Source organism: Podarcis pityusensis (assembly GCF_964106645.2).
Source record: "Podarcis pityusensis genome assembly, chromosome: 11".
Taxonomy (NCBI): Eukaryota; Metazoa; Chordata; class Lepidosauria; order Squamata; family Lacertidae; genus Podarcis; species Podarcis pityusensis.
In genome coordinates this window covers 18,142,071-18,286,249 of record NC_138036.1, presented here as the reverse complement: position 1 = coordinate 18,286,249, position 144,179 = coordinate 18,142,071, and the positions used below count along the sequence as shown (strand labels likewise).

Genomic DNA, 144,179 nt, shown 5'->3' with positions numbered 1-144,179 from the left:
TACGTTGCTGAATATAGTGTTTGCAAATGCCAGCCCTGTCAAAATGGTGGCACTGTCATGCTGTTGAACGGAAGGTGTGAATGCGGATGCACCCCTTACTTCAAGGGAGAAGCCTGCCAGATACCCTCAGCGTTTTTTTCACCAGGTCAGCAATAGATCAAGAATTGAGGGTTTATTTCCATATTCTATTCAGGACAAGTGAGCTGCGAAGATAAAGCCATTATCCCACCTAACCCTGCACTAGGGCTCTGCTCATACAAACAGTGATGGAATTGTTCCTGGACGATGCCACTGAAGATGCGGGGTAGTGGAATTGCATAGTTTACTACACCTGCAAAAAACCCCTTTGCATAGAAACAGGTGTTATGAAGAATATAGTTTTCACCAAGATATTCTCTGGGCCTTCACATCTCTAAACCTGGAACCAAGAAACTCTACCAAACTGGTGGAAAACAGCAGGGTTAGGACACAAGGCTTAGGGCCCTCGTATTTATGGGACCACCTCTCCTGGTATGCCCCACAAAGGACCTTAAGGTCCATGAATAACCATAGTTTAGAGGTCCCGGGCCCTAAGGAAGTCAGACTATCCTCCGACCTGTCCCATCCTCTGTCCCATGAGACTAGGGCCCTTCAGGATTTAACCTTCTTCCATCGGGCCTGATCTTTTATTTCCTTCTCTTCCCTCCCCCTCCGCTTTTATGAAGATTAGCCGCTCTGAGACCCCACAGGTAATTCTCCCCTGGCCTCCTCGCTGGCCCAAGTAGGACCAATTCAGCCAGCTAGCCCTGGGGATTATCTAATGCGTATTTATTTATTTCCCCTAAATTGATTTTTGAATTTTATTGTTATCCATGGTTTTAAACTGTATTTTATTCTGCTTTTACAATTAAGTGTTTTAAATTTGTTGTTAGCTGCCCTGAGCCCGGTTTTTGAACCGGGAAGGGCAGGGTATAAATAAAAAATTATTATTATTATTATTATTATTATTATTATTATTATAGCGGAGAAGTTGGAGTTCCAGAGGCATTGGCCATTGTGTCAGGTAGAAAAGTGCCTGGGGGAGGAGTTGTGAGGGAAAGGAGCAAGTGGTAAGAAGGGTTAAGCATTCCTCTCCTGTCCAGCTCTTCACTTAAAATGACACCCTGTCCTATTGCTTTGTAGCTGTTCTGTGGAAGCAGAGATCCCTTATCCACCTAAGAAACACCCCTATACCAAATTGCACCCTGACTGACCATTTGGGCTTACAGACACGAAGGCAGTTACTTCAATATCAAAGTAACTGCAGTGCAAGTTTGTTTGTTTTTTGTTTTGATGTTAAGACTCAAAATATTTTCCACTCCAATCTTTAATTCAGTCGCAACTGGCACCGATGGCGGCTGGAGCTGCTGGTCTACCTGGTCGGCTTGTGTGCAAGGAGAACGCACTCGGAGAAGGCAGTGTAATAATCCTGAGGCTCGTGGGGGCAAGGACTGTGCAGGAGCTGACTCGGAATTGGGCTACTGTGCTGCTGACATTAAATAATGGTGTAGAAGACGCAAAGCAGGTTTGTAGTTACTCAGTGGGTGTAATAAATAGAAGTCCAACTTGGGTGGGGCAGGAAAATCCCCCAGATCAGTACGCAAGAGGAGAGGTAAGATTGTTCCACTGGGCAAGCACAATGTTGCATTTTTATTGTGGTTATTACAGGGTGACCGCAAATTACATTCTAGGTCATTAGTGGGGTACCTTGAGCCCATAGGCCTCTCTCATGAAGCCAGGGGCAGACTTGGGTCTTTCACATTTCAGCAGAGTTCCATGCAAGGCCAAGCTCTGCGCCCAGTGTGGAGAAACTGGTAAAAGGTAAAGGGACCCCGACCATTAGGTCCAGTCATGACCGAATCTGGGGTTGCGGCGCTCATCTCGCTTTACTGGCCGAGGGAGCCGGCGTACAGCTTCCAGGTCATGTGGCCAGCATGACTAAGCCACTTCCGGCGAACCAGAGCAGCGCACAGAAACACTGTTTACCTTCCCGCCAGAGCGGTACCCATTTATCTACTTGCACTTTGACGTGCTTTCGAACTGCTAGGTTGGCAGGAGCTCACCCCGTCGCGGGGATTCGAACCGCTGACCTTCTGATCAGCAAGTCCCAGGCTCTGTGGTTTAACCCACAGCACCACCCACGTCCCTGCAGAGAAACTGGTACCACTGCCCTAAACCTGCCTCTAGCGAAACCTCCCAGGCCTTCCCATTTGGCTCTGAAAGCCATTTCAGCCAAGCCACTTGCCCCTTACCTGATATCATACAATGTAGGCTTTTAAAAATAAAATACCACGTGCAGGAGAGAGGGATGGCAGCCAACAGCATCCCCCGGTGGAGCCATCCACTCTGCACATGAAGAGCCCTTACAAGTTTTGCCCACTGACTACATAGGTTGCATCGAAACCGTACATTTAAAGCACATTCAACACACATGGTTTCCCCAAAATTCTGGAAACCATAGTTTTCCCTTTGTGGAGCCGTAATTCCCAGCACCCGTACCAAACTACAGTTCCCGGGGTTCTTTGGGGAAAGCCATGTGTTTTAAACATGCACTGAATGTGTTTTAAATGTGTGGAGTGGATGTGACCTTTGCAGCAACTTACATGTGCAGAATTTTGACTATGGTGTCAATCTCAAGTTATCTGGAAGCCGCCAGCCTGCTTTGGCATTGCAAACTCTGCGCATTATATTGGCCGCTCCTGCACTGAAGATTCTCTGGTTAGTTGATCTAGCTGACTGTGTGTCTTTTCACAGGTGTTTGATAGGAACACGACACAACTGGAATGACCCTTGGATCTCCACAGCAAAGTTCAAGCTGCCAAAGAGATTTGAAAGATAAGCCAGGAAATCTTGGAACCTGGTGTTAATTTGTTTTCCTTTCCTTCCTTTCTTTTTTTTTTTAAAAGAGTTGAAAATAAATTTAATCTGATGACTGGCTCAGCACAATACATTTGTATTATTTATTGCTGACACTTTTGTATTAAATTTGTGTGCCACCCTTTCTCCAAGTTGCTCAGTGCAGGGCTTGATAGATTTGTAAAATCATTTATATTCTGCTTTTTGGGCCCCAAAGGACCCCTCAAACAGCTCACATCCAAGCACAAAAGTAATGAAACAGAAACCAATGAAAATACAATAAAACTGAGAACAAAATAAAACAGCGAAGCATAATTACCAAGGAGCGACAATGGATTTAATTGTTATTATTATTATTCTTTTTTGCTGACTAAATACTAGGTGGAAGTTTGAACAGCTCGTTTAAAAGGAGGGAAGCCTGACAAACCTCTTTAGTAGGGGTAGGGAAGCTTTTCCAGATTGAGAGCCACATTCCTTTCCTGGACACCTTTTGAGGGCCACATACTAGTGGTGAGAGTGTCAGAAGCAAAAATGAGTGCAGCAATAAATGCCAGTTTTACCTTTTTAGTGCTCTCTCACACAGCCCTTTCTATCCTCCATCAGCCCAAGCAAGAGACATTACCAGAGTGCAAGGACACATTCCAGCAAGGCAAAAATGTTGGGGTACAAAGCAGGATGTGGCCTAAGGAGAGTTCCATGGGCAGGACTGAGCATTCTGGAGGGGCTACATTGCATTCCCGGTCCTGAAGTTCCCCACTCCTGCTCTGTAGAGAGGGAGTCCTATAACTTGAGTGCTGCAGTAGAGAAGTCCTACCTCATGTGCCAACCAAGTGTGCCAGCAAGAGAAGTGTTTTCTTCCTCAAACTTCTGCAAACTTTGGGGTTCTTTCAACCCTCCTTTTGCCTCCCTCTCTTGTGTGAGCAGCGCCTTTTTTGCCATATAAGGACAGGCACTCAAAGAACAAACTTGCTATTGGTATATAAGATGCTATCTAGTTGGGCCTTTGAAATAGTTCGTTGTTGGGAGGAAGAGGAAATAAGAATCTACGAACAGGGAAAGAACCTCTCAGCCTGCCTGAGAAATTGCAATGGAGAATGTTTGGGAGAGAAGTTTTAGGTCAGGGAGGAATGGAGAACCTGTGGCTCTTCCTATGTTGATGGACTACAACTCCCATCATCCTTGACTGCAGGTGATGGGAGCTGGAGTCCAACAACCTCTTGAAGGGCAACAGCTTAACTATCCCTGCTTTAACATAGCAAAAGCCAACTTTCAACTGCTTCGTTTTTATCTTTTAGAAGACATCTGAAGGCAGCCCTGTTTAGGGAAGCTTTTAATGTTTGATGTATCATTGTATTTTAATATTCTTTTGGAAGCCGCCCAGAGTGGCTGGGGAAACCCAGCCAGATGGGCGGGGTATAAATAATAAATTATTATTATTATTATTATTATTATTATTATTATTATCCAACTTCTGTGCTTTTTCCCATCACTAAGTTTAGGCAGGCATTTTGCCAGCATGGAAGATGTTTTCTGCCCACTTCCTGGTGCCATACAGACGGCATCTCATTAAAACACCATTCCCACCAATGAAGTCCCTGAAAAATCCCACTGAAATTTGCAAAGTTATTTAACAGTAATGGGTTTGTGAATTGTTCAACTGAGCTGAACAATGCTGACATTGGGCAAACTGGGGAGGGGGAAGCAGGGTGGGGAAGCAACCCATTCTGTAAGAGAACTGTAACATCATCTACATCAAACGGTGGACATGAGTCACACTCAGTGACATGCTTGTTGAATGTCTTTCTTATTTTATTTGGCTTTTGTTTCCTTAAAAAAGCCTTAGTGACCAGAATTACTGTCCAGCTGGGATTAAAAATCTGGCATCTTCTTTCTCTTAACAAAGTAGCACTTTGTTTTTCACATACACTTGTGAGGGTGTGGGTCTCTTAGGACGAGTCAGTGTGTTGAATGACTTAGAATTTAAATTAAAAGTTGGCAGCCTATAAAAAAAACACAACATTGACAGGGTTTTGTTTGTTTTGTTGCCGGCTTCCAACTCTCCAGAGTTCCAGAGGTGGTGCTAGGCAAATATGGCTTCCATTGGAAAAGAGAACACTACAGAAGACTTAAGGATTTTTTTTTTTAATCTGCTTGATTTGCAAATTTTTACAGATGGTGCACAAATGCAAACATAGGCAGTTGCCTTATAGTGAGAAGGGATGTAAGATGGCAGCGATTTTCATTGTGATATGTATTCATCACAATGAGTGCTGCTTCCTTTCTGCTGCAGTTCGGTTTCCGCCAAATACGACGTTATCTACAACCTAAGCTTAAGGTATTCAGGAGCAGGTTTTGGACATCAAACTGGATATCAGAGATTTTATTATCCTCCCGTGTTTAGCTGTTTGTTCTTTGTAATATTTATTTGAAGAATTCAGAAATAACACTTGTTTGCATGTATACTTTCTTAAGAACTGTTAACAAACATTAACGGGGTTTATCCGAAGTAATCTATTACTGGTTTTTAAAAACATCTTTTCCATTTGCAACACGAGCCACCAGATACAATCAAAATTGCTTCAAAATAGCATTCATGTCCAAATGCCAGAATAAATGAAAATGTATTTGTTTGGCAAAGAGATTTGTCAAATCAGGTGCCATTCTGTGGGAACAGTGCTCCAAAAACAGGGGGCTGGCACTAAAAAAATTAACTCTCTTTATTTAATTTGATTCGATTACAGGTAACTAGTAACACATTTAACTTCTGCACATTCAGATTTACACACTTGGCCAAAAAAAAGAGAGTGTGGAAAGGGGGGAACATGCACCCAGAAAAAAAAGACTTTGGCAATCCCACCTGCCCTGGAAAAATGTGTTATCTGCAAAGCTGTGTTAATTATATATATGTTGCAGATCTTTTCCTGCCCTAGGATTAGCAATTGCTTAAGGAACATAGACCCTGTCCATAAGATAAGCTTTTCCCAGCTTTCAGAGTCACCACACATTCCTCAGTGGAAAGATGCGACCCCAGCTATTCCCCCATAGAACCTTCAGACAATAAATAAATATATCACAGCAATGTGCATAGTGTTAAACTTTGTGCAATGCATTGTGAGATTTTTGCTCCATAGTGCACTCACAGCAGGTGTCAAAGAGAGAGAGAGAGGGGAACACTTGAGGAATGTGATCTTGTGAATTCTGATAAGAAATGATCTGATCCAAACCTCCCAGACTAACATGTGCGTCTGGACTTAAGCTGTCACACTTTCTGAATGTTTTGACACCAGTCTTCAGCTCAAAAGAAACACCAGAATACATTTAAAGTCTGTGTGCATCTAGAAATGCATCTAAGAGCTGCATATTTTTGAGAGCAAAGATTTGTGCGCATTTTTTAAAGTGTAGAGTAATGAATAAATGGGACTTATGAAAGTGTGTCAAGCCCTGGAAATAAAACTGATTTGGATCCCCTCTTCCTAGATCTTCTAACCCATAGCTTAGTAAGAACCCACTGGAAAAATGGGGCTGGGGAGATGTTAGAACAGCTAAATTGGGAAAGCAGAAGCTTGTAGAAAGAACAACACGTACCAGGGAAGGTATCTGAGATGTATTTGTGGTCTGGGGAGGAAGAGGGAGGAGAAAGGGGAGCTGCCTTCAACAAGAAGCTCTGGTTCAGCAAAATGCTTATAAACTTTAATGATCCCTTAAAACACACACACACACACAGAGAGAGAGAGAGAGAGAGAGAGAGAGAGAGAGAGAGAGAGAGAACTAACTTAAGGTTAGGGTGGGAAGCTGGGAGAAACCAAAATTAACAGATCCACCCATTCCTCCATCAGGATACTATGGACTAATTGGATACTATGGACTAAAGACTTTATTTTTATCTTAATGCAACCTCTTGTTTCTTTTACTTCCTCTGTCTTGAATCCCTCCAATAGAAGTCTTGAAGTAGAAACTCTGAAGGTGGCTCTGTATTTTTCTAAGGAAGGATAACCACTTCTGCATGCCCCAAGCTTAAAGGGGAAGTAAGCGGGAAATTCAGATTTTGGTCCCTTTGCTAGCAAGACCAGAGGGCTTGGTAATAGTATGCCCTGACCCTCAGTTTAATATCTGAAGCTCTTAGCCAAGGGTCAGCAAACTTTTTCAGCAGGGGGCCGGTCCCTTGTCCATCAAACCTTGTGGGGGGCCGGACTATATTTTTTTTTTTGGCGGGGGGGAATATGAACCAATTCCTATGCCCCACAAATAACCCAGAGATGCATTTGAAATAAAAGCACACATTCTACTCATGTAAAAACACCAGGCAGGCCCCACAAATAACCCAGAGATGCATTTTAAATAAAAGGACACATTCTACTCATGTAAAAACATGGTCTGGATTTAGAAGGCAATTGGGCTGGATCCGGCCCCCAGACCTTAGTTTGCCTGCCCATGCATCTTAGCCATCTAGCAGATGGGGAGCAAGGGAATTAAATGGGAGGTGATGGAAGTCTGTTAATGAAGTCTGTTAATTGAGGAAGTGTGGGGCTCCCAGCCTCTTTACCTTGCAGGGAAGAGATGGGAGTGAAAGCCCCTTTTGTTACAAGGTGTGTGTCAAACAGTTGGAGAAAGCACCTACTCCCAAGATTAGCTTTGCAGGTGCTCCAGGGGGTGTTCAGTTCCCAGCAAGTGTGTTCCTCCCTGCTTTGTCAGTTATCCATCTTCCTGACCAAAATGGAAGATTCAGACAGGACAGCAGCATAGCTGTCAAGCGTCCCTTATTTGGCGGGACAGTCCCTTATCCCAGGGCCATGTCCCGCTGCTGTCCCTTATTGATGATGTCCCTTAAATAAGCTACTGAAGGTAATGTGGCTCTTTATATGTCCAGCTGTCCTTTGTCAACAACAAATGGTTGCTTTTTTGTGTTGGATATATGCTATATGGTAATTTATAGGACCTAATAGGTATCTAAAGCTATTTGCATGCAACAAAATATGTATTTTATCAAAGTAATTGTTGATCCCTTATTTTGGCTGCTGATCCCTTATTTTCGAGGCTCCTGGTCCCTTATTTTCAAATCTGTAAGTTGACAGCTATGGACAGCAGGCAGATATGACCTTCCTTTTGCATGGGACTGGCTGAGTTACAGTCCTCTTTCCATTTTGCCTTAACCTCATCTGCGGCCAGTCCCAGAAAGGGGACAGACTGTTCAGCAAAACAAACAAACAAAACCCCTGGCCCTCCAGATGTTGCTGGACTACAACTCCCATCATCCCTGGCAATCGGGCAGACTTGCCAGGGCTGATGTGGGTTGTAGTTCAGCAACAACGGAAGGGCCCAAAGTTCCCCACTTCCACAACAGAAGACGCCTCAAATAGATGATCTTTGAGAATCTAGGGCATTATTATTTTTTTACCTTTATCTGTTCATCTTAAAACGAACCAGCATACCCAAAACTTCTCAGTCACTCAGCAACCAGTTCTTCCTGGAATTGCTTGCAAACTCAGGTGGTTATGTTTCTTTCTAAAACTTTTCCCTTTGATATTAAACTAAAATAGCAGCTGCTGCTTTCCTCTCAGAATTCAGACTCTGGCTCACTACGTAGACCTGTTTCTGTAGCTGTCTGATAAATCTGCAGTATTTACCCGCACGCATACAAATCAAACTGTTGGGCCGTGATTTACCTCACCTAGAAGTCCCCAAAATGAATGCAAAATATGATGCATTTCCACTTTGAAGTCCAGAGATCTTGACTAAATATGAAGTGAAATCCAAATCACGGTAAGCTTTGCAGGGAGAGGGGATGTTGCTTGGATGTGTGTTTTTCAAACAATACCTGCTCCTTCCTTCAGTGCCACACAGCAAAATGCTACTGAAGCTGGAAATAACTTGGGGGGGGGGAAGCATTCTGGGACTGCTTTTCTAGGAAAGAAAAACCTCCAAAAGAAATATCACTATCTTGCGATATCTGGCCTAAAGGGAGTTCTCTTGCTCCTTTTTTATTCCAGTGGGCTCTTGCAGAGAAACGTCTTTGGGATCCTCCAAAGGTGTTGTAAAGGTGTTTTTGGGATCTGTGGATGTTCTCTGTAGCATGTCTCGACAAATAATCATACCTTAATGGTAAATTTATACTGGACCATTTACAAGGGATGGGGAGTGGGGGTGGGGAATGAGTCAGTTCACATTTAAGTGCAAACCGACCTGATTCCCACTTTTCAAAACAATATGCGAAATTTTCACTTCTCCAAATTTTGCAGTGCAAATAATGTGTACAAAAATGCATATACTGGTGTGCATAATTAGTGAAAATAACATAAAAGATGCCTTATGCTATAGGAAATTGCTTTGCAGAAAAGTATATACAGTGGTACCTCGTGTTACGTACTTAATCCGTTCTGGAGGTCCGTTCGTAACCGGAAACCACTCATAACATGAGGCGCACTTTCACTAATGGCACCTCCTGCTGCTGCCGGAGCATGACTTCCGCTCGCATCCCGGGGCAAAGTTCGCAACAAGGGGCATCTACTTCCGGGTTAGCGGAGCGAGTAACCTGAAGCATTCGTAAAGGGGGTGGTATGTAACACGAGGTACCACTGTATTAGGCAAAGACAAATGTGTATATTTGGAGAAATGCACATTAAAATGTGAATGAATTTTCGTAAGATTTTTTTAAAAAAAACAAATAAATGCAAATTGATGTGGAAATGTGGAGAACCAAGCTTACAGTAAGCCTGGAAAAATGAGAAACTGAGAGAAATCACAAATGCCATTCTGCTTCATTAGTTGCTCTGTTGGGCTGGTGATTGACAGCTGCTGGTGGCGAGCGAGCAGATGATTTTCAGCAATTCCCCCCAAAAGCTCAACAACTCTGGTCAACCCCGCCCCCCTAAAAAAGCTTAACAACTCTAGGCCATCTCCCCCCTGTTTTTGGAGTCCCTCAAAATAGGGGTCGTCTTATACAGTACACAGAAAAATATGGTAAATCAACTATCCTGTTGCAACTCCTGGAAAAGCAAGACAAAAAAACCCCCAAACAAACGGGAAACATGTACATTCATATAGTGCTAGAGATTTTCTAGTTATTCGTGTATTCTCCCACCCAGAGTGGCTGGGGCAACCCAGTCAGATGGACAGGGTACAAATAAAACAAAATAATTACTATTATTTGTTTGTTTGTTTAATTCCCAGTTCCTTTGCCCCTCCAGCACTACAGGGCATTTTCAGGTTACTGCTACAAGCCGTGCTAGTTGCTGGATCAAAATATGCAAACTAAGGATTGCACTTGTTTGGTTTTTCCTACGAAGGCTGGATTAGAGAAGAAAAAAACAAGCCCACTTCCTATTTTCAAAGTGTTAACTGTTCCAGGCAAAAGGACAAAGAAAAATTTCCTCTTCTAACACTACGTTCTTCAGCAGGCTTGTGATCCCACAAAGAACTTTGCTGTCATGGTAAGTGCAGACTTTTCTAATTTTCATCGGTTTCACTGAAATAGTTATTAAAAACTAAAGTGATAAGACAGCTGTAAGACTGTTTTGCAGCAGCGGTCATGAGTGGCTGATGCATGCATTTTCATTTCATATCTTTGAAAGGAGAGCTGTGTAGCATTCTAAGAAACTCTTTCAGCAAGACCAGCCGATCAGGCTACACGCAGCTTATGATCTACTGAGCCAAATGCTGTCCGTCAGCCACAACCTGGTGCCTCACCTGCAGAAGGTCCATGGCCCAGTGGCAGAGTGCATGTTTTTCATTCAAAAGGTTCCAGGTACAGTGTCCAGCATCTATAGGCATGGTGGGCAGAGACTGCTGTCTGAAACCCTGGAGAGCTGCCGCCGTTCAGGGTAGAAATACTGAACTAAGTGGACCAATGGTCAGAGCTGCTGCATGGCAGTTTCCTATGTTCCCGTGACAATGCCTTTTCTTTTCTTTCTGCAATTTGAGACAGGCTGCACAAATGCATTTCTCAAGAGCCTGGTGGTCCACCATGCATACGTAGCTGGTGGGCTGCACTCGTCTCCATAGATCACAAGTTGTATATAAAACTGAGTTGTGTTGTGGTTGGAGGAGGGGCGGTAAATGTGCCCTGCAGATGTCCTGGACTGGAACTCCCATCAGCCCCAGTCAGGATGGCCAATGGTCAGGGTCGATGGGAGATAAAGTCTACAACATCTGCAAGACACCATGTAGGCTACCCATGGGTTAGTGTTGGGCTAGGAGTATGGAGCTCAAATTTCTACCTAACCATGAAGCTCATGGGGCAATCCATACCATCCAAGTGTCCCTATTTTCCAAGGCCAGTCTCGGAATTACAAGAGCCTTCCCAGCTTCTGATTTGATCCTGGAATGTCCCTATTTCCTCCACCAGTGCTGCCGCTGCTGAGCTCAGGGAGGAAGATGTCCTGAGCAGTGGCAGCTGCGAGGAAGCACCCTGTTGCCTCTCCTTGGCCTCCCCATGGCTGCCGCTGTCAGCCTCCTCCCTTGGGCATCTCATAGCAGCTGCTGGAGATCAGGCAAGAAGGAGGAGAGGCTATGGTTGCCAAGGCCTCATATGATGCACTGGCCCCGAGGTGCAGGGAGAGGACAGGGTCTGGGTGGGAAGAAAGAGGGAGCAGAGCAAAGTACAAGAAGTCTAGATTTTTTTAAAAAAATAAATGCTTTGTGCATCTGCATCTAATCTTGCCCCTTTCTAAAATGAACTTACAGTGGTACCTCAGGTTAAGTACTTAATTCGTTCCGGAGGTCCGTTCTTAACCTGAAACTGTTCTTAACCTGAAGCACCACTTTAGCTAATGGGGCCTCCTGCTGCTGCCGCCGGAGCATGATTTCTGTTCTCATCCTGAAGCAAAGTTCTTAACCCGAGGTAAAATTTCTGGGTTAGCGGAGTCTGTAACCTGAAGCATATATAACCTGAAGCGTATGTAACCCCAGGTACCACTGTATTAGTGTGCTTTTTTTTTCTTTATGTAAATCTACCAAATAATATAATAAAATAAAATTGGGATTAAGAGATTTTCTCAGGCTGGTGGAAGGTGTGTATGCTGGTGTAGTGGTGAAGGAAACTCTCTGCAGGGGTTGGGATGACAAAACCGGGAGGTCGAGGAGGGTCAGTTGCGGGCGAGTGAGAAATGTCCCTATTTTCACCTGAGGAATGTTGGAGGGTATGGGTGATTGTGGACTAGGATCTCTCTTCCAGCCTAACCCACCTCCCAGGGTTGGTGCTGAGGTAAATTATCTAGAGCAAGCATGTCCAAAGTCTGGTTCCACCCGCCCCCCATCGATTTAATTTGGGCCCCGTGGCAGTATATGCCCTAGGGTAAAATCACAACAACTTTGGTCAGCCCTCACACATGTTCACTTCATCAAATCTTGCCCTCTTTGGGAAAAGTTTGGGCACCCCTGAATTCTAGGGTGTGGAGGAGAAACAACTTACGGTGGTACCTCAGGTTAAGAACTTAATTTGTTTCGGAGGTCCGTTCTTAACCTGAAACTGTTCTTAACCTGAGGTACCACTTTAGCTAATGGGGCCTCCCGCTGTTGCCGCGCCGCTGCCAAGCAATTTCTGTTCTCATCCTGAAGCAAAGTTCTTAACCGAGGTACTATTTCTGGGTTAGCGGAGTCTGTAACCTGAAGTGTCTATAACCTGAAGCGTCTGTAACCCCAGGTGCCACTTTACAACCCTTTGATATCCATGGAGGAAAGATGGGATCTAAGTATAATTCTTAGAAACGTGATATGTTACTGAAGAATATCAATTAAAATTGGTGGCAAAGTGGCGTGACTAACATTTGCATTACTTCTCTGCATAGTTTTTATGTGATTTCCCTTGACAGAGCAGACGTAAGGGGTTTGCAGATAAAATGATTAATCAGCCCGTCTTTTTGTACGATGAGACCAAATGTAAATATAAGATAAAAGCCGGCTCCAGTACGGTACTGTTTTATGTACGCATTGTTCTTTTCTGGGGCTGAGGCTTTGACTGGATTGAGAAATTGTCTGTGGACCTGCGGTCTTCAGACCTTCCCCTGAAGATCCTAATCAGCTCTGCACCTCTCCCACCTAACTCTGGGAGTTGAGAAAGAGTGATGTAACTTCATGCAGTGACTTCATGCAGTGATTCCCTCTGTGTGTGTGTGTGTGTGTGTGTCCTTGAGTGTGTGAGAGAGACTCTTATCAGTGTCCACCATAGTCTGTGCTTAAAGGTAAAGGTAAAGGGACCCCTGACCATTAGGTCCAGTCGTGACCAACTCAGGGGTTGCGGTGCTCATCTCGCTTTATTGGCCAAGGGAGCCGGCATGCAGCTTCCGGGTCATGTGGCCAGCATGACTAAGCCGCTTCTGGCAAACCAGAGCAGCGCACGGAAACGGCGTTTACCTTCCTGCCGGAGCAGTACCTATTTATCTACTTGCACTTTGACGTGCTTTCGAACTGCTAGGTTGGCAAGGAGCTGGGACCAAACAACAGGAGCTCACCCCGTCACGGGGATTCGAACCGCCGACCTTCTGATCAGCAAGTCCTAGGCTCTGAGGTTTAATCCACAGCGCCACCCACATCCCGCTAAGTCTGTGCTTAGCAGAGCATTATAGAGAACCGCCAACGGCCAACCATTGAACCAGCATATTGTAGGAAGGATTGCAACATGGGCAGGCATCTTGCTCATGGCTGAAGTGGCCTGCTTACGCACCATACATTCAAAGCGCATTCCCAGCCCCTCCCTCCAAACCCTAGACACTGTAGTTGGTGAAGAATGCTGAGCATTATAGTTCTGCGAGTGGTGAACTACAATTCCCATGTTTCTTCCCAGTGTGCTAGAAATGTGCTTTAAACTTATGGTGTGTGTACACCTGTGGACATTAGGTAGGAGATGCATGAACATATCTTTTATGGAATCAAACTGCAGTTTATGTTCTTCACCCATCCACAAGAATAGCCAGCTTTGAGAAGTAGGGAAATACTTTTTCTTTTTTTAATTGCTAAGGACTTTCTTGCCAAAATCGTTGTATTTGATCTCTACTGGCCTTTGAACTTCAGCAGCAATCCTGCTTTTACAGTGAAACAGCATCAGATAAGAACAGCCAGGGCTATCTCAGGTGTGGCGAAGCCCCTGTTTCCAGGTTGTTTGCAGCCTGCAGTTGGGTTTCATCAGGTTCTCAGAGCCCCCTCCTGCCTATCAGCTGCGCAGCAGGGAGCAATTAAGAGGTTTGATATTCTACAAGTGTGTGCAGTTTAGACATCTTCCTCTGCAAGTTTTGATATTCTTTGATATTCTACAAGTGTGTGCAGTTTAGACATCTTCCTCTGCAAGTTTTTAAGCCTTGCTTCACAAGAAGATCAAAGCAGGAGGGAAAGCGTTTCAGCAGAGAGGTAGTCTTGAGTTCCTTACAAATATGCAAAAAGTGCTCATGCATTTTGCAATCGTATGCATGCAATTTTCAGGATGAAATTGCACTTTGAAACGTGAGGCTTTCTATAGGTGAAAGGAGAGTGTGCACTGATGTCTTTTGCACTCTGCTGCTGGGATCTCCGAGCTCTTTTTGCATTTATTTATTTATTTATTTATTTATTTATTTATTTATTTAAGTCAGGGCAGGGAAAGAGTATTGGGAAACATTTTTGACAAACTTTGCTATTGGGAAACATTTTTGACAAACTTTTGACATACTTTAAAACTCCATTAATTCAATTCCGATCCCTTTCCCCATTAATCTATGACATTTAAAGCAAGTCTCCTCTAAAGATATGCATTTAAATATCTATTTAAATACATATATTTAAATATATATTTTAATGAATATTTTCTCTAAAATACTATTTAAATGCTTGCGGTACTTCAGAAGGCATATTTAAATATGTGTTCAAATACATACTTGCTCTAAAAATAAAATAAAAAATTGGATTATTTTTGTAAACCACGTAAAGTTTTTCTTACAATCAATGGGCACATACATTTCGTTAAATAAATTAATACATTAGTATTTTCACTCAAAATACACATGCATCGTTTGGGATATTTAAACTGCTAAGGATTCTTGACCATATGCAGATTCGTCCCTTAACCTGAAAGGTGAGGGTGAGGTCATATCGCAGAGGAAATCACAGAGACAAAATTACCCATGTATCCCTGTGAGTCACCACATTTGAAAAGATGACTTTTTAATGGGAAGGGGCATTTTTGTTAATATTTACTGAGGTTGAAAGTTGAAAGATAACACTTAAACCAATAGGAAGATCAAGCAGGTGGCACTACAACAGAGCACATTAATCAGTTTGCATCATTGGGTAAAATAGACTCCTAAAACATTCAACTCAATAGGTTGTATCCAACTCAATTGTACTCAGAGCAGACTAATGGATCTAGTTTCAGTCCTGTCCATTCAATTCAATGGGTACTCTTGAGTAGGACTAACATTGCACACAACCTTCTGCATTGTAATGTATGGCATAGTGGTTAAGAGTGCCAGACTAGGATTTGTGAAACCAGGGTTCAAATTCCCACTCAGCCACAATGCTTATGTGATATAGAAGTGCCCCATTGGAGGTTTACGTGATACTTCAGGCAGTTTGTTTAAATCTACTTTGCATTTGCTCAGAGCAGGAAGCAGATTAGCTGTGTGAATTCATGGCCATGGGCAAATGTGTTGCACAAATACCTGCACAGATGTTTTACATATGCAAATTTAAGATGGAATAGAAGGGTACAGCCTTGTTCTGGAATGAATGGGCTTCTTAACAACATGTCAGGCAGAGGACTCTGAAGGTAATAATATCTGTGCAGCACTTTTTTCCTTGAGTGATCAAAATAATGCACATGCACATAATCTCAGGAATCATTACAACCGTTCAGCAATGCAGGCCAGCTCTGTTTCCTCTGGAGATTACAGATGGGGAACTGAGGTGAAGGCCATCATCGCTTACCTAAGGCCATCTGGTTAATTCATGACTGAGGGTAGTTCATGTACACTGGATAATCCTACATAAGTTTCCCTGTGTATTATTCTCCTCAATTACTTTTACATCTTGATATCCAGCTAAATTAAAGGCGATAAAGAAGAGTGTGATCATATCACATTAGTACCTGCTATCCAGCTATCCCTATCCTGTAGCAACAAGTCCTATTTTCTGGAAGCTCCTTCAGACAAATCATGGTTCTGGGTTTTACCTTGGTGGGGCAGGGAGTGCCTTGTTAAAAAAAATGTTAGCATGTTAGAGAAAAGGTGGGATGTATATAAGGTAAAGGGACCCCTGACCATTAGGTCCTGTCGTGGCCAACTCTGGGGTTGCAGCGCTCATCTCGCTTTATTGGCCGAGGGAGCCGGCGTACAGCTTCCGGGTCATGTGGCCAGCATGACTAAGTCGCTTCTGGCAAACCAGAGCAGCACGCTTCTGGCAAACCAGAGCAGCTGTTTACCTTCCCGCTGGAGTGGTACCTATTTATCTACTTGCCCTGGTGTGCTTTCGAACTGCTAGGTTGGCAGGAGCAGGGACCGAACAACGGGAGCTCACCCCGTCGCGTGGATTCGAACCACCAACCTTCTGATCGGCAAGTCCTAGGCTCTGTGGTTTAACCCACAGTGCCACCCGCGTCCCTTGGGATGTATATAAATCACGTTTATATATGGACAGTAACTAAAGATTCTGCCGTTTTTCACTCCTTGGGATAGGTGCCCCTAGCATTTCGCTGCCTGAGGTAGCTGCTTCCATTTGCCTCATGGATGGGCCGGCCCTGCCCCCAGGCCACATCACTCACCAGCCCTGCTTCACACCCTCCTTGAACTCTGATTTACATTTGTTGCTCCCCTCACTTTGGTCTCTGACCCCACCCACCACTCGCATGTGGCTCTTGGAAGGTTGCCAGAAAAGAATGTGGCCCTTGAGCCAAAATGGATTCCCCACCCCTTCCTAACAGTAGGGTTAGCCCTGGTTGTAGCACAAAATAGGGAGTGGGGCTTGAGACTGGAAGTGGGTAGGGGGAAGCCAGTGTGTAGCCTTTTGAAAGTTTAGCCAATGAATGCTAATAAAAAATTAACTTCTTCTGTTGGGTATCTCCTAGGGTCAAGCTATACCACACTCCTAATCTAGATTTAGGCCCTTCAGTTACTCCTCAGCAAATAAAAAATACAGAGCTGTAGAAACATATCACATTTAATTTGACCTCTATTATATGGGAGAAAATGGCAACTATCATTTGCCAAGCTCTTTTCCATTCATACAGTTTGTTGTAGTCAGTAACAGAAACATCTCAAGAAGTTCAAGGCAAGGTGAGGAGAAGGTTGTCCCAACAGTTCTCTCCTGCCATCTCCAGGAGCTGATGGTTACTGTGCTCTTTGGTCTGGGACTCCTTGCCTCTTCCTTCTCTCAAGGTGCCCCAAGAATTGTCTCGTGAGTAGACCTGGTGGCAAAAGTAGACGTGCTTCAGCCAAGCTTCATCCAATTGTCCCTGAAAGCTACAAGGAAGTATAGCCTTAGGACATCCCAGTTTGAAGGATGGAGGCCCAAATCACACACTTGTAGAGAGTCCTTTACAAGTGTTAGCTCCAGAACTTTAGCTGGTTTGTAAATAAATGTACGCCTAGCCCTCCTGGCAAGGAAACCGCAAGGCTTGCTCAACTGTTAGCACACACTGAATATTTTTGTACAGTACAGTAAAACAGAGGTTGAGAAAAGAGAGAGAAGTTTGGCAGTGTTGGCTAATGTTTCATCTTCCTCTTTCCTTGCCCTTTCTTCTCTCTCTCTTTCATGTCAGCTGATGTAGGGCTTGAAGGGGAAATAACAGTGTGTGAAAAGCCTTAATTTGACTAGTAAAAGACAAAGAGAATGATTCAGGGTGGCAGAAAGTATTGCAACAGCTTCGCATTCTTTGGAGAATGGAGTGGTCTAGGGTAGCTTTTGCCAAGTGGGTGCCCTTCTGTATGATCTTGTTCCTAGATTATTTTACAAAGAAATGGCTTATTTGGAAACTGAACGTGGGAACTCCTCTCCAACTGTCTTGTGTTTGGTCTGTAGCTTTTTAGTAATCTATTGATTCTATTTGTCTGAATCATACACACGGATAGAAAAGGACCTTAGTTTTATCCAAGGGCAAACAGCTCTTATTTCTCTTTTCAGGCCATCATAGCCAAATAATGAAACCGTATGCAAAACCCAGCACTGAAGTTTATCAGTAGCAAGACAATGGTGTGTTGTCTTAGCTGTAAAGCAAGTCAAGGCATGCAAAGTATAGCAGGAAGGAAACATCTAAGAAGATATCTGTATGTAGTGGTAGAAATGACAAAATTTCTCATAACTGGAAAAAGAATGAAGAGCATGCAGATCTATTATTATTATTATTATTATTATTATTATTATTATTGAGCCCCATCTGGAAGCAATTAAGCTAATATCTGGCAGTTGTACTGGGCAACTATATAGGTTCTTCCATTCAAAGGGCAGACAGTTAACCAACCCAGCTATTAAGATATTTGCTTCTAAAAACATCGCCCAAATGCTCTACGGGGCTGAGATATGGGGAATTGGCTTCAAATCTGAACTAGAGGTTCTACAAAATAATTTTTTGAGGCAAATTTTGGGGCTTTCCTTGTGGGACACCAGCTGCCCACCTCAAAGGTGAGTTGGGCCTTGCGTTGCTAGCAGCCAGAATTGATTTAGCCCATCTGAGATACGGGCACAGGCTAAATGCCTTCGAGGATCATACTTTTACTAAGCTCTGCTTCCAAGGAACCCTGAACAGAAGTATTCCATGCTGCAACATTTTGTTGCAGGCCTCCCTTGGTTGTCCCTACTGCAGGAACAGTGTTGTGTGCTAAACAGGAACAGTGTGTGTGCTAAGCAGTCCTGCGGGGACATATCTCTACCACCCTGAAATGCTCAAAATTAACTCGTGGCTCTAAAAATGCCAACACATTATGAAATAAATAAATAATCCTAGGATCTAGCCCTAAATACTGTAAATGAAGAACTGGAGCCTTTTCTTGTTCCAGAAATCACATGGACTTTGCCTTTCTTTCTGAAGGCACATGAATTCACATACCAGTTCCTTCTTCTGTTCCCGCTTAAATATCATGCTCAGCACTCTGCCTCAGTTCGGAGACATTTTTTTTAAGCTTTTTTCATGAAAACTCACCAGTATTTAAGTATGCATTTTTTTAATATATACATATGGGTATGCAGTTTTGCATAATAGAATGCATTTGATGTTATTTTCACTAATACATGCATTTGTATGTGTATTTTCCCCCAAATATATGCATTTTTGCATGCATTTCGATTAGCTGGAGAACAGCATCGCAAAATTCGGAGAACTGCAAATGTTGAAGATGGCTGTGTTTCAGTTCATGCATTGCTTCGGGAAGTGCGAATTAAGTAAAACCGAACCGAATTCTCCCCCAGTACAGTGGTACCTCGGGTTACATACGCTTCAGGTTACAGACTCCGCTAACCGAGAAATAGTGCTTCAGGTTAAGAACTTTGCTTCAGGATGAGAACAGAAATCGTGCAGCGGTGGGAGGCCCCATTAGCTAAAGTGGTTCCTCAGGTTAAGAACAGTTTCAGGTTAAGAACGGACCTCCGGAACGAATTAAGTATGTAACCAGAGGTACCACTGTACTAGCTGCTGCTGCTGCTGCTGCTACTACTTTTACTACAAACGAGAGCCAGCGTGGTGCAGTGCTTAGAGTATCGGATTATGACCTCACTCAACCATGAAGCTCACTGCCAGTCACTGCCTCTCAGCCTAACCCTGTGAGGATAAAATAGGGAGGAGGATAAGTATGTATGCCACCTTGAGTCCTTGGGCTAAATATAGGATTAAAATGGAATTTTAAAAAATTATAATCAGAATAATAATCTAGCAAACAAAGCTATAGCTATAGCTATACTTACCTGGCAAGGGAGATAATCACGAAGGTTGGTTTTCCCAGGGTGACGCTCACTCAGTGCAATCCAGGTGTGCTCACCTCTCCAATGCAGGAAACCTGATGGCATAATCTGCAAATAAAAACAGAAAGTCATGTAAAATCCTAAAGTAGGAAAGGCATTGCATCAGAAAGTGCCAGTCAAAGTGTTGCAGGGCAGAGCTGGCTATGGTGGTGATGACGATGGTGATGGGTGGAGGGATGCCAGCAGTTTCCAAGGTGAGAAATGAAAATGCAACAAGAATGCCCCTTAACACCATAGCTATAGATTGTTGCATGCTCCCCACTTCCCCTAGTGTTGAGGAGGTCCAACTGCAGCACTGTTGAGTTCAGTGTTCCTCCCTTTGGATGAGGGAGTCCTTGAGGTTAACAGCATGTTTGTAATGTAGGCTTTTTTCGCTCACAGATATACAGGTAGAGCAGGTTTGGTCTGCTACTCAGTTCCTCTGCTCTGCCATACTGTTCTTTGCTGCTGCTTACAGACAGACATCCATCTGCCCACCACCTGGTAACTCCTCTTCTTGTCACTTTAAAATTTCCTATAAATCCAGTACCATTTCCTCAGTCTGTCTGAAATTTCAGAGCTCTGATACCTTTGAGGAACAGGAGACTGTTCAGATGGAAAACACCAATGTTACAAGCAACAGAAGCCTACCTGGGTCACCCATCAGTGGCATCGGATTTATGGAAATAAATGAACTAGCTCCAAAACAATAATAAAATGAGCGCAATTGTGATAAAGAAGGGCAGCATTCAGCTAGGTTTCAGAGTGGACCTGTTGAGATTAATGGACCTAAGCTAACCATGTTCATTAATTTCAATGGGTGTGCTCTGAGTAAAATATTAAATGATTTAATTAAATGATTTAAGCTGAATAAATTAAATGATTTTAACTTGTAATAGTGGAAATGAAAGGAGTAGTGAAATGATTTCTTCCCCCCTCGCAAACTCCTGTTTACTTTCTCATAAATAAGTGAATGGTTGTGGCAAAAGTAAATTGCCCATGATTCATTGTCATGTTCCAACATTTACATGATTTCTAGACTGGTATAAATAGAAACCTTGCAGGTCTTAATGTCTCATCCTTATGAGGTCAACCTGATTTGATAACTCTTCAGTTGGCACATTCTCTTGTGCTTCATGGACCACTCTGCCTTGAAAATCTACAGGTTCGTGTTTCAAAACGGGATGAGTGTGTGGCACATGCTGACCTGCACATTCATTGCCCCACAGGGCTTTTATGTCAAGCCTCTGACTTCATGCTTCTTAGACTGGTTCATGTTTCAGTCTACAGTGCCAGTTTACAGCTTGCGACAACCTGCAAGCATAAGAAAGTCAAAACCTGTCTGCTGCAATCAGCATGTGTGCAGCGTTCATGTTAGTGGGTAGCATGAAATGTGAGGTAAGGAAGGCTTGAACTCACCTCACAAGGCTGTAAGGACGCCAACAACACATGCACTATGAGAGGACAGAACTGCTGGGTTTAGCAGTATCACTTGCTACATACATTTTAGGTCATAATATCACTTCTTTGTTCCGCAAATACGTTGGGAAGGGGGAAATTTCAGCAGACATAGCAAGGCCAGATCCAGTCAGCAAAACTGCTCGTCTGCAGTAAACGCCTTGAAATAATACTTTAACCACAACGAGTATGTAGCAAAATGTTGAACATCTTTAGCCATACAGGAAGTTGAAGGCTGAGATATCTCTAACCAATCAGAAGTTTCATAAGCCTCAGACCAGGAAACCCATTCCAAGTACAGTATATGCGAACGTTGCTGCAAAGAACTTCTCACTCGGCTTCTTCATCTTTATTTTTTTAAAATATTCTTTGTGCATTTGTAGGATGGCAAGACGAATGTGAAGTCCATCATGGCAAAGTTTAGCAACAACCCAGCCGGGGAGGTTGACAGCCGGCAAGGCAGAGCAGCAGGACAGCCACCGTCGGTGGCGAGGACTGCATTTGAGAAATTTAACCACCTGGAAAATGCCGCTGCACCTCCCAGACCCAGCAACATCCACAAATCTCCATCTTTTAAACCACCTTTGGGCACCAAACCTTCTGTTCCTGACACATCGGACAAGGACCCAAAACCACCCCATTTGAAGAGCAATGCAGTGGCTAGCAAGGTTGCTGCCTTGGCGCAGGCAGCTAACAGGGAAACGAATGAAAAACCTGGATTTCCTAGGCCTTTGGGTCCCAAACCTACTGACGGACTAAAAGCTGAATCCAAGCCATTGTTCCCAAAGCCTCCAGACAACAGATTGCCTGGTTCCACAGCACCAAAAAATGAACTCAGGCCACCGGGGCTACCAAGGTCGAATTTTAAACCTGAACCTCAAGGAAACGAGACAAAGCCTGTCTCTCAAGTGGCGGCTGGATTTAAAGAAAAAATAATCGCGGCCTCGCAGGAGAATGACCCCAAACCTCCTTTTCTGAAGCCAGCCCTTGGGAAGAAACCAGGTCTGCATCCTGTCCCCAATGAAGAGGCTCCCAAGAAATACCCCTCCTTGAATCCAACTTCTCCAAGCCCACTAGGCCTCAAACCCAAACCCAACTCATTTCTAATGGCCAAGGATGTCGAAGGAAAGAGAGACAATGGGGTGGATTCCACAGCCAGCCCTTTCCCTGGTGTAGCCTTGAGACATGTCTCCGACAAGAGCAACCTGTCTCCGGCCCTCCCAAAATCTTACAGCCAGCCGAGCAACGAAGAAGCAAGGCCAAGTGTGGCCAAGAATATTTTCAAAGTCTCTCAAGAGGATTCTGGGTCAACTTCTGGAGCACCTAAATTCACTGGTCTGCCCAGGGCGACTACAACAGGACCTTGGGATAGTAACTCTGAAAAAGAAGAGAAGGACAAGAATTTGCCGAGACGGAAGGCAATCCCTCCACCAGTCAAATTAGGTCTGGCCCCGCAGAAACCCAGCAGACCTCCAACAGTGAACCTTGAAAAATTCAGGAAATACACCGAAGAAAGTGAGTTATTCATCCCCTATTTGCTGTTGGTTTTATGCAAGGTGGGAAAAAAGCTTCTCTGTGCTGGTGGGGGGGACATAATAATAATAATGTGCCGTGTAAAAATATTTCCCCAATACATCTTGTACTGAATTGTGTTTTATTGCATAGTAGGGAATGTTCCATTGTCACTGATTCTCTCACTCTGTTGATTACCTAGAGCTTTTGACTGGGCCACGCTAGATATTTATTTCATTTGTTTACCAAAATGCATATACTGCTTGAATTGTACTAAAAGAGATGGGTGCAATTTTACCCTGATTGCCCTTTTTAAACAGGGGAAACAGCATCCACAGAGCTGATCAGGAGAGGAATGTGTTATCCTTTCCCCATTTGCCCTTTCCCACTCCAAGCTGCCCCTAAGGACTCTCCCACCTTGTGAAATTCGCTTCTTAATGTGTGTTTGCCTGCACTGGGAACTTCGTGAGGGAGGAGACCCTGCTAGACATGGCTATTTGGAAGGATGGAACAGTAACAAGAGAAAATGGTTAAGCACCTGCTCACTCCACACCGACACCCCCTCTGACTTTCTGGTGCCAAATCATCACTCTGGATATTGCTTTTCCTGATTAGAAAGCGGTCTTGAGGAAAAGTTATATACATTCAATGATATATTTTTTTCCAGGCGGAGAGAGGCTAAGTAGAACAGTGAAAGGTGGGGGACACTGCCTAGTTTCTCACCAAAAAATGAAGAATAGTGTGCATACATTTTGTCTCATATCTCAGGTTCTACAAACGCAAAAAACTCTGAAAAATGGGGCTTCTGGTCCATGTGGGGGTGGAGGGTGCAACTGTCCCTCTTCCGCTCTTGTGGATGCCCATGTATGACTCTGCGTGTAATATGTAGCCTAGACCACCAGCAGGAAGGCTAGAAGTATATATGGGGATGAAAAGTCCAGTTATGTTCATTCATCCTAAGGGGCAGCAGGGTGGGGGCAGAGGGGAAATCAGTATACAGTGGTACCACTGGTTATGTATTTAATTCCTTCTGGAGGTCCGTACTTAACCTGAAACTGTTCTTAACCTGAAGCACCACTTTAGCTAATGGGGCCTCCCGCTGCTGCCACGCTGCCACCGTGCGATTTCTGTTCTCATCCTGAGGTAAAGTTCTTAACCCGAGATACTATTTCTGGGTTAGCAGAGTCCGTAACCTGAAGTGTATGTAACCTGAAGCGTATGTAACCTGAGGTACCACTGTACAGCCTTTCTGAACCTGTCCCTGTTTGGAATTAAAACAGGAAAGTCTCAAAGCTTTCTCATGTAGAAAGCTTCCTTCATGTTGAAAATAAAAGTAAACTAGCACATCAGATAGAATTTTAGGGAAGGTTGCCAGAGGGGATTTTGGATGTGTGGAAACATTTAAATAATGCCATCCCCCATCTATGTTCTGAACTGGTGAAGTTCCAGAAGGATCAACCATCTGCCTTTTCCAAATTTGTGAACCCCCATTTTACTGCTTCGGACTTACAGCAGTCTAGGTGACCACAATGTTAGAACTGAGACCAGGACAGAGCTCCTGTGCCTGCGATAGCTGAATGGCAAGTAGAAAGCTGGCCAGTTTAACATTCCCCCATTGTTGCACCTCCATAATCAGGAACACCTGTTGAATAATGTATAAATGCGAGCTACTCCTTGTGCTAACTATCACTTTAAGCTTCCTATTATTTTATGCTGCATCATTATCTCAAATTAAATGCACGGAACTTGTTGTGTTCCTCCCTAAACTTTCACTTTCAACTTGTTCTTAGTTTTATTTTATTTTTACTTTTTTCGGACACTTATTACATAACTCGCTAGGCTTGCTGTTGAATCGCTTTCTATAATATTTCTAAAAGTTTGTTCTTTTTGTCTATTGAGGAGAAACATACAAATACACTTTACCAAAAAGTGCGTTCCTGGATGCTATTCGCCCCAGGAAGCGGGGAAAATGGGCACTATTATTATTTTTAAACATCCATCACCATGAAAGATGCATAGCCATACTTTTGTTTTCACCATTATAACAGTTTTGTGCTGCTTTTAATGCATGTGCTATATAAGTCACTTTTGAGTTAAGAAAAAAAAGCAACTTATACATGCAATTATGAATAATTTAAATATCTATTTATAAGTGTATTTCTACATGTGTAGCATAAATATATTGCTGGGTTGCTATTCTTCTTTTTTTAAAAAAAATATTGCTAGAACTAAGTCTTCCTGCATTTAAATAATTTCCATTAACTATTTGTAAGAATTAGTTTTTAAAAATATGTTTATAGTTATTAATTGATTGGAGTTAACTTTGTATGCACATTAATTTTGCAAGTAAATATATTTAAATAAAAGATGGGGAAAGTGGGTGGATTTTGTGTTTTAATTGTGTGAGACGACTGCTCTTCACTTGCTTCTTCTGTTGTCATGTATTAAGTTTGAACTTGTTTTAACTTCACTGTTTGTCTTGCCCCTGTCTCTTATTTATCTCTATTGCTTTCTCTCAGCTCTCCACCTTAGTCTTACCACACTCTAAATACTAATCTCACTTACTAAACCCCTTATGTATGGATCTTTGGCACTTTAATTACTCAGCTGTCTCCTTTTCGTCCTGTTTTAAGGAAAGCTTATCTCTGTCCCTTGGCATTTCCTCCTTGATGTACGATTTGATTGCTTTTCATTTTACATTGATATTGTATATAGTCTTTGCCATGCTCCATCCCAAACACCAGGTCTGACAACAGCTTATGGGAAGCAAGCTGAAAAAGAACAAGGAAGGGTTGAACGTCATTGTGCGTTGAGGTCCCCAAGACACCCCAAATAAGAACACAATGACACTTGATTTTTGTTTAAGGTTTTTGGCATGATTTTGGCCACAACTTTATTAAAAATACAGCAATGTGAGTGGTTGCTTAGGCATTGGTAGTGACTAACTGACCCCACACAGGGACAGCTCTGACATTCGCACCCCCCGCAAAGTCAGAAAGGGTAAGTCACCTGGGGAGAGAGACGGGACTGGGAACCATGCCTCACCTCTCCCCAGAATGCTCCCAGGTGCTCTTGCGTGGCCCTGGCCCCTTGCCAGGGGGTTCGGACAAAAGCATGGCGAGCCCCTGGGTTCCTTTAATGGAAAACCCTTGCAGCAGCAGCATTTTGGAGGGGCAGGCACAGCCAAATCCATACCCCTCCACCAACCAATTCCCAAACCAATGCCTAACTGCAACCTTACGAGTTGTGATGATTTGCTACGCAGTAGGCAAAAACCAAATGGCACCAGCCAATCAGCCAAATGGACAAAATTCCTACCAGGCCCCTGCCCCAAAGCAGACGACCCCATGACAGGTCAAGCAAACAGCCTAACATTAGGGAGGGAGGGAGGGAGGGTGATCCGAAGCACGCAGCGAAAGAGGAAGCTCATCACTGCGTGCAGTGTATTTAACAAACAGGGCTGTCAATCAATAAATGGCAACATATAAATCTCCCCAGTAACAGCCCGCCCCTGCTTAAAGATGGCCAAACTCTTTTACCCAGCAACAGTGAGGTGTCTTGTCAGCCCCCACCGCAACACGTGCTCTCCATGAGGGAGAACACGCTTTGCTCTATTCAAAGTCCCCTACAACTGCATTAAAGTAAAAAATAAAAATGCAGGGAGATCCAAATCATTCCTCTTTCTATGGCACACGCTCACACTTATATATAAGAGGCGCAACAGATGCCAGTTACCAGCACTGAAAGACCTACATCTAGCAAGATGGCAACAAAATACAAGCGTCTGTGTTTTAAGTAGCATGCAAGAAAAAGGAAACTTCTGCAGATGCAGTAGGAAGTGGATGTTGTTACAATTAAGCAATTTGGGAACTTTTTTATTTTTTAAGAAACACCGACGTGCAAACATGTGCCTACTAAAGTTCCCATGGTAAGCTGCTGTTGTTTTAAAATCAAACTGCAAATTGCTGTGGGAATGAGAAGACGACTGGAAGAAAAAGAGAAAGCGAGAGAAACTGAAATGGATACATTCAACCTTCCCTATCTATCCTTCATGCAAATTGCAATGCTAGGTTCCTCCTGTATATAAAAATGGAGCTCCCTGTGATTTCCCCCTTAAATATTACAGTGGTACCTCGGGTTAAGAACTTAATTCGTTCTTGAGGTCCGTTCTTAACCTGAAACTGTTGTTAACCTGGGGTACCACTTTAGCTAATGGGGCCTCCCGCTGCCGCCGCACGATTTCTGTTCTCATCCTGAAGAAAAGTTCTTAACCTGAGGTACTATTTCTGGGTTAGTGGAGTCTGTAACCTGAAGTGTCTGTAACCTGAAGCGTCTGTAACCAGAGGTACCACTGTATAACTTTTTCTTCCCTTGCAGGCTCCAGCAAACCCCATGTGGCAGGTTTACCCCCTGTACTTCCACTGCCTGTTTCGACCCTGCATACCACCACCCAGCTGCCTCCACCGCCTCCTCCATCAGCTTCCCATCCATCAGCACAAGCTCCGGTACTTCCACCAAGAAACATCAAGCCCAAGTATGTCTCTGTGTAAATGAAAGTGAAATCTGTGGGGGGGGGGGAGGTTACATTCTGCTCTCATTTCACAGGGAATGAGGGAGCTTCTGATGTCACATCTATCAAAGTGTCTTCCCCGTACAGTCATCCTGAAGTTCCTTGTCTTTGGCACTCATCATGCCCCTTGTTTTCTTTCGCTGCTTTGTGATGAGGATGCTATCCTTGACACGGTCAAGGGGCACGGGTGGTGCTCTTGGGCTTGCCGATCGGAAGGTCGGCAGTTCGAATCCCCGCGACGGGGTGAGCTCCCATTGCTCTGTCCCAGCTCCTGCCAACCTAGCAGTTCGAAAGCACACCAGTGCAAGTAGATAAATAGGTACCGCTGCGGCGGGAAGGTAAACGGCATGTCCTTGAACCCTAGAGGCCATGCAAAAGCCAAACTAGACATAATGCGCCAGTAGCCGCCACATTTCTTTAATCATCCACCTCTGAACCCCAGATGTTCTTGGACTACAACTCCCATCATTCTCAGCCAGCTAATGTATTTGTGACTATATTTTTTAAAATGGGCATAAGTGATTTTTATGCAAATGATCACCCTCTTTCCCCTCTTCTATAGTGATGCTTAAGCAGCCCCCCTATTCATGCCAAAGATGAGTGTTTGTGTCTTTCCCCCCCCACATGAAAATGTAAAGCTAAACATTTCTCTGCCTTATCTCCCCATAGTTTGTCACCTGAACTTACTGGCAGTGAGCAAGGCCAGGAGAAAAATAAATTCACTGGGCAAGTGAGGGCAGTGCACAGAGGAAGGAGAAAGTGTTCTGCCCTCTCATTCACATCACTTTTCATGTTAATATACTAACAATGGAGTCAGGTGCAGAGTAATGATGGCTTTGTAGCCAAAACATGGCTACTGGAAAACAAAAGGGAAAGATCAGCATGATCAGCATAATGCCAAGGTTTGCAGAAGAGAAAGGGGTTAGGGAGGGGGAACACTAGGAGGCAAAAACCTTTAAAAAACAGCCCAGAGCACTTCACACTGCAACATTTTATTGCAGGTCTCCCTTTGGTTAAAATAAGAACCACAACCCCCTCTCCTTTATATGTGAATATGTGATTCTAGAAGAAACACATGATCAAATAAAAGTGGCACCATTTTTGTCTAGTTTGGCCCTATGGTGAGATGTTTTCAGTCAGTATTCTAAGTACAGTGGTACCTCGGGTTAAGTACTTAATTCGTTCCAGAGGTCCATACTTAACCTGAAACTGTTCTTAACCTGAAGCACCACTTTAGCTGCCGCGCCGCTGGAGCCTGATTTCTGTTCTCATCCTGAAGCAAAGTTCTTAACCTGAAGCACTATTTCTGGGTTAGCGGAGTCTGTAACCTGAAGCGTATGTAACCTGAAGCGTATGTAACCCGAGGTACCACTGTAAGGGTCAAAGATAAGTCTATGAGGCCAAAGTTTTCTCCAGTCGCAGCAGAACATCCGGCCAGGAAATATGAGTTTTGAGAAGGCATTTGAAGGGAGAGAGAGAGACTGAGAGAGACACAATCTAGTGCCTGGCTTTCTATTGATAATCCTCAGGCCTGCTTCACGCATGGAAGATCTGAAATGGTAGTTACTTGAGAATGCAGATATGCATACTTTGTGGCAAGCAAGTCCTGTGATATATAGCTGCTGATCAGGTGATTTTTCCTTTGCAACAGCAAATTAGAAAAAGGAAGGGCTGTGATGACATTGCAAAACATTTCTGAAAACGCATGAAAAGCTGCACATACATACATCATTTTATTTGCATGCTGTCTTTCCACAGTTCAAACCATGCTCAAGGCGACTTACAACATGGAAAAATACATAATTGCAAACATCTTTTGTTATGCAAACATAACAAAAGTAGTCATAAACCATCAATAAAACATTAAGAAATACACAACCAAACGGAACAATTTCTGCATAAACTATGATAAGATCTTAAATAAAGATACAAAAAATAAAATAAATAACAGCAACAACCCCCTCCCCCCCCAAAAAAACCCTCTATAAATGGTAACGCAGTCCAAGAATCTTTTCAGCGATTTCAGCTTTTGTAGCTGGAGTCAGTCCGGGCCACGCCATCCCATGCCAGGTCTGCAAGGCAGGGAGCAAATCTTCCTGGACTCACAGCCAAGGACTCTCACACATTTTGACACTGAATACTAATTGCTGGGGAGCACAACTGGACAGAATGCTATTGCACTTGCAGGCTTCCCACTGGCATCTGGTTGGCCACTGTGGAACAAGATGCTGGACTTGGTGGACCTTTGGCTTGATCCACCAAGCTCTTATTATGTGCTTACACACATGCACTCACTCACATATTGTAGCACCCTGCTTGTGGTTAACGCTTAGCTGGAATGAAATATTCAACGCAGCAATAGAGAAATTAAAATAATAATTTATTTGTCAGACAAATAAATAAGAGACACAGTGGTATATGGTTACCAAAGCTCTGCCCACTCCAGCCCTGATGGCCAGCACTTATATTTCCTCAGCCCAGCCCCCTTGCTCCTCCTTTGGCTGCCTCTGTCCAATCAGCCTGGTTGAAATTCCTATTGGCTGTTTGCTAGAACCAATCATAAAAGATACACCCATTTCCTATTACCTTTTATGGGAGACAAAGAGCTATATTTCCTTTTATCCATAAATGGCAGACAAATAGCCATATATCTTACATTTGCCTCGACCAGGCACCTTAATTACCAGATCATCTTTGCCCTATTGCCCTATTACCCTATTGCCCTTTCACTCCAAAACAGATGGCTAATGGTTTTAATTTTTATCTTAAACAGAGATCTTGGGTTCACCTTCTCACACACAATCAATGAAATAAGAATCTAACATAAGAATCTAACATTTCTTACTTTCTAAATCCTTTGCATAATTACATTTAAGCCAATATATTTCATACATTAACATATATAGCTTTTTAGAAGGAAAGGAACTTAGTAAAAACAGTTTCCAAAAGCAACCCCTTAAATTTACACCCCCCTTTCAAGCCAGCTGCTGTTGCTATTAGCTCTTGCCCTTTAACCTTAGGAAGATATGGCTCGAGTCTGATGGGAGGCACATGGTATTTCTGTTAAACAATAAATCTCACTATTTACCAACTCTTAATTGTGTTTTTGCAGCTTGATTGTATTCTGTAATTTGTATGGTCAATATGACCTCTGCTCCCAGCCTGTAATTTCCTTTTACAACCCTGAGGTACTGCTATAGATCAGAGGGGCCCTGTTTAGGAAGATAAACATCTGCCAAAGTACTTAGCCAGCTGGTTTCTGCCTGGCATGAGAGATACAAACATTTACAAATATATTTTTTAAGCTCATTTTAAAATACAGATCTTGATCAGATGCCTCAATATGCCTTGCTATATGATGCTATCTGAATGTATGGAGGAGCAGGATTGCATGTTGCTGAATGGCCTCAATGGATTCAGTGTATGAGGCCCAGTGCCAAGGGTCTTCTGGCAGTTCCCTCACTGCGAGAAGTGAGGTTACAGGGAACCAAGCAGAGGGCCTTCTCAATAGTGGTGCCCACTCTGTGGAATGCCCTCCCATCAGATGTCAAGGAAATAAACAACTACAGTGGTACCTCAGTCTAAGAACAGTCCTGTTAACGAAAGATTCGGGCAACACACTCTGCAAAACCGGAAGTAGGTGTTCCGGATAGCGAACTTTGCCCCAGAAGAGGAATGGAAGCCGACTGGTGGAAGGGCACCGGTGGCGGGAAGACTCAATGAGGAAAGCGCACCTCGGTTTAAGAACGCTTTCGGTGTAAGAACGGACTTCCGGAACGAATTAAGTTCGTCAACGGAGGTACCACTGTATCTAACTTTTAGAAAACATCTGTAGGGAGCCCTGTTTAGGGAAGTTTTTAATGTTTGAAGCTTTATTCTGTTTTTAATGTTCTGTTGAAAGCCACCCAGAGTGGCTGGGGAAACCCAGCCAGATGGGCGGGGTAGAAATAATAAATTATATTATATATTATATATTACATGGTACATGTCTGAAAGAGACCGTTGTCTTCATTGAGGGCTCCCCAGATGTGATCAAGACCACTCTTTGGTGCATCCAGCTGTAGGTGTGGCAATCTTTCCCAATCTCTGCTTTCATCTCCAGATTTCTTGCTGTCACTACACCCGTTAGAAAAAAAAAGAAAATAAAACCTGCCAGGGAAAGGTGTCAGATTCAAACTTAATAAGACTGCAGGCCTGTATTCCTTTACTTAGGACTCCTTGGGATCAGTGGGGGCTACATTTGTGGGGATGTCAGGTTTGCATTTTTGGGTATAGAAAGTATTGGTTTAAAGTGCAGAGATCTTTCCTATTCTAATTAATTCAAGCAGGTTCTGGAAGCTTCTCTATGTGATACAAGCTGGTACAAGCTAGAAGTTTCTAGCTAACAAGCAAGCTTCTATTTTGCCTAGAAACAAGCAGAGAAACTGAACAGCTGGTTCAAACTGGTTCTGTTATCTCTTTCACTCAAGGTCCTGCTGACTATAATACAGTAATAGGCCAGAAGAAGCTGGGGTTTCACTTTCTGTTTCTCCTGCTGGTGTGCTGGTCAGTACAGTGGCATCTTAATCTGTTCCGGGAGCTGGTTCAACTCCTGAAACTATTTGAAAACCAAGGTGTGGCTTTCGATTGGGTGCAGGAGCTTCCGCATTGGATATTTCGCTTTTGAAAAATGTTTGCAAACTGGAAGACTTACTTCTGGGTTTGCGACGTTCAGGAGCCAATTTGTTTGGGAGCCAAGCTGTTCGAGTACCAAGATACCACTGTACATAGTATGCTTAAGTGCTAAGGTTTTAGTCTTATTGTAAGTTTAAGTTAAGTCTGCTGCAGCTGGATTTCTTGTGGACTGTACCAATCCTGAAGATGTTGGATTGTGACTGTATAGCTCATTTGCCTTCAGTAGTAAAACAAAAAAACAATCTGCTGAATGAGGTTAATTGCCTCTGAGTTATTACTGGGAATCCTGCATCGTGTTTTATGTTTTTACTCTGCTAACTATACGTTGGTGTCTGCTCTGGATCAATACGGAGCAGAATTCATTGCATGGAGAAATGGGAAAACCTAATTTCATTAGAGGGTGTTTTTGTCCCAGCTTCTGTCATCTGAACCAGCTGAATCCGGCCCATAGGCTTCATAAACCTTCTCTGATGGCTTGGCTTTCAGTCAAAAGAGTGTTACGGGAATTGCAGTTGCATCTTTTTTCTCTTTGAACCTGTTCACCTTTTTCTTTTCATAGGGACAATGAAGAAAGCTATGATGATGTTGAGTTTGGAGGTAAGGCTAATCCATTTTTGTTAAGACGGGCATTAGAAAATTTGTACGTGGGAACTGCGAGAAAGCGTTAGAATGTGGAGTGCTCCTGTTCGGGTGCCAGCCACCCCCATTTCCACTATACTCCATTCCCCTTCCACTGTTTTCCATTACCGCCTCTCCCTTACAGGCAGCCCATTCTGTATTTCATGCCCTCCATCCCTGCTCAGTCCTTATCAGACTGGTTTTTGGGAGAGGCTTTTTCCCTAGTACTTCTGAGAACCTAGGTGTTCTTGGCCAATACCTCCTGTTTGTGCGTGCGTGGTGCCATTTTGGCTATGTAAGGATAACTTATCTCCCCCATCCCCCACCCACCTGTCAATCCCCTGGTGATGTAAGGTGACCCAATTTTGCCTGCATGGCATGAAATTAAACCATGTGAAGAAAGCCACAGCCCACAAAGGGCCAATAAGAGCCAGTGTGGTGTAGTGGTTAAGAGCGGTAGTCTCGTAATCTGGGGAACCGGGTTCGCGTCTCCGCTCCTCCACATGCAGCTGCTGGGTGACCTTGGGCCAGTCACACTTCTTTGAAGTCTCTCAGCCCCACTCACCTCACAGAGTGTTTGTTGTGGGGGAGGAAGGGAAAGGAGAATGTTAGCCGCTTTGAGACTCCTGAAGGGGAGTGAAAGGCGGGATATCAAATCCAAACTCTTCTTCTTCTTCTTCTTCAATAAACAGCTGGTTGTTGGCGCTGGCAAACTCCAGTACACAGACATTGGCACAGGGCTTTGCTGGCACCACTGATTGGCAGTCATGTGTGACATGAGGTGCAGAGAAGGTGGGCATAACTGGCCTGAACGACCTTGTGGCCCAAATGCCACAAGGTGGGCCTGATTTTCCCACTGCTGCTATATAGGATGATGGTGATGGCTGCTGCAATACAGCCTTATGAATCTGAATGTCCTATAAACCTATATCATTACTCCCTCCTCCCAGGTAACCCTAATAACACTGTATTTCTGTGAGGAAGAGCTGGGGATCTCCCAACAGAAAATCCTGAATATTCATACACCTTGCCCAACTACAGTACCTAGAATTCCTTGCAAGAAGCCATAGCTGCCAAAGTCTAATAATAATAATAATAATTAATAGCAGTCAAAGTGATATAAATGTATTGATAAAATAAGATAATGAGAAAGTTAAACAAATAGCATTTATACAGAGTATAATTTATAATGATATAGCATGTATATATAAACCTTATGCCATGTATTTATAGCATGTAGTACATAACATAATATATAGTTGGTTTTCAGTATGTAGTCGGGGGGGGGAATTGAAATCAAGTTGTGGTGCTTGAGGTGCATACTATAGCACAGGCTTCCTCAACCTCGGCCCTCCAGATGTTTTTGGCCTACAACTCCCATGATCCCTAGCAAGCAGGACCAGTGATCAGGAATGATGAGAATTGTAGTCTCAAAACATCTGGAGGGCCGAGGTTGAGGAAGCCTGCTGTAGCTGATAAGCAGCTGGCATGAAGTATATTCATCTGCTACAATTTCATTTCAGTTTTTATCAAATATAGATTATGCCATATATTTAGTTTTATGTGGAAAGATACTGAGGACTATAAATATATGGCATAATCTGTATTTGAGTTAGACAAAAAATTTCGCAAGTCAAAATACCCAACTTTGTCCTAGGCAACGCCGTCCTTTGCCCAACACTTTTTGTTTAGAGGGCAATCCATAGACTTTCTACCCTCTTATTATATACGGATATGATTATATTATATACAAAATCTTCCCTGCAACAGAAAATTAACAATAAATGTTTGCCTTTTGATTCTTCAGGAAATGGGGATCCAGATGAGGTCAGTATCACCATTCACAACATAGATAAATGCATCACAACTGTCTTTCATTAACACCCGCTTTCATGAATGCAGAGGCGTGCCGTGGGAGGTTCTGTTACCAGTGTGTCTGTGGAAAGAGGGGAAAGGGAGATTGTTTCATTTGGATATCTGCATTGGATTTTAATATTTTAATGTTTTGCATTATTTAATTATTTTGATATGGATGTTTCACGCCCTGGGACCATAAGGTCGAAGATGGGTGTGGCGATCACACAGGGTCGCTGGACGTTTGACGGTCTATTGATCCCTGTGCCACCACTGTGATTGCTTCCCCGCTGCCACCAACCCGTTTCTCTCGGGTACACACGGAGTCCAGACAGTTGTTAACATTAAATCAAATAAGCAAGTTTATTTTATAAGCATTAACAAGGTTATGGTTTCAGATAACTTTTCTTGTCAGTTTCTTAATTTTAGTTTCTTTACTGACCTATACCTTCCTAATAACTTCTAATTGATTATCCCATCCCATCTGTCTATCTGACTCCTCCTAACAGTTTCACTCACTCTCACATCAAAACTAGACCAACCCACAGACTTATCCTCCCTCTTCCTTCTCCAACTCCCAACTAACTTCCAAATAACACCAACTCTGACTCTAACTCCTCCCCTTGGGTTCCCACTGGCCAATCACTTCACACTCATTTAACCCTTTCCTTATGACCCACCTAGGAGGGCAAACGCCACAGTGGGTTATAAATCAAAGAAGTGATCATTAATAGTAATAAGCTGTGGGAACATTCATTTGTCACTGGATCAACACATCTTAATTTGGGTACACAACTTGTGACTCATAAGCCAAGCAAGGGCCGCAGAACATGTGTTGTGGTCTTCCACAGGGTTGAGGAACCTGTAGTTCTTCAGATGTTACTGGACAGCAACTCCCATCAGCCACAGCCAGCATTGCCCGTGGCCAGAGATGATGGGACTTGTAGTCCAGCAACATTTGGAGGGCCACAGGTTCCCCCTACCCCAGTCTACAAAGTGCTTGCTCTGTTTGTAATCTCTGGAAGGGCTTAGCTGAAAGGAGAGTGTAAAGAACTGCAATAATGGCTCAGGGCGAGTGAGAAGTTGTTTTGGCAGTAGATGCAACTCAGTGACATTCATGTGTTCATTATACCCAGAATGAACACCTGGAAATGGCTACAGTCTGGGAAATATTTGATGTTCTTAAATAGCTGAATGGTCAAGGTCTAAAGAAGACCTTATTTCATACAACAAATTGGGTTTGAAATAATGAAATGCCACATACAATTTGCTGTCCTAGTACTAGTCTTAAAAAGAAATTGTTGCACTTGAACTACGTTATAATTTCCCCTTTCTAATTCATTTCTTGTCACTTTTTTCTTTATAGAGTCTCAACAGTGAAGGGGAGACATATGAAGATATAAATGAAATGAGGTAAGAAATATGCAGCTCTGCAGATATGGCGGTTCTCTGATTCTTGGGATCCCACAACTGAAGTGACAGAGAGACAAAACATAAACAGAGTAAGAGGACCTGAGAGTAAATGGCAGACACCATTGCAAAACCGTGGACAAAAGATCCAAAACCTGAATTTGCAACTTTATCATCTTCTAGGCCAGGGCAGGGCTAGCCAACATGTTGTCCATCAGATGTTTTGACCACAGTTCCCATCAGCCAATATCGTCAATCAGGGATGATGGAAGCGTCTGTCCTGCAACATCTGGGCTAGGTTGAGAAGGTATTGGCTTGGATCCAGACTTTGCTTGCAGCAGCAGAAGAGGGAAGAGGAAAAGTGGCTTTGGCTTTATCTCCCTTGTGGCTTCTAAAACTCTTCTCCTAAGGGTTTGTGGGCACTCTGGAACAGTGAAGGAGGGCACCAGAAAAAATTGATCTTCCTATGTTGAGCAAAAGATTCCTGCATTTCAGAGGGGCTGGTGGACTAGGTGGCCCTCATGGTCCCTTCCAACTCTACCATTCTATGATTCCAGCAGGCTCTAAAGGTTGGGTCAAAGGCCTTCTGCACATGGAAGGAGCTCTTCCATTTGTGGACAGCGATCAGAAGGTCGGCGGTTCGAATCCCCGCAACGGGGTGAGCTCCCGTTGCTCGGTCTGTGCTCCTGCCAACCTAGCAGTTCGGAAGCACATCAAAGTGCAAGTAGATGAATAGGTACCGCTCTGGCGGAAAGGTAAACAGCGTTTCCGTGCGCTGCTCTGGTTTCCCAGAAGCGGCTTAGTCACGCTGGCCACATGACCCAGAAGCTGTACGCTGGCTCCCTTGGCCAATAAAGCGAGATGAGTCCCGCAACCCCAGAGTCGGTCACGACCGGACCTAATGGTCAGGGGTCCCTTTACCTTTTACCTTTAAGCTTAGATCCAACCCAACAGCAACCATTGAGCACATGGCTCCTGATATGGTCATCTTTCAAGAGAAGTGAAAGAGACCCAAATGTTTGTCCCCTGCTGTTTCTTGAGTTAAGTATCAATCACTTTTTATTTCGCAGACCTACATCTAGAGATGATGAAAGGAAAAAGGAGAAGGAAGAAAGGAAGAAATCAGAGAAAGAACAAAAGGAGAAAGAGAAAAAAGAGCAGGACATCAGGAAGAAGTTCAAAGTAAGGCTTAAACTAGCAATTTTTTTTTTTAAAAAAAAACTTTAATGAAAACAAATACATTATCCTTTAGCATTGTTAAAGTTACTCTGTTTGAAGAGATGGGGGATAAATTCAGTTCAGTTCACATTAACAGGTGAACCTATTTAATTCACACTTCCTGAAACACCAAGCAAACAGACAGCCTCCCTTCAAAATTTGCACTTCTCTAAATCTTGCAGTGTAATTCTCCAGGAGACTAATGTGTGAAAAAAATCTATATACTACAGTAAAGAGTGCATATAAATGCATGCTCTAGTGAAATTAACATTAAAAAATGCATTCTATTAGGGAAAATTGCTTTGCAAAAATGCATAAAGGTAAAGGTAAAGGGACCCCTGACCATTAGGTCCAGTCGTGGCTGACTCTGGGGTTGCGGCACTCATCTTGCTTTATAGGCCGAGGGAGCTTCCGGGTCATGTGGCCAGCATGACTAAGACGCTTCTGGTGAACCAGAGCAGCGCACGGAAACGCCGTTTACCTTCCCGCCGGAGTGGTACCTATTTATCTACTTGCACTTTGATGTGTGCTTTCGAACTGCTAGGTTGGCAGGAGCAGGGACCGAGAAACAGGAGCTCACCCCATCGCGGGGATTCGAACCACCGACCTTCTGATCGGCAAGTCCTAGGCTCTATGGTTTAGACCACAGTGTCTTTATAATTCCATTGCAAAAATGTCTGAAACAGTGATGGGGAATAGCAGGTCCAGGGGTTGAATGTGGGTCTCCAGTCCTCTCTACTTAGCATCAAACTCAGTTCTCCTCAGGATACATCTTGTTTCCCTGACTGACACTTCTTTGTGCCCTCAAGTAGACGTGATTGCGATAATGCCTCTTGCTTGCCTATAACACCTCTGACTTCTGTGCATCTGGAATCAAATCTGGAATTGTGTGTAAGAATCACATTGTGCCTCTGGCCATACCCACTATTTGATTCTGGTCCTGCCCACCACGGACACATGGGAACCAGAATGTTGGCAGTGAGAGAATGCAACTCTCAGGCTGAAAAAGGTTCCTCACCCGAGGTCCTGACTCCAATTTGTCAGTTGTGGTTTGTCCATGCCTGTTTCCCTCTCTCTCCCCCCCTTTCTCTTGTACAGTATTAATCCTGACCATATGTGCAATGCTGATTTACACCCATTTCTTATCCTACTTCTGTGTAGCTCGTGGGCCCCATTGAAGTCATTCACCAGGCCCGAGCTTGCACAGACTTCAAAGGAGGGAAGAACGATCTGACGTTCAAGCAAGGAGATAACATCGAAATCATCCGCATCACTGACAATCCAGAGGGGAAGTGGCTGGGAAGGTCAAGAGGCTCCTGTAGGTATAAATTATGCAAATTTAAGAGAACTTATTTTAATATGTTTAATCAGAGTAATTTATTCTGATCAGAAAATTTGGGTTCACTCACCATTTGGAGTATTTGAAATGTCGCTAGTCCACAATTCTTGGCCCTTGAAGACGTATTAGTATATTCGTTAAAATACTTGAAACCTGCACAACAAAGAAACGAACAGCAATTTGATTTTAAAAAATTGCACACCATGCAATGAATACCATTCTATATTGCACAGTGGTTTTTAAAGGGTGTGTGTGTGTGTGTGTGTGTGTGTGTGTGTGTGTTTAATGCAGCCCTTATGATGTCTTGTTATAAAGTTTAAAAGAAAACAGCTGCATCTTAGTCATGAAATGTGTTGGGCTTTTGCTTTCTAGATGGCTACATTAAAACAACCATGGTGGAAATTGACTATGATTCATTAAAGCGAAAGCCGCGGCCTTCTGTCAACATTCAACTGAGGCAACCAGACAGTGACCAGGAAGTGTATGATGATGTCGGGGAACAGGATAGCGTCAGCAGGTATGTCAAAAGGGATGGCCACACCTGTGTCCAGTTCTAGTGTGGCTTGCAGTGCAATCTAGCCCACCTTTCCTCACAACAGGAAGTCATAAGGAAATAGTTGTTTAACATTAGTAAGGTGAACATTTATTGTAATTTCTTAAAATGAAGTTATTGTTACACTATTTTTAGATTAGTAGTGGTCTGTAGGGCAAGGTGGTACAGGGAAAGGACCCCTGTACAGTTAAGTTCAGTCCTCGATATATTTCTGGACTACAACTCCAATCAGCCCCAGTCCACATAGCTAACTGGAAAGGATGGTGCGAGTCCCAGCAAGAGCTGGAGGACACCATATTGGCAACCCCTGACAACAGGCCTGGTCCAGCAAAGCAATTGTTACCTTATTTATTTATTCATGGATTACCAGTTTGAATCACATTTGCCATTTTCTAGGCAATTACCTGGCTTTATGTGGGTTATAGAATATTGCAGACATTTGGGTGTGGGGAAAAAACATGGACTTTTCAGTGCATTCCTATATGTGTGTGTCTTCTTTGGATTTAAGTCCCACCATGTTCAAGGGAGCTTACTCCCAAGCAAGTATGTTAAGAACTGCATTATTTATTGCACTGTCTTCTCCTTTAACTTCAACCATTTCCCCTCCTCCTTTTGTTTTCTCATGGCCAAAGTGGAAGTCAAAGTACTGCAGGAGGTAAGTTCTGCTGTTCCTATCTATCCAAATTTTGAGGTTTGTGGGTCATGGGGCCCATCTTTTAGCTACTTCCCAAGGTATCAGTTGGGGTATGACCAGGGTTTGTGATATCTACCAGCAATCAGCAGACAAGCCATATATAGTCAAAGAAAAATAACAGTCCCCAAGCCTTCATACTTCCTCCTTCAATATTCATTTCTAAACCAATCCTGTAAGCACCAAGGTGAATGCCACTTTCAAGATTAGCAAATCAAAGCTACAACTTTCTGAGACTTTTCCCCTCCATCCCCGCTCCCCCATCAGCACCAAGATGACCCAGAAAGGCTTGTCCTCCTGCTAAAGCAAGCATGGAAAAGCCAAGCTCTCCAGAGGTCGTTGGACTCCAAATCCCATCAGCACCAGCCAGCATGGTCAATTCTCAGGGATAAAGGAAGCTGTAATTGAAATAGTGCAAACAATATCTCCTGGTTTTTTTCAGTAGAAGCAGTACATACCATTGAGGATTGTTGTTGTTCTTATTATTGACATAGCTGTCAACATTTCCCCCTTTTTAAGGGAAATTCCTTTATTCCGAATAGGATTCCTCGCAAGAAAGGGGAAAAGTTGACAGTTATGATTATTGATAATTTCAGTATTAATGTTTTATTTTACTTTATGTGCATTTTGGAGGTAAGTAGCCTAGAGACAGTTTGCATTAGGCGACATAAACTGAAACAATAATAATCGAAGTAGTAGTGATAATAATACTACTCTGCTTTTGCCTTTTTAAAAATTTTAAACAGGATTCCCTCCTCCTCCTCCTCCCTCTGATGATGTTTATGATGGGATCGATGGCGATGATGATGCACAAACAAGGTAAGCATTAATAGCCAACAAAATAATGAAAAGCAGATGGAGAATTCTTGTTTAGTTCTTGTTTAAAAGATTATCTCAGGATAAAAATATTAGCCCTCGATTAATGCATGATAAAATGGTATCAGCTGGGTAGGGAGTGTGTCTTAGAAGGGTGTGGACACAATGTTTTTACCATGGAATTAATTGCTTTGGGTGTTGTTTTAATGAGTCTTTATTGTTTTCATCTCCTTCACATGGATTGTATTAAGGCATAGCCTTTTTCAACTTCTTTAATTCTCAAGCAGGAGCCAGTAAGCCAGAATCTGAAGCATGGACGGATGTTTGTGTGGCATCAAAACAATGGCACACCTGACTCTTTAGACCCTAGTTATCCCTTCATTATATATTCACCCTCCATAGAAATCCACACTGATGCTGGTGAATTGCTCTGATCCTGGGATCACAGATTAGAGTCACAGGGCAGATCAGGAGGTCCATGTACTAAGAACTTGGTCCAGCTGTGTTTGTATGAGGCTCACACTTCATGCTATTGCAAAAGTCGGGTGCCTTCCCCTCTCTCTGCTGAGTGGTGACAAAGAGCCCATGGGGTTCCATGCACTCACCTAGGGTCTGTGGCCCTTTGGAGAATTGAGACATGGTGGAGACAGTCGTAGCTTTAATAAATGTTATTTATTTGCCTATTTACACCTTCGGAAGGGGAAGGCTGGCACTGTGGGTTAAACCACAGAGCCTAGGACTTGCCGATCAGAAGGTTGGCGGTTCGAATCCCCACAACGGGGTGAGCTCCCATTGCTCGGTCCCTGCTCCTGCCAACCTAGCAGTTTGAAAGCACATCAAAGTGCAAGTAGATAAATAGGTACCGCTCCGGCAGGACGGTAAACGGCGTTTCCGTGCACTGCTCTGGTTCGCCAGAAGTGACTTAGTCATGCTGGCCACATGACCCGGAAGCTGTACACCAGCTCCCTCGGCCATTAAAGCGAGATGAGCGTTGCAACCCCAGAGTCGGTCACGACTGGACCTAACGGTCAGGGGTCCCTTTACCTTACCTTTATTTACACCTTCAGTCTGCAAGGAGGAATTCCAGATCTTACAGCACGTTCCTTTCAAGAGGGACTTGTACCCCACAGCAGCGCTTGTACCCTACAGCCAACCACCCTCCTTCCTCCTCCTTCCTCCCAGCAGCCCTTGCTCCCAGACTCCCTTTTCCTGTCACCTCAAGCATACAGTTTCCTGGCAACCTTTCAAACCCCTGTATCCTTCACACCTCAAGGGGGAGGGAAGAGTTCTCTTGTATTGCAAATGGACCTCTATTGTTCTTTGATGGCCTCAGCTCAGTCAGGTTGTTCTGCATAAGCTAGCTCAGGAATTCCTCTGCAGCTTGTATTGTCCCTCCATATCCCAAACAATCAAAATCCTAGCCTTTATCAATTTATAGGATTTAGGGGGTTTAGCATTTAATTTTTTGGGCTGTTGTTGTTGCTGCTGATGTGAATCCAATGCCCCATCCCAAAGTCATTTCAAATATCTTGTGTTTCAATCTGCAATGTGATAATTGCGTGCATACTCCAAAGGTCTGTGCCACATGGTGAAGATAAGAGTGACTCCTGGCCCCGTGGGCTTTTGAAGAATCTGTTGAAGGGAAAAGATTTCCCCAAGAGAAGTATACGAGAGGCAGCAACTAAAATCAATGTGACAGAAGATAATGGAGGTTCCTCGTAAGAGACTGCTGTGAAAGAAAGAAAAATAACCGGTTCACTAAAACTAATAGCTAATATACGTGTTGATCATGCGCTACTAACAGCTTCTCACAGCAGCCTAACCAGCCACATAATCGTACCACACGGCAGATAACCAAAGCTATGAAACCACCACATCCCTTTTCAAAGTTGGCCCATGCTCTGTCCTTGAATACCTCTTAGCTTAAGTCATAGGTACCTGTTTGCAGAAACAGCTTCACCATGAGGCGAGGTAAGATGGCCAACTCAGGTGGCATTACGGGTGGCAGAGTTGGAAGTAGGCAGATCTGGCCCATAGAATAAAATCTGTTGGCTTTGTGTGTCTCCTATTTATTTCAGTGGGATCTGCAGAGAGAAACTTCCTGGTAGAGCATGATGCATGATCATCAATGGAAAGTGGGGATTACTCTGGATTCTACCTCAGGGACCTAAATGTCTTTGGCTGAAGCTATGTCTGAAAAGCTAGGTCATGGCCCAAATTTTGTTCCATCGCCGGCAATTTTGTTGATGTGATCCAGTCTTACCCATGACAAACAGTTTATAATTTCACATATTTAAGGGACAACAAATTAGTTGCAGTTGAATATGTGAAGGAAAGCACACCCACACGCCCTTTGTTTTTGTTATCCAAGATAAAGTGGCTTCAACAATTCTTCCTTTTGTTATCATGTACACAGCCATATCCCCATAATCGTTTATATCCTGGGATAGGAACTGATCATCTGATTGCAGTGCTTAATGAAAGTTATTATTTGTTTGTTTCTAGCAGGACTTCTTCAGCAAAGCAAATAGGAAAGGGTAAGTAATAAGATCAAAAACATGAAGCAATTATTAAACTGTGATTGAGTTCCTATACCGTATTTTTCGCCCTCTAGGACGCACTTTTTCCCCTCCAAAAATGAAGGGGAAATGTGTGTGCGTCCTATGGGGCGAATGCAGGCTTGCGGAGAGCTGCCTGCACCCCGAAGCCTGGGGCATGCTGAGCTCAGCGCCCTTTGGGCTTCGCACGACTCTCTGCAAGCCGTGGGAGAGCTGCGCGAAGTCGCACAGCTCTCCCACCTCTTGCGGAGAGCTGCCTGCACCCAGAAGCCTGGGGCGCGCTGAGCTCAGCATGCCCCAGGCTTCGAGCTTCGCGCAGCTCTCCGCAAGCCGTGGTAATCCAGCTCCTGAGAGGCTTTGTAGGGAAGGAGCTTTTATTTATTTGGTGTTTTATATATTTGGGGCTTCCCAGTAGTGATGTATGGAAGTGAGAGCTGGACCACAAAGAAGGCTGATCACCAAAGAATTGATGCTTTTGAATTATGGTGCTGGAGGAGACTCTTGCGAGTCCCATGGACTGCAAGAAGATCAAACCTCTCCATTCTGAAGGAAGTCAGCCCTGAGTGCTCACTGGAAGGACAGATCGTGAAGCTGAGGCTCCAATACTTTGGCCACCTCATGAGAAGAGAAGGCTCCCTGGAAAAGACCCTGATGTGGGAAAGATGGAGGGCACAAGGAGAAGGGGACGACAGAGGACGAGATGGTTGGACAGTGTTCTTGAAGCTACCAGCATGAGTTTGACCAAACTGCAGGAGGCAGTGGAAGACAGGAGTGCCTGGCGTGCTCTGGTCCATAGGGTCACGAAGAGTTGGACACAACTAAACGACTAAACAACAACAATATTTGGGGCCTGAGTTGCAATGATTATATATTATTTTTCATTTTTAAAAAAACAAACAAACAACCCACCGCTTTCTGATTTCAGATTCTGGAGACAGTGATGTCTATGATGATGTAGAGCCAACTGACTTCCCTCCTCCGCCAAAAGAACTTAGGTGAGTGAACATATGAAACAAGGATGTGTGTAATGGCTACTGAGGGATGGGGAGACGCTGATCTGTTTGCTGTTACTCAAGGGCCTCACAACACGTGTTGTAAGTGACAGGATTCACAGCTACGGTGCGGGTTTCTAGAACGGGTCAGCAAACTTTTTCAGCAGGGGGCTGGTCCACCGTCCCTTAGACCTTGTGGGGGACTGGACTATATTTCGAAAAGAAAAAAAAAATGAACGAATTCCTATGCCCCACAAATAACCCAGAGATGCATTTTAAATAAAAGCACGCATTCTACTCGTGTAAAAACACCAGGCAGGCCCCACAAATAACCCAGAGACACATTTTAAATAAAAGGACACATTCTACTCATGTAAAAACACGCTGATTCCCAGACCGTCTGTGGGCCGGATTTAGAAGGCGATTGGGCTGGATCCGACCCTCGGGCCTTAGTTTGCCTACCCATGTTCTAGAACTTTAAATACCAGACACAGCTTAGGGTGAAGCGAGGAGATTGAAACTTCTCTTTGCAACTCTGCAAACCCAGACGCTTAGAAAGTTTGTATGAGTTTTAATTTGCTTTAGCTTATTCTATCGTGGTTTTACCCTTTTCTGTATGCTTTAAATTGTGGTTGCGGATTTTTAGTGATGATTTTATTGTCTTGTGGTTTTTTGGAAAGAACTTTGAGGGTCCCCCCCCCCTTACAATCAAGCAATATGTAAATTTTATGAAATAAACAAACAAACTGGCAAGTATTAACCGCTCTCAATCTTAACCTGATAACTGCCATTTGTCCATATTTTAATTTGTCTGAATTAATTTTAAGATGTATTTTAATTAATTGATGCCTGTTTTTATGTATACTGTGTTATTTATATGATCTTAGCTGCACTGAGCCTGGCTCCGGTCGGGGAAAAAATAAAATTTATTATTATTAAACTGTGATCTTGGTAAAACATGCCCTCTGCCACTTCGCTGTGATTTATCATTAGAAAATCGCCTTCTGTTGGGTCAGTGAAATACTAATTGCCTTGAAGGGGAGGGAGGGAAAATTTAAATATCTGTTCCATGCATACTGCATTCTTGATTAAATCCTCCGCCACATTTGGTGTTTAATTTTTTTTAAAAAAAACCTAACGATGTCATTAACAAAAGGTTAATTATGAAACTTTAATAAATATCATTTAAAAAACAAAAAAAACCCAAAAGGTTAATTAATTGTTTAATTAATTAGCTTGTCCTTTAGCTAGGCTTTAATTGACAACCAATAAAATAAAAACAAACCTAATCTTTATATTGGCGATCTTGATTTTTCTTCCTCTTCTTCTCCTTCTGTTTTGCAACCTGACGCTTTAGCATAGCAAAGGCCCTGAGCATAGCGAGAGCCAAATCAGATGACCGTGATTCGCAGAAACTCAAGAAGATGGAGAAAGAAGAGAAAGAGTTCCGAAAGAAGTTTAAAGTAAGACCTTGGTTTCTTAAAATTGTTTCTTAAGGGAGCGGAGCTAATGGCATAAACCAGAGCAATAAAACTATGCAAAACACTAAAACAGCATAAAACACCAATCAAAATGAGAAACATGTCCAATTTTGTGAAATTGCCACAGCCACAAATCACATTACAAGCCTTAATGAGGTTTACAAAAAAAATAAAATCAAAAAAATAATAATCCCAGTTTTAGCTCACCTGCCTAAAATTAATTTGGCAGATTTCTTGTGACAGAAGGACAGAGTGCTTTAATTGTGCCAGCCTAAATTTCCCAGTGGGACACGGGTGGCGCTGTGGGTTAAACCACAGAGCCTAGGGCTTGCCAATCAGAAGGTCGGCGGTTCGAATCCCTGCGACGGGGTGAGCTCCCGTTGCTTGGTCCCTGCTCCTGCCAACCTAGCAGTTCGAAAGCACGTCAAAGTGCAAGTAGATAAATAGGTACCACTCCGGCAGGAAGGTAAACAGTGTTTCCGTGCGCTGCTCTGGTTCGCCAGAAGTGGCTCAGTCATGCTGGCCACATGACCCGGAAGCTTTACACCGGCTCCCTCAGCCAATAAAGCGAGATGAACACCGCAACCCCAGAGTCGGTCCATGACTAGACCTAATGGTCAGGGGTCCCTTTACCTTTACCTTTAAATTTCCCAGTAGGTGCTGGAATCTCTCCTATAAAATACTGAAATTTTGAAAGGGCCCCATCATGGGGCTAACAGTGGTGTGTGGGTGTGTGAAATTTACAGTCTCTCTGACACAGTGTTGCTGTACAGATTTTTTAAAAAAACCCTGTGGCTGCTTTGACATAAAACCAGAAGGAAAAAACAGGGAGGGGGATCAAAATGGGCTGCTCTTTTCCATATTACTGCTGTCCGCTGCCATTTTGTTTCTGGCCCCATTCCAAGGTGCTCGCACTGGTGTTCAAAGTCCTAAACAACCTAAGCCCCAAATGTGTGACAGATAGCCTCATTTCTTCAGGCCCTCTTGAGTGTTTAGATCAGGGGTCAACAACCTTTTTTCAACCGTGGGCCGGTCTACTATTCCTCAGACCATGTGGTGGGCCAGACTGTATTTTTTTTGGGGGGGGGGAATGAACAAATTCCTATGCCCCACGAATAACCCAGAGATGCATTTTAAATAAAAGGACACATTCTACTAATATAAAAACACACTGATTCCCGGACCATCCGTGGGCCGGATTGAGAAGGTGATTGGGCCGCATCTGGCCCACGGGCCTTAGGTTGCCTACCCCTGGTTTAGATGAGCAGAGAGAGCCCTTTTGGTAGTTCCACCTCCTACAGAGGCATACGGGTGGTGCTGTGGTCTGAACCACTGATCCTCTTGGGCTTGCCGATCAGAAGGTTGGCAGTTCAAATCTCTGCAACGGAGTGAGCTCCCGTTGCTCTGTCCCAGCTCCTGCCAACCTAGCAGTTTGAAAGCACACCAGTGCAAGTAGATAAATAGGCACCGCTGTGGCAGGAAGGTAAACGGCGTTTCCATGTGCTCTGGTTTCCATCATGGTCTTCTATTCCGCCAGAAGCGCTTTAGTCATGCTGGCCACATGACCCGGAAAGCTGTCTGTGGACAAACGCTGGCTTCCTCAGCCTGAAAGTGAGATGAGCGCCACAACCCCATAGTTGCCTTTCACTGGACGTAACCGTCCAGGGGTCCTTTACCTTCTACTTCCTTCAGAAGTTTGTGGAGTGTCCTGCAGGAGGGTGTTATCTGTGGCAGCCCTTAAGCTTTGGAATTCCCTCCCCTCACAGGTACATTTGGCACCGTCACTATTCAGCCTGGTCATATGCTGAAGACAAGTCTCTTTGCCCTCGGCCATTGACACTTGAGACATGTGCTTTTAGGACCAGCCTATTCCTGTGACTGCGATTTGTTTTAACTGTTTTAAATTCTGGATTTTAAACTGCTGTAACCCGCTTTGGGACCTGCTAGTGTAAGAAATCCAACAAAAACAACGCCAAATGAGGAGGCTTTCTGAATTTTAAAAAGCTGAGCTTCTGCCATCAGGTTATGTCCATAAGTATTCAGTGTGCACCCCGTCAAACTCAGTGTGTTTTACTTCCTTGTGGACTAGATTTTTAATTCAAAATGTTACACAATGACAAGAAAGCTTTTATGAAAATCTGTTTGGGAGAATGAGCATTTATCTTCACTTCCCCTGGGGGAAAATGTGTGAAAGTGGTGCACTTCCCCATTCTAAATACTATCAATGAAGCTCATTATGACTACGAGGGGAAGTTATTGGTTGTCTCAGGAGAGCATTTGAGGACTGGATCCAGAGGAAGTGCAAACCGTATTGTTTAGATGGTTGCATGTCATTCACGTAGCACCTTCCTGTGAACAAAACCAGGTACAGTATCTGTAACTGTAACTATTATTATTATTATTTATTTATACCCCGTCCATCTGGCTGGGTTTCCCCAGCCACTCTGGGTGGCTTCCAACAAAACACTAAAAGACAATAACCTATTAAACATTAAAAGTTTCCCTAAACAGGGCTGCCTTCAGACATCTTCTAAAAGTTTGGTAGTTATTTTTGTCTTTGACATCTAGTGGGTGGGCGTTCCACAGGGCGGGTGCCACTACCGAGAAGGCCCTCTGCCTGGTTCCCTGTAACTTGGCTTCTCGCAGCGAGGGAACCGCCAGAAGGCCCTCGGCGCTGGACCTCAGTGTCCGGGCAGAACGATGGAGGTGGAGACGCTCCTTCAGGTATACTAGACTGAGGCCATTTAGGGCTTTAAAGGTCAACACCAACACTTTGAATTGTGCTCGGAAACGTACTGGGAGCCAGTGTGGGTCTTTCAAGACCGTTGTTATATGGTCTCGGCGGCCGCTCCCAGTCTCCAGTCTAGCTGCCGCATTCTGGATTAGTTGTAGTTTCCGGGTCACCTTCAAAGGTAGCCCCATGTAGAGTGCAGTGCAGTAGTCCAAGTGGGAAATAACCAGAGCATGCACCACCCTGGCGAGACAGTCTGCGGGCAGGGAGGGTCTTAGCCTGCGTACCAGATGGAGCTGGGAGACAGCTGCCCTGGACACAGAATTGACCTGCGCTTCCATGGACAGCTGTGAGTCCAGAATGACTCCCAGGCTGCGCACCTGGTCCTTCAGGGGCACAGTTACCCCATTCAGGACCAGGGAGTCCTCCACACCTGCCTGCCTCCTGTCCCCCAAAAACAGTACTTCTGTCTTGTCAGGATTCAACCTCAATCTGTTAGCCGCCATCCATCCTCCAACTGCCTCCACTGTAGGCCTTGCATTCCTGTAGGCCATACCTTTTCACGGGGTGACCACTTGTGGACCTAAAATGGACATACCTGTGTAAAATCCAATGCATATAAGACTGTATTGTGTGGTCAATTGAAGACCCTCACTGGATTTAGCCTCCTCTTTCCACAGTAGCCAGCTAGGGGATTCAACAAGCTGGGTGAGTGGGCAATAACCCTCTCCCCAGGAACTGATATCCCAGAGACAAAACACCTCTGGCATACCCACCAACATTTCTCTGGTGACAATAGGGACGTCCCATCCACTATGATAATGTTACTATTTATACCCCACACACCTTACTGGGTTTCCCCAGCACTCTGGGTGCCTCCCAACAGAACACTAAGATTAAAACTTCAAACATTAAAAAACTTCCCTAAACAGGGCTGCCTTCAGATGTCTTCTAAAAGTCAGCTTCCAACTTATATAAAAACACAACAAATTACTAAACATTAAAGAAAACTTCCCTGTATAGGATTGCCTTCAGACAACTTGGGGGGGTTGGATAACTCCATACCCTCCAACATTTCACCAGTGAAAATAGAAACATCCTGAGGAAAAGTGGGACATTCCAGTATCAAATCAGAAACCGGGACGGTTTCTCTAAATCAGGGACGTTCCTGGAAAATGGGGACACTTGGAGTGTCTGCTCTGGTCCTGGAGGCAGTACATAACCATCAGGATTCATGGGTGTTGCTAGCATTATCCACCATAAATTTGTCTAATCCCTTTCTAAAACCAGCTAAGTTGGTGGTCAGCCCTACCTGTTTTGGCAGTGAGTTTCCATAGCTTAACTATGCACTGTGTGAAGAAGTATTTCCTTTTGCCTGTCCTGAATCTCTTCACCATTCAGCTTCGTTGGATGGCCCTGAGTTCTATTACGATGAGACAAAGGGGGAAACTTATCTCCATCCACTTTCTTCTTCTTCTTTTTTAAAACTTTATTCCAAAACCGAAAAAGAATTACAAACATCAAATTCAAAATCCATATTCGTTTTGTAACATAAGCCTATTACGTAGTTGACTAAATTAAAATATACCTAATTGCTGTATATAAATGCAAAGCAATTAGAAATATTATACAGTGGTACCTCAGGTTAATAATAATAATAATAATAATAATAATAATAATAATTTTTATTTATATCCCGCCCTCCCCAGCCAAAGCCGGGCTCAGTACTTAATTCGTTCCAGAGGTCCATACTTAAACTGAAACTGTACTTAACCTGAAGTACCACTTTAGCTAATGCTGCCACCGCGCCGCCGCGCTTACTTAACCTGAAGCACTATTTCTGGGTTAGCGGAGTCTGTAATCTGAAGCGTATGTAACCTGAGGTACCACTGTATTATAATTTTTTATAAATTCCCCTATAGCCCCCACTCCCCTTCACCCATGTGTGATCTCAATATTTTTTTTTACTTCTTCCATCTTGTTGTGTTGTTGTAATTTAATAATTATTCAATTGATTCTTTTATTATTTCCTTGCTTACCCCTGCACTTTTACACATTTATCTATTAATATTCCAGTTCTGAAACCATAAATGTGTGGCAAACCCCTTGCTATTTCGTGACTGTTAAACACTTGCACTTTTAAGAGCATTATGACCCAAAGATAGGACAGGCCTGCTGTGTGAATGGGGACAGAAGTCATATTCTTTTGCTTCCTACCAGGCATAAGGGCATTAACAACCATGGAATCCTCTCTTAAAGCCATCCAGGTTGTATACATCATGTCTTCTTTCCCAGTTCTGTCCTTTGAGCATCAGATTTTTGTAGACTCCATGCCAGCCCACCGGGTTTTGTTCTGGCTCACCTACACCAACAATGCCAATGGGCCCAGTATCCTTGGGATTTAAAAGATAGCTTGAGCGTGTCTTGTTTGTAAGAAGAAAGGTGAAATATACTCTGAGTCGAGAGTGGATTTCATGCTCTTTATTCAGCTCATAGTGGTGAGGAGGAATGAATGTTCCCCCCAAATATCTGCTTTATATACATTATTTACACAATGGGCTGCATGTGATTGACTAATTCCGGGATTCTCCTGTAGGCCAATCTGGTTGTGGATTCACTTCCACCTGGAGCTGGATTGGGTGGCACCTGTGGACCAATCATACTGCTGCATTGTTGTAGGACCAATCAGACTGCTGCATTCTGAATCCTATTGTCCTAGGATCAATCAGACTGCTGCATTTTGGATCCTAGTGTTCTAGGACCAATCAGACTGCTGCATTTTGGATCTATTCAACTCAGTACATAACAAAAGTGTGGTTTTAACTTTGCACATAATGCTTTTTTGTTTGTGCAATCAACCTTTATTTTGATTTTCACAGTATGAAGGTGATATCCGAGTTCTGTATACAACAACCATATCCCGAGCACCATCTGCTAAGAAGAAAGGCTCAAAAGACTTACAAGTGAAGCCAGGAGATTCGGTTGAGGTTATAAAGAATGTGGATGATACTAAAGTCCTGTGCAGGAATGAAGAAGGGAAATGTAAGTACCAAAACATAAGGACAACCTGCTTTATGGTACACAGATAGCAAAAGGTCCAGAGGCTCTTTATGTGTCCCAGAACACTGGGATCTAGATAAACATTACAAGCAATTGCCCCAAATCATATTCAGATTAGTCATAGAACTTACTCTGAGCAACTGCTAACAGAATCCTAATTTCCCCTATTATTTTTTAATATATCCTTGCAAAAATCCTGCATATTTTCTTCTATCCAGGGCATGCCTTTGAAAGCAGGTTCAAGTAATTCACTGTAGAATTAAATAACACACTAGCTTCTGAAATTAAACCCACAAAATACTGTTCAATGCTCTTTAGTGCTGTTGATTTTACTCAGTCCACCTTGAGTGAAACCATGATGCCTAAGTGACCTGCTAATAGTTTCAGTGGGTGCATAAATAACTGCAAAATTAATATACCATGCATGTGCATTATAGTTGAGGGAGTAAGCAAGGAGAGACAAATATAAGCTTTCTCTAATGAGAGATTGTTTCTGGGCTACAAGGCTGCAAAACCATTGGATTCTAGAGGGCTGCAACCAGCCTTAATATGGCTCTGATCTGATCGTTGTGTTAGCAATAGTAGTTTTGTTGCTGACTAGTTCACATCCAGAACTAAACTATCAATAAAAACAGTTTGCCAGCATCTTTGTGCATAGAAAAGCCAGGTTCCAACATTTTGTCAGGTTTTAGTGTCTCTAAGAAATGACCATATGAGCAATGCTGTGTGCAGCTGAGGAGGAGCAGGACTACAGATAAAGGCTTATGCTTAACTCTCAATGGATGGGGTCACCAAGAGCAGAAAATAGGCTTGGTCTCCAGTGTAAATGTCCAATGTGGGACGCGGGTAGTGCTGTGGGTTAAACCACAGAGCCTAGGACTTGCTGATCAGAAGGTTGGTGGTTCGAATCCCCGCAACGGGGTGAGCTCCCATTGTTTAGTCCCAGCTCCTGCCAACCTAGCAGTTCAAAAGCATGTCAAAGTGCAAGTAGATAAATAGGTACCACTCCAGCAGGAAGGTAAATGGCATTTCCGTGCGCTGCTCTGGTTCGCCAGAAGCGGCTCAGTCATGCTGGCCACATGACCCGGAAGCTGTACGCCGGCTCCCTCGGCCAATAAAGTGAGATGAGCACCGCAACCCCAGAGTCTGCCATGACTGGAGCTAATGGTCAGGGGTCCTTTTACCTTTACCAATGTCATTAAATGTCAAATTAAAGTGCTAATCGGTTGCAGTGGAAAGTGTCGGATAGCATTTGCTTGATGCAACACAAGTTGCATCCGCACTATACATTTAAAGCTTATTTATACCACTTTAACCATCATGCCCCCGCCCCCTGAAAAATCCTACAGCTCTCAGCTGCCTTAAACTATGGTTCCCAGGATCCTTTGAGGGAAGCCATGACTGTGGTATAAGGGTACATAAATAAGAATGAGTTATCAATAAATACCTAACGTTTTCTAACTTTCCAGCAAACCCTGTGCAAACATGTCTGAATGAATGATCAATAAACAGCCCACAAGACCTCTTCTTCTTCTCTCTCCCCCTCTCCTCAGTGAGAGTATGGGTTGTGGAATGACAGGAATGTGGAGTGGGGCTTGTGACCTTTCACTTTATCTGCCTACAAATGTCTTAGAAAGGGGGAAGAGGTAGCATTCCCCTGAGGACTCACAAAGGATGTCCGGTCGCTTCAGCCAACAACATGATATTTTGTGATGAAGGATAAGGACATCATCCCAGTGTCTTCCTGGGCAAAGATTCCTCTAATGCAGATTATAAAATAAAGGCAAATTTCCTTTATTTTTCTATATATCCAAGAAGAAACATTCAGGCACATTCAATTTCCATGCATATTATTGAGACTCTCTTCCTGCAATGCACAAACCCCACATTTATGTCCAAATGTGTATAATGAAACTGTGGCAATTCTCATAATTGCTGTAACCTAGATTTTTAAGAATTTATATATATTTAAAATATTAGGTGCTGCTATTGGATTTTGCCCTTCTTTTCATTCCCCTCAAAGCAGATCAGCCATACGAGAGCAGAAAACTATTTAAAATCCCACCCCCCCCAACCAGGCATTCTTCGCATTTTTTTTGATAGTGAAACTAATGACAGATGATGTGGCTTGGCTATCTGCAGAACAACTGAGCAAACTCCACCCTCTCTCACAAGGCCTGAACATCTGCCTTGTCAGCTTCCACAGAAATTGTCGGCAGCTGAGGGGGTTCGTTATTATTTCTGGTTTCGTATCCCACCCTTTCCCAGAGGCTCAGGGTAAAATGTAGTATTTGAAATCTTTTAAAAAATAATAATAACCATAACCAATCCCCGAGCCATCGCTCAGCCAGTAAAATAGCTAGGATATAAGGTTGCCATTTCCAGCTTTTTTGCCCGGCCCTATTGTTAGGCAGTGTGAAGTGCCTGCCTCAGGCCACAGATACTGGGAGATGGGGATGTGATGAAGGGCAGAGCTGGGTGTGCAACATGTGGCTTGCCCTGTGAATCTTAAATGCCCTCCAGGCCCGCTCCACCCAAATGTAACCAAGGATGTTGTCCTGTTACCCGTGTGTTGAAGTAAGACCCATCTTCTGTCCATGAAATTCTGAGAGAGGGGCCTTTTTTCCTTCCTCTTGGGTAGCAAAATGCCTTGGGAGCAGCTGTGCTTTGCTTGGGCCAAACTAAGTAAAGGTAAAGGTAAAGGGACCCCTGACCATTAGGTCCAGTCGTGACCGACTCTGGGGTTGCAGCGCTCATCTCGCTTTATTGGCCGAGGGAGCCGGCGTACAGCTTCCAGGTCATGTGGCCAGCATGACTAAGCTGCTTCAGGCAAACCAGAGCAGCGCACGGAAACGCCGTTTACCTTCCCACCGGAGCGGTACCTATTTATCTACTTGCACTTTGATGTGCTTTCGAACTGCTAGGTTGGCAGGAGCAGGGACCGAGCAACAGGAGCTCACCCCGTCATGGGGATTTGAACCACCGACCTTCTGATCGGCAAGTCCTAGGCTCTGTGGTTTATCCCACAGCGCCACCTATGTCCCGGGCCAAACTAAACCTCATGTTAAATGTGCACTTGCATTTAATGTGAGCTTTTCCTTCTAATTAATAGGCATGAGGCAATCAGGATTTGGACAAAGACACCCGTAGAAGGAGGTTTAACCTTTTAAAAAAAATATTTTATTTTTTTACCAACCACCAAAACACAAACAGTGAAACCCCCCAGGCAGCTGATACATTGGGTATTCAATATTCAATAATATACATATTCAATAATATTCAATAATAGCATATTCATATCAACCATATGTACACTTCTATATACCTTAACACTCCTCCTTCCACATGTTTTATTTAACTTTTAACATTTTAATTGCCCCAAATTGTTCAAACCTACTCAAATAATTCAATATCTTCTCAAACCAATCCTCTTCTTTCTCACCGACCTTAAACACTTTCATTCTATGTAGCTTCACAGTTAGGTATTCTAAAATTATAATATTATTCAGTTTTTTCCTCCATTGGTTCACCCCTAGCTCTTCTGCATTTTTCCAATTACTCGCTATAACCTGTCTGGCTGCAATTACCATCAATTTTACCCATTTGCATTCCTCTTTTGTTTTTAACTCAGTACTACTCAGGGTAATAAGAAGCATTAATTTAGTTATGTCCACGTTCCTTCCCACAATTCCCGATATTTCTATACCAATCTGTTTAACAAAATTCATTAACAGACAATCCCACCACATATGACTGTACATTCCTAGAAGGTTTAACCTTTTATCCCAACTCTTTCCCCGGTGAAATATTCCACACAAAAGGAAGCAGCTTATAAGCTGTGGGAGGGAAGTTGCCAAATCCTGAGGCTAATAGCAGCATTGGGGAGGTGGACCATTGAAGGGATGGAAGGAGACACCCCCTCCCCACATCCCTTCATCACTTCATCGCTTTGGGAAGACCCAGGGCTTTAATTTGGAAGGAGGAAAGAAAACTGGACAAGTTAGGCTGTGTCCATAAAGCAAATCCTTCCTGCCCCCAAATCCTAGGAACTGCAGTGTGTTAAGGGTGCTGGGAATTGTATCTCCCTAAGGAGCAAACTACAACTGCCAGAATTTATGTATTTTTTCAAATTTAATTCTTTATTGATTAAAAATTTACATATCTATACAAACATTATATGCTATCTCTTTACAAATGAGGAAAAATAAAATTATGTAGAGAATTGAAAATTTCTAAAGGAACAAAAAAGAGGAAAAGGAAAAAAAATTAAGAAATAACAAAGATACAAAGTAAAAACAAATTCTGTCATGTTGTGAGAGGATTTGCTTGTTCGCTTTGAAGATTTATCCCCTGACTTTGGCCCAAAGAATGAAGCTAATTGGCTGAGAATTACAGAAGTTGGAAATAAAAGTGAAACAATTACAAATTTAAAAAAGCATAGCACAGTCGGTTGCATGTTGGTGTCAGTGGCAGGGTCGGGGAGATACTGCAAGATCTCGCTGGAAATTGATGCCAGCAAGCAGGGTGCCCATGGCTTGGGAGACAGCTGCTTCACCCTACCCTACGAGCCCTGCCCTTCTGGCTGCGAGTTGTGCTTGGATATGCTACCACTCAGATCCCCTGGGCAGTAAACAATGAAATACACCGTATTTTTCGCTCTATAAGATGCACTTTTCCCCTCCTAAAAAGTAAGGGGAAATGTGTGTGCATCTTATGGAGTGAATGCAGGCTGCGAGGCTAAGCCAGAAGCCAGAACAGCAAGAGGGAGCGCTGCGCAATGCTCCCTCTCGCTGTTCGGGCTTTGCCGTGTGAAGCCTCCGCAGGGCAGCAGGAAGCCTTCATCCTGGCTTTTGTGGGAGGTGGGAGAAGGGATAGAGCATGCGGCTCTGTCCCTTCCCCCACCTCCCAGAAAAGCCCCCAAGAGCTGCCCTCCCTTTAAAGAGTGCACGGCTCTTGCGGGAGGGGGGGGGGGAGCCAGGAGGCTTGCTTTCGCTGAAGCCAGGAGGGCAAGAGGGATCGGTGCGTACCAATCCCACTTGCTCTCTTGGCTTCAGGGATAGCCCTGCAAAGCCTTCTGAGCAAAGATGGATGAGCGCTCTCTCTTAGCTCAGGATGCTTTGCATTGCTTTCTTATTTCTTGTTTTCCTCCCCTAAAAACTAGGTGCGTCTTATGGTCCGGTGCATCTAATAGAGCGAAAAATACGGTAGTTCCACTGGGGCACATTTGACTGCACATCCCTCTCTTCTCCCCATGCATGCCCCTTGTTCTGTGGGCTGCCTGTCCCCTTTGGAATAGATGGAGGGGGGCATAGCGAGAGGAGAGGGCGGGGAAGTCCTGTTGCACAAGCGGAAAATCCTCATGCTAGAGGAACTACTCTTTTGGATACTTCCCCCATGACAATCTAGTTTATAACCCCCTGGAAAGAAACTTGCACCATATTTGGTACTCTGTTGCATTATAAAGACCCGTATGTAGAGTTCTGGATTTCAGGGTTTGCTAATGTGGGTGGGAAGCAGGCATTAATCATGCAAACCTCAAACAACACAAACATCCCAGTGGTTTTTGCTTCTTTGGGTAGTGACAATATTGCAATAACCACTTCACGCACAAAAAAACATAACATGGGTTGTCTTTAAGGGACTTGCCAGCTCACACTCAAGAAAGACATCCTCTCTAAACAACGCAATGTGATTTATATATTTTGTGCGGCCTTGACACTAAAAATCGATGATTTGCTCTGAAAGGCTTGCTAATGGCAAAGATTATCTTGATGCGAGACCGGAAAGGGGAATAGAATACATTCGTTATGAGCTCATTTCCCCAAGGGAGTTGTCCTGAAGTTGTGGTATTGTCCCTCCTTTAAGGGGAAGTCTTCCTGTCTTGAAATGAATGACAGGAACTCAGGTTTCAAAGGCCACCGAGGGAGTTCCATTATCAGGTTCAGAATGTTTGCCTTGCTGTTTTCAACTGCTGCTGTGCAAGAAAGAAAGTACAGTATCATTCATTATTCCTATTTTTCCAGATGGGAAACTGAGTCACAAAGGCTGCAATGCGCAAGTCAAGCATAGTCCTTTGAAAAGTCACTCTGAAGGAAGTTCTGAGTGAAGAGTTCTGAAGGAAGCGGGCCGTGGAATTCTGCCAAGGCCCTTAGCACAGCAGGAACATGACAGACAGATTTTATTTTTGTACTACAGCAGTGACAGCGGTGCAATTGCTGATTCTCACTTACATGCAGGAGAAAGCAGCCTTGCTGCAGGGTACAGAATCCTGTCCCCTGTTTTTAAAAATCATTCTAGCGCTGTGGATGACAAGAACGCATCCTGCAGAGCAACAAAAGACTGGGGAGGAGAAGAGGTTTTTTTAAAAAATTACTCAGTGTTTATTAAGGTTTATGATAGCAAGTTAAAATATTTCCAAGCTCAATAGGTGATGGTATAGAATACTCTTGATGTACATTTCTGAAAATGCCTGTCGCATCCATTCAAACTTATCCTGCTCTAGACAGTTTTTGCTCTGGCAGACAGATGCATGAGTCTTCAGTACACTGATCAGCACTGAGTATGCATTTTCCTTTCCAAGTTTGCAAAACCATCAAAAGAAAGAGGTCAAAGAAAGTGCAATGCATTGCTGTGGGGACAGAGGAGCATCTTCTGTCCCTTTTTGCAATGAGAATCATTGCGCAGCATCACTTTTTCACTTTGAAGGGCTGTATCCGGGGCTTTAGGCTGCTAGCATGTAGAATTGTGAGTCACTGACTGGTAAGTTGTCAGTTATGAAATGCAGCGGAGGCTAGTCCATCAGGTTGCTGCCCCACCAGCCTTGGTCTGCTTGCCTCTTGCCAGGGGGTGGCTATGCCTGTCATTAGCGCCACCTACTGTTGGCCTCCCTGCCTTCCACCCTATCAGTCCCAATGGCAGCAACCATCACTGAGAACAGCCTTTTGCGTGATCTCTGGACAACGATGGTAAAATACAGAAACAAGCTTCTGAATGGGTGGTGGTGAGGTATTTGCTGATTTTTATTTCACAAACCAGTGCTTTATACCTCCTATAATACGTACCTACCATCTTCCTTTCAGATAGCAGGGTGTCGGTTCCAGCTAAATGTCAACACATTTCACAGGCTAGGGGTAGAATCCCTAGAAGGCATGTGTCCTTTCTGCATTATCGTTTTCACCTTCCTGCCTCGTGGTTTTCTTTCAGCTCAGAAGAGTGATATCAGCTTCAGCTGATGATAACTATGTACCTATAATTTGATTTTACAGATGGTTATGTCCGGAGAAGCTGCATAGTGGATGAGTAAGTGCAATGTTTTCATCTTGAAACTTTTTATGATACAGCATGGTCAAAGCTAGTGAAACAGTTTTGCTTCCCAAACAAGGAACCCCACCCCACTACCACCCCAGCAACGCTATGTAAATGAAGACTTTCCCATAGAATATTGCTAAGTTGTTCCTTTGGAAAATGTCACAGAAACAAAAGAAATTCTCAGAATTTAAAGCCAGGTGTTTTTCCTGTTGATTTTTTTTTTTAAATAGGGATAGTGTTAATCATCACTTTCATTGTTTATTGGCATAATATATTGGGTAAAATCCACTCAGAATTTATCCTGTATTGAAATGAACAGCATATGCAACACAATAGCTCAGCTCAATAGCTCAGTTGGTAGAGCATGAGTCTTAATCTCAAGGTTGTGGGTTTGAGCCCCATGTTGGGTGAAAGATTCCTGCATTGTGGAGGCTTGGACTAGATGACCCTTGTGGTCCCTTCCAATTCTACATTTCCATATTCAACATGTCTTGCCCTGCACCTGTTGACCTGTTGCCCAATTTCTTCTTCTTCCTCTTCTTCTTCCTCTTCTTCTTCTTCTTCACATGCTGTCAGGGAACTGCCATCGGAGCTAGAGGCGGAGGGAAGGCTCCAGAGGGATGCCGGAGAGGGTCCCAGTAGGGAGAGAGAGGCAGCCCATCTGCTGGGGAAGGAAATCAGTGTAACACCAGTGGGGAAGGGGGGCAGATGGGGGAATCAGAGAGGAGGCTCCAAGACTCCTCGCCGGAGACCAGCGGAGAGAGTACGGGTCCTCCGCTGCCCACACCCTCCCTGCGCAGAAGGCTTCCACGCAGGGAGACTAGGCGGAGACTAGGCGTCAAAGAACTTTTTTGCTGGAAGAAGTTCAAGAAACGCCCACTGACGGATTCTGCCAGCGACTGAGACAGCCACGAAGCTAGAGGCTGTCCAGTCAGAAAGGGTTCAACCAGGTAACCTAGCCAGGAGTGGCGGCAACCTACGCACGAGCAACCCCTAAACCCATTACACATGCTTTATCTTAAAAACATTTGAATGGTTTCTAAAACAAATTAATACCTTTTTAAAATATACCGTACTTTTCCGTGTATAAGACTAGGTTTTTTTACTCTAAAATAATCTTTAAAAATGGGAGTCGTCTTATCTTTCCCCATTTTCATAAATTTGAGTCCCCCAAAATAGTTGTCGTGTTATACGCAGGGGTGTGTTATACACGGAAAAATATGGTAAGTGGGATCTGACTCTAAGGGTTCATCCTTTTTAAGGTTTAATGTTTTACTGTGTTTTTATACATCTGTGAGCTGCCCAGAGTGGCTAGGGCAACCCAGTCAGATGGGCAGGGTACAAATTATTATTATTATTATTATTATTATTATTATTATTATTATTATTCACACTTCCACTTGACCTGCATTTTGATTCTTTTGCATACCAATTAATTCCCCCCGGGTCTGAGAGCTTTCCTCATTTTTCCATGGCCGTGCCTTGTGAAAATATGATCTTACCCACTGCATAGGATCTTATCAGATGCACAGAAAAGCCAGAAAAGAGAAGCTTTGCTTACCTGAGCTTCAATTCAGGTAAGCTCAGGTTTTCTCAAGGCTCAGCCACAGAACAACGAGAGAATGGACTGTGGTCAAATGGTCCATTCTCCATGGAACATGGTCAAATGGACTATGCTTTTCTATAAGGCAGCTTCCTCTGTTCCTAATATGCGTATGTGAAAGTGACTAAACCAATTGATTTTCTTTTTTCTTTCTAAACTTACAGTGATGAAGAAATATATGATGATATCGCTGATGAAGGTACGTTACACATGTCCAACAGAATTGTAGTGATTTGGGATTGAGTAAACAGAAGTATTTTATTTTGGTTGTGTTCTTTTTATAACAAGTGTAGGCCTTTTTCATACTGTATTTACGTTTACATTTCTTCCCCCCCCCCCCAGGCTGCATATATGACAACGATTAGCTGTGGATTTCCCTTCAGCCTGAGCTTCATCTACTCCGAATCACCAAGTGGTTGATGCAAGAGTGAAATGTATTCCTCACATTGGTTGTTGTCTGCATAGGTACAGCAATTTGGTTAAGCTATCTCGCCAGCTTCTGAACTGTAAAGCAGGTCTCACAATTAAGGCATTGCAATATTGATGGGACATGTCAATATTTTCCTCGATCAGGTTGAGGAAGCAAATCTCCAAACCACTTCCCTCTTCCACCAGTATGGTGAATATTAAATTATTCAGGCAACCACCCAGTTCTCATTTTGCAAATTTATTTTGTTTGTTTCCTCAAAGCATACACTTCTAAAATATTTCACAGATGAAATTAGTCACACTTCTGTGTACTTGATATACCCTGTTCTCACACCTGAAGCATCCCCGGCCTATTACAGCTCTTCTCTGTCAGTTATACATTGTGTTCATTTGCTCACCAGTACTGTATTTTTCCGTGTATAAGACAAGGATTTTTTTACTTGAGAGTAATGTCCCTGCAGATGATGACAGCAGTCACGAAATTAAAAGACGCCTGTTTCTTAGGAGAAAAGCGATGACAAACCTAGACAGCATCTTAAAAAGCAGAGACATTACCTTGCCAACAAAGGTCCGTATAGTTAAAGCTATGGTTTTCCCAGTACGGATGTGTGATGGGACGATGAGCTGCTTGTGTGTAAAATCCTAGTCCCTCAGAGTTTGGTCAAGTTTGCAAACCTCTGTCTGCAACGGAGCCCCTTAAACATGGCTCCGTCAGTCGCTGGCAGATTCCGACAGTGGTTGCTTTCGGAATCGCTTCCAACATAAAAGCTCCTTAACGGAAACACGTCTTCTGGACTCTCTGCGTGACAGTTTCCGGCGAGGAGTGGGTGTCCCTACAGGAGGTCCTGAAACCTCCCCACTGTTTTCGCTGGAAGTGTCTCTGAGCCATCCCTCCAGCTCACTTTCCCTCAGCTCAGCTCCTCTCCCCCTACTGGTTCCCTCTTCAGCTGCTGAGTCTCTCCCAACCTGTGTGAGCCCTTTCACTTCCCTTCCTTCCGATGGCAGTTCCCTGACATCCACCTCCTCTCCAGGGCCCCCTTCATCCCCTCTCGCCCCCTCCTCTACGGGCGGTGAGGAGGCAAAACCCCGGAATGAACTTCCTTCATCTTCCGATGTCCCGAACACTTCTCTCCACCTGTTGCGGTTCCTGGTCTCGAAGTACTCCTCCTCCTCAGAGTCCATCTCCCCTTCCCCTTCCGAGTCCGAGAATCCTTCCAACTCCTCCTCCTCATCGGTGGTCCCAAAGTATTCCCTCCGGAACCTCTCCACAGGCTGAGGTTTCCTTGGGAACCTTTGATGGAACGTTTCTATCAATACCTCGTCATTGATATCTTCTGCCATTACCCAAGTGTTTTCTGACTCCGGTTCTCCTTCCCACGCTACCAAATACTCCACCTGATCCCCCTTCCACCTGGCGTCGAGGATTTCTGCCACATGGCTGCTGCATTCCCTTTCTTCTATGACCGGTCCCCGAGTGGCCATCCCTTCTCGTCCCCCCTCATACGGTGACAGTAACGACCTGTGAAATACTGGGTGCAGTTTCATGTGGTTGGGTAACCGGAGCCTGAAAGCCACTGGGTTGACCTGTTGAATGACCTCAAAGGGACCCAATCTCCTGGGTCTTAATTTCTTACAACCTCCTTTGAACGGCAACCCTTGGGTTGACAGCCACACCCTATCTCCCACCCTTATGGTTTCACCTTCCCTTCGGTTCTTGTCTGCCTGCCTCTTGTATTCTTCCTTCGCCCTTTCTAAGTTGAGTTGGAGCTGACGATGGATTGCTTCCATTTCTTCTACAAAATGCTCGGCTGCCGGGACGCTCCATCTCTCCCCTTCTCCCCCTGGGAAACCCCTGGGATGACACCCATAATTAGCCAAGAAGGGGCTCATCCCTGTGGACACATTCTCGGCATTGTTGTAGGCAAATTCCGCCAGCGCCAACTTTTCTACCCAGTCATTCTCTCTGTCATTGACATAACACCTCAGGTATTGCTGGAGGACACCGTTTGCTCTTTCCGCCTGCCCGTTGGTTTCAGGGTGCCGGGCAGTCGAAAAGTTGACCTCCACCTGCAGTAAGCTCATGAGCTTCCTCCAGAACCTGGAAGTAAATTGTTTTCCTCGGTCTGAGACCACCCTCAATGGCACCCCGTGCAACCTAAAAATGTGTTCTACAAATAACTTCGCTGTCTCTTCCGCCGTGACTGCATGCGAGCAGGCTACAAAGTGGCACATCTTTGTTAGTAGGTCTACCACCACCATGATGGCTGTTTTCCCCTTGGACTTCGGCAGATCAGTCATAAAATCTATCGACACTGCCTCCCAAGGTCGTTCTGGGGTTGGTAAGGGTTCTAATAGCCCCGCCGGTGCCCGCCTCTCCCCTTTGGCTCGCTGGCATTGCTCACACCCTCTTACATACTCCCGTACATCTTCCCTCACCTTAGGCCACCAAAATTCCCTGGTGACCAACCACATGGTTTTGTGTTGTCCAAAATGCCCCGCCGTGGGGCTGTCGTGCAACTGCTTGAGTACCCTCCCCCTTAAGTCTCCTTCAGGGATATACAGTGCCCCTTTGTAATACAAAGCTCCATTTCTTTCCTCGAAACCCCCTGGTTCCTCTCCCTCACCCCTAAGACCTCTGAGCTTATTCTGGGCGTATTCATCATTCTCTGTTTCCTCTACCAGTTCTCTTTGTCCCACCAATGCCGCCCCACACACCCAGCGGTCCTCTGGAATGACATGTCTCTCTTCGGGTGCTCCCTCCCCCTCCAAATATTCAGGTTTGCGTGAGAGAGCGTCCGCCCTAATGTTCTCTGGGCCTGGCACGTAACAAATCTCAAAGTTAAATTTGGAGAACTCCTGGGCCCATCTCACTTGCCGTTGGTTGAGCACTCGTGCCGTCCTCCAATACTCTAGGTTCTTGTGGTCAGTGCACACTTGCACCTTATGTTGTGCGCCAATTAGCAGGTGCCTCCATCTCCGGAACGCCTCATGAATGGCTAGTAGTTCTCGGTCATACACCGTGTAGTTCCTCTCGGATTTGTTCAGCTTTCGCGAAAAAAAGGCACACGGTCTCCACTCTGACTCCTCCTTCCCTGGCTGCAGAAGCACCGCCCCAATCGCTCTGTCTGATGCGTCAGTTTCCACTCTCATCGGTTTTTGTAAATCCACATGCAGGAGTTGTTGTTCCGAGGCGAAGGCCCTTTTTAGTTCCTCAAATGCTCGCTCCGCCTCCTCAGTCCAAACGAACTTCTTCTTACTGCTGAGACAGTCCGTAATGGGCGCCGTCAGGTGGGCAAAGTTTCGGATGAACTTACGATAGAAGTTCCCAAATCCTAGGAACCTCTGCACATCCTTCCTTGTTTTGGGTGTTTTCCATTCCAGCACCGCCTGGACCTTGCCGGGATCCATGGCCAATCCCTTGTCTGACAGGCGATACCCCAGGAATTCCACCTCCTTGGTATGAAACTGACACTTCTCCAGTTTCACCCACAGCTGGTTGGCTTGCAGCCTGCTCAACACTTCTCTGACGTCTCTCACATGCTGCTCCTCATTCTCAGAATACACCAACACGTCGTCTAAGAAGGCCACACAATTCTTGTAAAGCAAAGGCCCCAGGACGTGGTTCATAAACGATTGAAAGCACGCGGAGCCTCCTTGTAGGCCGAAGGGCATAACTAAATATTCAAATGCCCCCAAAGGGGTGAACATGGTGGTTTTCCATTCATCCCCCTTCCTTATTCGTATCAGGTTGTACGCCCCCCTTAGGTCCAGTTTAGTAAAAATCTTTCCCTTCCTGACCCTTGTCAAAATGTCGTCAATCCTGGGCATAGGGAAAGCCACTGGTTCTGACACTGCATTTAAGGCCCTGAAGTCACACACAAGCCTCGGCTTGTTCGTGTTTTTTTTATCCACAAAAAACACTGGGCTGCCCCCCACCGCCCTGGACTCTCTGATGAACCCTCTCTTCAGGTTCTTGTCAATGAACTCTCTTAGCTCCTGCATCTCTCTGTCTGACATGGCGTACAGCTTGCCTACAGGGAGCTGTGCCCCAGGGAGTAAATTGATTTGACAGTCAAAGGGTCTATGCGGGGGTAGTTGGTCAGCTTCCCTTTCGCTGAAGACGTCGCGGAGATCTGCGTATTGTCGTGGTACCTTCACGTTCTCCGTTACTTCAGTCCCTGCTAGGGTGGCTTGGGCCCCTGCCAAACCCTTTCCCTCTTTGCAGTGTTCTAAGCAATGTGCTGAACCAAAAGAAACCACTCTCTGATGCCAGCCCACCAGCGGATCATGTAACGCTAGCCAGCTCATCCCCAATATAATGGGAGCTCCTCCCAAGGTGGCCACATTAAACGCTATCAGTTCGGTGTGCCTTGCCACCTTCATTATCATTGGGACGGTCTGCAAGCTGACTTCTCCTCCCAACAGCTCCCTGCCATCGATCGTGGTCACCTGCAGGGGGTTGCTTAAAGGGATCGTCTGTATCTGGTGTTCAGCTGCAAACTCTTTGCTCATGAAATTGCAGGAGCTGCCTGAGTCCAACAGCGCCTTTATCTTTAGAGGGTGTCCGTTTGGCAGCTCTAGCGCCACTTCTATCACTAGGGCGGGTTTAGGAGGTTCTGGCGTGGGCACTTTCACTGCTCTTTGGCCTGGCTGCTGTGCCCCGACGGTGGCAGCCAGGCGTTGGCTTTTACTTGCTTCGGTATTTCTTCCTCTCTTCCCTCCACAGCTCCTACCATCCCTTGCCATTCCTTCCTCTGGGGGCAGACTCTGGCAAAGTGACCTGGCTGTTGGCAGAGATAGCATTTCCGGGCGCCTTTTCCCTCCTTCTTTCCCCCCTCACTGGGCTTTGAAACCGCGCGCGCGCGCGCTGTTCCGATTTCCATCGGCTCTGCCGGCGGGAAAGTTGGCTCTGGAATGTCTGGAATGCGGAACTCCTTCCAACGTTCCCCCTTCCCTTCCCGCCTCTCCAATGCTCTCGCCTCCTGGCGCGCTCCTATGGTCAGCACTGATTTGGTCAGCTGGTCCATAGACTCCGCCCTGGGCGCCCGGGAAAGTTCGTCTTTCACAGCCGAAGAAAGCCCTTCTTCAAAGAGCATTTGAATGGGTTCCGCCGATAGATCCCACCCCAATTTATGGATCAACATGGTGAACTCAGTCCAGTACTCACGGACAGATCGGCTCCCCTGTTTGCAAGCCATTAACTGTCTGCGCACCACTCCCTGTTCAATATCGCTGGAAAACATCAGATCCATGGCGCGAAAGAACTTCATCGTGTCCTTTAGGACGTCACTATTCGCTGCCATCAGGGGTCTAACCCAGTCTCTCGCCCCCTTTTCAAGATGCCCAATCACGAAAGCCACTCGTGATTCCTCGTCAGGGAATTCATCAAACTGCAGATTGAGGGCATATTGCATCTCTGTCCGAAAGCCATGATAGTCTTTGGGCTCCCCCCCAAACTTCTGCACCAATCCTGGTACCTTTCTGACGAGCTGGGTGTCTTTCCCCTTTTTGTCTGCATCCTGAGCCCTCCTCTCCTCAAGCCTCGCCATCTGCAGCGCTAGCTGGACCTCCAACACCCGGTACCTTTCTTCCAGGCTTGGACCCGCTCCAGCTCCTGCTTCTCCGGTTCCGGCTGGGTTGCTCATGATGCCTTCTCCTGCACAAGCTGCTCACGGAGACTGTCGGAATGCTGTGATGGGACGATGAGCTGCTTGTGTGTAAAATCCTAGTCCCTCAGAGTTTGGTCAAGTTTGCAAACCTCTGTCTGTAACGGAGCCCCTTAAACATGGCTCCGTCAGTCGCTGGCAGATTCCGACAGTGGTTGCTTTCGGAATCGCTTCCAACATAAAAGCTCCTTAACGGAAACACGTCTTCTGGACTCTCTGCGTGACAGTTTCCGGCGAGGAGTGGGTGTCCCTACAGGAGGTCCTGAAACCTCCCCACTGTTTTCGCTGGAAGTGTCTCTGAGCCATCCCTCCAGCTCACTTTCCCTCAGCTCAGCTCCTCTCCCCCTACTGGTTCCCTCTTCAGCTGCTGAGTCTCTCCCAACCTGTGTGAGCCCTTTCACTTCCCTTCCTTCCGATGGCAGTTCCCTGACAGGATGCATGGAAGTGAGAGCTGGATCATAAAAAAGGCTGCTCGCCAAAGAATTGATGCTTTTGAATTATGGTGCTGAAGGAGACTCTTGAGAGTCCCATGGACTGCAAGAAGATCAAACCTATCCATTCTTAAGGAAATCAGCCCTGAGTGCTCACTAGAAGGACAGATCCTGAAGCTGAGGCTCCAATACTTTGGCCACCTCATGAGAAGAGAAGACTCCCTGGAAAAGACCCTGATGTTGGGAAAGACTGGGGGTACAAGGAGAAGGGGACGACAGAGGACGAGATGGTTGGACAGTTTCTCGAAGCTACTAACATGAGTTTGACTGCGGGAGGCAGTGGAAGACAGGAGACCAAATGTCTGACCGCTGCAGGAGGCAGTGGAAGACAGGAGTGCCTGGCGTGCTCCGGTCCATGGGGTCAGGAAGAGTCGGACAAGACTAAACAACTAACCAACAACAATGTTTGAAAATTGGGCTTGTCTTATACACGGGTAGTGCTGAGGGGGGACGAGTGATTGGTTGGTGCTGCAAGCCAGAGACTGTCAAGGGTGGTAGTGCGAGTGATTGGTGGCTGTGGAAATGGTTTTTTTTAATTTGCTGTTGCAGCGGCAATTGGGCGGGTGATAGGCAGCTGCCGCCGGCAAGTGGTCAGACATTTGGTGACTTTGGCGTTGCGGGTGATAGGAAGCGTTGTTCAGGCAGGTGAGTGATTCTCAGCAATCCCCCCCAAAAAAGAAGCTCAACAACTCTGGACAATCTTCCCCCATTTTCTTAATTTTGAGTCCCCCAAAATAGTCTTTTTGAGTCTTATACACAGGGCGTGTTATACACAGAAAAATACAGTTAGTTCTGGCTTTAGAAGCGGGCTGCATTAGCAAATTGTCCATAGAATCATAGCCTTGTAGAGTTGGAAGGGACCACGAGTGCCATCTAGTCCAACCCCTTGCAATCCAGGAACCTATCGCCCAACATGGGGCTTGAACCCACAATCCTGAGATTAAGAGTCTCACGCTGTACCAGCTAAGCTATCCTGCCCGTGATAATTTGGTTTGTAACAAGAACTGAACAATCTTGCAACAAGTTCTCTTCGAGTGCATTTAACCCCCACCCATTCTTGCCTTGCTAGCTGTCTTGTCGCATGAAACGAAGCAGCGTGATGGCTTTTTGCATGCATGCATATTAATTTGCATCACACACATAAAATGCTCCGACATTCTATGCTCTAGAGATTGGGACTAAAGCCTGAAGAATTTTAATGCAGCTCAAACTGATACAAATCTTAAAACACATCCCCAATATCTCTCCAAAAGGCAAAATAAGGACAAAATAGAGGCAGTTTTTTCACCTCCTCCCACAAGAACAGACAGGTAGTGGAGAGGTAGGGGCTGTTCTGTTAAATATTGTTGGAACATATGCAAATATTCCTCTATGACGGTCTGCATGGCCCCACGTCCTCTTACTTGCTTTGATCTACCTCTCCCTCCCCAATAAATGAACACTTTGAGATGGACCATTGGCTTTTTCAACTTCTAATGCACTTTGCGGGGTGGGTGGGATGGAGGAAGGACCTGGGCACTGTATTGTTTGTTTGAACTGTTTATATCAGTTGTGCTGCAGAATATGTGAGAAAACACTTCATACACAGATCAGTCTCCATCGTAAGAGATTAGTCTCATATCAAAACAAGCCTCTGGCTTTGCTAGTTGACAGAAAAGACTGGGCGCAAATGGTTCCTCATGTAGCAATACTTGTTCAGCAGACAAAGACCACACTACTTTGAGTGACAATGAACGTCAAAGTCTGCACAACGGAAATTACAGGTTTTTAGTAGTAAAGGTTGCAAAATGATAGGGGTGCGTTTGCATCCATATGCATAAGTGGGTGCCATAATTAGCACTAATGCTGATCAGGAGAGAAGGGAACAGGGGGGGAGTAGGCATCATGTATTTAGCCCACAGCTTCCCTACCGACAGCCGATAAACCGTTTTGCCTTTCATGGGACTGGGAATACCCGTTCAGAACTGGCGTCTGGGTCAGATGAGAAACCACACAACACGCAAACACACATGGAACACAACTGCATGCACAGTTTCTCACTGTAGAGATACATGCGCTGAAGCTCCTTGCTGATTCAGAGTGACAGAGGAAATGTGCCGCCCTCACAGATAACCAAGGAATATGTTTTCTAAAATTAACTTATTGTGCTTGGTACAAAACAAAACTTCTGTGGAGTGTTTTCATTGAACAATCATGAATGTAATTTATGTCGTTTTCAATCCTTTATTTTATGCTGCGTTCTGAGATTCCAGCCTTGGCACCCATCACTTAATTATAGTAGCATCTTGTTATGCTAATATATATTAATCTTGTGTTTTTTATTCTCTGTAGATTTTGTTTTACATTTTCTCATGCTTTGGGAAACATTAAAGATTTTATGGGTTTTCTAAACGGCAGCATTCTCCTTGTGCATTTCTTCACTCCGAGCTCACCCATAGTTAAGGCATCTTATTCGTTTGTTTTGATTATGAAACGTATTTCTAACCCGTCCTCCTTCTGCACGGATGCTAGGGTGTGGCACTACACATAATATCAACAAGCTGCACAATTAAAATTATGACACAGAAAAGAAAAACCCGACATCGCAATAAACAGAGATAGCTAAAAACAAAACAGCCTCAGAGTGGGTTGAATAGTAAAACACTTCCAATAGTTTAGCCATATTTGTCAATCGCTGCTTCTGGAATATCGGGCAAAGCCATCCTGAAGAAGAAAAAGTAGAAGACGGATGTTCAATAAGTATGGCTGGCTTGCCCGTTAAAGAGAGCGCTATTTGGAATGGAAACATGGCCGGGAATAGGGAGTGATATTGCTGTCTTGTTCCATCACAGCTTGAGGCTCACAAGGGGAAGGTGACAGCAGCAGAGCCAAGCTTGGTCCAGGCATAGACTGTCAGAACCCTGGACAGAGCACAGTTGAAGGTGGTGCCTGGAGCATTCGCACCCACAGAAGGGAGAGCTGTGCCCTTAGCACAGGGGAGGGGAACCTCGGACCCCAAGGGACAAATGCAGCCTACCTCTGCAAACCACTCACGTTCCTCCCCATGTCACATCCACCCTCTCCCCAGGCTGCATCCCTCAATGGCCCAGTTTCATTGGGCCCAGTCCTGTTGCATTAGCTATGAACGTTTTTAATACTCCTCCGACTGCAAGTGCACCAGGATGCAGGAACCACACCAAATCATCTCTCCTTCGATTTGGAATGGGGTTTGGTTTAACTCTGTGGGTTTTTCCAAACAGTTGAAAAAGAGCAGAGTTATTTCCGAGCCCAATTGTGAGCTCATAATGATGAAGGTCCCATTGCATTTTCAGCAACAACACTGGGAATGCAACAGGGTCCCGCCCTCTGTGAACCCGCCTGAGACCAGCTAATATCACTGAGCTTTCTGGTGCCTGCAATTTCCCGTATTTCCGTACGTTGCAAGGTTGAAAAGGGTTTTAAATGAAAGCCAGTCAACAAGCAGCCTAACGACAGTTTAATAGATTAATAAGAACATGAGAAGAGTCCTCCTGAATTGGGCCAAAGGCGCATCTAGTCCGGCAGGACTGAGATTTGGAGATATGCTTCAAGGTCCAGACTATGGGAAGTCCCAAAAAAATCAATAATTATAATTTGGATGATAATTTGGTCTTTTTTATTTTAGTTTTTTATTTTAATTGGATTGTGATTTGATATGTTAATTGGTTGTTTATTTATTGGAAAATTAATAAAAATGATTTAACAAAAAAAGGCGCATCTAGTCCAACATCCTGTAGCCATTCAGATGCTTATAGGAAGCCACAAAGCAGGACTTCAAAAGCATTCTCTCCACTTGTGGTACACAGCAATTGGCATTCAGAGGCTATGACAGTAGAAATTAGCTATTATGGCTAGTAGCCACTGATATACTTTATCCTCCATGAATTGCTCCAGTCCTTTTGTCAAGCCATCCAAGAGAATGGTCATCTAGCAGAAGCAAACTGCATGGTTTAACTATGCTCTGTGTGAATAAATTCTTTCCACCTTTTTTTCAAAGTGGAAGATACAAGGCAGATCTCCATGTCTGAACTAACTCCCATGGGAAGCGAGTCTGAGAAGCAGGCAAATAGTGGTGGGAAGAGACAAAGTTCTAGGACTAGGTCTTGTTGATAAAATAAAAATGGACAAATCAACAGGTCTAGATGGCATCCAGCTGAGAGTTTTTAACTCAATTTTTTTTGCTGATCTAATAGAAAACATGTATGTTTTTTTCTTAAGATCAGTCTCCATACTTGAGACCTGGAAAGTATAACAACAATTTTTAAAAAAGAGATCCAGAGGGTATCTGGGAAATTACAGATCAGTTATCTTAACATTGGTGCAGGGAACCCAGTGGGATGCATCATTAAAGATAGGATGTAGACGAACAAGTCTTGCTTAAACAAAATCATTTGTAAGAACTCAATCATTTAGGGTGGCACTTTGGAAGTCCCTGCCTATTGAAATCAAGCAGTCACCCTCATTGTACGCTTTTTGGGATCTGCTAAAAACATTTTTGTTTAGGCAAGCCTACCCAGATACTTATAAAGCTGAGGTAATTTTAATGTTTAAGTATTTTAACTTCTGTATGTTTTAAAATATGCCTATGATTTTTTCCCCCTTGATTTTCTTGTTGCTTTCCTTGCCTTTTTGCAAACCACTTTGAGGTTTCTTACAATCAAGCAGGGTATAAATATTATGAAACAAACAGGCAAACAAATGTGTTTACACAAACTGCACCAGTGGCATCAAATGGGTCAGGTATGTTTCAGTCAATATTGTTTGGTGATGTTGAGAAGTCCAGATGGATTTTGCGAAAGCTTGAAAATTAGACCTGTTACCTGATTGGGGATTAAAGAAATGTTAGTTGATTATTTATACAAGCTGTATATTAATATTCAGTTAAATTCGCATAGGCATAAAAACAATATTTCTGAAATGAGAAAGGTCCAAGCAAGTTAAGACTAAACTAATGATCTTAAACTAAACTTTTCCATTATTTTGTAGTGGCTCCTTCTTGTGTGGGGTTGGAGAAAGACTTTACTTTCCATGAGGGATCCACTCAGTGCTTTTTTTTCTGGGGGGATGCATACCCTTAAACATTTTGTGAATCTTTGTACTTTTGTCCATTTACTGTATTTATTTTTCCTAATTTGAACTATAAAATTGGGATTTTCTTCAGTACCCCTAAACATTTTTTTTAAGAAAAAAATTGCTGGATCCACTTATTTCCTTTGTCCAACTTTGTACACCGTGTCTAAACATGCAGACACTTAGCAAAGCTGCTGTGGAAGTGCGTTCACTGAGTCCAATTTGCAGACAAGTGTCATGTGAGTTTGGGGCAGAAGCTGGCTATGGATTGCACTGTTTGGTTTGTGACATCGCAAGCCCACAGTGGTAAGTCTCCTCCCCACCCCCTGTTGAGTTTTGCAAAATGCAACAAGCAAATGTTTAATTGGCTAAGCTTGCATGTGGTTTAAAGAAAGAAAAAGGCCGCCAACACATCTGACCTATGGGACAGATATGAGTTTTCATTCAGTGTTCAATTCATTGACAGATACAGCTATCAAAACAATGGTAAAGCACAACTAGGCGTTAGGCTTTTTCCATGGGAGGTGGGACAGGGGTGGGGGATTCTCCCTTTTAAGTAACATCAGTATGGACCTGTGTCACTCTGGCCAAACAGATTTTTGCAGGTTTCTGAAACAATATTAAAACCATTGGAACCTTTTTACTAGAGGCAAAAGTGGAATAAGCAGAGATATATTTTTCCAACATCTTCCAGCTCTTGGGGTGAGAAAAAAGCATTTTAGCTGCCTTAAATCTCTGTGTTGGAAAGTAGAAAAACAGTTTCAATACTGTAGTCAGGCACAATTATTCTGAGTGTCAACAGGAAGCAGATAGTCATTTTTTCAAAGAAAAACCAGTGACTTTTCAGAGTAAAACCACACACCCCATAAAGTGTGAAACTGCACACACTATTTGTTAAAAGTTGTGAATTGAATTTAGTGCATTTCATCTGGGGTTTTTAAAATGCTATTTGCACAGCACATAGGGCGCATTACACTTCACACAGCCTTTAAAATGTAAATTTAAAATGCTTTTAAAAGCAGACTAACCATTTGTCATGTATGATAATGACTTAAGATGCAATGCTGTGCGTAGGTTGTTACTTGCACTCCTAGTCATGGGTCCCCTGCAGGTGGCATGGATCCAGTATTTAATCCATATTTTATGAATGTCCCCTTAGACTGTGGTGCCTTGAGAACACGTTCAAAGAAGCCAGAGACTACCAGTGTGGATACTCCCGCAGGGGGATTTTAAAAAAACTCTACTCACTTCAGGGGCATAGGAAAGGGGGGGCGGGGGGACCCAGGTGCCATCATGGAGGGGGGTGACAAATTATCAAGGAACAATTACTGCCCTACTAGGGTGGTTCATAGGGACGTGGGTGGCACTGTGGTCTAAACCACAGAGCCTAGGGCTTGCTGATCAGAAGGTCGGCGGTTCGAATTCCCATGACGGGGTGAGCTCCCGTTGTTCGGTCCCAGCTCCTGCCAACCTAGCAGTTCGAAAGCACGTCAAAGTGTAAGTAGATAAATAGGTACCGCTCCGGCGGGAAGGTAAACAGCATTTCCGTGCGCTGCTCTGGTTCACCAGAAGCAGCTGTTATGCTGGTCACATGACCCAGAAGCTGTCTGCGGACACACGCTGGCTCCCTTGGCCAGTAAAGCGAGATGATCACCACAACCCCAGAGTCGTCCATGACTGGACTTAACGGTCAGGGCTCCCTTTATCTTTACCTTTAGGGTGGTTCATAAGAAACGTTTTTTAAAAATGCCTGCTCCAAAGGTCTTATCTTACTGCACCTAGGGATAATATAGATACATATGAAATTTCATGCATATCAGTTAATATCTTGACCCTCCTCCACAAAAATAGCTGACAAGAAATTTTCTGCACTGGGTACCACCTGACCTTCCTACGCCTCTGACTCACTTATCCTTTGGCTGAGAGAGGGTCATATGCATATCATTCCTGCATATATGTTGGGCAGTGGCCATTTAGATCTTCAAGCCTGTTCTAGGAATCATCTCTTCAAATAAATAGCACAAAATACAGAGATGCAGTGGAGTGTTATTCCCTCACCATGAAGTCACTGTCTGCAGCCAATCACCAACGTCTGTTTACAGCAGGGATGTGGAATCCAGGGGCAAAATGTGGCCTTTGACATTTCTCTTTCTGGCCCGCAGAGCTCTCCCCAGGCTATACCCCACACTGCCCTAAAGCCACTGAGAAACCGACACAGGGAAGGCATTAGAGGCACCACACCCACTTGGATATTTTTTGTAAAGGCCTTTCACAGCAAAGAGCTGTTGTTTTCCTTTTATCATTTCTGCCATGGTGAAATTTATTTGCGTCAATCCTTAATTTGACATAGCCGCCCAGAAATATTCCCTGGGTGGCTTAGCAGAAGCAAAACAATGTTTAACAGAAGTATAGTATTAAATCCAACATTTTTGTTCCTGGATAAAAATGTGCGGCTCTGCCTGTTTTTTGATGCCAAGTGTACAGTGGGACGGTGGAAGAGCATTCTTTGTAGGGGATACGACATGCCCACAACCTGTACTTTCCTGAAACAACTGGAAGGCATTCTTCCTCCCTTTTGTCTTGATGAGCTTTTTCGAGTGGGTTTTAGGAGTTCATTTTTGTACCAAACAGGTCTGCCCTAGGGGTTCATTGTGTATCGCTTTTAAACCATTTTCCAGCACCGTTTATAAAGCTGATTTTAACGTACAGCCACAAATAGCCTCAAGAAATTATTTATTTATTTATACCCCACCCTTTCCCCTGACAGGGACTCAAGGTGGCTTACAGTTAAAAACATAAAGTGCTGTTTAGACATGTTTAGAGGGCAGTTCATAAACAACTAACAAGAGCAGACATTTAATATGAGTTTTGTTGGGGGAGGAAGTAGGCTGTATGTGAGAACCTTCTAACCTCTGGAACTAGTGATTGTTAAAATAGAAGTTAAAATAGAAGTTAAAATAGAAGCCAGGCAAGCTTCCCATGTCAGGGTGATGGCCTGGGTCATTAAGCGAAAAAAGAAAAGGGGTTAGTAGTTAGAAGGGTAAGGTCATACCCAACAACATTTCTGAGATGAAAATAGGGACATCCTACCATATTTATCTGATGAAAATAGGGGCATCCTAAGGAAAGGTGGGATATTCCAGGATCAAATCAGAAACCAGGACAGCTTCAGTAAATGCAGGACTGTCCCTGGAAAAAATAGGGACACCTGGAGGGCCTGCAAAGCCAGAGTTCAAGGTTATGTTGCAGTGATGTGACCTAGAAGGAAAGCAGCAAACTGTAGGAAAAGTCAGACCAACAGTTTGGGAGCAATGTTTGATTTCTGTTTGAATCCAAGACTGCAGCTATAGGGGCGAAAAAGCCACTTCTGCGTTGATGATGTGAACCCTTCCATCGCAGCCTGGGGTTGTGTAAATCAGTGTTTCCCAAAGTTGGGTCTCCAGCTGTTTTGGGACTACAATTCCCATCATCCCTAGCCAGCAGAAGCAGTCGTCAGGAATGATGGGAATTGTAGTCCCCACCAAAAAAGCCGGAGCCCCAACTTTGGGAAACCCTGGTGTAAATAAACCAGGCATCCAAAAGACACCACAGTCTCCGCTGCGCCTCATTCCCCAAAGGAAACGGGAGTCTGTGGTGGGGAAGCGCCAGGATCAATCGGAATCTCGCAGCAAATAGGAGCAAGCCGAGGGGGCACAGCCGCCTGCCCCGAAGAGAATACAGAGGCGGCGGCGGCACCCCCTCGCGGCCCACCCCCGCCTCAACAACGGCCTCACGGGCTGCCTGGCACCGGGAGTGTGCCGCCCGCCCTTCCCTTCCCACAGCGCCCGCTCCTCGAGCGAGAGCGCGCGGCTGCTGACTACTCGTGAGGGCCAGGCCCGGCCTCCCGCGCGCGGGCAGTAACTAGGCAAGCCGAGCGAGGCGGCTTCCTCCGCTCTCTCGCGAGATCGGGCGAGGTTTCCGGTGTTGTGACTGCGGGGCCGTAAACATGGCGGTGAGTCTCCGCGCCCGCTCGCTGAGGCACCTCCGCATTCGAGGTGAGGAGGAACCCCCGGAGGGGTGGGGGGCTCGGCCTGCGCTTCGGCGGGGGCGGCGGGGCGGGTGGGTCGGTGCCCGGCTCCTGCCTCCCCCTCCCCGGTCTCAGCATCCCGCTCCCTCCGGCCGCCGGGCTCAGCCTCTTCTCTCCTCCTCCCATCAATGACCGAATCTCGTTTTCTTTTCTCCCCCTCTTCCCCACCGCCCAGGCCGGAACGACAGCGGCGAGGAAAACGTCCCCCTCGATCTCAGCCGAGGTAATGGAGCGGGAGGGGGGGAAAGCGGGGTGGGCACCCTGGTGGCGAGCGCCTCCCACCATCCCGCCCCCCACAAACTCCACATTCTGGGGGGTGTTTTCAGAATGGGAGTGAATGGAGGCTGGGGCTCAGGGGGGGAGAGGGGAGCCCTTTCCTGACATCAGGGTGGGGGCCCCCTGAGATAAGGGGGGATATGTCTTCCCCCCAGCAGGAGGGAGCCGGGAGAATACTTGCTCCAGGATGCGAACATTCCTCCCGTGCCCAAGGCAATGCACATTTATTTAGGGGATTAAGCCCCATGGAGCTCAGGTGGGGGTGTTAGATTGGGAATGAAACCCCCTTCTGCCCTGTGGGTCTTCCTGGCAAGCATGGGCTGCGAGGGCTAAATTATTAGATCTTGTTTTCATTTAAGATAATAGTAATAAACAGGATGATAGGCTGCTAGCTGAAGCACGGTTGTGGAGCATCTTATGCAAGGTTGGCCTTGAAGACTGTCAGGGTCCCTTCCATGATCCTCTGATTCTTCCTCCTTGAAATGGGACTTTCCCTTTTTAAAAAAATGTGTATTGCAGGCTTAAGTGCTGCACTTCTCTTTCTAACTAGAGAGGGTGAGAGTGACTGTGAGAAAGCAGCTCCCGTTGTGTCCCTGTGTTTCTCACTTTCACCCTCGTTTTTTATCACTTTGGCCAGGAGGAGGAGGAGGAGGAGGAGGAGAGGTGTTCTGTTTCTGTTAGCAGAAATAATTTGACTTTGTGTTCAAATCGTGAGAGTGGAAAAGAGAATTTGAGGAAATAGTGAGAAGCAAGTAGTCGGCTTTGGAAAACCACAGGGCCCACCTGGCAAGCACTGGAATCCCGCCCTTAATGTGTTATGGGAAGAAGAGAAATCTTAAGTCACAAGGGGAGATGGCGAAGTCTCACTCTGGTGAGCTGTTTCCTGACATATGGGGGAAGGGGAGAGGGGGAGCAGGAAAACAACAAGCAGCTGATGGATTATTGGCAGGTATGTTGCTCTCCACCCCCTAGACTTGTTTTGTACAGCTTGCTGTGCTGCAGGTTCATTATTTCCCGTCTGCTGGCTGCAGATGGGGCTGTTAGCAGCATTTGAGCTTTTCAGAGCTTGGGCATTGATGTAGCCAGCAGTATGTAAACTCCAGTGGTCTTTCCAAATCCGGTTCTCTCCTACACTCTGCTTGCAAATTGATTCTGTGTTGTCAGTGATCTGCTTGGAAATAGTCCATCACTAGCCAGGGTTTGTAGATACTTAGGGCTGAACTCATGACTGCCTGTCCCTATAGGCAAGCTGACTTCTATTATACTGGAATATAGCTCTTAAGACAAGGTGGCAGCTAGAATTCTTATCACAGTGAAATTTTTGAAAAACAATTTGGATGCTTTGTATATTTCCCATAGGGTTTTTTTTTTTACTTCAATTACAGGCATATACAGAATAAAACTGTACAGAGGTGTAGCATAATATGCTGCGTATATTAACTGTTAGTGCACTGTGAAAAGAGAAAACAATTACCAACAAACTGCATTTTAACAAAAATCTGTTAAAATATTAAGTTTATGTTTTTGATGAAACAGTGAGTAGATATATTCGAAAGGATTAAGAGTGCTGCATGTTATGGATTCCAGATAATTTGTACTGCAAAATAGAAACTTTGTAGTAATGACACCATATATAAGTAGACTGAGTATGGTACTTATAGAAGTATGTAGTTGGTGCTTTTCCACATGAAAATAAGGTAGCATTGAAATAACTGACAAAATAGTGTGTGGTAAACATCAGGATGAAAGCACATTTTGAAATCTATAATGTTTCAGTTTTATATTCAAGGCCCACTGGAGCCCAGAAGTCCCCCAGTAGGAAGATACCACACTATTCATTTGATTCATGTGTTTTCTCTATCTGAACGTAACTAGAGTGGTGTGAGACCGGAGTACAGTACTGCTGTGGTAATATCTGAATTAGCACTACAGTGAATTGGAAAATAGGTGTTGAAGAATTGTAAGAGTTAAAATTCAGTGTTGAAATTCAAAAGAAGATTGTTTTTAAAAAGCTTGTTCTTACATTGCAGTTTGGTGTTTGCCCAATAAGCTTATTTTTAAAAAAAACACACCCTGTTTTGTGCTATGCTGGTTACTATGTGCCCATTTTCTACATTACTGGGAAAATGCATATTTACATATTTATTTATGAAGGTCCTAAGATGCAAGTAGCATCTAAGGCAGTCTTTGAGCTTTCACTTCAATATTGTTTTTGTGTTATTTTGGTTTGTTGCATTAGGAAATTCAGCCCATGGCATCGGCATGTTGTAGTTGCCAGTTCCGGGGACACTAAGAATTCCTTTTTTATCAATGGCTTTTTGTTTTGCTTATGCCCATGCAGGCCTGCTTGCTCCCATATTATGTTAGATCTCCTCTTGCCACAAACAGATAGGTACATCAGTTTAACTATATGTGATAGAGAACTGTAGAAATTCACAAATTTCTATTATCTTGTCTATTTCTTCAAATTCATTTGAGAAGATTAACCTGAATATGCATCCCCTGGGAAATAGATGAATTTATTAAGGATCCTGTGATGCCATACCATTTCTAAAGCCAACCTATGGCTAGTTAGCATTAATGTTGTCCCTTGATATTTGAAAGTGAACTCTGCCTGTGTTTATACAGTCAGCTCAGTGATCCTTGGATACCAGCCCCTATACTCATTCCCAACCTCTGATCTGTTTTTACTTTCAAGAGGTGAATGAGAGGTTGAAGTAAGCTAAAAATGATTCAGTGGCACGTGGCAGGATGAAAAGCTTTCGGCTTGTCTCTTCTCCTTAATCTCTGGATAAGTAATCCATGTAAACAATAGCCAACTTGTAGCTCTCGTAGATGGATAGAACTGAGTTACGACACTCACGACACTCACGCTGTGGAAATGGTGTAGCGCATCCGCAAGTGACTTGTGCGTTTTGCTATGCTTCTATGGTTTTGTTGCTCAAAAGGAGAATAAACATCTTTATTCTGGAGTCATGGATGGGCTCCCCTTTCAGTAACTTCTTTAGATGAGACTCCAAAACAGGAAAGAGGATGCGAGTTCCTCGCACATTTTCTTTCTACTATTGCATGCCATGTGAAAAGTCATCTCCAATTTCCTGCATAACTTTGACGCACATAGCTGAATGCAAGTCATGACCAATGCAGTGTGGTCTCCCAAGTCCCCAAGCAATCAGTGTTTATTGAGCCCCTGGTCAGCTGACTGCCTGACTGGTGGGCTACAATTGTCTTGGTGGATCAAACGTTTTCCAGCCCTGCTTGAAAGAAACACAATAACTTTTGAATGACTGAGAAATAGTCAAGGGCAGGCATAGGCAAACTCGGCCCTCCAACAGTTTTGGGACTGCAACTCCCATCATCCCTAGCTAACAGGACCAGTGATCAGGGATGATGGGAATTGTAGTCCCAAAACAACTGGAGGGCCGAGTTTGCCTATGCCTGGTCAAGGGGAAAGGAGCTGAAAGTGACAAGAGTGAAAGTTTGGGATAACCACCTCTGAATACTGAATGTGTAAGCAAGCTCCAAACTGCCCATTTTTATTCAACATCCCAAAAGCTTAAACAGTTTTTAGAAGAATTGAGGATCCCTGCTCTTAAGCGCAAAACATCACAGTATAAATTGATAATTGTATCAATGCTGAAATAACATGTTTTTTTTAATTAGACAAACATACTGAACCAAAATACCTATTTGTATACAACAGATGATAAATAATATAGATGAACCTGGTAATAAAGAGATACCAAAGGTTTCAACACATTTCAACCTCAAAATGTTATTAGTGGGAAATTGTACAATTTAAAAATAAATATCTATATGCAGGATATTATAGAACCCAAACATTTTGATTAGGTATGGATACTTATTTCAGAAGTAGGAAATCTGTGGCCCTTGAGATGTTGTTGGACTCCAACTCTCATCAGCTCCAGCCCGCATGGCCAGCTGTTAAGGATGGTTACAGATATGGAGTGCCACAGGTCCCCCACCATTAATTTAGTTTATTAAATCACATGTTATTGTATACTTTTTAATTTAACGTCTTGGATTGGTTTAGCTTGGTTTATGGTTAACACTAGATCATATTTTTGTTTTGTTGAATTTATCAAGCAACATCCTTGATGTGAACATGGATGATTGATACTGAAATATGTAGGATTTCACAATTTGTGTATATAAATTTGATTACTTGGATATCTGTCACATCAGAACATTAGTAGGTACCTTGTCCAAATATAATCATGAATATATACAGTCTGGCATCATAGGTTAAAATCCTGTTAGTTGCAGTGTGTGTTGAATGCCTCTTAAGCCTCTCAAAGTTCAGAACTTTCATGATGGATTACATTAAGAGTATGCTATGTTGCAAATGAACTATTGTTTTATGTTGTGAAATATCCTGTTAGAAACAAAAATCCAAAGGAACTGTGGGAAAGATTCTACACATGTGGTTGCCTTCAGAGTCCTGGAATCTCTTTCTGACAACAGACTGAAATATCTCTCTTCCTTCCAGTTCTTTGTGCCTCACAGAAAACTGGGATGAATAGGGATGTGTATCTTACTTTACGTGCTCTGCTACAGTCTGGAATCCTGTGTGCATGTTGGGAAACCTGGAGAATGTTCTCAGCAAGCCAGAATATGTGAACTGATGACTATAGTGATATAATTTTGAATATCTGAGACTATTTCAAGTGTTATTGATCTCAGTTTCATATTTAGTAGCATTGGTTCTCAAATTCTTTATTAGAGAAGACATATTTTCTCCTTTCACCTGAAGCAAACAACATGTCAGCTTTGCTGGGTCTTTGGCCAGCATTTGAAAATAAGTGTTTTCCATTATACAGTTCACATTTTTTAACACTGATATGAAGATTACTCTTGTTGAGGGCAGAGAATTTAAATGCTACCAAAGAAAATAATCTTCATATTTGTAGACAGTCCTTTCTACAAAAAGCTCATTGGGGTAGTCTAATTTCATCTGTACAACAGTCCTCTGAGGTAAGCTAGGTGGGTAAAAGGTAATATTATGTCTGATTTGATATTTGAACCAAAGTTCTATTCCAAGTTGACTACTCTGCTCAAAGAGTAATCTTTGAATATAATGTGTTACAATGGAATACAAACATGTGTGCATGCACACACACAGACACATGAGTTGGATGTGGGCCAGTAAATTGAAGCTGAATCCTGAGATGTGTTCTGAGTTATTGAGTCTAGGAAGTGGGAAGACATCGTGTTCTGGCTGTGTTTGCACTGGGAGGAAGGAGCAGGTCTGTAGTTTTAGGGTTTTCTTGGATCCAAAGCTGTCACTGGAGGCTCAAGGAGGCTTGGTAGCTAGCAGTGTTTATTTCCAGCTTTGGCTGGTTCGCCAGCTGTGGCTTATTTTGGAGAGAGATGCCTTGGCCATTGTATTCCACATTCTGGTAACTTCCAGACTGGTCTATTGCCATGTGATCTACATGGGACTACCCTTGAGGACTATTGGGAAACGTCAACTGGTCCAAAGTTCAGCAGCCAGATTACTGGCCAGGGTTCTATTTTGAATTCATATAACCTCCGTTTTAAAATACCTGCACTGGTTGCCAACTTGTTTCTGGGCCCAATTCATGATGCTCACATTAGTGTTTAAAGACCTAAGCTATTTAGACTCAAGTATCTGAAAGACTGCCCAGAAGGGCTGAAAATGGTTCTCCATGTCTGGCTTAGAACTTTTGGCTCCATTGCATGCCATAAATATCTACGCCATTGGGTTACAACACTTAATAGCTAAGCTGGTAAGTGTGCAATTGCCTATTTTGTGAGGGAGTTGTCTGTTGGAAGAGGCAACACCAATTCTCTTCACATGCCCTCAGTATACACAGCAGAGTAGTTTGAGAAGTTTGAAAGGAGTCTACAGCCCCCTAGCAATTGGTTAGCATCTCCAAGACCCGCTGCTCTTTCTCTTAGATGTTAGAAGCTTGAATTCCATACTTAACCAAATTAATGATGTAAAATAATAAATGGAATACAGTGGTACCTTGGGTTACATACGCTTCAGGTTACATATGCTTCAGGTTACATACTCTGCAAACCCAGAAATAGTGCTTCAGGTTAAGAACTTTGCTTCAGGATAAGAACAGAAATTGGGCTCCGGTGCCGCAGCGACAGCAGGAGGCCCCATTAGCTAAAGTGGTGCTTCAGGTTAAGAACACTTTCAGGTTAAGAATGGACCTCCAGAATGAATTAAGTACTTAACCCGAGGTACCACTGTATAGACTTATTATTTATAAACATCCATTGTTAATTACTAGAGACGTGCTACTTATATGAATTTCAGCATAAATGTCCAAGTAATTTTGAATACCACCAGAAGGAGTTTGCAGATAAGTGCTACTCTGACTCCCAACTCGATTTTATAAAGCTTCACCTTTCTTTAAAATTTAGGCATATTTAACTTGAAAGCTTATTTAAAATTCAATTGGTGGTTTCCCTAATTGATACAGTAGTGGTTTTGCTCAATACCAAATATTTTTCAAGCTCCTTTTCTCACCACCTCTCAACCTTTAATGCTTTCACACAGTATAAATGGTCTGTTCTGGTTTTCTTCTAAGTTGTGTAACTTTTGTGGCATAGCAGGACTGATAATGAGATTAAGCAGGCATACAAATATTTAATACTGTGTAACTCTTACTTTGGTTGCTGTTGAAAGATTCTGGATTTTCAGACCTTGTGGAGAAAATTTTGAAAATATAACTGCATTCTTTTTTGTGTAACTTTTGAAATACAACCAGTGCGTGTTTCAGGATTCTTTGCAATCTGAAATAGATTATATATTTTAAAAAGCAGGATGTGAATTACAAGGAAGAGTGAATAGCAGTTTACAGCTGTAGACCATGATTAATCACAGGAGTATTTGCTCACATAAGTGTGTTGAAGTGGCCAGTCCTGGCTCAGCACAAACTGAAACCAGGAATCCAGGTCCATTTCATAACAGGCTTTAAAAATCAAATATATGCATTCTTTCTCTTCTGTATGCATCCTCATATACATATTGATACATGTTACACACTTGCACTATACCACTGTCTGGAAGATGTTGGAATACAAGAGAGTAGCAACCTATAATTGGAATTTATTAATGAAAGAAGAAGAGGGCATGGTGGGATGGGAAAATAGCAATAGTGTTTGATAGGAATCTGGGGAGGTTGTACTACTGCAGCAAAATAAAAAAGTTTATTCTGCATGGGAAAGCTCTTTTATTTGTATTTAATATCTTTAATAGTTCTAGTTTATGAGAAAATGGCTTCAAGAACCACAAGTTCTGTGCTTATTGCAAAATGTAACTGAAAAGCATGTATAGTGCCTTGGTTATTTAAAAAAATGTGTATAGAGGATATCATTGGAACAGCCTTTCTCAACCTTGAGTCCCCAGATGTTGTTGGACTACAACTCCCATCTTCCCTGACCTCAGGCTTAAGAGCTCCACTCTCCATCCTGCTGCAATCATGAGGAGGAGATTAGTAGTTTTCACTTCCTTTTTCAACTAACTGCTGTTTAGGACATAATTGCTACCTGAAAAACTGTGGTTAGTCTACACTTAACTGTGGTTTAGGGCAGTGGTAGGGACCTTCTGAGTTTTTTGGACTCCAAGTCCCATCAGCTAATGATTATTCCTAAAGAAGTGATAAATAGCCATATTACCTGCCCATCAGCTCTCAGATGCCACAACAGTTCTCCTTGGCAAGTGGTTCTCCAGGGTCTTCGGATAAAGTCTTTCCATATGCTTGACCCTTTTGACTGGAAATAACAGTCTTGGGGCCTTCTGTGTGGAAAGTATGTGCTCTGTCCTTTCTAGTTATGAGCCTTTGATAATGAAAGGGAGTAACGTACAAGCATTAACATTCTCGTATGAATTTGATTTGCCCCATCTCTTCAGGTTAGAATTGGAAAATAACGCTTTGCTTTTACATGCAAGCTGGAATTTGTTTTTCTCTAGGATGTGCTCATGGGGGGATATGAATTTGCTGTGATTGGTTTTTCTTTTTTTTTTTCCTTTTTCCGCAAAAGCTGTGGGGGGCAGACTTCATTACTGAGGTATGCCAGACCTCACCATAACATGCCACATACACTTTGAAAGGTTTCCCCCCAGTGATTTTTGTGTCAAGAGTGTTTATTACTTACCCAGAGAAGGAGAACATCCTTAGTTTTTGCTTGACATTCTCATTTGACCACGTTAGAATGTTTTTTCTTTTCTTTTCAGGAACCTTATTGAGGAAGTATCTTGTTTTTTTAATTCATGAAATCAAACATTCTAGAGAAATCTTTGAGACACTATGATTTGGTACTTGAGATGCAATACAAAATCACTTGTACAGCTCAAAGCTTTGAAAGCTAGGGTAGCTGTCACCAATATTATGCTGAAAGCGCAAAACAAAGGAATAGGAATCAGTCAAATTACATTTTCAGTGATGCTAAATTATAGGGAAGCAGTTTGTTCCCATCTATTATATGCCCTTGAAATTAAAGGTTATAACAAACTGTTAGTGGTACTTATATGCCAACACTATTCTCTTTAATCTTGTGCTTGTGGTTTGTACTACTTGATCTTGAAACGGGATGAAATGTTCTCTAGAATGGTCCCCCCTGGTAATCCTGAGCTTCTCAAATGGGATATGTGACAATCTATTCCTTCTCCACAGTATGATTTCCTCCACGACCGTATTCTGGTATGCTGTTGAAGAAATTTCAACTACAGTAGTGGCATTTGATGGCTTTTGCTACATCACTTCCTGAAGGTGATATCCAACTTTAGGCATATTCATAGCAGAACTACTAAAACCAGTTGACACAAGTCCATTGATTTTAATGAGTCTGAGCTGAGTATGACAAAGGTTGGATATCACCCTGAATACTTCCACTAAAATACCTGCTGCTTCATAGTAATTGACCCCTTTCACGCAAAAAACACTGTGTAAACTCATAAAACAAAGAATAGCTCCCCTAAAGTTGGATAAACTCCCTAATCCAAAACTGGCGCCAAACATTCACAAAGGTGCATGTTGAGATATGTTAGAAAATAGACCCCAGCATTCTTCACTAAGTAGGTATAATCTTCAGCAGAACCTTAGTTAGGCTGCTTCATGAAATTTTCAACCAAATGGAAAAAAGCTTCATTTGACACTTTCAATAGTGAAGCCTGTTTAACATATTGGGTAGTCCATGTTTGTTACTTACAATTACATTGCTAGTAAATGCCCAAATGGTGGGTCTTCCAGCTTTGGAGAGCTCTAGCTGGAATTCACCCTTTGGGTATGATCCAGACACTTTCTGCAAATTAGGTTTGGGTATGTCCTCATTTGGGCCAGGCCCAACAAAGACCTGTATTTTTTGAGAGAGAAATCTCAATTAGCCTTCGCTTCCCTCCTGGTCTTTAAACTATTAGCCTGCTGCTATCAAAATGTTTACAACTTCCTTAGAAGCAGAAATTGATTAAAGAAAGACAGGATAGGTAGTATAGTTGTTGCTTCTCTAATCTGTGCCTACCGATACTTTTTTCTCTCTTGTAGACCCTTCTGATAACCTGAGAGAGATTCTCCAAAATGTGGCCAAATTGCAAGGGGTTTCAAATATGAGAAAGCTAGGCCACTTGAATAACTTTACTAAGGTAAGAATTTTTATAATAGTTAAAGCATTTTTGTGTGTGTTTTTGGTTTTGGTTTTTTTGCATCATGCCAAATCAATTGATTCAGTTGGCAAATAAAAAATAATCATGGTATGGAAAACTTGTGAGTGAATGATGTAGTGATGGGATGATAAAAGTGATGAAGGGAAAGTGATTAAAAATCACTGTATCCGTTCATTAATGTTTTGCTGAATATTACTTACTTGGTCATCACAAGCTTTGTGCTACAGGAACTTGAGCCAGAATTTTAATGCAGTGGGTGGTATTCAGCTACATTTTACTCTGACAAGGTCCATTGAAAGTCATGGAACTATCTTTTTAAATTTCAGTAGGTCTGCTCTGATTATAATTTAGTTGAGTAGAATTCTATGCAGTGAAAGAAATGGTTGAACTATCTTTGACAGAAAAAATATTTGTCATTTTCGATATAGATGGAAATAGGGATATGTAAGACGTGTAACAAAAGAACCAAAAGAAAAGTGTATTGAAAGATATGTACAGTACATCAGAAGTACATGATCTTAGGAATACTATTTTAGATAGAGAGATTGTATAAATGAACTGCCATTGAGATCTATTTATTTTATTTCATTGGTTGTAAACTGCTTTGAGGTTTGTTTTGTTTTTTTACAAAGAGAATAAAACAATAAAAGTAGCAGTAAAAACAATTATTTAAAACATTCAGAAAATAAAATCAGCAATAAGCTAAAAAAAGATTAAAACATACATAAACATTCTTCTACATGTCTGGGTAGGTTTGCCTAAGCAAAAATGTTTTTAGAAAACTGTACAGTGAAGGTACTTGCCTGATGTCCGTAGCCAGGGCGTTTCAGAGTGTAAGTGCTGCCGCACTGAAAGATCAATTTCTTAATGAGTATTATGTGGCACATGTAACAGTGGCAGAATGGGGCCTTTAGCATGGTGGCATCTACCCTTTGGAACTCCCTCCCATTACATATCAAATGAGTACAGTCTCTATTGCCTTTTTGATACCTGTCAAAGTCCTTTCTTTTCCATCAAACCTTTTAAGTGGACATTTTAATTCTAGTCTGTACCTGCACTGAATCTGAGTTGCACATATATATATATATAGTCGGGACGCGGGTGTCGCTGTGGGTTAAACCACAGAGCCTAGGACTTGCTGATCAGAAGGTCGGCGGTTCGAATCCCCGTGACGGGGTGAGCTCCCGTTGCTCGGTCCCTGCTCCTGCAAACCTAGCAGTTCGAAAGCACGTCAAAGTGCAAGTAGATAAATAGGTACTGCTCTAGTGGGAAGGTAAACAGCGTTTCCGTGCGCTGCTTCCTACAGCCAATCAGAAGCCATGGTTTGGTTTCCGAACGTTTTGGAAGTCAAATGGACGTCCAGAATGGATTCCATTTGACTTCCAAGGTACGACTGTATTGTATATGCCTTGTTAAAGCTTTGAGATGTTTCATGGGAAGAGATTCATAAATGGAATTAAATAAAGAATGTGCACCACATTAAGACCAGAAATATTGAAGTTTGGCACTCAAGTGTAATTGTACTAGCTGCATTTTTGGAAATTACATTTAAATAGTGGAAAGGGAAAAGTTTGAAGTTTTATCCTTTTAAACAGTAATCTCCTCAGACACTTTCACTGAATGCAGGCCACTAGCTTTTTAGAGTTTCTGTGTGATGCAGTGGTTTGACATATATCCCAATAACTAAATCTTCTATTTAGGGGAAAGACAGAGGGAACTAGTGATATGATCGCTAAACCATGTGAGTGTCACACACTTGTGTCTCTCACTTGTCATGATTTCACTGGATCAAGTAACAGGCATAGCTGACTGCTGACCAACAGAACTTAAATAATATTTGTAGAATTGCTTTAGCTCATTTTGACAACATACCTAGCAAGCAGTTGAGTTCTTAAAAAAAAAAAGTGTTTGAGGGGGGAAATGGATGTAATAGCAGAAAGCTGGAGGTCATTTCCATGCTGTGAAGTGTCATGAGGAGATGGGGAGCTTCCCTAATTCCTCATGCAGTTTGGGGGAGTCATTTCGTGTACCTTTGTGCTGGTGGGGATACATTAATTCCTTATTCTTTATTGTATTCTATTTATGGATGGCCAGGCAATTTACATTAAAAGCAGAGGGATTTTTCCCCCCCAAAATGCCTGTTGTCAGAAAAAGAAAACCACAACAAACCACCTTCATCAGGAAGGTTTTTTCAGTTTCTTTGTGGCTGTGTTTTAGTTTTTTATTTGCAAAAAAATAATAATAATCTGTGCACATGCTGAGTCCTTTAAGAAACCTGTTACCTTGTCTGTGGGTGGCCCTGTTTTGCTATTCTGCTGTTTGGCAGGGGATCAGGAACTGTGCAGTTGGAAGGAATGATAACTTTTCTCCTTTTTCTTTCACTGTGGCAGCAGCAGTAACGCCTGATAGTTCTAACTGTAAGCCACTGTTTATGCGATGACTCAGCCCTGTAGCTTGAACCATGGCTAGGTGCTATCCTGGAAGCTTTCACACTTAAAATATGTAGCTTCAATATTAGTGTAGCGAAATGGTAGAGTGTTGGACTGGCACTTGGGAGTTCGAATCCCCACTCAGCCCTGAAGCTCACTGGGTGACCTTGGGCGAGTCACCATCTCTTAGCCTCATCTACCTCCTAGGGTTGTTGTGAGAATGAAATGGGGAGAGGGAGAACCATATGCACTACCTTGAGCTCACTGGAATATAAAGGTGGTATATAAATGTAAGAAAATAGAAAAGAAAAAAAAATCTCTACACTAAAAGTAATGTTTTTGGTATTTCCAACAACTACTCAGAATGTGTTGTACATGCTAAGCATTGTCAATAAGTAACAGTGAGTTCACCATATAGGTTTTTAAGATACCGTACTGCCTTTTTGGTTATTTACTGGTTGTAAACTATAGAGATGGGTAACTTCGTGCCTGGGGGTGGAAGGTGGCATTCCTGGCCTCTGTTTAACCCATGGGATTCTCCTCTGTCTTATGCCCCCATCCCCTTGCCAGATGCCTCACCTTCAATGAGTGCATTTCCCTGGCAGGAATGTGTCATTGAACTGTGATAATGCCCTTTTCCAAGTGTTTATAGTAGGATGACACATTCCGGCCCCCCATGAAAAAATGTTTTCTTAAAGAGTACTTGCAAGTTAAAGTTTGTTTAGTGGTGTATAACCCAACCCGTTTTTTTGCAGAGCTGAAAAAACGCTTTTCACTTGAATTTCACTTTTCTAGTTTCTATCCCTTTAAGATATTCTGCCACTTACCTGGAAACCTTTCTGTTGGAAGGTGACCTCCTTATCTGTGTTTTTAACAGCTGAATCATATAAAGCAATCTTTATCCTCTTGGCAGCCTGTATTTATAGATGTATAAACTAACGCGGCAGCAGTGAATTTGCACTTTTGCAAATGTCGAGAGTGGCAGAGGTTGGCTCCATGCACTTCAAAATGAATAGTGCCGCAGAAATAGATTGGACAAAGATGTGAAACTATTGTCATGAAACTAATTTCAGTCATTTGAATTATCAGCATGTTTTATTTAAAGTACTTATTTTTTTAAAAAAAATAAAGGTTTGCTAAAATGCAATAAGATCTTAACACATCTTTCTCTTTCAGCAATACCTTGAAAATAATTGCTTAGTTTGGTTATAAGACCAGAAAGCCAGGGAGAGTTTTGAGTAGCTGTGGAGAAAAGTGAATCATAGAATCATAGAGTTGGAAGAGACCACAAGGGCCATCGAGTCCAACCCCCTGCCAAGCAGGAAACACCATCAGAGCACTCCTGAGTGTGTTTGAGTGTGTTTGACTTGTTACAAAACTCCTTACCCGGCCAGTTGACATACACATTTTTTACTTGCAGCTTCTTTGTAATGCTGGTCATACTGAAGAAAAGCTAGGTTTTACTTATGAAAACATCATCATATGGTAAGTCTCTTTCTCTCTTTTTTTTAAAAAAAATATTTATTACTTTTTCAACAATTTAAACACTACAAAAAAAAAATGAACCATACAATACAATACAAAACAATACAAAAACACTACATAACACTAACACATTAAACTAACAAAACAAAACAAAACAAAAACAGTTTAAAACACATCAAACAATTTCAATATGTCTCTCTCTTTTTATATTGGAGCATTATTTGGACCATTCATGAATGATAAGCTAGTGTTTCTGTGACTGTTGTTTCAGTTGAAAGTTAAACAGCATTTTGGATGCCAATGTGTTGAGGTCATGATACAGATTGTTCTGAGTATGTGGCAGGTGCTCTATCCATTGCAGAGTTCTTGATTCTGATAATGCATTAGAAGCTGAAGACCAGAAACATCTCAGCCATGAGCAGTTCTTGTGTTGGAGGCAGGAGATACTAGTCTAGGCTCTGGGCTCCTTTTGTCATTTTTTGTTCCTTAACTTCTACCCAGTAACATTTTTTCTACCCAGTCTTTGGTCATAGGGATGACCTGTAGAAATGCTTGGTGTGAGCCTGGTAGCTTGTCTCAGATGGCACAGACAGGCTGCTGTTTGCCAGGTTTTCTACTCAGTCCATCGTGTAGAAAATCTGTGAGCAATTTATCAACTCAAAAGTCTGATTTTACAAAGTTAGCTAAAGACCTGCAGGATTTCTTAAAACTATTGCATTGAAATTGTGTTAAAGTAATATGCTTAATATTTTATAAGCACAAATACGAAAGGTGCTTTTTTGTAGTGGAAAATGTCTGTAAAAATCTCTTATCCATTGAAGAATCTTGATATTCACAATACTGTGTTGTTATCTGCTAAGTTTGTGTATCAGAAAATATTATTTATTTTACCATTAGCATGGGCAGCAGTCCACATCTCATTTACTGCTAAATTCAGCAGAACTTGTACAGAATAAGTCTATAACCTTGCTTCATTAAAATCAGTGAGAATTTAGCACTTGTTGTCTATAGCAGTTAAGCACTTGTTGTCTGTACAGTTGCACCTTGGTTCTCGAACGCCTTGTGACTCAAATGTTTTGGCTCCCAAACACCGCAAACCCGGAAGTAAGTGTTCTAGTTTGCAAACTTTTTTGGGAAGCCGAACAACCGATGCAGCTTCCAATTGAGTGCAGGAAGCTCCTGCAGCCAAATGGAAGCTGCACCTTGGTTTTTGAATGTTTTTGGAAGTCAAATGGACTTCCGGAATGGATGCCATTCAAGAACCAAGGTATGACTGTATTGTAAACAAATATAGTGATATATTACTTTCATGGGCAATGAAACCACCCAAAAGGTTATGGATCACTTCTGTGTGATCAGCTTCCTGTTACCAATCACTACTTCAAATCTGAGTGCAGATTTTATTTTATTTTTATTTTTTGGGTTGTAGACATTCACTTGAAGTCTAATCTGATATTTAAAACAAGATGTGACATTGCAGCAGCTTGTGATAATTCTTGCGATAATTCCTAATATTTTAGCAATTCTTTAATTTCTACTTTAGGTAGGGAAGTGGCTGGTGGACTGGATCCAGTTCCTGCCCTACCTTTAATTATAATTTTTAAAAAGTGCAAATGAATCCAGACAAGAGAAACTAGCACCTCCTATCTAATTATTGGTATTAAAGAATCATTACATTAACAGATTGCTAGAGCTATTATCTGTCTTTGAACTTCTCAACTAAAAATCCAGTTAATGTGTGCCAGCCGTAGAAAGAATGGATTCCACAGTCAAAGGGCCTAAGGCAGATAATTCCCTGAAATAGCTACAGAGGTAAGCAAAAACAGTCTGTCACTAAGCAGTGCGATCAGAATAGCTTCCCTAACCCTGAAAGTGGTGAACAATTGGCCTCTGTTTGTGCAAGCGGGACCATCCAGCTGAGCTTTTGAGACGCATAAGCTCTTTAGCACTGATTTTTTTTTTTAACCAAAGAAGCTTCAGAACAGGAAGTATTGGGCCACACACATTCCACACACCCTAGCCCAAATAATGACATCACAGGCTGAGATGGTAAGTATTGTTTAATATTCTCTGCACTGTTGGTTGGATTTTACAAATTGGCATTGGTGGGAGCGTCCGACCAGCTTTGAAGTGGAAACCAAATTACTTATTACTAAGCTGCTGAAAACCAGGTGTTCACAACTGTGTAACTATTTAAAATGAGGACATGCTCTTCATGGAAACAGGCAGTCTTAACTTACTTTCATTATTAATATTGTTTTCAGCAAGGAGAAGAAAATGCGAAGCAGTGGAGAGTTTTGCTTACATCTTGGGTGTTAAAATGTCTAACATGAATAGCTGTGTACTTAAGCATGGATCTGTTCCTGTCTCACAGAAAGGAAGAGCGAGTCTGTTTTTAGCAAAAGGGACACACTTAATTATTTAAAGCCTGAGTGATTTTCTTATCATTTGCATCATAGTTTGCGATTAGCTTTACTGAATGAAGCAAAAGAGGTGCGAGCGGCAGGGCTGCGAGCCCTTCGATACCTTATCCGAGACTCCAGTATTCTGCAGAAGGTGTTAAAATTAAAAGTGGATTACTTGATAGCCAGGTAATAATAAATTGATACTGTATTTGAAATCTTTTTCCTGATTTGGATAATGAATCACCGTTTATATGACTCTTTGAACCTTTTCGTTTGAGCAAATCGCAACCTGTTACATTTAATAGATGCCTGCTTTGAGTGACGTGAAATAATAAGGGTTGTATGCAGCAGCGTCACTCAGCTGATGGTCAGGCTTTCTTTGATGGAATGAGGAGAGAAGAAATATTTAGCAGTTCCCCGCCCACCCTGCAGCCTCCTGTGTCTCCCTGCATTGCTCTGGAGGGGCGCCCCAGCTCTCTGGAACAGTTTTAGGAGAGGCAAGGGGCTTTAAGGTGAAGTCGGAACCACTGAAAATTATTTTACTCCCTGTTCATTGATAGAAGCCTCACCACTAGCTGAGTGACACTGCTGGCTACAATCCCAAATGCACAACTTTTCAAAATAAACTTATTTTGAAATTGGAAATGGGAGAAACACGACTAATCTCTAAATATTGATTGCATAGCCTGGTTTTACTGAAAGATTGCCTCAAATATATTGTTACATTGGGTTTAGCTGGTTGCACAGAATTGTAAATTGAGGGCCTTTGATGCAAGTGGCTGTCTGGACTGTTTTGCACCAGTCATCTCAATAACTTGAACCTTGCCGCTATACGTTCAAAAGTAAAAAACGAATATATCTGGGAAATGCACGGCTGTTTTAAAATGCGCTACATTCTGCCACCTTGAACCCTAATTAAAGTATTTCCTCCTCATTTTTATGCTTTTAGGTGCATTGACATACAGCAGAGTAATGAAGTAGAAAGGACACAAGCACTTCGTTTAGTCAGGAAGGTATGTTCGGAAACAATAGCATAGTACAATTTTCTGCTGAATAACCCAAAACCAAATTCTGTATGACTGTGGAAGAAGCAGTGTTGGAAACACCGTGTTGCTATAATGTGTGAAATGGCTGGAGTATTGCAACTGTGTTGCAAATAGAGTTGTAAAAATAGAAACAGAGTGTACAAATGCAACAGCTAGTTAGTATCCATAAGTTCCATGAAAAGCCAAATCACTTAAAAGTATTTCATAAGATGGGATTTTATTTCTGCTATAGTTTTAGAATGCCAAATGATAAACAAACTACAGTGGTACCTCGGGTTACATACGCTTCAGGTTACATATGCTTCAGGTTACAGACTCCGCTAACCCAGAAATAGTACCTCGGGTTAAGAACTTTGCTTCAGGATGAGAACAGAAATCGTGCTCTGGCAGCGAGGCGGCAGTGGGAGGCCCCATTAGCTAAAGTGGTGCTTCAGGTTAAGTACAGTTTCAGGTTAAGAACGGACCTCTGGAACGAATTAAGTACTTAACCCGAGGTACCACTGTAATAAGCAATCTTCCTTTTTCAGTTGTGTAATACAGACAAAATTTGTTAGTAAAAGAATCCAAGCCACAATAAGTGGTCACTTGTTTGTACTTTCCTGCCACCCATGATGACATAAGTTTGTTCATGACTTCAGTGCAAGAACATAAGTTCTTGTATTTGTGAAAGAGATTGCTACTCTGTTTCTAGTGTAATGGTACAAAATACAAATTAATTAAATGAAAATTTATCTTGTTGGTGGGAGAAGGGTGTAGCTTTTCCTTTGAAGTCTAGTCTAAAGGAGCTTCCTGTTACATAGTATCAGATGATGATTTACAAAGCAAGAGTTTCTCAAAAATATTGTAAATCTTTCATTGTTGAAAGACAACTTGCAAATAAAGCAGATTCCTCCCTCCCATTCTGTCATAAGTAGGAAAGGAAGAAATTTGATGAGTTCCTATAACTAGATTATATAAAGGGCCACATAGTCCATTGCATCATAGTATCTGTTCCAACATTTTCCATAGTGACTGGAAATTTCTTTGCTAGAGCAAAGCCAATATACAGTGGTACCTCGGGTTACATACGCTTCAGGTTACATACGCTTCAGGTTACAGACTCCGCTAACCCAGAAATATTACCTCGGGTTAAGAACTTTGCTTCAGGATGAGAACAGAAATCGTGCAGCGGCGTGGCAACAGCAGCAGGAGGTCCCTGCTAAAGTGGTTCTTCAGGTTAAGAACACTTTCAGGTTAAGAACAGACCTCCAGAACGAATTAAGTTCTTAATCCGAGGTACCACCGTACATGTCTTACACCAGACATAGACAAACTCGGCCCTCCAGGTGTTTTGAGACTACAATTCCCATCATCCCTGACCACTGGTCCTATTACCTAGGGATGATGGGAGTTGTAGTCCCAAAACATCTGGGGAGTGGAGTTTGCCTATGCCTGTCTTATACTAACCTTTCCCTAATTTAGAAGGGTGGGAAAACAGTGATTGGAGTATGCAGTGCTCAGCCTCTCCCTCTTTTTGGACAGTTATTTGTGTGATGTATAGTCTACTCCACCTTCCTCCGAAAGGTTCTTGTTTTCCTTTGGGGGACTTCCCACATTACTTTTGAAAAGTATTGGAGGTCCCTGAGACCTAAGCCGATGTTGTATTTGAGGGGGAGAAACACTGTGTGGTGGTGAATCATGCCTGCCTTGACTTGCTTCTGGTGTGCTTGCTGATGCCTGACATTCATGCACTTGAATGGGGTTGCATAGGAGGCCACACATGTAGGTCTAATGGGTGCAATCTTGATATTCTGTTTTCGTAGTGTATAAATTACATGGATTAGGCTTTTGCACATTGTGCTGTATGTGTGGAGGCCCTGATGCAAACATGACATCCATTGTGCAGATGTCATGCGGAGGCAGTATGGCTCTGCATGATCCTTCTCAAATACAATGGCTGCATAGAGGTATGGAGACCCTGGGATTATTTGCTTTTCTAAGAAAATGCATGAGCCCTGTGCTGCTGTTTGGTTTCCAGCTTTGCCCCACAATTTATCTGCTGTGAACACTTCAGGACAGAAGGGGCCATTCTTGGTGAACACCATTTAGCCATGCATTAGAAACAGCTTCTTGAGTGCATATCTGCTACTCCCTAGTTTAATTGAACCAGAAGGCCCTGAAGAGAACTCTGCATGGTCGTGCAGTAGATTCTTTATCTTAGTATGGTGTCTAACCTTTTACAGTACATGTTCATCTTTATGTATTTGTCGAAGAAACTGTTTAAAAAGAATGTGGAAGCAAAAGAGCAGAATACTGAGCCCAAACGTGCAGGTGGGAGAAAGAGTTTGATACAAACATATAGAAGAACCATTAGTGTATTTCTGTAATCCTACTGTAATGTTGCCGTGACAAACCCATCTCTCCATTTCTTTTTGCATTTCTTTGCAGATGATCACTGTGAATGCTTCATTATTTCCTAGTTCGGTTACCAATTCCTTGATAGCTGTTGGAAATGACGGCCTTCAGGAGAGGGACAGGATGGTTCGAGCATGTATTGCAATTATCTGTGAACTAGGTAAGAAAGTTGAAAAGTATTATAGTTTTGTTGCATATTTTAATTATGGACATTTATATGTCAGTGTTTTAATGGGTTTGTTTTATTGTGTGCTTTTAAGTATGGTGTATTTTTAATTATTTTGAATTTTAATAATGTACAATTGGTTTCTGTCTTTTATAAATGGATTAGAAGCCTATTTTGGCATTAATTGGTAAATAAGTAAATAATGATTTTTTTTCCTGAGCATCCAAGAAAAGGAATTTACAATATATTTTGACTTTAAACAAAAAAGGTTTTAAGCTGAAATCTTAACATTTTCTTGATATGAAGCTTAACATAAACATAGAAGTAAGATTAGATGAGAAATACAGTTAATTGGTTCAGTTAATATCATTTTCTTCTTTCAGCAATTCAGAATCCAGAAGTAGTTGCACTTCGAGGTGGTCTAAGTACCATTTTGAAAAATGTGATTGACTGCCAGTTAAGCCGTATAAATGAAGCTCTTATAACGACCGTCTTGCATCTTCTCAATCATCCAAAGACTCGACAGTATGTGCGTGCAGATGTAGAATTAGAGGTAGGAACTTTCTTTTTCTTATACAGTCTTAGTGTATCAACACTTAGGTTGCATTCCAAACCCCACTTAACTAGGATTAAGCCCCACTGAATTCAGTAGGACTTACTGAACAGACATGCTTTGGGTTGTTGCCTCAATCCGGTGATCTGTATTATCCATATTTTCTTTTTAAACACACCCTTAAAAATAAGCCCTCAATTGGCAGTACTTTCTGCCAGGTCTGTCAACAGGTAAAAGTTGCAAACATGCAAAAAGATGTTGCATATATTCTATTTCAAAAGGTAAGGAATAATAGGTCGTTCTAATTGGATGTCTTCACTTTACTCTGCTTCATAGATAATTTTGCTGGATGTATCTTTGTTAAGGTCAGAAGCAAATTCTATTTTCTATATCACTTAAGAAAGAACTACTTACGTTGGAATAGATAGTATTTTTTCAACATTTAAACGGTGGATAATAATAAAGATTGTATGGTGATAATGGGAATGACTCCAAACTTTTGTTTCCTTACTGCAGCGGATATTAGCGCCCTACACAGACTTTCACTACAGGCACAATCCAGATACTGCAGAAGGACAGCAGAAGTAAGTACAGTCTCCATTAGCTGCTACTTGATAACACTGATATTCAAGTACTTGAACTTTCTATCCTGGACGAGGGCTTTTGCAAGCCATTCTCTGACTTTTGAGGGCACACTTTCATGAGTGATACTATTCCCTGCCCCTCCAATATTGAGCACTCCATGTACCATTAAGCCATCTGTCCCATGCATGGCAATTTTCATTTTGACAATCCTCAGTAGAGAAAATGGGGGCGGGGAAGAAACCCATAATTTTCATATTGTATTTTTACCATACCATACCATACCATATTGTATTCTTAACATTTAACAATTTAAAATTTAAAAATTGTCACGAATCAGAGATACCAATTTGAGTGTTTAATAAACACGACTCAGTTTAACATGGATATTTATTCTCAATATTGTTTTTTATGGCAGGGAGGACCGAGAAGCACGGCTGTCTGCTAGTAAAATGGGAATTGTTGCAGCATTTCGATCGTGGGCAGGTAAGAACTTGGTTTAACCTTTAGAATGATGGCATACTTGGAGTGTAGAAAAAAGGTATATGTTATTGGAGGTGTGTGTGTGTGTATGTATATGTGTGTGTGTGTGTGTGTGTGTGTGTGTGTATGTATGCACACTCTTGTGTGCCTCACGTGAAAATGGGTGGTTTACAATATTGGGAGATCTGCTTTTCGTGGACCACATTTGTGGAGGGTGGCTGTAATTGTTCTGAACAACCATTTCAAATAGATGCACCAAGAGGTGAAGTTTGAGAACTGATTGACAAATTTAAAATGAATGAATTATCTGGTCAGAACGCACATGCCTAAGATTTCTTATTTAAAATCAAATGTGGTAATTGGAGCTCTTTTAACTGTTAATGCTTTAAAAATGTGCATCCTGCCTGAGCTCAATTAAGTTATCAGGGCAGCTTGCAGTGAAATAAACATATTTAGGTCAATTTTAAAATGAAACAGCTGCAACTGCAAAGTTGAATCAACCAATACTGAATTGGGAGAAAAAGTAACAAACACAGCCGATACAATAAAACCATTTCAGCTAACATTTAAAAGGCCTATGAAAATAGATTTGGGGGGGGGGGATTGAAAAGGCCATGCAGACGCTAACTAGACAAGCCTCCCCAAAGAGAACATTTCATAGATAGGGCACCACGATTTAAAAGTCACCTGCATTGGTAAGCACATGCCTAATCCCAGAAGGCTGTGGAGTTTGGAAAAGGGTTTTCAACTGTTTTGGTGCATGAGCTAGTATTTGGGGAAGCAGACAGTATATGTAACTTGCTGCTGAAATTGGCCTTTTTATCACTGGATTGAAAGGCAATCAGTGTATTGGACTTTTAAAAAAGATTCAGGAGGAGCTAGAATTACTAAACATATACGGGAGAAAAAATATTGCTGAGGAAGAACAAGTATCGGAATCAGTGCTGTCTCGTCGATCTTTTAGAACTAAAACATGACAAAGTAGCTGATAAAATAAGAACACGTAGCAACACGAAGCCATCAGGGAGGGGGTGAGATGAATTCTAGGGAGAGAATTCCACAACCCAGAGGTGGCCTTAAAAAAGCCTCTCGTTCCTGACAAACACAACTCTGAAATTGTCTGGACACAGAAGATAACTTCTTTAGGAGTTCTGATGGGAGGCTAAAGCTTTGTCGTTGGCAAAAAGACAAAACGAAAGGGAGATGTGGTGGAGGTTTATAAAGTACTTCACCTCACGGCTGTGCACTTAATTGCCAGAAGATGTGGTTGTGACCATTATCTTAGGTGGCTTTGGAAAAGGGTTAGGTGCATTCCTGGAAGTTCTAGGTCTATCAACAATTATTAGCCATGGTATCCAAATGTTGTTTCCATGTTCAGAGGCAGTGAACCTCTGAATACCAGGGGCTGAGAATTGGCCATAGGGGAGGCTGTTCATGTCCTGTTTGGAAGCTATCATCTGGCTGCACTCTTGAGAACAGGGTGTTTGAGTAGAGAAGCTCCTTATCTGAACCTGCAGGATTCTTAAGATTCAATGATTATCTAGTATGATTCCCATTTTTCGGTAGCATCACTATGGGCAAGATTATTGTTTTATTTTATTTCGTTGCTTCCTGGCAAAGCGAATCTGTTGCTCTCTTTGAGCTATATTATGATGATGATTCCATGATAAAAGAAACACATTTTGTTCATGGTCCTAGAAATCCTGTGAAGTTTATGCTGTGTTATTTTTAGACCAACTGTTTGTTGTTCAGCCTGTGGCAGAAGTTTCCCACTGGGTGTTTGCACATGAGTTTGCCATCATGTAATTATGCATTTTATTTTGTTTTTAGGCATTATTAGTTTATGTAAGCCTGGAAATTCTGGGATCCAGTCTCTCATTGGAGTGCTGTGTATACCTAATATGGAAATAAGGGTATGTGTTTGACTTCTACTAGATGGATTCCAAGGGCTTGTATGCTTGCTCTTTTCGTGTAGACAGATGTACAAATTCTGTTTTCTCAGAAATCGCTCTGTGTGTATATATCTGTACTATTGGAGGTTGTGCACACATTGGCCCTCTGACTCCTTGGCATGACTGACAGCTGGAAGTAACTGTGGCTGGAAGTGCCACAAAGCTACTAATGTTCCAGTAGTCCTCAGAGGCTACAGAACCTCTCTCAAGAATGAGCAGAGTTGGGGAGCTGTAAGTTGAGGAAGACAGTCACTTGGAAATAAGGGCAGGAGAGTTGGGATTAATCCTTCTTGGTTGCCTGAAGCTACAGTGTTGGAGCACAGAGGGTAGGGTCTCTGACACAAGGAGAGTAACAGCTGACTATGGGTTAGATTTCCCTGAAGTGGCATCATGTGACCCAAATAATCATGAAATGAGAGCACGAGATAGGTTTTAGAGCAAGAGAGTTAACAAACAAAACCAGTTGAGGGTTTTTTATACTGTTGGGATAACAGCAGGAAGAGTAAAGAGTGAATCTATATATACCCCTTAGTCATCTCATATTATTTGTAATGTGTTCACTAGGCATCTGTGACTTGCAATAAGCCTTATTACTCACTACAAGATATTAAATGCTAAAACTGTATGAATGAGCAATGTTATTTAATTATGGTTATGCTTCCAAAAGGCAGAAGCTTAGGATGTGTCTGTAATGTTAAATTATTTGTGACAAACTGTTGAATGCAACTCATGCTATGGAAGATTATTTTGCTTATTCCTTCTGTGCCCTACTGAGCCACTATGGGAAGTGGAGTGGACAGCTGTAGGGGGAAATGGTATCAGCAAAAGTCATCCCTCACACCCCAGTGCAAATTCATTAAATTTCTACTGGTTTTTAAAATTCTGTTCCTTTTTATGTTTATAGCGAGGACTGCTTGAAGTTCTTTATGATATATTTCGCCTTCCTCTTCCTATCGTGACAGAAGAATTTATAGAAGCACTTCTCAGTGTAGGTTAGTATTGAACTTGCGTGTTACTCTTCATTCATTGGGAAAGCTTATCAAGTCCATTCCTGTAATGGCTTCTGCGTACTTGAGCCCTGCAGTTCATTGCTGGATTTAGTCATGAGTACCTTACTTCAGAATTGCAGTAACCAGAAGCTTCTTCTCTGTCTAAACAGCAGAAATATGTCTGCCACTTAGCAACAAGGATTTTTGTCAAATCTCTGATGGAATACTCTTTCTCAGCACGGGTCTGGCAACACTAAAGGCTTAACTTATAGTTGAAGCCCGAGTGGCTTTTGAAACACCCCCATTCTCTTCCAGATAAAAGGCAGTGCTAATCCAGATGATCTCAGTGCTGGGGCTGGTTTATATGTGCTCAGGTATCTGGGATCCAGGTTGTTCACTCAACACAACCTTAAACAGTTGCACAGGCTGCCATATGCTACAAGTTTTAGCAGAGGTGCTGCATGCTGTCAGAGAGCTGCCCCCACCAACAGTCTAGCTGCTGCTTTCCTCACTTTCTGGTGCTTCTGGACCAGACCCACGAGCAGCCCCACATAGAGCACATTGCAGTAATCCAGCTTCAAGTTTGCCACTGCATTGGCCAGGCTATCCTAATCCATATACAGTCGTAGCTGGCATGCCAGATAAAGCTTATAAAAGACACTCATAAACACAGATATCACTTGGATGTCTAATGATAAGGTGTATCCAGGAGTACCCCCAGGCTCCTTCAGGGGGAGTACACCTCCATTCAGAATAGGCAGTTGATGTATCTTACAGAGCAATCCTGCTCACTGAGCCTCCATCTTCCCATGTCTCCCACCCAGTTTATTGTTCCTCAGCCAGTCCACAATTGCATTCAGGCACTGGTTCTGGGCTTAAACAACTACTGCTGATGCAGGTGTTGTGGAGAAATAGAGCTGTGTGTCATCAGCATATTGGTGACCCTGTGCTCCAGATCTTCTACTGACAGCTTCATATAGATGTCATCCATAGCATATTGTGGACTCCCTCTATCGATGAAGATTCCACTTCCAGGTTTAATGATCAGAAAATTTAAAGTTAAAGAGGGTTTAACTTCCTTGCAAGGTTCCTCATGATTTCTCCCTGCAAGTATGCTTTATCAGCCTGTCTATCTCCTTGACACCAACAGGCTTCTCTTACATTGTGACTGTTCTGTTGCTTTTTGTGCATCTGCAGGTCATGTGCACACATGAACAATTCGGCGGTAGCTGGCAAACAAGGGGAAAAGGGATGCCATAAAGCCAAGCAGCAGCTTGAAGTGCTTACTGATTAATTCATCTGCTGCTTGGCCTTCATGGCATCCCTTTCCCCCCTCTCCATTAATGATTCCTGCAGTGTTCACTTGCACATATGAACTGCAGATGGTGCAAACAGCAGAGAAAAATAAGAGCATAAACAATAGTATAACAACGTTAAATAAGAGGTGGCAAGGGGCAGTGGTGCAGACAGATGCTAAGATTTTGTTTTGCAACAGGGCTGAATGTGTCATGCCTCTGTCCCCACTTTTGCTCTGATATGCTCAGGCAGTCCCTACACTTCCCTGTACCACCTTTCCACTCTTATGAGGATGTACTGCTAAGAGCTGGGCTTTTTCTGGGTATTTCACTAGACCCCCTTTATTCCTGCCGCCACCACAGATACTATTTATCTGAATACTTAACCCTAATGTAGCCAAGAATGAGGCATGTGGTGTAATGAAACTAATTGGCTAAGCATAAATAAAAAGGTTTCAACATGACTTGCGTACATAAACATACGGCTTCAGTTTTCTTGCATTTACAAGAATGGCTGTTATAAGGTGGTTCCTATACAGTTAGCCTGCAACTTGTGTGCATTCAGCTTTTCACGCGTGGTAAAATTAAAGGGGAAAAAATGGAAAGAGGGCAGGGCTAGAAGGGATGTAAGAAATCCACATCATCCCTCATATACATGGTCTCTCATCAGGGATGTTGCATTAACAGAGAATCTTTGAGGTTCCTTCCAACTCTGTGGTTCTGAAACCTGAAACATGTAAAGTTTTACTAAAGTGTGGAAAAAGTACATTTTACTTGCCTTTAGAATAGGTCCACCTTGTGTACTTTCATATGTCACTGACTTGTATGTCTTTCTGAGATAAATGTGAGACTATTAGTGCCTACTGTAATTTAAACCTGATACCATTTATTATGTGATTAACTAAATGGTAGCTTATGTGTATTTATGTAGCTATAAAGCACACATGCTAGCATAGAAATCAAGAGGAACAAGCAGGAGACAAGGAGAGCGAAATAATACCAAATCAAAATGAAAGGTGACTAGGGATTATACTCCATTGCTCTTGTTAATTAAACTCAGAATTTTTACTCGATGGCTTTCTTGTAGATCCAAGCAGGTTTCAAGATAGTTGGAGACTTTCTGATGGTTTTGTAGCTGCAGAAGCTAAAGTTATATTACCTCACCGAGCCAGATCAAGGTATTGTGTTATCAAAAGCATTAGTGCCATTTCTGCCTGCTTCATTTAGATAATATGAAAGAGAACATGAAGTTGATCTCAATTTTCTTTTGCACATTTATCTAGGCCTGACCTCATGGACAACTACTTGGCGCTGGTTCTCTCTGCTTTCATTAGAAATGGACTCTTAGAAGTACGTTCAGACTTTCATTTAAATGACAATTAGTTAACTCTATTGTAGTAGGTTCTGGGCAAAGCAGAACAGTGAGATGGTTACAATAGAGTTTCACTTCTTACTTACTCCAGGGTCTAGTTGAAGTAATCACAAGCAGCGATGACCATGTATCCGTCAGAGCAACAATCTTACTTGGGGAACTTTTGCATATGGTAAGGAAGACTTTGTTTCATGTACTGATGGTTAAATTCTTTACTTTGGGAATCTTCCAAGGATGGAAGAAAACAAAATAATTTTAAAAGGAATATTTTACTTAAGGAAGAAGGTATAGTTACCCAAAGAATTCTCTGGTTCCCTGGAAGTGTGTCCTTGCCCCAGTAAAAGAAGCAGTAGGTTATAAAAAGGTCATAGGATCGTAGAATTGTAGAGTTGGAAGATACCCCGAGGGTGATCTAGTCCAACCCCCTTAAATGCAGGAATATCAACTAGATCATACATGACAGATGGCCATCCAACCTTTGCTTAAAAACCTCCAATGAAGGAGAGTCCACGCTTATCATGGGAGTCTGTTCCACTATCAACAAGTTCTTACTGTGAGAAAATTATTTCATCTCCTTTCTTTTAACTCGAATCCATTGGTTTGGGTCCTATCCACCAGAGCAGGAGAAAACAAGCTTGCTCTATCCTCCCATGTGACAGCCCTTTAGATATTTGAAGATGGCTATCATATCTCCTCTGAGTCTCCTCTTTAACAGGCTAAACATACCCAACTCCCTCCACTGTTCCTCTTAAGGCTTGGTTTTCAGACCCTTGATCATTTTGGTTGCCCTCCTCTGCACACGTTTCAGCTTGTCAATATTCTCCTTAAATTGTGTTGCCTAGAACTGGACACAGTACTCCAGCTGTGATCTGACCAAGGCAGAATAGAGTGGTTCTGTGACTTTTCTTGATGGGAACACTATACTTCTGTTGTTGCAACCTAGAATAACATTAGCTTCTTTTGCTGCTGCATCACACTGTTGACTCGTGTGAAGCTTGTAGTCTACTAAAACCGCTAGATCCTTTTCACATGTACTACTAGCAATCCAGGTGTTCCCCATCTTAAATTTGTGCAGCTGGATCTTTCACTTCCTTCCTGCTGCTATGATTCAAAATCCTGCTGCCTTGCTGAGAACTACCAGAAGGACTAAGGACTGTGTCAAAATAAAAAAAATCCTTCCAGTAGCACCTTTAAGACCAACTAAGTTAGTTCTTGGTATGAGCTTTCGTGTGCAAGCACACTTCTTCAGATACACTGAAACAGAAGTTGCCAGATCCTTCTATATAGTGAGAAGGTGGGGAGGGGTATTATTCTTTGGCGTAAGGTTTGGCCTGTTAAATGGACATAAATCTGACATCAAGAATCACAAAACAGAGAAACCAGTAGGAGAACACTTCAATCTCCCAGGACATTCTATACAAGATCTCAAAGTAGCTGTTTTACTACAAAGGAATTTCAGAAATAGACTGGAAAGAGAAGCTGCTGAATTGCAACTCATTACCAAACTTAAAACCATGGAGAGACCTGGTTTGAACAAAGACATTGGATTCTTATCCCATTATACATGACTAAGCCATTTCTCACCTTCTCACCCCTTGCCTTTTCCTGTAAGACCTATTACAGTCGTTAAGAGTCGTCAGCAGGCTCATCTCAGCTATCTGCCAATCTCCCATTCCCACCACCCTTCTGAGTAATACCCCTCCCCACCTTCTCACTATATAGAAGGATCTGGCAACTTCTGTTTCAGTGTATCTGAAGAAGTGTGCTTGCACACGAAAGCTCATACCAAGAACTAACTTAGTTGGTCTTAAAGGTGCTACTGGAAGGATTTTTTTTATTTTGACTATGGCAGACCAACACGGCTACCTATCTGTAATAAGGACTGTGTGTAAGCATGGCTCCTGCCCAGTCAAGTTTCCTGTAGACTTGTCTCAGCTATGGAAACTCGGCTAGTTCACTGATGGATCCACGCTTTCTTCAGTGCATTACCGACCATCCCTGGATGGCTATTTAATGCTGGCTCAAGAGAACACAGTCCGCTCTCATATTAGTTTACAAGCTCCATCTTCATCATTCATTATTTCTGTAGGTTGTTAATTTTGTACTTTTAGAATTAAGAGCCCCAGCTATAAAAGTCATTCTCCAGAGAAGCAGCTGAGTTAGTCTTTTGCAGAAAAAGCAAGACTCTAAAGATTAATATTTCTTATAGCATAAGCTATAATAAATAGCTTACATTCAACTTCATTAGACACATGAATCCGCTGCTTGTTGGCTCCTTTAATGCGGTTTGCTAACTGATAATATCTCAAGGAAGTGGGTTTTCCAAGAGAATTGTTAGAAATCTTTTCTAAGCCTGCAACATATACTAGCAGTTAGCAAATGCCTTTTCTACAGTTGTCAAATTTAATTGTTTGGAACAAACTTAGTTGGTCTCTAAGGTGCTACTGATCAATTTAAAAAAATAAATTATGTCAAATTCAGTATTTACTTAAAAAAAAAGAAATCTGCTTTAGCTGAATTGTATCTGAAGTGGAAAGAAAAGGGGAAAGCGATTTTCTTTTGGCAGAGTTCTGTTTGTATACTGTTCAAGTTAAATAGGTTTTCATTGGGTGGGACCTGGACTATATCTGAAAATGAAAATCTGTGACGTTTCTTCTCTTTTTCAGGCAAACACCATTCTTCCTCATTGTCATAGCCATCACTTACACTGCTTACCAACTTTAATGAACATGGCAGCTTCTTTTGACATCGCAAAGGAGAAGAGACAGTAAGCATACATTTTAGTAACCTGCTGAAGTTACCCTAAATTGGCATATCCAATTCAGTATAGCTGCACTTCTTCTTACGACTTATCTAAATGGGTGGCTTTAGTGATTTTATATATTTGAAATTAGAAGCCAGAGCAGTGGGCATGAATACAGAGCAGTGGGCATGATAGTAAAAACATTTATTAATGGGTACCATGTCTGAAAGGCTTTCAAGATAAAAAAAACCCAGCAGAAACAGGGCGAAGAGCAGGAAGAAACAAAAGCCATGAAAACAAGGACACAAGTTTCTCTTCTTCTTTTGGCTAATAAACTAAGCTATCTAATATGTACATCGTATGTACACAAAGTCCACCTTCCATACAGTGGGGAAATTAAGAATTTTTCTTCACCCTGTATTACAGATAATTAATCTCATTGACCTAGTTTACATGTAATGCAAAGCCAAGCCATTTAGGTTCCTGGATTGAAGATTGCAGCCACTTGACCTCCTCCCCCAGTTTGCTGCTGCTGTGCTACCCAGGGCTAAATCATGGGACTAAGCCATGGTTTGGTGCTCCAGATGAACCACAAGCTATAATCAGGGGTAGTATTAAATTAATTCAAAGTAGGTGCATTGAAAGTAATGGCATGGTCAGTTTAGGTCCATTCATTTCAGTGGGTCTAAGTAAAAGTTAGTTGAGTACAACCCCAGGGTTTGTCCGTGGTTTACTGCTTGTGATACAGGGGAGACAGTCCACAAGCCCACGTTTGGATGTAATGCTTAGGTTGAGAGGAGCACTGCAGCCATAATCTACACTTTGGAATCCTGCACATTTGTTCGTTTGCATTAAGCCATGGTTTAGCTTTGCATGAGGTGCTCTCTGGCCCAGTGCTTGGTGCCCAGTGTTACACGCACAGACTTCTGTCGCGGAGCAGATTTGAGGGGACATACAGGTTGCTGTAAAGGAGAGGAAGGGGAAGTTTTGTTGCACAAGAGCAAGTCCATTCCTTGTGTATGGGCAGTTTTGGATTCGACCTATGGTCTTCCTTACCAAGTGTGTTGACTTAGGCTTGGAAACAAACAAGCAAACTTGACGTTTGTCAGGTTTCCCAGAATCAACATTTAGCAGATATCTAAAGAATTCAGGAATTCAGGCTGCAATGCCTGTATCACTAGAGGAGCTCTACCATTGATTTCCAAATTAGGATTTTATCCAAAATTACTAGCTGACAAATTTACTCAGGGATTTTGCTTCCTGTAAAACCTGAATATTTGTCTTGCCAAAACAGCTCTTGATTAAGACAGATTGTGCTTGTTTAAAATGAAAACAATAAGCACGGCTTTCTAGTTTTCTTGTTCTGAAGTTTTCATTTGTTTTCAAGTGTGTTAATATTTCTGTTTGGACTTTATGTGCAAGTCCTCAGAAACTCAGTACAGTTTATAATATGTTCTGTGAAGCAACATCCTGTACCCGCCAAAATTACAAGCCATTAACAAATTTTATTGGACACACTACACAAAAACCATTCATGCAATGAGTGATTATGCCAGCAGCACTGGTTCAGTAAATTCGTAAGCCCTTTGGTATCCTTATTTCCTTTTAAATATATATATAGAGAGAGAGAGGAAGAATTGTGATTCATAGTGTAAGGGAGGTTTTGATATATTCAAGACTATTTAATCTGGTGTTTTTTATCATCTTTACCACTCATTTACATCTTCATAAGTTTTTCCCATTTAAATATACGTACTGAGAAAATACCTATTAGGAATCTATTGCAGTGTTCATGTAATTGATTTAAATGTTTCCCCAGTTGACCCCATTTAAAAAAAAACCTTTTCTTCATCAATACAAAAAAGAACTACTGCCATTTGACATGGTTACATAAAATCACTTTAAACAGTGGCCTAATCAATCTGTACCAAAATATAACTGATTTGGAACAATTGTATAAAGAACAATTGAATGAATAGTTATTCTGACAAGTATCAGGTAACGTCTTGTAAAATACAAATTGCATGAGAAAGCTCATTTTATCACATACCTTGGGGTGTGGGGGTGGAATCCCTAATCTGTAACAGAATGTTCAGAGTGTAATCTGATTTCAGCTGCTTTTCCCTGTTGAAATAAAGGTTGCATCTTGCTCAGATCAGTAGCAAACCTCTCAGTGGTTTTCATGGTTCTAAGTTGTGATGGGACGATGAGCTGCTTGTGTGTAAAATCCTAGTCCCTCAGAGTTTGGTCAAGTTTGCAAACCTCTGTCTGTAACGGAGCCCCTTAAACATGGCTCCGTCAGTCGCTGGCAGATTCCGACAGTGGTTGCTTTCGGAATCGCTTCCAACATAAAAGCTCCTTAACGGAAACACGTCTTCTGGACTCTCTGCGTGACAGTTTCCGGCGAGGAGTGGGTGTCCCTACAGGAGGTCCTGAAACCTCCCCACTGTTTTCGCTGGAAGTGTCTCTGAGCCATCCCTCCAGCTCCCTTTCCCTCAGCTCAGCTCCTCTCCCCCTACTGGTTCCCTCTTCAGCTGCTGAGTCTCTCCCAACCTGTGTGAGCCCTTTCACTTCCCTTCCTTCCGATGGCAGTTCCCTGACATCCACCTCCCCTCCAGGGCCCCCTTCATCCCCTCTCGCCCCCTCCTCTACGGGCGGTGAGGAGGCAAAACCCCGGAAGGAACTTCCTTCATCTTCCGATGTCCCGAACACTTCTCTCCACCTGTTGCGGTTCCTGGTCTCGAAGTACTCCTCCTCCTCAGAGTCCATCTCCCCTTCCCCTTCCGATTCCGAGAATCCTTCCAACTCCTCCTCCTCATCGGTGGTCCCAAAGTATTCCCTCCGGAACCTCTCCACAGGCTGAGGTTTCCTTGGGAACCTTTGATGGAACGTTTCTATCAATACCTCGTCATTGATATCTTCTGCCATTACCCAAGTGTTTTCTGACTCTGGTTCTCCTTCCCACGCTACCAAATACTCCACCTGATCCCCCTTCCATCTGGCGTCGAGGATTTCTGCCACATGGCTGCTGCATTCCCTTTCTTCTATGACCGGTCCCCGAGTGGCCATCCCTTCTCGTCCCCCCTCATACGGTGACAGTAACGACCTGTGAAATACTGGGTGCAGTTTCATGTGGTTGGGTAACCGGAGCCTGAAAGCCACTGGGTTGACCTGTTGAATGACCTCAAAGGGACCCAATCTCCTGGGTCTTAATTTCTTACAACCTCCTTTGAACGGCAACCCTTGGGTTGACAGCCACACCCTATCTCCCACCCTTATGGTTTCACCTTCCCTTCGGTTCTTGTCTGCCTGCCTCTTGTATTCTTCCTTCGCCCTTTCTAAGTTGAGTTGGAGCTGACGATGGATTGCTTCCATTTCTTCTACAAAATGCTCGGCTGCCGGGACACCCCATCTCTCCCCTTCTCCCCCTGGGAAAGCCCTGGGATGACACCCATAATTAGCCAAGAAGGGGCTCATCCCTGTGGACACATTCTCGGCATTGTTGTAGGCAAATTCCGCCAGCGCCAACTTTTCTACCCAGTCATTCTCTCTGTCATTGACATAACACCTCAGGTATTGCTGGAGGACCCCGTTTGCTCTTTCCGACTGCCCGTTGGTTTCAGGGTGCCGGGCAGTCGAAAAGTTGACCTCCACCTGCAGTAAGCTCATGAGCTTCCTCCAGAACCTGGAAGTAAATTGTTTTCCTCGGTCTGAGACCACCCTCAATGGCACCCCGTGCAACCTAAAAATGTGTTCTACAAATAACTTCGCTGTCTCTTCCGCCGTGACTGCATGCGAGCAGGCTACAAAGTGGCACATCTTTGTTAGTAGGTCTACCACCACCATGATGGCTGTTTTCCCCTTGGACTTCGGCAGATCAGTCATAAAATCTATCGACACTGCCTCCCAAGGTCGTTCTGGGGTTGGTAAGGGTTCTAATAGCCCCGCCGGTGCCCGCCTCTCCCCTTTGGCTCGCTGGCATTGCTCACACCCTCTTACATACTCCCGTACATCTTCCCTCACCTTAGGCCACCAAAATTCCCTGGTGACCAACCACATGGTTTTGTGTTGTCCAAAATGCCCCGCCGTGGGGCTGTCGTGCAACTGCTTGAGTACCCTCCCCCTTAAGTCTCCTTCAGGGATATACAGTGCCCCTTTGTAATACAAAGCTCCATTTCTTTCCTCGAAACCCCCTGGTTCCTCTCCCTCACCCCTAAGACCTCTGAGCTTATTCTGGGCGTATTCATCATTCTCTGTTTCCTCTACCAGTTCTCTTTGTCCCACCAATGCCGCCCCACACACCCAGCGGTCCTCTGGAATGACATGTCTCTCTTCGGGTGCCCCCTCCCCCTCCAAATATTCAGGTTTGCGTGAGAGAGCGTCCGCCCTAATGTTCTCTGGGCCTGGCACGTAACAAATCTCAAAGTTAAATTTGGAGAACTCCTGGGCCCATCTCACTTGCCGTTGGTTGAGCACTCGTGCCGTCCTCCAATACTCTAGGTTCTTGTGGTCAGTGCACACTTGCACCTTATGTTGTGCGCCAATTAGCAGGTGCCTCCATCTCCGGAACGCCTCATGAATGGCTAGTAGTTCTCGGTCATACACCGTGTAGTTCCTCTCGGATTTGTTCAGCTTTCGCGAAAAAAAGGCACACGGTCTCCACTCTGACTCCTCCTTCCCTGGCTGCAGAAGCACCGCCCCAATAGCTCTGTCTGATGCGTCAGTTTCCACTCTCATCGGTTTTTGTAAATCCACATGCAGGAGTTGTTGTTCCGAGGCGAAGGCCCTTTTTAGTTCCTCAAATGCTCGCTCCGCCTCCTCAGTCCAAACGAACTTCTTCTTACTGCTGAGACAGTCCGTAATGGGCGCCGTCAGGTGGGCAAAGTTTCGGATGAACTTACGATAGAAGTTCCCAAATCCTAGGAACCTCTGCACATCCTTCCTTGTTTTGGGTGTTTTCCATTCCAGCACCGCCTGGACCTTGCCGGGATCCATGGCCAATCCCTTGTCTGACAGGCGATACCCCAGGAATTCCACCTCCTTGGTATGAAACTGACACTTCTCCAGTTTCACCCACAGCTGGTTGGCTTGCAGCCTGCTCAACACTTCTCTGACGTCTCTCACATGCTGCTCCTCATTCTCAGAATACACCAACACGTCGTCTAAGAAGGCCACACAATTCTTGTAAAGCAAAGGCCCCAGGACGTGGTTCATAAACGATTGAAAGCACGCGGAGCCTCCTTGTAGGCCGAAGGGCATAACTAAATATTCAAATGCCCCCAAAGGGGTGAACATGGTGGTTTTCCATTCATCCCCCTTCCTTATTCGTATCAGGTTGTACGCCCCCCTTAGGTCCAGTTTAGTAAAAATCTTTCCCTTCCTGACCCTTGTCAAAATGTCGTCAATCCTGGGCATAGGGAAAGCCACTGGTTCTGACACTGCATTTAAGGCCCTGAAGTCACACACAAGCCTCGGCTTGTTCGTGTTTTTTTTATCCACAAAAAACACTGGGCTGCCCCCCACCGCCCTGGACTCTCTGATGAACCCTCTCTTCAGGTTCTTGTCAATGAACTCTCTTAGCTCCTGCATCTCTCTGTCTGACATGGCGTACAGCTTGCCTACAGGGAGCTGTGCCCCAGGGAGTAAATTGATTTGACAGTCAAAGGGTCTATGCGGGGGTAGTTGGTCAGCTTCCCTTTCGCTGAAGACGTCGCGGAGATCTGCGTATTGTCGTGGTACCTTCACGTTCTCCGTTACTTCAGTCCCTGCTAGGGTGGCTTGGGCCCCTGCCAAACCCTTTCCCTCTTTGCAGTGTTCTAAGCAATGTGCTGAACCAAAAGAAACCACTCTCTGATGCCAGCCCACCAGCGGATCATGTAACGCTAGCCAGCTCATCCCCAATATAATGGGAGCTCCTCCCAAGGTGGCCACATTAAACGCTATCAGTTCGGTGTGCCTTGCCACCTTCATTATCATTGGGACGGTCTGCAAGCTGACTTCTCCTCCCAACAGCTCCCTGCCATCGATCGTGGTCACCTGCAGGGGGTTGCTTAAAGGGATCGTCTGTATCTGGTGTTCAGCTGCAAACTCTTTGCTCATGAAATTGCAGGAGCTGCCTGAGTCCAACAGCGCCTTTATCTTTAGAGGGTGTCCGTTTGGCAGCTCTAGCGCCACTTCTATCACTAGGGCGGGTTTAGGAGGTTCTGGCGTGGGCACTTTCACTGCTCTTTGGCCTGGCTGCTGTGCCCCGACGGTGGCAGCCAGGCGTTGGCTTTTACTTGCTTCGGTATTTCTTCCTCTCTTCCCTCCACAGCTCCTACCATCCCTTGCCATTCCTTCCTCTGGGGGCAGACTCTGGCAAAGTGACCTGGCTGTTGGCAGAGATAGCATTTCCGGGCGCCTTTTCCCTCCTTCTTTCCCCCCTTACTGGGCTTTGAAACTGCGCGCGCGCGCGCTGTTCCGATTTCCATCGGCTCTGCCGGCGGGAAAGTTGGCTCTGGAATGTCTGGAATGCGGAACTCCTTCCAACGTTCCCCCTTCCCTTCCCGCCTCTCCAATGCTCTCGCCTCCTGGCGCGCTCCTATGGTCAGCGCTGATTTGGTCAGCTGGTCCATAGACTCCGCCCTGGGCGCCCGGGAAAGTTCGTCTTTCACAGCCGAAGAAAGCCCTTCTTCAAAGAGCATTTGAATGGGTTCCGCCGATAGATCCCACCCCAATTTATGGATCAACATGGTGAACTCAGTCCAGTACTCACGGACAGATCGGCTCCCCTGTTTGCAAGCCATTAACTGTCTGCGGACCACTCCCTGTTCAATATCGCTGGAAAACATCAGATCCATGGCGCGAAAGAACTTCATCGTGTCCTTTAGGACGTCACTATTCGCTGCCATCAGGGGTCTAACCCAGTCTCTCGCCCCCTTTTCAAGATGCCCAATCACGAAAGCCACTCGTGATTCCTCGTCAGGGAATTCATCAAACTGCAGATTGAGGGCATATTGCATCTCTGTCCGAAAGCCATGATAGTCTTTGGGCTCCCCCCCAAACTTCTGCACCAATCCTGGTACCTTTCTGACGAGCTGGGTGTCTTTCCCCTTTTTGTCTGCATCCTGAGCCCTCCTCTCCTCAAGCCTCGCCGTCTGCAGCGCTAGCTGGACCTCCAACACCCGGTACCTTTCTTCCAGGCTTGGACCCGCTCCAGCTCCTGCTTCTCCGGTTCCGGCTGGGTTGCTCATGATGCCTTCTCCTGCACAAGCTGCTCACGAAGACTGTCGGAATGCTGTGATGGGACGATGAGCTGCTTGTGTGTAAAATCCTAGTCCCTCAGAGTTTGGTCAAGTTTGCAAACCTCTGTCTGTAACGGAGCCCCTTAAACATGGCTCCGTCAGTCGCTGGCAGATTCCGACAGTGGTTGCTTTCGGAATCGCTTCCAACATAAAAGCTCCTTAACGGAAACACGTCTTCTGGACTCTCTGCGTGACAGTTTCCGGCGAGGAGTGGGTGTCCCTACAGGAGGTCCTGAAACCTCCCCACTGTTTTCGCTGGAAGTGTCTCTGAGCCATCCCTCCAGCTCCCTTTCCCTCAGCTCAGCTCCTCTCCCCCTACTGGTTCCCTCTTCAGCTGCTGAGTCTCTCCCAACCTGTGTGAGCCCTTTCACTTCCCTTCCTTCCGATGGCAGTTCCCTGACATAAGTTATCTCTAGTCAGGTTCAAATTCTAAATTTTCCCTCTTTTTAAAGCCTGTGATCATGAACCCAGAAATGGAGTGATTACGCTTTAATGAATGAGTTGCGGCTTGCTCCAGAATGCCTGTGATAAACTTTTACAGTAGCCGTTTAAGTAGTCAAGTGGAAGGAACAAATTTAGGCTTAGTTTATATCTGCCTCAGATTAGTTTCTGTAAAAGGTCATCCTTCCATGTTTGAGGCTTGGTCATGCAACTAGGAGCATACTGGCTCCTGGATGCCTCTCCACCATTCTCCCTAGAGCTGTGACAGGCAGGTACAAAGTGGGTCAGGGCTGTGTTGTTCAGGCCATTGTTAGACTTTGAAGCCATCTTCTAGTGCAAAGATCCCTGGGAAATGCAGTTTGACTATATTTCACATGCTTTCAGATCCTTACTAAAGGCAGTAATCTTATAGAAAATTTTGACTGTCAACTTTCCCCCTTGGTAGACGGGCCAGCGCTGCACTAAATTGTCTAAAACGCTTTCATGAAATGAAGAAACGAGGACCGAAACCTTATAGCCTTCATCTAGATCACATTGTTCAGAAAGCCATGTCAACACATCAGCGAAGGGATCAGTATCGTGTGCAGAAAGACATCTTTATTCTAAAGGTAGCTATTTTACTTCAATGTCTGTGATTTTCCTTATTATTTTTGTAAACAGCAAATAATCTTTATTGATTTAAGCTGCATTTCCAAAATAAGAGTTGCTAGGAATTACGAGTTTAAATGAAAACCTTTCATGGGGGGATAGGGTGGGGAAACTGTTGCACTAGAAATCTGACATGGCTTCTGAGTGCAGAGAGAGAGAAAATGTGGGCATACATTTTGGTGGTGGTCTGTCTACAGTTCAGTATATTTTAATAATCTGCAAACTTGTATATTACTTTCTAATGTCGATGCAAGTGTTGCAGAAGTTTGAACTTTGATTTCTCTTCTTCCTTCTGCTATTCAAGGATACTGATGAAGCACTGTTAATTAATCTAAGAGACAGCCAAGTTCTTCATCACAAAGAGAATCTTGAGTGGAATTGGAATCTGATAGGGACCATACTAAAGGTAAGCCGTTAAATGGCTCCCTAATTAACGTCTGAGGATTAAATTGAAATGAAAGGAAGTGGCATACAAGTCTTACAAAACTCTCTTATCTATTTTGCAGTGGCCAAATATCAGTGTAAAGTTCAACAAAGATGAACAGTGGAACAGGTATTCATATTTACTAAAGGGGGGCAGTTCCGTTCTGCCTTGGCAGCTTACTTTTCCTCCTACAACTGCTTCTGGGGGTTCTTGACACTTATAAATTGTGGGGTACATTGTCTGTACAGTCGTACCTTGGAAGTCGAACAGAATCTGTTCTGGAAGTCCGTTCAACTTCCAAAACGTTCGGAAACCAAAGCGTGGCTTCTGAGCCTGCAGCCAATTGGAAACCGCAGAACCCGTGTCAGATTTTCGGGTTCCAAAAGAAAGTTCCAGGTTTCGATTGTTTGGGGGCCAATTTGTTTTGGAGCCAAGGCGTTTGAGATCCAAGGTACGACTGTACTTGAAGACTAGGACCCTCAGTCTCCTAGGTCTTAATCCGACACTCTAACCACTACATCACACTGGCTTCTATTTGCTGTGTGTGTTTTTTCAAAGGTGAAATCATTCATTATTTGCTTTATGTTTTTTACCATCACTTGCTAAGAAATGTGACACATTTCCTGAAAAGGTGCTTACATTTCTGTCTTTTCCCCAGTTACAGTTTTGAATAACCTGGCCTTTGTGTGTTATGAATTAGAAAAGGAAATTCACTGAATTGAATTAACTCTTGGGGAAAAAGGACAGGGATGCTGATCTCGAGTTTCCCCTGCCTAATTGAGTAAGATGGATGGTTACAAGGAATATGACCTTTCTCCTGATGGCACCCTATTTACTGACTGCCTCAGCAAGAGTTGCTTCCCTGACACCAGTGTTTTTCTTTTAAGCACCAGGTCAAGACCCTCCTTGTTTTCATAGGTTTTAAAAAATTGTACTGGGTACATCTCTCTGGTGCATTACATCTTTGGACCAAGTTTCCCAGTTACTGGTTTTATATTGGTTTTAGCTTCTGTGCATGAGCTGATTTTAGATTTGGCTACTGGAATTTTTATAATTGCTTTTAAAGTTTTATTGTGCAAAGTTTTGAATTGTAGCTATATATTTTTAATGTTTCCATATATTGCACATAGAACTTAGTTAAATGGTAGCGTGCAAATAGAATGAATGAGCAAATAAATTAATAAATGCATATTGCTTGGGTTTTTTTGTATTAGGAAACTAATCTGCTCTTCCATCAGCAAGCCAGTACAATCACAAGCAATACATAAGCTAGCAGCAGGGAGCAGGCAGGCTAGTATGGGAAGAGAATGTACTGACTTCACTATGACCCTGTAATAGCATTTGCATTTAAGTACAGGTGCTAACATTTGAAAACATAAAGCCTCTTCGCCATCTCGTAGATAAAACAGTGTGGTATACACATTTGCCTGAAGCTTGCAACAAACTTTTCAGCACCTCATATGTCTGTTTAATGTTAGATTTATACGGCGACTGATGTATTTTTACAAGCCCAGCAGCAAATTGTATGCCAACCTAGATCTGGATTACGCAAAGGCCAAACAGCTCACAGTTGTAGGTTGCCAGTTAACTGAGTATCTCCTTGAATCTGAAGAGGTAAGATTCATTTTGTTTAGCTCTACGTAACAACTAGCAGCTTCCTGTATTGTTGGCATTACGTTTTGACAAGGTTATTACCTTTATTGCATATTCCAAAAAATACTAGAAGATTCATTAGACCAGGTTTGCCAGGTCTAAAGGAAGTGCAATTGGAACATTTGATTCAGGCTGGGAAATATGAGTATTTGCTGGTCAAAATCTTAGAAGAGGAATGGAGTTTATAAAAATGTATGGCTTATCCCGTTGATATATAAAGTTGGGGGTGGGGGAATGTAGCTCATTAGTAAGAGCCCTAAACTGTAGCAATTCATTAATAAAATAAAAATGGCTTGATATCCCTGGAGTTCTTCATAGTCTTTACCCTGCTCCGTAACCTTGCACCGCAGGACATCACTAGGTAAGCCGTATTTAATGGGGGTCTAGTTACCGTCATCCTGATTGGCCAGTGAATCGCTAATTTTAAGCAACTCAGTTAACAAAGCAGCAGATCTCTCAGTTTTATGGGAGGAGAGATCTAGCTGGTTACCAAGTCACTTCTCAGCCAGCTCCCAAGCTCTGCCTATCCTAGCTGCCTAAACTCTAGAGCAGGTATGTCGAACCGGTCGATCGCCGGTTCCCCCCAAAAACCTCAACAACTTTGGTCAACCCAATGGTAGATCACTGCCAGTTTTTTTCTAGTGGGAGTAGATCGCAGTCTCTTGGGTGTTGGACATGCCTGCTCTAGAGGATGAACAGATGCCTTTGGTTCAGAACACACCAGATAATTAAGTTTATTATTCAGAACACACAAGTGTATCCAACAGTGTCGTTCAGCTGATTGTCAAGCTTAACATTAGCAGAGTGGTAGGGGAAGCAATTTGCAATTTCCAACAATTCCTTTTCCACCTGCAGATCCCTGTGCCCCCTAAATCTGCTCTGAAGGGTCTCCCAGTTCTCTGGAGCAGATTTATGAGTGGTGCAAGTGTCTACAGGTTGGAGAGGGAATTGCCAAAAATTGCTTCCCTCTTCATTTCACTGAAGGAAGCCTTATCAGCTGAACAACACCTCTGGAAACAAAGCATAGAAGATAAAATTGCATCCCATTAAATAAACAAAGAAAAATGGTGGTTATAGATCCTGAGACTTGCCCTAGCTGGAATAATAGACACCTGATTCATCCCTTATGCACTGTCGGAGATCCATTATAAGAGGCAGTAGTGGATTCAGGAATCAAAGTCTCCTCTACATTCCTTTGTCTACAAACCAAAGCAGCATGGACTCTAGGAAGCATAATTAGTTAATTGTAGATGAAGACCACTTAATGAAAAATCTAGCTTTCATATTTGTAGAGTTTTGCCTATGAAATTTACACGTTGGCCTGATAGGCTTCAGGATACTGGGAGGGGATGATGCAGAGGTCAAATCAACATGCCCTTTTGCCCCTCAGGAAGGAAGACAGGAAGGAAAGAAGGAAGGAAGGCAGGTGCAACAAAAGGTAGATACAGACTTAAAATTATCTCAACTTTCTGTAGCCTAATGCCTTGCATTCCTAATTCTCTGTGACACATAAGGGGTAACAACTTAAAGGTGTTCGTCCTAGTCTATTTTCTTCTTTTGTTTTTGTTTGACAAAATTCAGAAGCTGGTGGAAGAGGGAAAGGACCAGAAGGTGTTATGTTCACTTTTGTAAAAACCTGTTCTTGAGCTGCTTCACTCGTCACCTGCCACTGTTAAGCGCTCACAAAACCTGGGACTGCCTGAGGCTTATTTACTGTACTCTTGTGACAGCTATAATCCCCACAGGAATTGACTTTTCAGCTTGTGACAAGATCACCTGAGGGCAGTATCACCACAGATTCTCCCCACATTTTAAAGTTTACACATGTTGCAGCGTTTTCACAATGAAGGGTTTTCTTCTGGTTTTAATTTATCGGGTGCTTTTCGGTTTGATGGTTGCCTTCTTTCTCTTGAGCCCAAAGAAATGTAAATGGGTGTCTTTTTTCAATGAGGCAGGGAAATGCTGCCAAAGGAACTGAAGTTTTTTCCTTTCTCTTTGAAGCAGGATGGACATGGTTACCTCGAAGAGTTAGTGAAAGATATTGTACACTGGCTCAATTCTTCTTCTGGACTGAAACCAGAACGCAGCCTCCAGAACAATGGGTTACTTAACACTCTTAGTCAGCACTACTTCTTGTTTTTTGGTACGCTCTCCTGTCAACCCCACGGAGTGAAAATGCTTGAAAAGTGTAACGTATTTCAGTGGTAAGCATTATCTTCAGTTATAAGAATCTTTTGAACTACTCAGATCCTGGAAGTTTTAAAACGAATTCTTTCACTGTTCTTTAAATTTCTGTATAACTAGACATGGTTAATTGACCCTAACTTTTACATTTTTTGTAAAAAGATAAATAGATTACCAAAGGAACTAGGTTGCATATACTGTTAAAAGTTGAATGAGCTCATCCAAACCATCTATATTTCATCTACATTATTAAGAATAGTAAAGGTAAAGGTACCCCTGCCTGTATGGGCCAGTCTTGCCGGACTCTAGGGTTGTGCGCTCATCTCACTCTATAGGCCGGGAGCCAGCGCTGTCCGCAGACACTTCCGGATCACGTGGCCAGTGTGACAAGCTGCATCTGGCGAGCCAGCGCAGCACACGGAACGCCGTTTACCTTCCCGCTGGTAAGCGGTCCCTATTTATCTACTTGCACCCGGAGGTGCTTTCGAACTGCTAGGTTGGCAGGCACTGGGACCGAACGACAGGAGCGCACCCCGCCGCGGGGATTCGAACCACCGACCATACGATCGGCAAGTCCTAGGCGCTGAGGTTTTACCCACAACGCCACCCGCGTCACCCATTAAGAATAGTACTAGATTCAAAAGTGTGCAATTAGATTTTATGAAAGTACATTTTAAAAAGAAAATATGCAAAACATTCCCCCAAGTCTGTATTTGTTTATAAAGTTTTTAACTAATCTATAGACCAAGCATGCTTTCATTTTTCAGGAAAAAGAAAGCTTTCAATGCTGAAAGCTGGAGAAAACTCTCCAGCTTCCATTCAATAGAAATAATTTATATCCTATTTGACTACATGGGATTTTAGGGTAACTTAGCAGGGGGACGCAGGTGGTGCTGTGGTCTAAACCACTGAGCCTCTTGGGCTTGCCGATCAGAAGGTCAGTGGTTCGAATCCCCGCTACGGGGTGAGCTCCCATTCCTCGGTCCCAGCTCCTGTCAACCTAGCAGTTTGAAAGCACGACCAAAAAGCGCAAGTAGATAAATAGGTGGTGGGAAGGTAAATGGCATTCCTGTGCACTGCTCTGGTTTCGGTGCTTCGTTGCGCCAGAAGCGGTTTAGTTATGCTGGCCACATGACCCGGAAAAACTCTGCAGACAAATGCCGGCTCCCTCAGCCTGTAAAGCAAGATGAGCATTGCAACCCCAGAGTCATCTGCAACTGGACTTAACTGTCAGGGGTCCTTTACCTTTACCTTTTTTAGCAGGGGGAAGAAATATTCCTGGCCTGAAGAACTTAGTTTAAAATTTGATAGTGGAGAAAGGCAACCAAAGAAGGAAAAATGGAGGGACTTTTAAAGTTAGTCCAATTCTCATACAGATTTACAATTAATGTTTTCATCTTTTTCCAGTCTTCTTAATCTTTGCTCCTTGAAGAACCAGGATCACTTACTCAAACTGACTGTTTCTAGTTTGGACTACAGTAGAGATGGATTAGCAAGAGTCATTCTTTCCAAAATCCTAACTGCATCTACAGATGTAAGTGACAACTCCTCTAAATGCCTACATTCTGAAGATTATATTTAATGGATGTTTTCACAGGGTGGTGTTACGGATAGAACGTTGGCCTAGGGAGACCTAGGTGTAAATACGTTTTTGATCTCAGCCCTGAGCTTGTAACTTTGGATCAGTCGCTTTCTCTCAGCCTCAGTATAATCTCAAGGCAGTATATCATTTGCATTTAATTTTAATGGCTTGTTAAATGAATGGCTCTAGGTGTTCTGCATCAATATATGTGAGCTAAAAGTAGGGAGAGGTATAGGTGCAGCCGCACCACCTTGACCTTCTTGTGTTAAGCGGTAGGGTCTGAACATGCTTAAAAGCCTCCTTCAGAATTTTCCGCTCACTATGAGAAGATTTTAAGTGGAACCTGCGCTCTCATTGATGTTGGTGTGCTTGTGTGTATACCCCTGACCACTTCCCACACTGTATATGTTCAAGCTGAGTGCTTGGAGAGAGAGCATGGATCTGGCTTTCTGTGTGCAAAATCTACTTTTCTCTACTGTATTTCCCGTGCCGTTGATTTGCTTGTTTACTTGCTTCGTAGAGCTGTAGGCTATATGCCACAAAACACTTACGAGTACTGCTGAGAGCCAACGTAGAGTTCTTCAGCAACTGGGGAATCGAGTTACTGGTCACCCAGCTCCATGACAAGAATAAAGCCATTTCTTCTGAAGCACTTGATATCCTCGATGAGGCATGTGAAGACAAGGTGAGAATCCTGCCGTCCATTCTCAAGTTACCATGAATGAATACTGTTGTGTATCAGTTTATTGAGAAGCACGTCATACTTCTCATGCAATGGTCTTAGGCCTGGGTGATATATCAACCAAGACCGGTCCATGATGTCGGCTTTACTCAGCGGTATATCACTGGTGAAACCGCCACTGCTCCTGAGTCCCTCTGCTAGCGACTTCCTCCAGCGGGTATTGCTTGTTCCTCCCTCTGCATCTTTTAACTGCTCAGCTGAGGAGTGTGTGGTTGTTGCTCCCCTCCGAGCAGTTAAAGGATCCCCCAGCTCAGCCCTGGCTCCTGTCTAAGCAGGGAGAGCACTGGGGATGGGGAGGCCTCCCCATTTATTGTATATATTGAAATTTCCTGCTAATTCCTTATTGATGTGAGTGCCAGTGTAACCAAACTGATTTCCTGAGACATAACTGCCCTCCCTCTCCCTGGCTCTCTCTTTTAGGCAAATCTTCATGCTCTTATTCAGATGAAACCAGCGTTGTCTCATCTTGGAGACAAGGGCTTGCTTCTGCTCTTAAGGTAAACACTAAATATGTTACTTCATATGAGAACAAACCAAATTAACTTGCATTTTTGTAATCGGTGAACATGTTTATAAATGGTATATGATGGTACTTTTTCAGGTTCCTGTCAATCCCAAAAGGGTTTTCCTATCTAAATGAACGAGGCTATGTGACAAAACAAATGGAGAAATGGCAGAAGGTACTTTTAAACAAATCCAAATCTCTCTGTGAAATTGATAACTTGAAATACATCTCTCCTTGTTATGCTGAGACTTTGCTTGGCTAAAGCCAGCCCTTTAGACTTCCCTAGAATGAATGTGCTAGCCACATCCAATCATGGTCCAGTTGTGTTTCTTCATTCAGAAGGTGAGATAGAGCCTCTTGCATTGCTTTCAGGTCTGTGGACCTGATGGGTTTTTAAGGGTTCCTGAATTTAGGCATAGTGCTCAGCTTCATTGCATCTGACTGCTTTTGTTGGGCCCATTATGTATGAACTACTGGCATATGAGAACTGAAAAGTGAGGTTTACAAGCTTGATCAAGAACCGATTTTCCCACTGGAATTAGATTCTCTTTGGATAACTTTTGTCCAAACTGTACTTTACTCTGTACTCTGTATCTAGGAGGAAACAGCTCCCAGGGAGTTTAAGTTAAGAAGTTGCAGGAAGGAGGATTCCAGGTGTATATTTGAAGATAAGCACTTGGGATGCTTTAGAGGAAAAGGACACGGGGTAGATTTACAGAGAAAAAGCAGCAGGGAGGAATGGCTAATCTTTGCCCAGAAGAGAAATGCCCAAACCAGTTTGCTCTCACCCAGAGCTGCCTTTGGTTAGAAAATGTGGCTGTTGGAAATGATTCAACATAACATGTATTTTCACCTTTTTTGAAAAAAGGCTATTTGGGCCAAAATTTGAAGAGGAGAATAAATCCTTTGGCAACATATGAAATGACACTTGAATGTATTTACTTACTAAATGGGGCAGAGATCTGCTCCATCATGGAAGAGAACTGTACAGAAGTGCTATGGAGAGGAAATTCACAAGTTAGAAACAATTTCCCCATTTATATCAGACAGGTTACTCTGTAAAAATGAGAGACAGAGAATGTTCTAGGGATAATAAGGGTTTCAGCCATTTCCCAGCCTTGCCAACCGTTATTCTAGAACAAAAGGCTCTGCATCGTGAATTAATTAATTTATTGCAAAGTGTTTAGACAGCTAAACATCAGAATATCCAAGATCATAAAACAACATCATGAAACAACCAAACATATAAAAGCATAGTAAAACTTCAAACATATTTAAAATGCTATTAATGGACAAATTAACAATAATACAAAACTAGTAAAGATCAGGTGAAGAAAAATGTTTTTTTGTATATACCAAAAGCCCACAGTTGAAGGAGGAAGGGAATTCCAGAGAGCTGGTGCCACAACACTAAAGGCCCTGTTCTATGTAGCCGAGCCACCAGGCATGTAAATAAATATTTTCATTCCAAAATAGCTTTTGCCTTTTTAATCAAACGTTTGACTTCAAAAACCTGCAGTGGTTCCCTTGGAACTATGAAAATAAGGAGGTTTTTCTCATTTGGATCACAATGTCGCATAGTACAGTATTATGAATACAAAAATCTGCTGGAGATTTCTCTCTCTCTCATGAGCTCTGTATCCCATCATCTTAGGAGTACAACTTAAAGTATGTCGATTTGATAGAAGAGCAACTCAATGAAGCACTTACCACATACCGCAAACCTGTTGATGGCGATAACTATGTTCGCCGGAGCAACCAAAGGTAAGCTAAGTTGCAAATGATCTTGATTGGTTTGCTAAAGCAATTGCTACATATGAGATGACTGTGTGACTGGTTTTTGAAACAGCCATAAGGAATGAAAATTGAAATACTTTATTGTCACTTGTACAACTTGTATACAGTGAGATTACACGAGCACCCCCACTCAGCTCTCTTAGTCTTAATTCCCCTTGTTTACAGACGCACACCCACCAAACCCGAAAGTCAGTTGGCCTGTTGTTATCTTTTCATTCAGCACCCTAACAGCCCACGTATAGAAGCTGTTCTTGGACTTCCGGGGAGGCGCCTCCGGCAATGGCTGAATTCCTCCGATCGGGAGGAATTTGCTCCGTGAAAAGCAGGGTCTGACCGCCACGGTGAAGACGGAGACCCATAGAAATCACAGGCGGGAGAAGCCTGTGAACCTGGGATTCGGCTGGCACCTTTGCGCCTCCCCTACTCGCGGGGAAACCCTGTTTTGGGGATCCGGAGCGACGTGGGGTGAGCGGCGCGGTGCTTTGAATCAACCGCTTCTTTCACGGAGTGAAGCCGCATTGCTGTTGCCGGAGAGCGCTGACTTTTTCCTGTGGACAATTGGATTTTAAACGACTACCCGTGAGTAGAACGGAGAATTGGATCTTGAAACACTTTAATTTGGCGCTGAAGTGGGAAGGCTCTAAACGGGAAGTCCGCCTCCCGTTTTGTAAATGGATTGAAGCAAAGAAGTTACAAGCTAAAGTCTTTGAAAGCTTTTGATAAAGGATTAAATTCCCACCAGACAAAAATACATAACCCCTCTTGGAAGCAGGAGAAGAGAGGGGAAGTTTTGGATTTAGTGCGCCTGCAGAAGAGAGTCAAAATTAAATTGCCACTGCTCTGAAACCTGGAAAAGGGCTGCCAGATGACGTTCGGGGAACGTTTATTGACAGAACGGATTTGACAGCTAGCTAAAATAAGAAAGGCACTGTTTCCATTGTCCTCTTCTGCGTTTAAAAATGGAGGAAAAAGTAACCGAAAATTGAAACTATTGTTACTTGCTTGAGTCGTGCTTGAAAGAATTGATACAAACAGAGACTGTTTCCCTCTAGAGGGAGCATGTGAAACGGTTACAGGAGTGCAACAGGGAGAGCTCCAGCTGCAAGATAAGATTCTGAAAATTGGAGTCTGACCTTGGATCACTCAAAATGTTGATAGGAGAAGCCATTGTGACTGTATTATACAAGATAAACTACTCGCTGGAACAGCTACATAAAAAGACAGGTGACATGATCTCTAAAATTGACAACTTGGAACAGAACGTGATTAATTTTAATCAAAAAGTGAGTGTCAATACAGAAAAAACTCAGGATTTGGTACAGGAACATACCTTGGTTGGACAAATGGTGGAGGAAAAGGAGAAAGCTGATGATGTGAAAATGGTGGAGAAAAAGGAGAAAGCTGATGATGTGAAACCAAAAGTAGTACAAGCGGGATCCTTAATTTCTCAGAAGCAGATTGAGGATTATAAATTGAGGTCTTTCATTACTGAATCTAGCAAAAGTCAAATTTTGAGGCTAGGATCCCGGCTTGGATTGAAGAAGGAAGGTTGGAAAGAACCCTCTATCCAGGGATTGACTGACTTTTGAGACATGGACCTGGGCTTGGAGGAGCTTGAAGTTTTGGGGGTCGCTAGAATTGGAGGAATCCTGAAATACGTTCTGAAACACTCTATGGACTATACTTTTAACTTCGGAAATTTGGCTGAATTGTCCAGAAGGAACAAAAGTATTGCTAGGCTGGAGTTTTCCCGAGATTTGCTCCTGAGCATCAAAGAATATGAAGAAGACCTGCAGAAGGGACTTGGAAGAGATTTAAGAACTTCGGATATAAGGGCACCAGGTTGATGGATTATATGGAACTGACGGAAAGGACTGGCAGAATCCGAAGCCAGGGAGAGGAGATAGTGGAAGATTAATGGAAAATTTAAAGTGTTTATTTAGAAATTTTGTTAAAGTAATGATTGTCAGAAAAATGGTGGAATGATATTTTATGGATCTAGCAGAAATGCTATAAGAAGTTGGGTGTATATAAATAATCAACCGTTAATGGGAAATAAGGTTAAAGAATATGTTATTTATAATATGACAGAAAATAGAGAAAGATGGAAAGGATTTGCTGAAACAAGTACTAGAAGCGGGATACAAGAAGGGAGGTGTGAGGAAGTTGAGGAAACAAGGGAATGAAGGACAGAGTATGGAAAAGGAGGGATGTTTTTAAATTGTTTTTGTCTTGCTTTGTTCATGTGTTTAGTTCAATGGGTTTAGGATGGGTTTGTATTGTTTATATATTGTATTGTTTTTCTCTTTCTTTTTTCTTTTTTGTTTTTTCTCTCTTTTTTCTACTTTTTTGTAACTTTTAAAAGCAATAAATATTATTTTTTTTTAAAAAATAGAAGCTGTTCTTTACCCTGTTGGTGCGACTAATCATGCTTCTATATCTTCTGCCCGAGGGCAGGAGATCAAGAAAGTGCCAGCCAGGGTGTGAATCATCCCTGAGAATTTTCCTCACTCTCCAGAGGCAACGTTCTTCGGCTATTTCATCCATCGGATTCACGGGACAGCCCATAATATTTTGTGCTTTATTCACCATCCTCTGTAGGCACTTCCTATCAGTTGATGTCAAACCAGCGTACCACACCGTGATACAGTATGAAAGGACACTTTCTATTGTTTACTATGCAAACAGACCATTTTTCTTTCTGGCAGATTACAGCGGCCACATGTCTATCTGCCGGTTCACCTCTATGGACAACTGGTACACCACAAAACAGGCTGCCATTTGTTGGAAGCTCAGGTGAGGAAATTTAATATACCTGATTCAAAATCAAGGTAACATTAAATACATTGCAGCCTTCTTGGAATTGGTCCCCGCCTGCAATTTGTTTGGATGTTACTGGTTCAGGGTTGTGTGGCATATACAACCTCATTGGGAAATTTGGCTTGGGTTTTTTTCTATTTAGACTGCAGAAGAGGAATGCATCCTTGTTCTATAAACTAAGCTTGCTTTGGCTAGGGATTAAATTTTCTCTCTTAGGTGGAGCACAGAGAAGACTCTTTCACTGATGGGAATAGTGAGTGAGATATGTATAGACTTTGCTTGCAGAACAGAAAGCAAGGGTTGTAGCCAAGGTAGCACTGAGTAAAATGTCCTGCTAGCACAAGGATTTTCACTTGTGCCGCAGGAGTCCCCCTCCCTGCATACCCCCGAAATTTATGCTAGGGGTTCCCCCAAGGTCATGGCTTCAAGTCCTACACTGGGCAAAATATTCCTGCATTTCAGGCAGTTGGACCAGATGAACCTCATGGTCCCTTCCAACTCTACAATTCTGTGATCTATGAACCTTCTAAAGCAGATTGGGGGAGGGCAAGGGGGGCAGGTTTGTTGGGCAAGTGGACTTAGATGCTGCCCCAAGTACGTTTGTGGTAATCCCACGGGAATTGACCCAAAGAATCATGAAAGTGGCCCTTCTGCAGTGGAACTGCTTTGGTCTGCCTGAGGATCCTATTGCCTTTTAGTCTTTCTGCATTTTTAGGCTATGAATATTGACTTCTGGAGTAGGGTGTCAAACACTGGTAGGTGGTGGTATCTTCCTTTACCAGCTGTCGCCTAGCTGCAGCCATTCCATAAGGCTGCAGCAGAGAGAGAGAGAAGGGAGGCAGGGCCACAATATCAGCTGTGCTTGAGAGATCAGAAACTTTTGGCACCTACTTTCCATGAACTGTTTCCAGCTGGAAGGGAATGCGCTTTACAGCACACAACTTGTGCATGGATTTGCTTTTTCCCCTTCCTTTCTTCATTCTGAGATGCTATAGCTAAGGACTAGCTGATTGGTTCTGAAATGTGCAAGATACTGCTGTTCTTCGCTTTATGTGATCCAATTCTGAGCTGTGTCTTCTCAATTTTGAACTGAAAGAAGAAAATAATACTGGCTTATTTTTATAGAAATTGAATTACATGTTTGTGTTTTTAAATATTTCTTCTTGAAATGAAAAAAACAAAAACCTTATTTAATGACCAGAGCTGTTATCATTGTTCTGTATATCTGCCTTTAGTTGTACCATTGGTGCTCTTGTTTAAATGGTTGGTGGTTTTTGAAACATTAGTTTTCAGTGTTTTTTTATATTAAAAAAAATAACTAAACCTATTTGTATTTTGCTCTTAGCATTTATGTAAGTTTGAAAAGCAATTCAGCAGATTTGAAGAATGTTAAGCTTCACATTGAAGCTACTTTGTGATTGATCTTTTTATTCTTTAGAGTATTGTTCCTGACCTGAGTTACACTGTTCGTTCCCCCATGCTGGATAAATGGGAAGGGATTAAGCAGCTGAAGGCAGCTCTCTGGGCTCTGGTTAGTAAAAAAATAAAAATCCACCATGGTGTTTTCTGCATTTCTGCAACCAAAATAACAATAATGGTTCCCCCACAGATCTGCTTTTGATTTTTGGATGTTGCAAATTACAGTGGTACCTCAGGTTACAGACGCTTCAGGTTACAGACTCCGCTAAACCAGAAATAGTACCTCGGGTTAAGAACTTTGCTTCAGGATGAGAACAGAAATCGTGCGGCGGCAGCGGGAGGCCCCATTAGCTAAAGTGGTACCTCAGGTTAAGAACAGTTTCAGGTTAAGAACGGACCTCCGGAACGAATTAAGTTCTTAACCCGAGATACCACTGTAAATGGCCACAGATATAGCAAATAATAACTAAGCACTTAATACACGTTATTTCCCTGAATAATATAGATTTGTCTTGACTACTAATAGGACATTCAGGATTTGATAATCAATTTTCAGTGTTTGAAGCCACTAGTCTTTTTCCTTTTAATCCAAAAGAGATCTCAAAATGTAGAAGGTGAGGTACATGAGGGCATTGCATCTAAAGACAAAAGACTCTGCAATGTGGAAGGGAGCAAATGAACCCAACCCTGTATTTCTAGCCAAATTAACAATCATATTTGTTTGTGTGTGTGTGTGTGTGTGTGAGAGAGAGAGAGAGAGAAGAATATAAAAGATTTAAAGTCATTTCTATGAAGTTGGGAAAGTAGGTAGACTGTAACAAGGTGCTATTAATTTTTTTTAAAGAAAAGGCTTGAATTGGGGTGAAAGAGACTCTGTTGTGTAGGTATAAAGAAATTTATAGCTTATACTGTATACAAAATATCTTAACTTTGTTCATCAAGTTCTAACCAATACTCCTTTGTTATATGACATAGTATCAGCAGTATCAGCCAATAGCAAATTTGATCACAAATTATGTACATTACAGGGTAATATTGGATCTTCAAACTGGGGTCTGAATTTGCTTCAAGAAGAAAATGTCATCCCTGATATATTGGCACTTGCCCAGCATTGTGAAGTTCTATCTATTAGAGGGTAGGTATAACATGGTTTGAAATTGACTTGTAAGGGGTTTATAGGATTTTTATTTTGCCCTGGAGTCTTTAAAATGATTCTATGCCATCTGCTGCTTCATTCTTTAGAAACGGTATATAATTTTCAGATGTAGAAAGGCAGAACCACTCTCTTTATTTTTTAAAAAAATCTTTCTATTAAAATAGCAAGTTGCTACTTATTATGTTATTATATTTCTGTGTGACATTAGTTTTGCAGGCTTATTTATGGGGGTGGGTGGGTGTGTTTTGCAGTCATGATTTGTGGAGCGCACACAGAAGATGGGGACAAAACTTGATGTCTCCTACTGTATTGAGTGATAATAATTTTAAGTAATATAGGCATGTAGTGAATGAAATAACGCTCATATCTGTTACATGCCTAGTTCTACTCTGTACCCCCTTAGAGAATAAGGCTGCAACCTTATCTAGGAATAAGCCTCCTTGAATTAAGTGAGACTTATTTCTGAGTAGACATGTACAAGATTGCACCTCAGAGTTGCAGGCCAGCTTACACAAAGGATTTGTATTTTTCATTTCACATGTATATTGACAGCACAAGTAACAGCACATTTCCTGAGGGGAGGGAAAAGAAGCTGGAGAATTGTTTTGGTGGCCTGAATGTAAAATACATATTTGTTTGAACTGGATTTCTGTTTTATAAACATAGGACGTGTGTCTATGTGCTTGGCCTGATCGCCAAAACAAAACAAGGTTGTGACATTCTGAAGCATCACAACTGGGATGCAGTGAGACACAGTCGTAGGCAGCCTTGGCCAGTCGTCCCCGATGACATGGAGCAACTCTGCAACGAACTCTCCTCTATTCCCAGCACGCTCAGTTTGAACTCTGAATCTACCAGTTCAAGGCACAACAGTGAAAGTGAATCTGCACCGTCAAGTAAGTATGCATAGCAGTGCCAGCACAGTTAGTAAATTCCCTTTGGGGAAAAAGCAGATCATGGGTCTGGCCAGTGAAATCAATAGAATCGTAGAGCTGGAAGGCACCTCAGGGGTCATCCAGTCCAACCATTTGCAATGCAGGAATCTCAACTAAAGCATCCATGATAGATGGCCATCCAACCTCTGCTTTAAAAAGCTCCAAGGAAGGAGAACCCACAACCTTATGAGAGAATCTGTTCCACTGTTGAATAGCTCTTGCTGTTCGAAAGTTCTTCCTGATGTTCAGTTGGAATCTCCTTTTGCCTATCCATTTTGAGAAGGCATTAACTTTCTAATCTGAAGGTATTCTGTATTCTTTACATGAGCCCAATGTATGCTTAATGGATAAAGACGAGGTTTATAGAACGTGGCTGGGTATCTTTTGATAATTTCAGAAATGGTGGGGATGTCCAGAATGTCACTTTGCTGATCAGAGGCACTTTGATTCAGCTAAAAGCTTTCATCAGTGAAAGGAGGGAATTTCCACTTACTCCCCTCCCTACTACACTGTACAGTCCCCCAACCCTTTGGGGCAGATTGCAGCTGCTGGGGGAAGGAGAATTGGCAAAAACCTCACCCTCTATGTCCTGCTGGCAGAAGCCTCTGCTGGGTCTAAGTGTCTTCCGTCAACAGAATGGTAAAGCCCCCTTGGAGATTCTATAAAATCTTTTTTTAGTTTCAGCTTCCAATGCTGTAGAAAATATTACAAATGTAATCATTTTAGATCATGCTTTTATCTGGTGTAAATGAAAAAATAAAACACTGATTTCCTTTGCATAGAATTAGATCCATTTCTTCTCTAGGATGATAGTATAAAAGTGAAGATAAAGACTGGACATGAGAAAATTCTTCCTTGAAAGTTAGAAACTCTGATTTAAGATGGAAAACGGGAAACGTCAAAATATCTATTAGGATGGTTTGAGTATCACATTATATTTAAAGAGCAGGTTCGGGATATGTTGGAGCTAATCAGAAAAGTCAGATGTGGAGAGTAAATACTATCACCAACTAGATAATGTGAAGCAATGTCTTGATATAAGAGAGGCACATTCATTTTAGAAGTGATTTTAGCCTGCGGCTGTTGCTGGACTACAACTCCCATCATCGTCGCCAATGTTGACTAGGACAGGTGGGAGTTGATGTGAACAACACTGACCCCTCAACTACAGTGTGAAATTATATTTCCAAAAGTGTAGTTTGGCTCCTGAAGACCCCTAAATTCCCTAAATTGAGTACCATTGTTTTATTTATTTCTTTTTTAAAAAAGGCCAGGTTCTGTTGATCTTACATATAATGTTTAGTGGCACATAAAAGGATACTAAGCACATCCCCCCCCCCCCCCGTCTAAAATAGCCTTCAGCCATTACAATTAAGAAGTGTACATGCAGTTGGCTTTCATAGACTATGCAGTGACTTTTGAGAGCTAGTTTTAGTTACCAAATATTCATAGACCAAAAATATTTCAACAATGCAAGCTTTTATTTAAATTTCAGGTATGTTTATTTTGGAAGATGACAGGGTTGGCAGCACCTCTACCAGCACATTTTTCCTAGATATATCTGAAGATGCAGAACAGAATTTCTACGACCGATCTGGACCCTTGAAAGATAAGGATCGCAATCCCTTCCCCTTCTTCACTTCAAGCAGGCTTGTGAAGAACCGCATTTTAAATTCTCTAACCTTACCTAATAAAAAACATAGGAGTAGCAGCGATCCTAAAGGTGGCAAACTATCTTCTTCAGAGAGCAAGATGGGTTTGAGGCGAAATCGTACAGTAACTGAGCCTTCCAGCAGCATGGATTTTGCACGAGGCGAGGAGTTCACCCCTATGTTCCGTGTGCCTAAAATCCACACTCTGAAACTAGAGACGTCGTTTGTCGGGAGCAGACACAGCGAAGATGCAGATAGCACTCCAAGTATAGGCGAAAATGACCTCAAGCTTCCCAAAAGCCTCGGCCACGAAAACCACCGGGAAAATGCCAGCCGGGAAAGACTGATAGGAGAGGTTTCTACGCAGACTCACTTCAAAAGCCGCAGCTTGAGTTTCAATACGGATACCACCACGAGTGGCATAAGTTCAATGAGTTCGAGCCCTTCGCGGGAGACTGTGGGAGTGGACACTACAAACGTAGACACGGACAGTGGGAGTTTAAGTACTGTGGTGAGTACCAAGACAGTTAAAACAATCCAGTGCTCAACCCCACAGCCTAACCACCTCCCCCTCTCAAAATCAAATTCTGTCTCCCTGGTACCGCCAGGGTCCTCGCACACCCTTCCTCGGAGAGCGCAGTCACTTAAAGCTCCTTCGCTCGCCACAATAAAAAGCCTGGCTGACTATAACTTCAGCTACACCAGTTCGCGAGATGCCTTTGGGTATGCAACACTCAAACGCTTGCAGCAGCAAAGGATGCACCCCTCTTTGTCCCATTCGGAAGCTCTGGCATCTCCAGCAAAGGATGTGCTCTTCACAGACACAATTACTATGAAGTCTGGTAGTCTAGACTCTCGACTGACACCAAACAGGTAAGTGCTTCTTCCTCCCTCAAGTTTTCTTCATGGCATAGCTAAGTAGTGTTCTCACGATTCCAGCTGTTCAACAAGAGAAGAATTAGCCAGGAATTTGGGGTGTGACCCAAACAAGTTTAAATGTACGCAGAGGAGAGCTGCATTCACAGCCGAAGCTTCCTTTGATATGTTTTCCATAGCTTCCACCGCCTAAGAGGCAAACGGCCGTTCAGTTTCAACTTCAGAGAAAGCTCCAGCTGCATGAGAATTCCTTTTTTCAATCAGTCATGGCCTTCCACTTCAGGCAAGGGCCTATACCAGTGAATTCCTAGGGCATTCCTAGCACTCTGATCAACTAGGCTTTAGGGAAAATAGCAAACTCAGGGCCTCCTTCCAATTCGGGGAGGGCTTTTGGATCCTCTCATACAATCACAGTTGCATTGAAAAACCAACCCTCCTGCTCAAAGCAGTTCACTCTAAAATAATAATTTTAATAATCAGGTGGGTTTTTTTTTTTTTGTTCAGAGTAATGGAAAGATTAACTGAACTATTTTCAAAGTTAGTTTCTGAATGAGAATGGAATACGAGAGTAGAAAATACAGATGATGCCAGTCTGGAACTGAACACAAATTTACCTCTTAGAAATAGTTTCTGCTGGGAAAGCCATTCATAACAGTATATGTGTTGCTCTCACAGTATGTCTTTCAGTTATTAATAAACAGATAATACATAATAAGGTAAACTGTATACTCACCCAAACTAGCCGTACTTTAAAAATGCTGTCTGTGTTATTACAGAGCAGAGTTGTGATTTTCAGGTTGTACTGACTTTGGTTCCCTTGATGCTGTTACAGGTTCATGAGAGCTTTAAGTTATGCATCATCTTTAGATAAAGAGGATTTATTAAGCCCTATTAACCAAAACACACTGCAGCGCTCTTCTTCTGTTCGTTCCATGGTGTCTAATGCTACTTACGGAAGTTCAGATGATTACATTGGGCTTGCTCTCCCAGTTGATATCAATGAAATATTTCAGGTATGTACACTGTGTGTGTCTAAATTTTCATGCAGAACAACATCAGAATAATGAATCTGAGATGACAGATTCCCTCATGTGAAATCACTTCATGTTCACATGAGAGAATTTGGCATCTTAGATTCATTGTTCTAATGCAGGCATGTCCAACAGGTAGATCGCGAACTACCAGTAGATCACTGGACATCTGTGGTAGATCACTGGTAGATCACTGGCTCCCCCCAAAGAAGCTCAACAACTTTGGCTCCCCTAAAGAAAGCTGAACAGCATTGCCCTCAACTCCCCAAAAAGGGGGTAGATCACTGCCAGTTTGTAACTCTGTGAGTAGATCGCAGTCTCTTGGGAGTTGGCCCACCCCTATTCTAATGAATATATCCTCTGGAAGCTACACTTACTCAGAGAAGGGATTAGCATGGAGCAATTTGCTTAACTTACTTGATCAATTCTAGCACGATTTTTTAAAACCGTTATTCGAAGCCTAAATTCACATATTTACTGGTTATCCCTTTATTTCCAAATCAAAGCATTAGTCATTATCATTAAAGCCCTATAAATGACTTAGGTCCAGGTAATTTTGGGACTGTTCTCTCCCAGATCACCAGATCAGCCTGCCTACTTAATAAAACGAACTCCCTTTGTGAGGCAGATAATGTGTTTATGATTGGGTTTTACATGTTTCTACATTTTATGAAAATGGGGGATTTTTTTAATGTAGGCTGCTCTGAGTAGTGAATTCGCACTCAAATTATATGCTTGAATGAATGGCTATTTACCAAAAATAGAGGGCTTGTTTACTTTTCTAAAAAACTCATCCGTATAATTTTTCCCTTCAAATATTTCAGGTAAAGGAAACTCCTTATTTCCAGAAGAAGACCATGCCGTCACTTGACGAACGGGGTGCTAAAGTCTTTCCCCAAGATGCTGGAGGTACCTTTTCCTTTCCACTCTCTTTTGTTCTACAGTGGAGTCTTCACATTTGAGCCTGTGGGGTACCTTTTGGAATTTTGCCAGTGCCAATTTATTTTTTTGCAGCGCTGACTAATTCTATAGAATGAAATAATTCCCAAAAAGTCAGACACAGGGTTGAATGGCAAAAGCTGGTCTTCTGCCGCACTAATCATTTATATTTCTCTTTCTGTCGTTTAATTGGAAGCCTCTCCAGGTGTGCCGAGTGGTTCTTCCGAGATGGTGAAGAGTCCCTTCCAGATGCTTCGCCAGCAGATCAGTCTTACAGAGATAATGAACACTAGCCGCTCAGATGCTTCTCAGTTCCTTGAAAGCATGGAAGACACGGGGCTCCAAGAGCACACGGAAGAGAATTGCCTTTATTGTGTCTGCACACACATTTTGGGTTACCAGCAAAACAAAGTGAATCCTTCCTATAGTCACACCGGTTAGTACAGCTGGGCCTCTTTCAATCAGAAGTCTAGCCATTGCTCCTATTCACATACAAGGATACGGAGGCTTGGAGACCTGTTTTGGGCTTCTCATGCATCATGGAATAACTTTCCAGAATGTTTCATAGTCCTGAGACCCAGAAACCTACATTGAAATTTAATGTAGGGTGTCATATTCTGCGGTAGTTAACATGGCTATGGTTCACAATTATAATTTATATTACATTAAATTATCTCAGCTGAAATGAAGCTTTGTATTTTTCTTCTTTGTAAACCACTCCATATGTTTTTTTCCCAGAATTTTCAGACATTCCTTATTCTGACTGGTGTGGAAAGCCCCTGCACAATCACGTGGATGTGGTCCCCCATTCCTCAAAGTTTTCTGGGATTTCGGGATGCAGCGATGCTGTATCTCATGGCTCAACCAGTAGCACCAAGAGTACGGATATTGTGATAGGTAAGTGGTTTTGTCATAAGCATAACAACATGTGACTGTTTTCCTACCTCTGGGAAGAAGTGAAATATTTTCTTTAAGGCACTTGCAGCCCGATTCTGAACATTTTGCATGTGGGTATTGCATGAACATGCTCTTCCTCTAACTCAGCTTAGGACTGCAACCTTTATTAGGTTTTTCCTAACATTACAACTGCCAAGTAGTTGAAGGTGATGCGTGTTCTCTTAAGGGCCATTCAGCCAGCGTTTTTCCACCTTCCCCAACATGTGCTCACACCCTACACCTCTGTGCAAGATGTTTTGGGCTGACACAATTCCTTCATGTTGTCCTCTGTTTTCCCCTATCTCCTTTATTGTATGTAGAAATGAAGGTCCAGACCAGGAAAATCTGTGTTTGTTTCTTCTTGCCCCTAGACGTTGACTCCATATGTAGTGTTGAGGGCAAGGGAATAACATCTGAACGAGTCCTTGGCCAAATGGGAGGCATTGTAATGCATGTGTGGCACTTCTCAGTGAATACGCATGCAACTGCCTGCAATTTTGATTCTGTAAAATGTCCTTCCTCCTCAAGGTGTAAAGTCAATCCCAGATGATACCCCTGTATGCCGCATACTACTGAGAAAGGAAGTATTGCGATTAGTGATCAACTTGAGCAGTTCAGTAGGAACTAAAGGACATGAAACAGGTCTCTTGACGTAAGTAGCACTCTCTTCTCACTACAATTTTAGCTTTCTGCAAATAGTCTGTCAGCTGTGGATGAGGGAGGCAGAGGAAAGGGGGGTAGATGTTGTCATGGAATTCTACTCCGTATTGATCCAGAGCCGATTCCAGCAGCCTTTACCAAAGGTGTCATGGGCTTTGAAGACACTCGAACTCAGGACCCAAGGGAGAAACATGCTAAGAGGAAGGCACGCTTGGCAAATCCACACCGTGATCAACTCCTGCCTGGAAACCAATGTCCCCACTGTGGAAGGACATGTGGATCCAAAATTGGCCTCCACAGTCACTTACGGATTCATTGTTAAAACCATGTTTATAGAAGACAATCTTACTCAGCTACGAGTGATCGCCAAAGAAGACGAAGATAGTTAGCAGAGTAAAAACTTAAACACCTTGCAGGATTCCCCAAAAATAGACCAGAGGCAATTGTAGTTTTACTACTACTGAAGGCAAATGAGCATAAATGGTCACAAATCCAATACCTTCAGAATTGGCACTGTCCATAAGAAATCCAGTTCCAGCAGACTTAACTTAAACTTACAATAACTTATAATAAGTCTAAACCTTAACACTAAGCATACTATGTACAGAACACCACACCAGAAGGAAGAGAGAGAGAGAAAGTGACACCCAGGCTCCTTCTGGCCTTAGTATTATAGTCATCATGACCTTGACTGAAAGAGATAACAGGACCAGTTTAAGCCAGCTGTACGCAGCCTCTCTGAAGGAATAACCCAAACATCAGGAACCTTCTGCTTGTTTCTTTCACACAGAGAAGCTTCCAGAACCATCTTGAATTAATTAGAACAGGAAAGATCTCTACACATCAGATCAATACTTTCTGCACTAAGAAATGGCCTGGAAACGATGCCTTATGAGGAACGGCTAAGGGAGCTGGGCATGTTTAGCCTGGAGAAGAGGAGGTTAAGGGGTGATATGATAGCCATGTTCAAATATATAGAAGGATGTCACATAGAGGAGGGAGAAAGGTTGTTTTCTGCTGCTCCAGAGAAGCGGACACGGAGCAATGGATCCAAACTACAAGAAAGAAGATTCCACCTAAACATTAGGAAGAACTTCCTGACAGTAAGAGCTGTTCGACAGTGGAATTTGCTGCCAAGGAGTGTGGTGGAATCTCCTTCTTTGGAGGTCTTTAAGCAGAGGCTTGACAACCACATGTCAGGAGTGCTCTGATGGTGTTTCCTGCTTGGCAGGGGGTTGGACTCGATGGCCCTTGTGGTCTCTTCCAACTCTATGATTCTATGATGAGATAGAATCTGAGATGTAGCCCCCTCAGGCTCCTCACTAATCCTTTGGAGTTGGGAAGAGTGGGGAGGAAGGATGTGGGTGAGCTCCTGGCGTCATCAGCTCTTACCAAAGAGGACACAATGAGAATCATTCATGCTGATTGGGGTGGAGGGAGTGGAGACTATCCCATTTGCCAGTCTAGAATCGTAGATGGGTTTGTAGACCTTGACAATTGTGGCAAAGCCTTCCTTTGAGAGATGGCATTGAAACTGTGACCCATCAGCCAATCTCTTAGCAAAGGTGGTTGCTGAACTTGGTTTTAGAGTTAATAAAATTACTTACCCGTCATGGCTTCAGTAGCTGTATAACCACCCACGTGTGAGATGTCAAGTTCATGCATTGTCTGTGGTAAGATTGTTGTGGGCGTGTTCGGTTCATATCAGATCTGCTTTTGACACAACAATGTCAGTGTAGCATCTGCAGCAGTTGAATCCAACATCTGGTAATGGGGATATGACCATCTTGGCAAAACTATTTTCCTGCATCCATCACATGCTGCAGTAATTGTGAGCATAAGCCCTTTGAGGTTCGGATTAGACTCGTTTAAGCCTTTTCAGTTCCATATTTGCCTTTTCAGTCTGTATTTTTGTTCCTCTTTCACTTGAATTCAGATTGTGATGTCCTGAGATTTGTCTTCATAGATTTGCATGGAATATCAGATAGCTGCCTCAGCTTCCTTCCTTAAAGGTTTATGGTATTAGGTTTTGATGGAACAGTTAAATCATGGTGCATGAATTGGTTTCTTTTTCTTTCTGATTAGAATTAAAGAGAAGTTTCCCCAAGCGTTCGATGACATATGCCTTTACTCTGAAGTGTCCTACTTGCTAGCGCACTGTACATTTCGATTACCATCCCGAAGGTTCATACAAGAGCTCTTTCAAGATGTCCAGTTTTTACAAGTGAGTCGAAGTGAAATCTAGCTAATTCTTGATAAGCTTCCAATACGACTTCTGTCTTTAATGCTAAGTTACCAGCATTCTATCTCGTTACTTCCAGATGCACGAAGAAGCAGAAGCCGTACTAGCAACAAATCAGCAAACAACTAACCCATCGGCTGAATCCTGACCCCTTGCTTTTTGTGGTGTGGTTAAATATGAAGTCGTCGGTAGCCTCGGATAATAACATCTAATTGACTGGGCGAAGAGAAGAGAAGCATTCTGGGTACAAGTAACAGAACCTCTCCTCCGTGAAACTTGCTTTCCCATCCATCCATCTGAGCCCTATGAGAATTGTTAAAACAATGAAAGTAGCAATTACCAAGATATGCAAGGAGAACGAAGCACTGAACACTTGCACAGGTTTTCATTTCACTTATTTTGAAACGCAGCATCGTAATAATAGAGGACAGCGTGCAGGGACGTGTTGTACATGGTTGGGTTTTTTTTACTTCCGTTCAGGACAGAGAGTGATGCCTTTTAAACCCTGGATCTCGGAGCATCTAAGGCTCTATCTCCATTGTCACCAATGGAGCTGCTCGGACTGTGGACGTCAGGGGATTAATGATGGCTTTCTGTGATATTTTTCCTAATCTTTGTGAAACACTACTTGGAGAATTTCTGATCTCTGAGAGAGGAAGAGAATCCTTAGTAACTTGGGGTAGTCTTAAGTTATTTTATTGTTACAACAGCAAAAATCCTTATTTGTCTTAGCAGTCGGTCTAGTTTTGTTGCAGTTACATGTGATAATGTGTTAACTGAACCAATTAAGGAACTTCACTACAGTTTGATTTTTTTTAAAAAAGAACAAATCACTTCTCAGACCCCTGGGATCAAAATTTCCCTGTACATATAATAATGCATGTTGTTCGGTCGGGTTTTCTACATTAATGCTCATCTAGTATGTAAATTGTCTAAATGTAAACCTTTTAACAAGCATGACTTCCATCAAATAAGGGTGCATACTTTATCAAGAAAAACTAGGAAATATCTACCCATTGCTGCTTTTGATCAGGAAAGAGGCAAGAAAAGAAAAAAACCACATTCCATGTCTTTAATTTTTCTCCTTACCACTTAGCTTTGATTATACATGTGAAAGGTTAATTGCAAGATAATACCGGTAATGGTAGTGAAAAGCCTTAAAGGTGCAATGCAGAAATGAACACTCCTTTGCTTTAATTCATTGTTCTTTCACAGATCCTTTGCACAGATGATATGATGGTGACAATATATAGGTCAGTTCTCCCCACACCCTTAGTTCGATTCCTAAATTTCTAGAAGTGCAGACTTGAAACACGTGCATCTTGTCCCCAGACCGAAAGCCCCCCCCCCCGAATCAAATAACTTGATATATGCAAACCTGTACATACAAATGCCCAACCACTTTCATTACAAAAGACTTGACTGTAGTGGATTGAGGTTATGCTGTAATTTCTTGTGTATGAAAATAGTACAGCGGGACTGTACTGGCAATCATATTATGTCCATCCATTCCCCCCCCCCCCCATTAAACAAATTCAAAGATTTGCTTATCAAGGTGTAATTAGCTCAGTTTTGCATATTCCTTACCGCAGCTTAATCAGTGCGCTAATTCTTTTTGTAGTAGGATTTTGTTCCACGTTATAGAACGTTAAGAATATTTGAATTTTTGGCTCAGAGAGCCAAACCACCTCTAAGAGTTCTGCTTTTCTTAGTAGGAGACTGGCAAGTGCTTACAGCCGACATCTTTTTGTCAAGCTCCTTTTTGCAGTTCCTCGTGAGCCCTTCTTTTGCATAGGCTCCTTGCCCTTCCTGTACAGGGCAGATGGAAGAACGAGCAGTTCTTGACCTCTGGAAGTTTTGGATACACAGCGCCCGAATCCGCTTCTTCTTTTCTCCTCCCACATTCACCACGGTGGCTCCTCTGAGAGCATCTTCCCCATCACACTCTGGCTTAATTTTGCCAAAGCCTCTTTCTCCTGGCTCGATGAGCTCAGTGTTCAACTCCAGCTTCTGTGTTTTCCTTGCATTGTCTACACTGCCATTCTAACCTGCCATTGGGGAACAAATAATTTTAAAGGAACAGGAGTTGTCTTGGTGGCGTGCTCATTTTCACTTCTTCTGACACGATGATGACTTTGGTTCCAAGAAATGCGACACTGGGTGGGGTTGCAGGGTTGTAGAGGTTTTGAGACCTTCTTTCACATACGATGATGGCAGTGGGGGGGGGGAGGTTGGTGGTGGGAAAAAGAATACGTTACCAGGTTTTTGAAGTTACTTTCCCCCCATTTGTTGCCTTTGGAAGTTGTTAACTGGAAGGTGACATGAAGGAGCAGAGGGCCTGTAGAGGCTGTTGTTACCTCCCCAACCAGAAGTCTTATTTTCCTTGAGCTGTAGAGGAATGTTTGGAGTGGCAGTGGAGGTTCCTTCTAGGAGTTGGCCATTTCCTCCTTCCTATAGTATTACTTGTTCAAACTGCTTTCATCGGGTCATGTGGCCTTCACTATAATTTAATTGGTAGAACCCTTTTAGGCCTTTGTAAATGGAGGGTTCCCAGCAAAATTAGTTCCCTCAGTTTTGTTTTTTCCCCATTTTCATCAGAGCTCTTTGGAGATTTGGGTGGGGGGGGGGGCTTCAGCTGAATTAATGTCTACCTATTAACTGCATGGAATCCATTAATCTTATCCGCCAGTATTTACAGATATATCGTTTGGACTTAAATACAACTCCTTTGCAAAACCAAAATGCTAGCTACAGTAGACCAAATAGTGGTGTAAACCCCAAAGGAGTGATGTAGTACTCACGGTTAAAACAGGACAAAAAAACCTGATCTAATACAGTAGTAGTGAACACTACCTCAGTTAGGATAGAGTAATTAAGACCTATAGATTGCTGACTCCAGCTGGAGTTAATTCATGAACTCTAGTTTACATTTCTGCTTCCAAGACAAAAGGTAGCTGAGGCTTTTTAAAAAAATAAATAAAAAATAAATCTATATTTAACAAAATAAATTGTTCAGGTGGTTAGGCTTTCCAACCCAGCTCTTAAAGAAGGGACATGAAAAATGAATAGGGAAAATTAAACAGTAAACTTGGATTGCAGCATCTACACCCAGAAAATTCACCACTACCTTTTTTTAAGTGCAAAGAACTCTGACTTCCATCCTGACCATCACCAAGAAAACTGCAAAGTAACATCAAGTGAATTTTTCAAGTACATTTAAGGAAAGAAAACATATTTCCGTAAGTGTCGAGGATGTAATAATGTCAGTACTGAGTGTTTCATATATGATACCTTGCGTTTACTTTAATTTGTCAATTAATTTGATGTGGCAGAATATATTCTGGAGTGTAACACAATGGGTTTTCATTGAAAAGCTGTGCTTTGAATTGAGTACTCCTTGGCCAGTCACAGTAGCATCTCATTCGGTTGTGTACTTTGATGACCTTTAATCCATCAAGCCAAATGCAAAAGCCCTGAATTGTGAACTGCCAGCTCTTTGACAACCTCATCAGTCTCAGAGATACAGAAAAATCAGAGGGCGGCTGTATATACCTGGTCGGTTGCGTTTGGCTTGGAGGATCACAAATTCTACAGGGTAGCCTTAGGTGCTCTTGCACAGGAATTGGGCACCAAGCCGAAACAATAGGAAACGTCCCCAGAAAATGAAAATACGATGGTGCTTGGGGAAACTCTCAGCATCACAGTTTGAATTATGTGGGTGGTGTGGACCATGCCCCTCATACTATGTCCCACTGTTGCTTTTGCAGAGGGGTGGGAACTGCGGGCTTGGCTCAGTGACTTCTGAGAGATCAGTGCATCCGATCCCTGTAGAAATCCTTTGCTAATGATCCCCCTTCTGACCTTGTGAGGTACGTCACAAAGGAGATTCTAAGTGCTTCAGAATGGACCCTTACAGTGCATGGGGGACTTGTTTAGATGCATCTATCTCACTCTCATGCACACACACTGTCCTGCCCTACTTACTGCACTAAAAGTTGGACAGAAGGGATTTTAAACAAAGATCCCAAAGTTCTCCAGGTCTTTTAGAGGGAAAAGGGGAGCATGTAGTATTCCAAAAAGCTGCATTTGAGAGAACACTTTGAATTGACATCCTTTTTCTGCTTTTGTTCAGTGCATTCCAAATATAACTCTGTAGGAGTTCTGTTTTCCCCACGACAGATATGTTAAGGATTAGATATTGGCTGTGACGCAGACTGTTAGATCTGAGTACCTCAAGTTCAGCACCTCCATTAATACATATGGCAGCCTGATTGTATGATAGACAAAGAAGTGTTAGCCCCTTGCAATATAGGCTTGGATTCCGAGTTGGTCCTCTGCTCACATAAGCAGGGTGATTTCTGCCAATTCCCTCTCCATTTGCCAATGGCTCGCCCTTCTAGTCCCAAAGGCCCCTCCAACTCCCAGGATCATATTTTTTGAAGGGGCAAAGGGAAGCTGGAGGCAGGCAAGCTCAGATCATTGAACTCAGACCACAAAAGATCCAATTCATATTATCAGATGTGTGTCAAAAGGCCCATACAGTCCTAAAAAGACCTTGTTCATTATATCCGCCATATAGGCTGCTGCTAATTAGGCACCATCGGTTTTCATTCCTCTAGAATATTTTCAGTATTCTAGAATATGGGTCGACGCGTTCAGAAGTTTGCTTTATCCGACACATTCTAGAATACTTGCCAGGTGGCAGAGAATGTCCTTCAGTAACTCTTCGAATAGCAGTTTAAGGAAGAAATAAGATTCTGGAAGCATTTTGGTGGCAGCTCGGCTGCTTGCGTTTCTGGCAGCCCTCTCTGTATAAAGATTTTGCAAAGCTGATGCCCCACTTGTGAAGTGAATGTAAGTTTCAGAGGGCATGGGGTCTGACCCAAAGAGGCACTTCTAAATTTAGGGCTTAACTCTGGCTGAATATTGCCTTAAACATATTGATCCTTTTTCTTTCTTTTTCTTTTTTGCTTTTAATAGGAAAAAAAATAATCTTATTTTGAGATTGCCTTCTGTAACAATCCTTGTAACCATACCCTTCCGCTTGCCCTCCTGTGCAGAAAAATGTGACAGTGCAGATGGGCATGTGTTTTCCAGTTAAATGTACCTCACTATTAAATGCTGGCTAGTGGTGATGGGAACATGGTAGAATCCCTACTAGAAATTTTCCTTTTCTAGAAATGGCAATAGCCCTGTCTTTGTTTTTTGTTTTGTTTTTTTAGACTTCTCAGCGCAAACATCCAGATTTGCTATGTAATTATCATTTTTTAATTCAGTCAAGAATGTGGTTTTTATTTGGATTTTTTTTTCTTTTGTAAAATAGTTGGATAGCGATGCCACAGCATGCAGAAATTGCACTTTTTTTGCTTGACCTGCTTGTATAAAATAGACACTATTTAATTTGAAAAATGTAATTTATGCCAAAAAAAAAAAAGAAGAGCGAGAGAACTTGCCATTCTGCCACTGCATAGGTTAGATTAGCACAAAACGCAAGAAGTTTTGAGGGGGAGGGGGCGTATTTTGTAGGTGTAATTTGTGGGTGGGGGGCGGGGAGATGTGCTTCAATAGTGGCTGCCAAGAACCCAAACTATGTGTGATGTTAGAGATTATGTAAATTAATCATTCTGAGGAGTGTGAGAAGAGTGTATGAAAAACTTCAAAGCTCATTGTCTCCACCCCATGTGGTCATATTTCCTCTTTTTTTTTTTCAGTTGACAAGCTGCTACATATTTGGAAGTTATATTGTTTGTAGGTCACTGAATGGACATTGAAATCTGATTTATATTGTATACCTGTAACATAGAAAGAAAGAAAAAGTATTTATATATTTTCTGTATGAATATTTCATTGAGCTGTGTATAATTTTGAAGAGGCTTTGTCCCCAATTGGATCTGCCCATCTGGATTCTTGATCTCTTTTTTGTTTCTCTTTCCTTTTTTGGAGTTTTGTTTTGTTTTGTTTTGTACAGTGTGTACAGTTCACATCTATGAACATTAAAAGCCTCCTGAAGCATTATCTTATCAAAGGGATGCATTGTTAATAAAATGGACTTTGAACTTGCTCTCTTAAAGTAAAACGCCTGATGTTTCACCATCTCTGAGCCCCTTTGCACCGTTTGGGGCTGCTGGGTACCAAGCCAATCGCCGTACTGCAAATTTAAGTAAATATCCCTTTCGTTTTTGCAACTAAGGTTTTCCACTGAATTGAGACATTAGCTCTATTCAGACGTTTGTCTGCCAATGCGCGGAGGAAAGTGATGGAGCAGGGCAGATCCTGTCTGTGTCCCTGCTCCCGTGTAATTCTAATTTCTTTGAACAACCAAGTAGAGTTGTTGATGTTTAGCATTTGTCTTGTCTTTTGACCTTTTATTCGCTGTGGCTTTCTCCCTTCACCCTTCATTTTTAGTTTCGTTTTAAAGCTGACCTGGAGTTTTCCTTTTGCCCACTAGGTGGCATTGTAACCTAATACTACGCAAC

General features: G+C 43.0%; 3 protein-coding genes across 7 annotated transcripts in view; all 3 read left to right on the top strand.

Moving 5' to 3' along the window:
- C9 (complement C9) overlaps nt 1-2,964 on the top strand; it is a 20,550-nt gene extending 17,586 nt beyond the window's left edge. The window contains exons 10-12 of the mRNA XM_080972758.1: nt 1-145; nt 1,355-1,543; nt 2,773-2,964. The exon at nt 1-145 is cut by the window's left edge and continues 84 nt beyond it. Of these exons, the coding sequence (XP_080828884.1) occupies nt 1-145; nt 1,355-1,521 (312 nt within the window). The 3' untranslated portion in view covers nt 1,522-1,543; nt 2,773-2,964. The remainder of the gene's footprint in view (nt 146-1,354; nt 1,544-2,772) is intronic.
- Nucleotides 2,965-10,202: 7,238 nt separating this feature from the next.
- Nucleotides 10,203-60,853, top strand: FYB1 (FYN binding protein 1). 3 transcript variants are annotated; one of them, XM_080972518.1, is made up of 19 exons: nt 10,203-10,301; nt 21,603-22,734; nt 27,109-27,265; nt 32,535-32,572; nt 34,401-34,420; nt 35,814-35,860; nt 36,928-37,039; nt 38,237-38,393; nt 38,787-38,931; nt 39,600-39,622; nt 40,405-40,477; nt 42,049-42,192; nt 42,983-43,011; nt 43,958-44,027; nt 45,382-45,487; nt 51,116-51,278; nt 58,562-58,595; nt 60,372-60,406; nt 60,550-60,853. In XM_080972518.1, exons 1-19 carry the CDS (start codon nt 10,299-10,301, stop codon nt 60,570-60,572), a joined length of 2,511 nt encoding a protein of 836 aa, XP_080828644.1. In that variant the 5' UTR covers nt 10,203-10,298; the 3' UTR covers nt 60,573-60,853. The 3 variants fall into 3 exon arrangements, with proteins under 3 accessions (XP_080828644.1, XP_080828643.1, XP_080828645.1); XM_080972517.1 differs by having other exon boundaries at nt 42,980-43,011; XM_080972519.1 differs by lacking the exon at nt 42,049-42,192 and having other exon boundaries at nt 42,980-43,011.
- Nucleotides 60,854-75,806: 14,953 nt separating this feature from the next.
- Nucleotides 75,807-138,515, top strand: RICTOR (RPTOR independent companion of MTOR complex 2). 3 transcript variants are annotated; one of them, XM_080972229.1, is made up of 39 exons: nt 75,807-75,915; nt 76,123-76,170; nt 85,766-85,863; nt 89,734-89,798; nt 92,258-92,389; nt 93,153-93,216; nt 95,677-95,803; nt 96,193-96,362; nt 96,879-96,946; nt 97,363-97,430; nt 99,258-99,340; nt 100,284-100,371; nt 102,751-102,841; nt 102,947-103,013; nt 103,127-103,207; nt 105,702-105,802; nt 113,948-114,110; nt 114,455-114,556; nt 114,657-114,703; nt 116,053-116,188; nt 117,618-117,665; nt 118,232-118,431; nt 119,819-119,945; nt 120,514-120,678; nt 121,156-121,232; nt 121,337-121,415; nt 122,895-123,004; nt 125,746-125,833; nt 127,296-127,388; nt 128,305-128,411; nt 129,099-129,328; nt 130,863-131,892; nt 132,728-132,908; nt 133,751-133,835; nt 134,062-134,301; nt 134,604-134,762; nt 135,330-135,453; nt 137,547-137,685; nt 137,783-138,515. In XM_080972229.1, the coding sequence occupies exons 1-39, from the start codon at nt 75,867-75,869 to the stop codon at nt 137,849-137,851; spliced, it is 5,199 nt and encodes a 1,732-aa protein (XP_080828355.1). In that variant the 5' UTR covers nt 75,807-75,866; the 3' UTR covers nt 137,852-138,515. The 3 variants fall into 3 exon arrangements, with proteins under 3 accessions (XP_080828355.1, XP_080828354.1, XP_080828356.1); XM_080972228.1 differs by having other exon boundaries at nt 118,229-118,431; XM_080972230.1 differs by lacking the exon at nt 117,618-117,665.
- The last annotated feature ends 5,664 nt before the right edge of the window (nt 138,516-144,179 follow it).

Coding starts and splice junctions, on each gene's coding strand:
- FYB1 (XM_080972517.1), top strand. Junction 27,266..32,534: donor CCAAGAAACATCAAGCCCAA/GTATGTCTCTGT, acceptor TTCTTTTCATAG/GGACAATGAAGAAAGCTATG. Junction 35,861..36,927: donor GAAGATATAAATGAAATGAG/GTAAGAAATATG, acceptor TTTATTTCGCAG/ACCTACATCTAGAGATGATG.
- RICTOR (XM_080972228.1), top strand. CDS start 75,867: ATGGCGGTGAGTCTCCGCGCCCGCTCGCTGAGGCACCTCCGCATTCGA. Junction 100,372..102,750: donor AGAAGCACTTCTCAGTGTAG/GTTAGTATTGAA, acceptor GCTTTCTTGTAG/ATCCAAGCAGGTTTCAAGAT. Junction 127,389..128,304: donor AGGCAGCTCTCTGGGCTCTG/GTTAGTAAAAAA, acceptor TGTACATTACAG/GGTAATATTGGATCTTCAAA.